Below are 144,179 nucleotides of genomic sequence, written 5' to 3'. Positions count from 1 at the left end.
GATGCTGAGGCAGATCGTTTCATAGTTTTGGAGCCACAACAGCAAACGCACGGTCTCCTTGAAGCTTTCGTTTAGTTTTTGGCACTTTCCGGAATAAATGATCAGCTGACCAAAGAGTAAGGCGTGTAAGGGTGTAGCATCTCAGAGAGGTAGGGCGGGGCAAGACCATTTAGAGATTTAAAAGCAAATAAAATAATTTAAAAATGGATCCTAAAATGTACAGGCAACCAGTGGAGGGAGGCTAAAATGGGGGAAATGTGATCATTTTTACGTGTGCCAGTTAAAAGACCTGCAGCTGCATTTTGTACCAACTGGAGACGGGCGATGGAGGACCCACTAACCCCCATATACAATGCATTACAGTAATCCAGCCGAGTGGTAACAAAGGTATGGATTTTAAAGTGCTGCCTCGAAAGAATTGGCTTTATTTTGGCCAGCTGCCTCAGATGAAAAAAAGCTCGATTTTACAAGAGCCTTAATCTGACTGTCGAGTTTAAGCACATGGTCCATTTTAAGCCCTAGGTTTGTGATGGACTGCTCGTTATACTGGGCCAAGGAACCCAGATCTACAGGAGTAGATACCACTGAAGATCATCACTTCTGTCTTTTTATCATTAAAATTTAAAAAGTTAAGAGCCATCCAGGCTTTAATGTCATCAAGACACTCAAATAACACTCCAACGGAGTATTCATTGTTCTATTTAAGAGGGACATGAATCTGACTGTCGTCCGCATAACAATGGAAAAAAATGCCTTGTTTCCTAAGTATTGAACCCAGCGGTAGCAAATAGAGACAGAAAAGGAGAGGGCCTAGAACTGAGTCCTGTGGGACACCAGACAAGAGAGGGGCAGAGGATGACAAAAAGTTACCAAGGCTGACACAAAAGGTTTGATCAGCCAAGTACAACCTGAACCAATCCAGTGCTACGCCCCTGATGCCCACACAATGCTCCAAACGACAGATCAAGATCTCATGATCCACAGTGTCAAAAGGACCACACAGTCACCAGTCTGTAGCTAAAAAGGTATCATTAAAAACTCTTAAAAGAGCTGATTCAGTGCTGTGCAGGGTTTTAAAAACCAATTAGAAACTTCTAAAATATTATGCTCTTCTAAAAAAGGCCATTAATTGACTATGAACTATCTTTTCCAGGGCTTTTGAAAGAACAGGCAGTTTGGAGATTGCAAAGTATATGGTACTAGAAATCATGGACTCTCAACTATCAGGTTCAGAACAGAAGGAACCACTTGAATTATCTCATGTAAAAACTCCATAATAAGCATAAACGGAATGCCGGAGAACCATACATGTACTAGCAGCGGACTTAAGATGTGTGCATGTAGTTCATAATACCTCTGAATCCCACACCACCCACAGACAAGTGCTTATGAATATTAAATATACAGTAGATGTTTAATTTGAAAAGCATATTGTACTGTGTTTTCATAGTACAATAAAAAAAAATATCCCATTTAAGAAGACCAAAGAACTGCTAATAATTTAATTTCTGTTTAATAAGTCTATAGTTTTGAGCAACTTACATTCAGTAATTGTCAACATTACTGGATATCAGGTTTATTATGTGTCTGACTCATGTCTGATGCTTCGACTGTTGCACAATATTATAAAATATTCAGCATTGATGACCACTTCCCAAATAATTAAGAACAGCCACGTCTGTTTCATTGATGCTTTATAGCAGTATTAGTACTAACACATGGTGATACTCTTCCCTGAGCACAGCAGTATTACATGTACAGTACCTCCTGCGTTCTGTGCTACATTTTTAATGTTTGGTCTCCATCACTTTTTTATTGACTCAACAGAGCTGTTGTTGGTGTGTCGTTAACACACACACACACACCTAGACGACACAGACTAACTCACTCCCCTGAGGGAGCCAAACAATGACAGGCCCCTACAGGCTCATTACAGGATTGTCCTATTTCTCTGGAGTCCCTCTGTTGCACCTTTTCATTGGTGTGCAGACACATATCAATTTATTTTTTTATAGAAAGTGTGAGCTTTAGGGACGACCAGAGAGAATCAAACTATTGGCCAAATAATTCAAACCCTATGTTTCAGTTTTAGTATCCCTGCATTCCATGAGTAACAGCAATAATTCACTATCCTCATCTCAACACCTACTGTTAATGTTACTGTATATATAACCTGTGTGATAGGTAGCTAGGCAGGGTCAACAACATTAAAACACCATCACCATTAGTACGAAACCTTCACAGCTGGTGGGATGATTGTAAAAGATGACATTAGGTCAAAAAGGGCAACTCTCAGATAGTGCATTAAGGATTTAACAGCCTTGACTGAAGCTAGAGCACACTGGGTGTACATCCTCGTAGTTATTGTTGTTTACGCTGAAAATATATAGAAAGCCAACCCTTTGGCCCTATGCTACGAATCTAGATATTTATATCCTGGTTTAGTCTCTGTTAGCGGGCTTCAACTAACCAAACATTCCCTGTCAGAGAGGAGTTGTCTTAGGACAGTCGATCACAACTTGCTAATTTAAGCCAAGAGTTTTCAGCCTGGGTACGTGCGCGTTCACGTTAAAGGGGTGGAGGAACATCTCATGATCTTAAATAAATATCACGAATTGAAATCCATGATGACAGTGAAGAGCAACAGTATCAGGGCCAGGAGGCGGAGCTTTTATACCCCCTCAGATCTGATCCACTTTGCAACGTGGTCCCGACCAGTTAGGTGTTGCTTAAGTTTGAAATTATGAATATTTAAAATCTATCATTCAGACCAAAAAAAAACACTGTTGTTACAGAAAAGGCAGGAAGCTGCTGACACTGTTAATACGTGAGATTATTCATCATATTAATACATTGGATGGGATATCCCGTTTAATGAATTAATATCATAAATAATGTGACGCTTTACGCATTCACAGAGTCAGCTGATGAAGCCTGTGTCTCGATCCGTGTGCGTGGACGAGTGAAGTCATATATAATTAATTCATTAAATTAATATATGACTACACCCATCCGTCATACGATCCAGACACAGGCTTCATCAGCTGATTATAGATCAGTCTATCAGTTATGAATCTATATCTTTCCGAAAGGGTGTCATCAGTAAATGAAAGGATTGCATCAATGTCTAAATATTCTCTCTCCTAGGAGAGAGAATATTTGTTCACACATCACCTTTTATTGGACGGCCTTTTTCTCAGAGAACTGATTGGTCAAGAGGCGGGACTTTATCACTCGCTAGCAAAACCTGCTCCCCACCAGGCTAGCCTTTCAGCATAAGTTTCCATGGTGATTTAGCTCCGTAAAAACGTTAGCGAGCTTTGTAGTCCAGCACACGCTGATTAAATCCTGGAAGTTAGCGCGATTAGAGGTAATCTTGCTTCGTAACATACCCCCCAGGTGGTGAGAATAGTGTTTTTACAATGATTTTACTTTATATTTACTAAAGCAGTATCAACTACTGCACCAGGAAACCAGAAAGACATTAAAAGACTTGATTAGAATATGCAATATGGTTGATCTATGACAGTCATAGGCAACAGGCGGCCCAGGGGCCACATTAGGCCACCAGCCTAATTTTGTATAGCCCCCAAAAGAAATCCCCAAAAACGTTATTTCAAAAAGTTGGTAGGAACATGTAGCCCAACATAATACACAAAATAACTCCCAAAACAGACAAATCGACAGCAGAATGATGAGTACAAAAAAATGCAACAAACACACAAAATGACAACAAAGACAGACACAACAACCACTTAAACAACATGACTACAAAAACACACAAAAACAACAACACATTACAGAATTGCTACAAAGACACACATACTGTCAACAAAATTGCACAAAATGACAGGAAAATACAGAAATTGACCCAAAAAAATGCAGACGAGTACACATAATTACAACAAGAACACACATAATGACTCCAAAAATACACATAAAGACTAAAACCGACAATAAAAAAAAAAAAAGATGACAAAACCCTTGCGTCATTATTCTATTAGAGTCATAGAGTAGCCAATCCCTGATCTATGATGTCATATCTACCATGTAAACACCTAGTTTCTCTTTGTGCATTAAATGGTTATGTGTGGTGTGTGTGAGCCTGTCAACATGCTTTATAGATATTTGCTTCATTCAACATTCTCCATTTCCTGCCAGTGACAGACTGCCTCAGGCTGGCAATATAACTTTCCAAAATAAGAGGGGGGAGGATTCAGAGCTCAGTAAGAGAAAATAAAATTGTATGTAATGTTTTACTTTGGATGTAAGGGTTTCTGGAGAACCTGATACAAATTTGAAAAGGGAACATACCCATTGATCTCTTGACAAAATCAAATTTCAGTTACATTGTTTTTTTTTTGTTTTTGTTTTTTTTTATGCATTTTGGTTTCCTCTAATAAAGTGGGCATTATAAGTCTCTCCACTAGCGGAACAAATCAGAGCCAGGCTGGGGGCGGGGCAAATGAACGGGCCCTTTAAACCCAAATAATAAAGCTCACAATAACATGATTTTACAACATACACATGCCCACAACAACGGGGATTACAAGCTTCGACATCACGGAGAGCGACTATGTCATTTTGAAGTCCATCAAACGGACATGAAGTATAACAAAACAAGAGAACAACAAAAACATTAGGATGGTCACTCACACAAATTCAAAGCATCTCAGCACCACGAATAGTGACCACATCATTTTGACACCCACTTTAACCATTTCAACTCAGAGCTGGAATCAGTAGCTATAAAGTTTAGTAAAACTGGCACAGCGGCCCATATGTTCACAAACACTATAGACCAACTCACCACTATTTGAAGCCTTGCGCTTCGTGAACTTGTCCATGATGCTCTGTATGTCCATTTTCTTTGCTCTCTCATTCTCTATGGACAACGTGGGAAGTCAGTCTCTCCTGTCCCACTGTACTCCTCAACTGGTTTTTGATAAGTTTTAACCAATAGACTAATTTCAATATGGACAAACATGAGACACGTGACTGACGTGAAACCATGTTGTTTACATATGTGATGCTTGAAAAATTGAAAAATGGCAATGAATGAACCACTGTTAAGGCTCGAAAATTGTTTGTAGTTAGAAGAAAGTTTGTTTCCTGAGGACGCGGCCGCTTATTTAAGGAAACTCACTTTAAGTACAGGTGAATGATTGTGGAACCCATGCAGGATTGACGAAAACGAGTGGTCATCAGATGTGGCTCCTGGTCCAATGTTCAATGGCCAGATATTTATATATATATATATATATATATATATATATATATATATATATATATATATATATATGATAGAAAAACCCAGTGTATATATGACAGAAAACCTAAAAGTATTAGGTCTCTAGATGTTTATAACTAATTGTTATGAACGGGCAGGTAAGCGGGGCTGCTGTACTTCTGTTACCGAAAGTTTCCGTGTATTTTCGCGTATTCTGATCAGTTTCAATGAATTACTTTCCATCTCTACATTAAGTCTCCTCCTCACTGTCCCACACCTGCATACCAGTCCATTTACAGCTTTTTATGGTCACTTTTTACAGGATCCAGACTGAGATTGCGCTCCGTCTGCTCCCGTCAACCACCTGGGCTCGAGTCATGGGAGGGCCCGCCTTCTCCAGCTCCCCTGAGCCGTGGTAGAGGCCCGGCTCCCTTAAGTCCCACCTCCTACCCGGGCGCCTCCCAGGCCCCCCTGAAGCCCTGCCCCTGAGTCTCTCTATGCAAAGCCTATTGAATATTTACTGTTTATTGTGGTCATTGCTAACCTTCAGACACAAAATCTTTGATAATATAACACACACCAGCATGCACACAGCCCTTCTACAGCACAGAAAAATATTATTATCGAGTAATCGTTAATTAGAAGAATGCTTCACAGTTATGTTTTATTTCCCCAGAGAAATGTACGAAATGTAGAAAGACAATTAAGTCTGAATTTGCTGCTTAGGCTTTTTTTTTGGTCACATCTTCAGTTATAAAAGTCCAACTTATGATATATTGGACTTTATTTGGATTTGTATTGATCCTGTATAAGAATAAACTGCATAATGTAATTACATTATCACCTCAGAGAAAGGAAAGTTTAACAGGTGATCACAACAACATTACCATCACTACACATGAGGCAATAAATAAGAAGGTAACACTGTTGTAGCAGGAAGCAAAGCAAAGCTGGTGTGTAACATTTCATATGCCGTGCGCTGTATTCATAACTTCTTCCTGCCTTTAGGATGAACCATTGCTTTCACTGAACACGTCCCTATGGGAGCAGAGCTGCTGCACAGAAAGACGTCAAAAGGACTGATTATGAGTGTGTTTTCTGTGTGCAGCAGATCTTTAATCACGTAATAAATCTTTTAGGTTGAATCACAAACACTTCAATTGAGCAGAAGCACTGTTTGTTTCGGGGGCAGGGGGGGTGGGGGGGGTGGGGGGGGGTTGTGCACCCAAACAGGAAATTATTTATTTATTGTGTGGTTTGAAAACATGTTTGATGAAATGTACATTTAGTGTGAGAAGAAATAGATACCGTAAGTACACTGACTACATTACTAATATTCAAACAAATCTGACATGTTTTACACAGATCCTCATTATAAATACATTATGATCCGTGTCAAATATATTTACGTTTACTCACAAAAAAAAAAAAATATTTTCTATTTCCATTGATTTTGTGTTTCTTATTACATTCTTTTCTGCTTCTCTGAATTTCATTTGCGTAAAATCTCACATTCTCTCTGCGTATTAGTGTCTTGTCCTGTTTTCTCTCACTTGGTTTATGTTTTTTCCCTTGTTTCTTGTTTTGTTTCTAAATGCCTTTAATGTAATACATTTTGATTCAGTGGTTACCCAACTAAATTTGTTTTTTTTTCCCTTTTTTGCTTTTACATGGTTCCTGAGGCTCATAATAAGATAAATTCAAGACTTTAGAAAACCTTTTTAATTGAATGTCTCATCAGTCATGGACCTCACTGCATGTCACTATTGTGCAAATCACTGTGAATATACACAGAATAAGAAGTTATAAAAGAAAATACTGTCACGTCATTTTCGCACCAGTTCTACTAACACGTTAGGGGGGAAAAAATCACTCATTTTCAAATTTAAAATGATTTAAATAGCAAAAGCAAAGTCATCATGATGTATTTAAATGATGCATTCGACATCATTTAAAACCTAACCTTGTCATTTTCCCTCTCAATCACCTCTGACAATAAAGATGTAGGCTGGTTGATTACATCAGATGAGATGCTTATTCTTCTGAAGAGGAGTCTGACCCACACAACACTACGATGCTATCAACTCGAGTAGCGTGACTCACAGACTGGAGGCTGAGAGTCGGACAGAATCAGCCTGAATATATAATTGGGGCGCATATATTTCTTTAGAGGTTGATAATTGATTTTGTTGTAATGTCTAAACTTGTTTGTATTCAATCAGTCCAATACTTTGTGATATTTGCCTTTCATTTCTGCATTTAAAGCACATACTTACCAGTTTTTCTTCATATAATCCAGTCGTCCTCAAACCTGTTTGGCTCATGTACCCTCTTTCTCTTATTTCTGAAACCATGTACCCCCTTTGTCCGACTGCAACATTTTCCTCTGAATACTATGAAAAAACACCTATTGAGCACAATGAGGGAATACATGAGTGATGACACACATTTTAAAGAATCTCATCTCCCGCCAGGTGTGGGACTAAGATCAATTATCATTTTTGATTAAAAATGAACACAATAAACCCCATATTTTTGATGCTTTCATTTGTTCATTTTCCACTCTCTCTCTCTCTCTCTCTCTGTCTCTCAAATACCTCCTGTAGTGCCATCACGTACCCCTATTTGAGAAACACTGATCTAATCCAAGCCATACAGGTAGGGAACACTGGTAGCAGGTAATTTGTTTGTCTGTATTTGGCTTTTGTCAAGCGAGAAATGTTGAGACACATACAGTACTATTCAGACTCAAGTCCTCTGGTGAAATAACGATGGAAGACAACGTTGTGAAAGCATGTGAAAGCTTACACTAAAACAGTTTGTGCTGCAGCAGAATGAGCGAAATGCGCTTTGCAAATAAGGATTTGCTTGTTTTCTTGATGGTTTTGGAAAGAAATCACCTTCAAGCGTCTGCTTTTCTTTCATCCTGATGTGTCTGTGTGATTCCGAGTGAATGCTCAGCTGTAATTTATTCCCGTGGGAGAACAGAGGATTAGGTGGTGTTGGGACGTTACTTCAGTTTAGTTGTCTGTTTGCACAAACGCTGACAGAGGACAGATGCACCAAAAAAAAAAAAAAAAAACACCAAGCAGCTGCTAATGCCAATGTGAGACAGCAAATGTGTTTTTACAAGACACCAAAGGGTTTCACGACTAAAACTTTTATTGCACGTATCTATTCGCTGTATCTGATAATAAAATAACAAAAATCCTGTTTGCTTTTTTTAAATGAGCCAATAGGTTAGAATGGCAGGGATTGAGGCACTGAGACTAAACATACAGGTAGTCTTCTTCTATGTTCATGGTCCGAAGGGAAATCTGAACACAAAATGAAAAACATGGCAGTGCTTCCTCAACGTACAGCTTTGTGTGTATGTCTGCGATGCTTACAATGACAGAAAACATGTGGAAGCAGGTCTATAGCTCAGCCCCACAGGCCTCTGTGACATTTCACGCCAGTCCTGAAACACGTAAGAAAACCAGATTCGATCAAGATGGAGAATATCTGCAGGAAATATGAAGTTGGTTTGCAGTAAAATGGACATGAGGCATGTTTGAAGAAAAAAAATGCCTTTAAAAACTTTAGGAAATGGGGAGGAAATATTACATAAATCCTAATGACAAAAGCCTGATTCTTATTGACTAAGGCTACGTTTTCTCAAACACCATTACAGTTTAAAATATTCAGTAAAGATAGTGAAAGTCATGATGGTTGACAATGGTACAAATGAACTCATGAACAATAGGAAAATATCTCAAGTTGTTGCATCATCATTTCATGCAGCTCTCTATTCAAAACAACTCATTCTCATCATTCTCTGTCAAGCTTTCAGAGTTCCAGAGATGTTTTCACACGACATAAAACTAAACATTTTTTTCTTTTTTTTCAGGCTCAACAAGCAGTAAAAAAAAAAAAAAGACAGTCTAATAAGAAGATACTCAAGGTAATTCCCACCCAAATAAAAACTCAAAACTTGGTTTGAATGTTGCTTTGTAAAGTATCTCTGAATGCTTGGGTTTTCTCACCCACACACAAAGGACAGGCAAAATGGATGGATGGATGGATGGATGGATGGATGGATGGATGGATGGAATGATTGGTGTATGAATTAATGGATAGATTGATTGGTGGATTAATGGATTAATGGCTGGATGGATGGGTGGATGGATGGATGGATGGATGGATGGATGGATGGATGGAATGATTGGTGCATGAATTAATGGATAGATTGATTGGTGGATTAATGGATTAATGGCTGATGGATTGGTGGATGAATGGATGGAAGGATGGATGGAAGGATGGATGGATGGTTGGATGGATGGATGGATGGATGGATGGATGGATGGATTGGTGGATGAATGGATGGATGGATGGATGGATGGATGGATGGATGGATGGATGGATGGATGGATGGATGGATGGATGGATGGATGGATTGGTGGATGAATGGATGGAAGGATGGATGGATGGATGGATGATGGATGTGGGTGGTGGATGGGTGGATGGATGGTGGGTGGATGGATGGATGGATGGATGGATGGATGGATGGATGGGTGGATGGATGGCTGGATGATGCTGGATGGCTGGCTTGTGATGCTGGCTGGCTGGCTGGCCCCCACCCTCCTCTTGGTGTTTGTCAGCCCGCCCCCCTTGGGTCCTTCCTGTCTTTTTCCCCCTTTTCCGGCCCATCCCCCGACTTCGCTCTCCACCCGTTCCGCCCTTCTCCCCCACTGGTTCCTTCCCCCCCGGTTGCTCACGGTCTTTTATCTTGTTTTTGACTCGTCTGCCTGAACCCGTTTCGTGAGAGGGGCGTGTCCTCCTTATTTTCCTTCCATTTTCCGCTTCCACTATGTCTAAAATGACCCCCATACGCTGCAATTTGGTCATACTAATACAGCTCCTCTACTCTCTCCGCAATATATACCAGCTCTGCTATCCATCCTAACTGTGGTTGCACGTTTCTCAGGGTGCATGGTCGGGCTGGAACATTTTTGGGCCTTAGTACACTTGCATTGCCTCAGCTCCTTCTAATTTGATCAGCTTTGAGCTATGACATAGACTATTCACACACTAATGGATTAGTCAGATATCTACATTGGTTCTTGGGTGGACAGTCTCCTAAATCCAAACAAAAAACATTGTTTTCACTAATTTCAGTGGCACATACAGTAACTGCATGTAGGAATGTACAAAGAAAAAAAACCTGATCAGTGCTTTAATTTATTTATTTTAGGGATGCAATCTTTCTCGAGATATTAAACTTTTTTTTTTCTTTATGTGACTTCTTCAGTTTTATTGGACCTAAACTTTGGGGCATTTCACCAATCATGGATATTACAAATCCTTTACATGAGGTCATTGTAGCTTTCCTCTGTGTCTTATAATCATTTAATGTGTATTAGTTGTTCACACTTTCTGAGAGAGTCGGTCGAGCTGTGTTAGTATATATAATGTCAGTTTCCTATGTGATGTAGTTCACGAGATATTAGAAGATGAAATGGTAGAAAAAATAAGGACAAGCGAAAATCGACACGTACACACAAAATGTCCAGTTTTTGAGAATTTGAGAATCAAACGAAGGTCAGTCACAGCTACCTGTCACCAATCTGAGACATTTAATTACGACAAAGGACAGATTTTCAGATCCAGGATAATTTGATGACTGCCTATCTACAATTCTCTTTTCCAGCAGGTAAACCAGCCCACAATGTGGCGTCATTTACCAGTTTTGCCAATAGTTTACAGGACTTAAACTAGAGGGGCAGAAATCAATGTTTTAAATGATCCCCATATTCTTTCAGCACGTGTGCTGGTTTGCGTCTTCAGTGGCGTCAATTTCTTCGCCAGCAACAGGCTTCCTCCCACAACTCTAAACCCCCTCCCCTTTCATTCTGTGTGTATAAAGTACAGAGAGCTCTCTCTCTCCTTCACTCACTTGCTTCATCATCAGAGCAAACTCAGCATCCTAATATCATCGTGTCCTGATCCACACAACAGCCTCAGGTAAGACTGAATCATTTATTAAACCCTTATTATAGAATTGTTGGGTAAAAGTTCGCATTCAAATTTGCTGGAGAGGATTAAAGATTAATTTGGTGTTTTTTTAAAAAAAAAAAAATCTACATTGTATTAAAAAAAAAGATGGACATTAAGTGTAAATATAATAATAATAAAATAATAGTAATAAACCGAATAAAACACACATTGTATCAATTGATTTCCATAATTAACAAGCTCTAAATTAAGGATTGTACAATTAAACATTAATAATAAACCTTTTTATTGTGTTTTTTAAAGTGTTAACAGCCGCGTCTGGTAAATCTCCTTATCTGAAATACATTCATGCTGAATTGTAATTTTTGACATTCATGAAACTCAATTATAATGGAAAAAAAAAACAAACAATAGAAAGTAAACCATGGTTAAGTAGTGTATGATTTCTTGTCAGATTATGGTTACATACGGTACTTTTAATTTCTAGCTTCTCAGAGATGTCCAATCTGCCCAAACTTGGGAGAGTCTGCAGTGGTTCCCAAATGGTCTCATCAGAAAGTGAAATCCGTTTTTTTTTTTCTTCTGTGTTTACAATATCACACCATGAATTATGTTTCTTAGCATGTGGCGCAGAAATGATTACAATCTTTGACGTGACAGAGTGAGAAGATTTTTCTATGTTTAATCAAGAAAAGCACAGATGTTTTTACCTCTTGTTTTCCTAAGGATAGCATAGCTTTTATTCAAGTTACAGTAGGACATCATTAGCAGCTCATTGAATAATCAATGAGAGAGAAAAAACCAGCTGCTGACAGGAATTATATTAGCATCGAAAGAATGACTATTTAAATCACCTCGGTGTCAGATTAAATCACATTTATTCAGAGGATTTTTAAAAAGAAATATGACCATATTTAATCACATATATATACATTAAAATTATATTTGATTTGATTAAAAAGCAGTGATGAATCCTTTATTATTTAATTGTTCATTTGTATACTCTAGATTTCTAAAAAATATATCTTTATCTTTATGGATATCATTACCATAATAAATGACCCAGGACAGGAGCCAGAAAGGGACTTTTCTTAATGTAGCAAAATTATGAGACTTTTTTATGTGCACTTTCAACACTTAACGTTGGGGAAGAAGCAATAGGCAAACGCCTGAGTATCAGCAAACAAACTCCACAATGAGTCAGTGAGAGAAGCTTCAGTGAGCACATATAGAGACAGCAGGGACTCTAATTTATTAAAGACAGACAGGCTTGGAGCGACTCTTCTTGTTGGTTTCCTCTAATTGGCAGGTATTGAAGGAATGCTTAGCTGTGAAGTATTATTCACCAGCAATCGCTCAGTAATAGCAGCACATCCACATCAACATGCCAGGGTAATTGGTGCCTTTCCTTTAAAAACTGACAGCGTCCATTCATCACACACCTACTAGTGAACATAAGTGTTTAACACTGCCCGGCGGCGCCATCGTAGCAAAGATTGTGTTGAAAAAAACATGACATTAATAATAATGTCTAATTTATATCTGTGCCTCACGGACAAAACAATGGTTTGTTGCTACTTTGCATGATATAGGAGTCATCTGGGAGCAGGGGTGGACTGGCCGAGCGAGTGGAGGCAGACATGGTAACAAGTGGCTAAATATGATCCAAAAGTGGCAAGAAAAGAGTGAAAAGTGACTAAAACGCACCAAAAGCAGTCAAGAGTGGCCAAAAATGGGTAAATGTGGCAAACAATAGTGAAAAAGGGCAAAAATGTGGAACAAAAAGAGGCCAGTGGTATTTATTGGGCAAAAGTTAGCTTATTTGGATGAAAAATGGCCAAAAAATAATAAAGAAAAGACAAAAATTTGATAAAAGTGTCAAAAATAGACCAAAAAATAAGAAAGAAGAAAAAAAAAGGATATTTATTGGCAAAAGGGTAACTAAAGTCTGAAAAAAGTATCAACACTTTTTGAAACAGGGTAAAAATGAGACAAAAGAAGTTGGAAAATTGCCAAAGGAAATAGGTAAAATGGGTTAAAAAAAATGTTCCCTCTTTTAAGGTTTTCTGGGGTAATAATAATTACAATGAAGACATAAAGAGCCAAATGGTGTCCAATAATAATGTAGTGGGCTGGTCTGCAAAAAAAAAAAAAAAAAAAAAAAAAAAAAAAAGCAGGGCTGATTTTTTTTTGGTCCCAGTCCACCCCTGATTGGGAACTGAGAGAAACGAGATGAAGGGAGTTGAACATGATGTCTACCTGAAGAATGATTGCAGTTTTATGTGATATTAACCAATCTGCTCTTTTATCTCTTTGTCCCAGCCCAGCTATGAATGTGGGGATCTGTGTGTGTGTTCTCCTGGCTGCTTTGTCCAGCAGTTCTCTGAGTCTGCCTTTACAGTCATGGTGAGACCTCACTTTAAGAAACACACATTTTCACTGCACTAATCACCTTACTCACAACAATAAAAATGCCCCCCAAAAATACAAGATAAAAACACTCCAACAAAGCACTTAAAATGGCCTAATGCTGTAAACATGTTTATAACTCCATCATTGCTGTGATGACAGAGAAGTGAAAGTCAAGTTCTGCTGACAGACAACCTACAACCATCCTACTCACTCAACCGCTCACGCCAGGCCCGTTCAGCGCCACCATCAGGAGAGTTGTCCAACTACAACCAGCGCAAGGAGATCTCTAATGTCCCCAACAGGCTGAGTCAGATGCTAGCCAGAATACTCTCCAGGACACGTGAGTAACATGGCCAGAGGCAGAAAGTAACTGGAGCAAACGTCTGTCCTCTCCCCTCGGCCGTCTCGTCACACGGATCATGGATCACTCATTGGATCCTGTTCCGTTCCTGGTCCTGTTATTTTGCTTCTGCTCCACTTCCATCCCTCTGTGTTCTACCATCATTCATGCTGGGATTCAGTCCCTCCATCTGGCATTTCCCACCTCCCTCTGGCTTCCTCTCTCCTTTCCATTCTCTTCTTCCCTGACCAGCCATATTCCCTCATCTCCATCTGTTCTTGTTCATCTGTGTATCAAGTCTGCACACCTGAGAGAGCATATGAGTCTTTAATAATAGTAATAGTAGAAAGGTAGAAAACTGTGCAGCGCCTTCAAGTTGAGGCCATAAAGTCGTCATTCCATCATTGATTTTTCCTGTTTCCCAACAGGTTCCCCTTATCAGACCAGATCCTCCATCAGCAGCAGAGCAAGTGGTCTGGCTCCAGACCACAGGATACATGACAGGGACTACATGGGCTGGATGGACTTTGGGAGACGAAGTGCAGAGGAGTATGAATATTCCTCCTAAAAGCAGTAACTGCATTTTATTACCATTTGGTCCTGAATTAAAAAATCTCAACAAAAGCTGAGAAGAATGTGTGAAACCCTTTTCACAGTGCATTTAGGGCCTATACTACAAAGCTAGATAATTAGATCCTGGATTTATCTCCATTGGCTTCACCTAATCTAACGTTATCCATCAGAGAGAAGCTGTCCTACGAATCTTGATTACAACTCACTAAGTTAAGCCAGTTTATTTCAGCCTGGCTACGTGCGCACTCTTGTGACAGAGGTGGATATTACAGCGTCAGACCAATCACAGAGAAACTGTGTAGAGCAACTTATGTCACAATTGAGGAATAATTCTTCAAAAATATGAAGAATTAAATTCCATAATTCAGACCAAAAAAAAAACTGTTGCTGCAGTAAAAGCAGCAAGTAATTATTGCAGCAATTGATGAGTGTTAATGCTTAAATTAGTGAGATTATAAATGAAGAATAAACACTCTGATCAGTTTCACTTTTACCGTGTCTGTGTCTCTGATGCTGCGTTCATACAGATCAGCCTAAATCATAAGGTGGAATATATTTATGTTTTATATTATCTTACAGGTCTGAGGCTGTTTGCATCACCACTGAATACATGAGTTAATTAATGACTTTATCGGTCTGAAAGTGCCCAATGCATGCAGGCTTTATCAGCTGACTTATTTTACTCTTTTTATTTCCTATCGGATGTCATCGGTAAATGAAAGGACTGCATCTAAATATTCTCTCCCCTGTCAGCGTCACATCAGTTCCACACAGAGATGTGTCCACACATAACCTTTTATTAGACAGGTAGTTTTCTGAGAGAAGTGATTGGTCAGGAGGCGGGACTTTAGTACTCGCTCAGATCCTAGCCAAAACAAATCCTGGTCCCGACCAGGTTAGTCGTTCAGCCTAAGTTACCATGGTGATTTAGCTCCGCAAGACGTTAGCCAGCTTCGTAGGACAGCACACACTGATTAAATCCCAGAAGTTAGTACAATAAGAGGTAATCTAGTTTTGCAGTATAAGCCCCCAATGTAACCCAGGGATAATTTGAATATAATATAATTTAATTATGGTGTCATTTTTTTAAAAAAAAAAAGATTATAAACAATTGGATTATTACCAAATGACGTGAAGCTTGTTGGAAATTTACATCTAATTCAGATTGTATAATTTTGTCTGCAGTGAAGTCTGAATGTGCCAGTGACGAGTCTTTCGTATTATGCCATCATCCTATTGCTATACGACACATTTGTTCATATTGAAAATGATGACTTGATTGACTTATCAGAATTCCAGATTTGCAAACACTTAATTTGCAACAAAACGCTCTCCTTTGTTTTGGAAAAAAACATCCTGTACATGAACAAACCAACATCTGCTTCTCTGTGATTAGCTTGAAGACATCACCTTAAACAGATTTTGTGCAGATTGTGACTTGATGTAACACTGCCAGTAAGTTTGGCTAAATAAATAAAAATATATAGCATTACTGCTAGAAAACAGTCTCATACTTACCACAAAGTCTTTAAAACCACATCAACAAGGGTTTTATTTTATTTTAAAGAAAAGCCAGGCTTCTCAGCTTTGACAGCAATCTTGGGCTCATTCGATGCAGTATGAAAAGAAACCAAATGCAGTTTTTAAAAAAGTCCACTTTAGAGAAGTTTTGCCTTCAATGTGTCACTCTGATTGTGTAATCATTAGAAATTCTCAAAGTTCAGCCTCTGACTAAAATTTAAGTTTATTCTGTTCATGGCCATCAAGAGATATAAATGTTGAATTGAAATATTTGAAGGCTGCAGTTGGTGTGCTGGTTACAAGATTTTCATGGTGCAGCTGTCTCAGTCTAGAACTGGAAATCATGCTTGAAATACTGGATTTTGAACTTCCAAAAGCCTTTGGTGCAGTTCATTGATTTCTTCTCATGTCATGAATACTGGGTATTTCAAAACTTTTCAATGGGACAAAAATCTATCTGGCGCAAAAAAATGATAGTGTATAGACTGAGTGAGAGGAAATTTAAATATTTTCTGTTGAATTTTCTTGCTTGAAGTCATGGAATAAAGCTGTTTCATCTGTCTTAATGGATAATAAAATACTATCTCAACTGAATGGGAATAAAGCCTGTTTTGCACTTAACACAAATCAAATGCAGGACATATGAGCACTAACGTGCACTATTTTGATCTATAACAATAGATAATCATCTGTATTTTATACGATACAAAGTTCAAGATACGATACACAACCTACGATGGCGATAATTCTGCTATATTCAATATATTGCAAGAAAATCACACGATGCATTGTAGTATCTGTCTCAAGGAAAACAAATAGCCACAACCATGTCAAGTGCAGTTTCTCAGTTTATTTACTGCAAATTAGTGTCGGTTTCACAAAATGTATCACAGACTAAGATAAGACATTAAACAGAAAGTGCATTAGGTCAAAGTTTAGAACCTTTTATTGCCTTATTAACATATCGCAGTGGTACATTCTTCCACATCAAGTCAAATTAATTTAGAATAAAGATCATCATCAAATGTAATGTCTATTTCCTTCCAGTACCACACATGAATTAACTGCTGTGGACTGAGGGTCAGGGCAATTCACAGAAATATTGTTTTTTTAATGGTTGAAAACCAAATAATTAGTTCATCCTGAATCAGCTTGAAGTTACCTGATATGGTGTTGGCAACTCTCTGAAACATAGACATCTATTTGGTGCGGGGTACTGTATTATGTATATACACTCATCTATAATACGTTGTATTCTATAACATGTTGTGTTATAGAATACAATGTAATGTATTGTTTGATGGGGCCACCAATAGGACATCATTCGCGAATAGTAGAAATCCTCTGAAGATATGAACAGAATGTTGACAAAGGGCAGCCCTGGCAGAGCCCAACCATCGCTGGGAACTGGTCTGACTTACAACCAAATTTGTGGACCAGACTCCTTCGGTAAAGGGACTGAATGGTGCCAACTACTCTTGAAGCACTCCTGAAAGGATGCCTCAGGGGACATGGTTGTAAGCCTTTTCCAAATCCACGAAACACACGTGGACTGCTCGGTTAAACTTCAAGCCCACGCAAGGGTAACCAACTGGTCCACAGTTCCATCTGAGGTTTTACTATCGACCTGAATTTTCTCTCTAACAAATTGGATAGACCTTACAGAGTGGCTGAGGAGTGTGACCCCTCTATAGTTGGAAACGTCCTCAGGTCCTTCTTACAAGGGGGACACCACCCCCGTTTGCCGTCAATCTCCACGCAATGATGTGTCAGCCATAACATACCCAGAACGGATGTCAAGCACCGCAAAGGAAGTATTTTATTTTTCTTTAAAGTAATTTCAACGATATAGATGCTGGGTAACGTTCTGCAATAAAAGTATCACAAAAAAATTCATATGTACATCAAAGAATCAAAAATATGCGGCAATTGTTTTATATAACTGTCCATTTATTTAATCTTTCAAATACATTCCGGTCACCTTCTGGTCCAGCAACATAAAAAAATAACATGCACACATTCAGACAACTGACCATTTAAAATAGCTCAGTTTGGCTAAAATTTCCTACAACAAATCAAAATCAAATGTTCATCATTCACCCAGTACAAGTAACAAAGTGCGCACATCTTTCTTTGAGCATTTAAAGTAAAACCCACTCGAGCAGCAGCTTTTACCGTTTGGTCCATACAAAAAAAAAAAAAAAAAAACGCTACGTTATAATCGGACTATTATTGGTGACTGTGTTGCACTTGGCTCAAACAAGACAGTTTGTTGCCAGTGGTTCATTAGCTACATGGGACTGGGATATAGGAAGCACTACAGGCAAAAGTGTTTGAAAAATCATGTGACCACATGTATTCAAATGCCTTCACAGTGGTTGACTTCAGCCCATTCTCGTTGGCCTTTAAAGACATAAATCTGTACAGACATCATCGCATTAAACACCTGCACTTTACTTACATTTAAAAAGAGGCCCCACACATCATATTACCCTAAAACTACATAAATATAACCTTTAAATAGGTACAATGGATGATTATTTAGTGCAATCAAAAAAGAAAATTTGTATTTCTGTTTTTCTCTTGTGATGTGAGAGAATATTTGGCACTGGTGATACTATATAGTTGCAGAAGCACAAAGAAAAAAACCACTGCTATGACAATGGTTTACGTGGCTAATCCAGATTTCCTCAATTATGTTTTTGGGTAACTGGAATAAACTCAAACTTTAAAAAAAAAGTGCCTATTTCTATGCTAAAAACAGCTGGTTGGTTCCCTGTCCTTCCACTGTTGTTTTGGCAATTTTCTGGCAAACGAGAAATGTCTCATCTGGCAGGTGATGTTTAATGAGACCGATCAAAGCACCGTTTAATAAACCAGTAAAGAAAATGTACTTTAGCAGCAGTGATGTGTGAAGGTGGGTCATTTGACTGCTTTACAAAGGACTGATGATGGGAGTTAAGCAGGTATATAAAGCTGCCATTAGCTACAACTAATTAGAGCTTTATTTCATTTTACTACAATAATCAACTGATAATATTAACTGGATAACTAGATAGCTGCAATGGTTCTCACACCTTTTTTTTTTTTAGACTCGCCATTTTCAATCTTTATCAAACAGATCTAAAAACATCTTCACAGAAGGCAAGATGAGCTGAGACCTAAATTTTATGATCAAAGTTAGTTTTCCAAAACTAATCTAGGCACTAAACTATCTGATATGACTTTGCACAAACTAATAACACATACAAAAATGTAGTGACCTGCAAGAACCATTTGACCCACTCTTATGCCATTTCACACCATGTAAAAGCTGTTATTTTAAGAAAGTATTTCTCTGTTGTTGTGTTGTTTGCGCACATCACAAATAAACACAATATCGCTAATTTCTCCTCATCGTTATCCTTATAACTAACCTGAGAATACTGCTTATGGGTGAGATGCTTTTGACACTATAATTGGTCCCATCTTGCTCCAGACTATTAATTAGATTTGACTGTTGGAATACTTCTAACAAGATGAGCTGTGAGTTTTTAAACAAAATGTTTTTTTTCCTTTTTGTCATAAAGAGGGTGGAACAAATATTAGTGTGAATGCATCAGTGGAAGTGTCCCATGGCCTCGGCAGCCTTCACTCTCACCACAGGATCTGGATCTTGGAGCAGCATCACTAAACCTGTGGGAAAAAAACCATGGCAACAGTTAAAGCCAACAAAGGAACTAAGAATAATTCTGGCAACATAAACTCATTAAATTTTCACTTGGCAGCACCTTTGGTGATGGTTCCCATGTTAAGGTGGGAAAGATGTTCCTCCTGAAGATTCCCCAGCAGGAAGCCTGAAGAGTTATGAGATGAGTTATAACCATCAACAGAGAAGTTCAATAATCCATCCACGAACATGTATTCAGTGTCATTTTGCTGAAACACATTGGTGATCTACAGCTGATAAAGTACCTATAAACATGGCCGCTCCTGCTCTGACCTCAGGCCAGTTGCTCTTGAAAAACTGGATGACGGAGATGTGGTAGAAGTTCAGCATGCTGGGAAAGTCCTGAATCTGCAACAAACAAAATGTGCAGGAAACATTAAAACAACCAAATTTGCTCCAAAACAATGCAACTTTATTTTTTATGTGTCTCTGCTGATATACTTTTTACTTGAGCTTCCAAAGGTACACATACATACATACTAGTGCTGGATTAAAGTAATTGATTAATAGATTTGAATATACAGTATTTCTTTGAATGGCTTGATATTGAATGATAAAAACTTTTTTCTACCATGTGTAATATAAAGCTATGGGCACAGTTTTCAATGTAAACATGATTATTTTTTTTTTATTACTGCACCAAGTTAGAGTTACTTTATACAATTTAGATCTCAGAGAATAACTTTCACATTCTAGTGAAATTGGTAGTGTGTCTGAAATACCCTGAAGCAACTCAAAAATCAAATTGAATCGCAAATGGAATCGAGCCCAGAATTAATGAAATCTGAATCGATGCCCAGCTCTAGTATGACTCATATGGTGCATCTAAAATTCAGGAAGGCAAAGCCACTCACATACCTGATTGAGCTAATACAACTTGTTTCCAAGCCATAGTGTCAGAGTTTGGACTTTGACTGGTTTCTTAGCATTTTTTTAAGCAACATTATTGATTTGCTACGACGTTCACATCACCCAAGTTGAACTCACCAGGTACTTGGTGAGGTCATTGATGAACTCTCCATAATGTAAATTTTTATCTTCATGAAGGTGGGTCTGAAACATGGTTGTGATCTGTTCGGATCCCACCACAGGAGCGCAGACTCTCATTGCGTACTTGCATGCCTGCCCAAATAAAATCCACACAATGTGAAAGGTCTAACCTTGACATGGAAAAAGCAACATGAAGGTGTGTTTTCTAGTCATACCTTGACCACCTCTGGGTTTGGATCCACCAAGTGTAAAAGCAGGCTCACCAAAACATTGTGGATCTGGTCTTTAAAGACTGGCTCACCTGAGCCAAACTTAGACAGGTTCCCCATCAGACGGATTGAGGCACAGCGGATATCATCATTCTCCTGTGTGATCACAGACACAGTGCACTTTAGGGCTTTGGAAGAGTCTGAAAACAAGTTCTTTGGACACGTTCCCATCATTCGTGAATCACATAATTGTTTCTTTCTCACAAGGACAAAAGCTGAACTCACACTTTCCAAGAACGGTTTGATCTTCATGAAAATATAAACCACAAGTAGGTGGACATTCTTCTTGTCCAGGTAAAGGAGAACTTTGGAAAGTCCAGACATTGCCTCAAGGGTAATAAACTTCCCTGCACAAGGGAACAGAAAGAACCATTGCAGTACACAACATAAGGTTATCCTACAATGACCTGTGCTGGTTACTTACCTGGGTCATCCTTCTCCTCCATGCCAGAGCTCATAGCTGCCAGCAGCTCTTTGGCATATTTATTCACCTGTTGGAGGTGAAAAGGTCAGTAAACATCTAGAGTGTGTTCAGCTGCAATAGTTGTGTGTAGGTGTGCCTTTTCCGGTGATCCCTCAGCTATATTTCCCAGTCCTCTCACAGCCAGCATGCGAACTGTGCAGCAGGAGTCTGATATCCGCTCCATCATGTTGTTCATTAATACGTCAATGAGCATCAACTCAGTCACCACATGATGGTTTAACAGCTGGAATAAAAGATTACATTTAGAAATAAAGCTTCCAGAACAAGATGTGACCTTAATGAGGAAAGGTAGTACATTATGTTCTTAAAGTGGTAAGTTTGATAAAGAAGTAGCCATTGTGGGTGAACAATCGCCACTTGTGTCCTCACCTCAGAGAAGAAGGCTGTGACAGTAATTCTGTGACATTCATAGATGTTGTTCAGCGATGGACACAGACTCTCAACAATAGCAGGTAACCTGGGACCAGCATGCTTTGCTATTGCCCTAAAACACCCAAATGTACATAACTGAGTTGAGGCATGTCCTCAAACCGTAACTTACTGCCTAGGAAAGGGACTAATAATAATAATAATAATAATAATAATAATAATGTGTGTGTGTGTGTACCTTGCCAATAGCGTGACTCCAGTAATGTGTGAGCTGAGCTCCCTCATTGCATCCCAGGCATTATCTTCATCCAGCCTCTTCATCACTTCATCTAACTGGGCTCGCGCCAGCAAAATCCTGAGTGCATCAGCTGCTACCCTATAACAGTAACAAGGGGGTGACTTCCTTATGATTTCTTATTTCAAAAGATTATTCATGAAATAATCATAATAACCTGCCAATGAACAATAGGTTTACAAATGTGTTTGTTGATTGTTGTGGCGTAATTCAACCCAACTGAACTTTGTTGTCCATTATAATTTTATTGAGCTGGCTAATTCAACATGAATTTAAATGTTTGAATCATCACAGTTTAGTACATATTTCATAAACTGGGGTTTATTTGTTTCAGCAAAGGATACATTTTTAAGTAGGAAACTAAAGATTTTAACCATTAACTGGATAACCACATCTTTATACGTCGTATTTTGGACTGGACAACAAGTCGCATTTATTTAGACATTTATTTAAAAAAAAAATTTTTACAACCTGCAGTGTGTTATCTGCAAGGTTTTCTTTTTGGGGTAATTATGTTTGTTTCAGTTATTTTCTTTCTGTAATAGGGGGGCAGTATATAGTTGTCACAATTTATTTGTATTGCACGTTTCATACACAAAGCAATTCAATGTGCTTTACATGACTAAAAAGTGCAACAGAAAACAGTTTAAAAATCAATAAACACTTTAAAATCAGCAGTAAAACATTAAATCAGCAATAAAATGATAGAGAAAAAAAAGCCTTTAACTTGAAATTATAAATCTTCATATTGAATGCGGACTTCAGCTCTGCTATGTTTATGTTTATGTAGTGGAGGGGCAGCATATAGTTGTCACAAGCCTAGAGTGCCCTCTCTCAGCTACAGAGTGTAATGTTTACTGCTTGGTTCATGTCAGTCGATTAGGAATTAACATTTTAAACATAAATATATTGACATACAGTAGAAATTGCACCTGACTATAAATCGCAAGACAAGCCAAACTATGAAAAAAAGGGTGATTTACCGTATAGTCTGGGAAATACGTGTCATGATACGTAATATGTTTTTAATAGTGAGATGCGCAATGCTTGAGAACCACTGTTTGAAGACAATCAAGGTTACTCCTTGTGTGGACATGTATTACATTGATAGAACAAACAATTCCCACAAACAGATTAAAAACCAGCCCACCTACCCTGCTACATGGATGGAGGCGAGGTGTTTAGTGCTGTTATCTTTTGGTGCTGATAGTCCGACACTTGCACCAAGCCTGACCATGAGGCAAGAGAAGAGCCGAGGAAACTGACTGACTGCAGGCTCCTGACTCTGGCCATTTAATAACAGCTCTTTCAGACCACATGTCATCTGTGAACAAAGATCACGTAAGAAACCGTCATTTGAAATTCACTGAAGATAAATGCTGCCAACTACAGATTTCCTTCATGTCAGCAGATAGATGAAATCAGACTGCTACCCAGCATTCCCCCTTGAGGCACAACTTTGACATCTTAGTGAAATGCATTTTACAGCTGGAGAGAGTGTATTAACCCAAGCAGTAAATGATCTGTAACGTACAGCCAGTGGATGATTGGTGGCCACCTTGGTTGAACCTCCCCTCATCATGGACTCCTTCCTGTCCGTGAAAGGAGCCATGATAGCAAGTTTCTCCATTACCATCTCAATGATCTGATTAGCAACAATGGGGTCGGCTCCCAAAGCCATCCACATTTCACTGATCCAGCTGTACAGGAAAAAAGAAAAATGGAAAATATGTTTGACAGTGTGTGTCGACTATTGGCACCTCTCAAATGTCACTTCACCAATTTAGGTGAAGTGACATAAAAATGTATACGCACTTGTCATACGGAAGTGGCTGGTTTACAAGAGTGTTGAAAACAGATTGTAGATGTTGTGAAGCCAAGATTAGCACTGTCTGTCCCACTGCCACTCTCACCTAACATGTGCAAGTGCAGAAGAAAAACAGAAATATTCAACCAGGTAGAGGATATCTGGCTTCTTTGTTGGCAAAAAAAAAATATATATAGTCAGCCAGTTTCAACATGTGATACTAACAAAGAGGGATGATGGGAAGGGGATAAATATCTCTTTTGTTTTCTTTTTGCACAGCTTTGTCAAGTCTAATGTTGTAAAAAAAACAAAAGGAAGTTGCCACAGTTGCCCCCCTGTGTTGACTAAAAAGCATTTAGAATAAAACAACCATCAAAGCCTCCCCACAGGACAGCAGGGGTGGTTAAAGGGTCCATTTTCCCCATTCGCTTTGATTGTTATTACAAACTGATTACTAATCTTCTATTTAACATCAGTCAGCTGCAGAATTATTTGACTTCTCTTTAAAATGACAAACCTTCAGCACCTTCAATACTGTAGTGTAATTGAAACATCTCGATTATTATGATTTTTTTTTGTTTTAAATGTAGTCTTTCAGAGTTTAAAAAATGCCCACACCTGTAAATAAATGGTCAAATTATTTTTATTTTTTGATTTTCTTCTCCATATAACAAAGATGCAGATACTTTGGAACTTTCTATAGTCACAGGACAACAAGTTAATACCTTCATGGCAACTTAAATGGAAATAGAACCAACTTTCTGTAGTTTATATTGTACACACAGTCTGTCACTACTATGGAATGGGTGATTTAGTGGGGTCCTCACTGACTGACCCTGGTGAGGTGCTGAGAACCAGTGTTCATTTTGACACCTAATCTTGATTTAGTTTCAGATAAAGCCTAAAAAGAAAACTTGGTTTTAGTCATTAGGACTATTTGTTACAAATATACAATAGTTGACTAAAATATACAGGATAAGAGTTTATGGATTTAAAGAGTCAATTACCATTTATGGTATTAATGTTCATAAATACACAGACAGATTTCATGTGATCAATGTGTAAAACCACATGATCACTTAAGTTCTGAATGGATTTCGTCTCATGTGACTTTTATTAGTCGACGAAAACATTAAACTATTAAAGGTTCACATGTATTTTTTTCATTTTTTTTTTTTAATTGTCATAGTCTAGTATTGTCACTTTATCTCCTGCCTCGCAGGCAGCGGCGCCAACTCCGTCTGTTACACAGTGTCTTGTTATGACCGAGTTAACAGCTTAATCTTGTGGTCAATAATACAATTTAAAAAAATGTAAATAATTTAATCCATTCATAAGCATCAAAAAATTAAATTGTGATTAAATGATTTTCAAATTTTTTTCATCACCTTTACAAGGCGCATTTTTTTTTGTTCTATTGCGGTATTACACAAGTTGGCCATTAGTACGACATGCTCATGTAATGCACTTACCTGCTCTTCTGTAATACTCTGTAGACGCACATGCAGCATCTCCATCATCTCTGGGACCTACAAAACACACGGCAGCACTTTCACACTGCACAGAAGAAATGCTTTTTATCCCACCTACACACCGTTACCGTGCTACAGTACCTTGTCTTGAAGTCCAGCTCCTCTGCTCTTCAGCAAAGTATTGAGGATGACAGATGAAGCTCTGCAGCAGTTTGTCTGACTGTCCACCAACCCTTCAAACAACATGAACACCAGCGTTGTCATCTGCTGCTGAGGCAGACGCTTGCTCATCACCTGACGAGAGCAATAACAGACCCAGTAACTCATCACTGCACCATACAAGTTTTACACAATAACCTCCGTTAACAGAGAACTGTGGATGAAATGACAAAGCTGTTTAAGATAAATTACAACTAAAACAAACAAAATTGATAGCGATATTAGAAGCTTGCCTTTGTCATGTCTGAGCAGGTCTTATACAGGACCGAGTGGTCAGGGTTTTCCAGTTGTTCTTTTAGCGGCAGGAGAGATTCCACAGCTTCATCCTTATAGTCCAAAGAAAAACCTAACAAAACACATATTATGACTAACACAAAGTAGCATGACTTCCAGGTCGAGTATAAGCCTCTTTTCCAAAAAAAATATTTCTCCACCCTTCCTAAAAGAAGCTTGAATGCTCAGATGGGCATCTTTTCTAAACAATAAATATCATCCACGCTTAAGAAACACTTTGCATTAAAAAAAACTACTGCAATTGCTTCACCTAAAAGAGGATAATAACCTCCATGAGCATTCTTACCTTCATATCGAAGCTGAGTATATAGCAGAGTGTAAACGCAGTCAATGGCAGCAGTGCGTACAGGAGGATGAGGGTCAGAACAGCGTGGGGAAAGACGACCCAGAAGAGCTCCCAGGTTGTGGAAAAACACCATGCTCTATAAAATGTCAGTAAATGAAGTTGTGTTTTAACAGACTGCAAAGGCTGGTCTTTCCCAAAATAAAATACAACATTATAATTACATTTCCAAAGAAGATGTTTATTTGTTTTAGAGAATGAGTGGATGTCAGCTCAGCTAAACAGTATTTGTGTACCTTTACAGTCAGGTTATCCAAATAGTAAGCCAATATATGTGCAGTGACAGTGACGGCTCTCTCCCTCTCATGGTCCTGTGGTGAACTCAACCATGACTCGATGTGCTGCGAGGAGATACAACACACACACAGGACATTAAATACTGTAGAAAGGCAAGAAACTGATTCAGCCTGCCGAGCAGTTTTTGAGTGTCAATATTTATTTATTCACATTGTCCAAAATGATTACACACATGGAACAATTTTTTAATGAATGTATTGTATAAGCTCATATCTAACCTTGAAGACACCTTGCAAGCCATCAGGTGTGGGATCTCTGGTCAGGAAACTTTTTAGCAGCTCCTGCAGAGCAGCCATCGTGTCTTTGTACAGTGTCTGTAAAAAAGTGTGACAATAGTTGAAATGTGTATAATGCCTATAGACGTATCCCAAGCACGGCTTCCTCAAAAGGCTATTACAAGAAATGAAACAGAACAGACTAAATTTGCAGTAACCACATTAGGTGTTTGGGAAGCATCTTCTAGGGATGTCCCGATACAACTTTTTCACTTCCGATATGATACAGATATTGCAACCTTGTGTATTGGTTGATACCAATATTGATCCGATACAATATCAGCCCGAATCATACATAACTTCTATTACGTTATTTTGTGTGTAGAATGTTAGAAAAGGCTTGATCAAGTGATGTTACACAAACAGAGAACAACAGTCAGCAACAGTAGGTTACTATGTTGGAGTGTGAACCACAGTCACCTATAGATAGAAGTGCTAGAGCGGAAAATTTGATCAGTGAGCTTATTACGGTCGTTTTAGATGCAGTCCGATAAAATCCAATATTCGTTTTCTGGCTGATATCGGACCGATATCAAGATCGGATCGGGACACTTCTAGCATCTTCATCCCCTCACCTTTCTTTGTTCGGAGTTAAGTAGCTCATCATCTTTCAACTTCTCAGGTGTGTTTGTCTCAGGTGGGAGGGAAAACACACCGTTTACACAAACCTTTAGCAGGTCAAAGCTCTCATTCTCGCTCAAAGGAGGGTCCAATAGTCTGAAGCACTTACGGTCAAAGGTAAAACACTGGAAAACTGAATAATCCCAACCCTACCCAACAGATTTAATATAATCTTGGTCCTTAAAACAATCAGTTTACTTATGTTCCCTGAACAAATGTTTCTCTGAAAACGAGTCAAACGCATATTTAGAACACTAAATATTTCTTAAGAATGACCAAATCAAGATTAATGTCTTTCCGTACGTAGAAGGATACATTAGGTTGGCACATGTGGTCATCACAAGGTGGCGCACTGGAGACCTCAGTGAATCATTTGGCTCAGCTTTGATAAAGTCCTGACAAACAAGAGACAACAGTGGCAAAACAAATCAGATCATGTCTTTGCATTAGCACTCGGGGTATGAACTGCTGTGGCGGTAAAAGCTGCTCCCTGATCAGTCATGTTGTGCTACTAACCAGCATGACAGTAATGAGCTCCTGTTTCCGAGAGAAGGTGAAGGTTTGTTTCTTCACACAATTACTAATGGCTTTGGCGATGAGCCCGACGCTCTGGATTAAACTGAGCTTCATTGTCAAGTCCTGCAGGGTTGACACACAATTACAAACAGGAAAATCAAACAAATAATGAGTACAATTGCAAAGTTACTAGTTATCATCAAGTCAAGGATTGCTCTTAAAAAAGATCAATATCAAATCAATCCAACAGAGCTTTGGCAGATTGATCGTCCATGTCTAGAGATGGGGAGAAAGTTCACAGTTTACAGATTATAAAAAGAGTGGTACACCAGCTAGACTTCAAGAGTGGCGCAAGCGGTGCCAGACAGGCTCAGTGATTTAAAATGCAGAGCTGGTCAATATTAGCAGGAATACCCAAAAATTACTGTCAGTTATTGGTAAGAAAATTAAATTCACACAACCAGCATGATCAGTGCAATTTAAGAAGCATTTCACAACGGTAGTGAAACAGAGAAAACCTTATCGGGATTGTAAGTGATTTACTAAAGGATAATAATAATCTCATAGCTAAGCAGATAATCAGCACACCATCCAACCACCCATAAAGGTTAGTATTTGATACTACAGGTCACTTTCACAGTTAACAGCCATTTCCATTTCCAATATACCCAGAAGTGGTTTCCATAGTATCAAAGAGGGCCAGCCTGAGTAAAAACTTAAAAAACTTGTAAATGTTTTCTTGATTTGGCAAGTAGGGTTTTAGTAGAAGCAAAACAACATTGTGCAGAAGACACAATTTGGAAAGGAAGCAGTCATAAAACAGAGGAAAAAGAGTTCATTTGCATTGTTAAAGAAAAAAAACAACTCAGAGCTGAATTCCTGTGACAATACCTTAGTCTCTACTTTAATCCCCAGAACCTGTGTGAAAAAAGTAATCAAATACTGAGCTCACATACAAACTACGCTGTTTCACACTACATTGCCAAAAGCTGTCAGGCATTCTCCAAATGTATTAAAATAATAAAATGTAAAAGTAAGGCTCAATGTATGCAGACTGCTTCGCTAAGCTTAATGAGTTCATACAGTACAGCTGGTTTATGCAATAAACCCATTAGTGAAATTACTTTAAGATTAAATATTAAACAGTAATCTGTTTATTGGTATTTTTATTATTGTGATTTATATTATTATTACCTCTTCCAAGGAGGTAATACCTTTACTGTCTGTTGGCAGGATTGCACGTCAAAAGTACCTGATGAATTTTGACAAAACTTTGACCTTAGGCGATGGAAGATTTCCTTAATTTTTGGAGGGGATCTGCATCAATATACTGATTCTGGATCATTTTCAAAAATCAAAAAATACCTCTCTCACCATTGATGAAATTTCAGAAATACTCATTTAGTTTCGTTATTATTGATCTTTATAACATTTAACTCAGTTGTGTCTGGTTAGTTCCTCAATTACCCCACATTCAGATCAGTTCTAGATTGTGCAGTTCATCGCGATTTTTTGAGAAAATGGGGGTGCTTATAAATTTGGAACTACTGTACTGTTATTATGGGGATAGACGTTTCTTACAACCCTCAAGTGTGAATGATCAAGGCAGTTATCTGGATCAATGATCCTGATCATGGCACAATATCTGGCAAAAAGGCACATGGAGAAGGTCTTTGCTGCTCTTGGTATTATTACTAATAGAAAACAACGGGAATAATAAATTACGTGGGTAGATACAAGGTCAGGGATGCAAAACATCACTTATTACGTGTGTCGTTAAAAGAACCTCATATTTGGATAAAGTTTAAAAAAAAAAATCAATCTACTGATTCCTACTCTGAAGTTTCAGTACCTTGGTATTAAAGTGTTTGCTGATGGAGCGAAGAATGTCCTGATCAATGCGGTTCAGTAACTTCTCTGGAGGAGCATTGAAAGCCACCTGCCCATAGGACAGAATTAATGTGCTTTTCACCTTCTCCACCTCAACATCATTACGTTCCTGCAGAAAGACAAAAAAAAAGATGTGATGGAGGTATGCCTAAATCAAGATTGACTGAAAACATTAAAATCTTTGACTTAGTTTGAAACTATTTTCCTCAGCAATATCTACTGGATTGGTTCATACTTTGAGCAGATTGAAGATGCTTGGTGACTTCTTAAAGACTTCGGATTTGCCAAATTCCTCCAGCTTGGCCAGAGTTCCTTCTAAGTGGCTGTTGGCACACAAACCAATGCCCATAGCAACTCCCTGAAGGAAGCAGATGGTACACAGACAGCCGTGAGACACAAACACTTTACTGAGGGAGAGAGAGAACACAGTCTTTGTTTCAGGTACCTGTCGTTCCACTGCGTCGGCGTGTCTTGCTGTCAGGAGGACTTCCTGTAGTTGTTTTTTAACAACCTCTTTATTGAAGCACTGCTGTAGGGTCGCTCCAATACAGCGATACAGAAAGCTCTGAAGGAACAAAACACCGTAAAATTACTTTGTTGTATTCAGTTTCTGTGCTGTATTGCACTTTGACATATTAGTACAAAGATATTTGAAAAACATTTGATTAAAACATCTAAAACATTGGACATTAAAGTACTTTTTAAAACAACTTTTTGCAAAATTATAGCAATTCTTCATGCTGAATTTTTTTTTAATTATTAAATATTATAACACCAAATGCAATAATGGGGCCATTCTGTCTTTGCTGCACGATGCCATGCACCTTAAGAAGGCTGGGATACATCCTGTAAACTCATAAAGTGATCAGATATTAAAAGACTGTAAATACAAGTATTAAAAGTAAGTTTATTCAAACGAATGTCTTTGGTAAAATCAACAAAAAAAAAAAAAGATAAATAAAAGGTACATTTATAAAAGAAGCTTGAACCTTAACATATCTAAATAATGCTCGAACTATGTGATAATTTAGGAAATCAAATAAATCATGCACCCACCTTCTCTTCCAAAGCGTTATTATACGTGGAGAGGTATCTTGTAGCCTCAGCTGCAAACTGACACACCCACTTATCATCATCAATTGATGCCAAGGTTTTGGACAAGAGCTGGGCACAATTTAAAGAGAAATGTTATTTAATATCAATCAAAAAAAGAGGATAGCCCTTCTTCGTCTGATCAGGTAAACCTAACATACAGTATGTCTACCCTACATGAGTGTCAAAATGTCCTCAATATCACTTTGCAAAATCTTTAATTTTAGGAAAGGAATCAAAATTCCTGGATAATATTCTGAATGTATGGTAATAAGACAAGTACGATTTTTAAAAAGCTCACCTTGATGATCTTTTCTTTCCACTGCTCTTTGTCCAGACTTTCTGTTGTGGACTCTGTTAAAAACAATAGTCAATTGAACGTCATTGTTAAAAGCTTCTTTATGCAGAGAATCAGAGCAAAAGAAACCTTGAAAACCAAGATTTGGAATTGTACTCTGAATAAATGAAAACCGTATTTTTGTATTGACAATACCTTCTAGCAGTGACAGCAGGGGGGGGATTTCATTCTCCCAAAAGATTTCTGCTTTGGGGTGAATGTTAATACTGAGGGTTTGGAGGAGAGAGAGGGATGGAGCGCCGTGATGTCTGCAGCTGTAGGGAAAGGCTGCATTCACCTGACAAACACAAACATATAGAAACATAAAATAATTACCAACAAGGATGCTGTGCCGTCTTTAACAACTATTATGGCAGTGAATGAACATAAGAAAAAAAATCTCTGAAATCCCTGTTTGATGTGACCATATTTTGCCTCCAAAACAGCACGAGTCCTCCTCCTACGTACACAGCTGGTCAGATGATCCAAAATCTGAGGGCACCATTGTTTCCTGTTTATTTTCCATTTCTAAAATACTACTTCTTTGCAGGGGCTGTAAGTTTGGGATTGTTGTCATGCTATACAATAAATGTGGAGCCACTGGCCCTCGTGGGGATAGTATTGCAGGGTGGGTGATTATCATTTTATATTTCTACGCATTGAGGCCACTATTAGTACTGATCAAAGTTTAATTATCTGTGGAAATACAGCAAATCTCCAGAAACCTGCACAGACCCTCCACAACGCAATTCATTGTATTGCTTTCCAACCATACCTAACAAAAATTGAACATGAACACTCTCGCCTATTTAAATTAGTCTTATCTTGTACTAATGTTTATCAATGTATGCAACGTTGCCAGGTTTGAAGGAATTAAGCCACCACAGAGCACTGACAGGAGTTGATATCTTTCCTCCAATTCATACTAATAAGGAATTCATCCTTCACACGGAATGTCTATCTGCAACTAGTTTTGTTTCTTGTAAATAGATTTTAAAAAATTATACATTTTTTTACAATTTATGAAAACATTTTGATAACAATTATAACACATGCCTACAGTTTTTCCAGATAACTTTTTATTACAAGATTTTTTCAATTACAGTGCAGTTCTGACTTTAATGGAGTACTTATGTCTAAAACTAGGAGAAGAGATCACATTACTCCTGTATTAGCCTCTCTGCATTGGCTTCCCATAAAATATAGAATAGAATTCAAGATTCTTCTTCTCACTTATAAAGCCCTAAATGGACAGGCACCAGTCTTTCTCAAGGAGCGTGTAGTGCCATACAATCCCCCCAGAACACTACGCTCTCAAAATGCTGGACTACTCGTTGTTCCATTCATCTCTAAAAGTAGTATAGGAGGAAGAGCTTTCAGTTATCAGGCCCCACTTCTCTGGAACCATCTACCAACCACGGTTCGGGTGGCAGACACCCTCTCTACCTTTAAGGTTAGGCTCAAAACATTCCTCTTTGGTAAAGCTTTTAGTTAGGAACCAGCTCATAGTTAAGATGCAATAGGCATAGACTGCCGGTGGGGGGGTCTGGCATGCTCGGTTGGAGAGAGGTTGGAGAGGGCATTAAGAGAGAGGTCATTTAGGTTAGAGAGGGACCGGAGAGGGTCCCATTCCTCTCTCAAACACTCCCTCTATGTCTGCTTCTTCCCTTGTGTGTTTGCTCCTGTACTCCTTCTGGCTTTTGTCTTGCAGGTCCGTGGGATCCTCAGTGTGGAGTTACAGAGTCTCAACCACTCTGTCTCCACCCTTTCCTCTGCACACACCCAACACAGCATAACATGGATGGCTGTTCAACATAGGAATGGGATCTACACAAGGTTCCTGCTGCTTAACAGAAGGTTTTCCTTGCCGCCATGATGAATTCATGTTGGGTGTGGGATACATATGTATGTGTATATACGTATATATGCATATGTGTGTATCCATAAAATGAAGAGTCCGTCCTTAAGACTGCTCTACTGTAAAGTGTCTTGAGATACCATTGGTTATGATTTGGCGCTATACAAATAAAAGATTGATTGATTGATTGATTATGTTCAACATAAGGCATGTGTACACAATCATATTACAAAAAGAATTGTTTGCCTCTTGTCAGACATGGCTTACAAAAAAGGTGTATAAAGGTAATAATTTTAATATAACCTGACAGCTAGACTGTGTTAACTTACCAACAAACGGATCATAAGTGTTTGAGGTGATGGGAGATTGACTAAAAAAAAAAAAAAGAGAAATTTATTAAGATATTTATTTCAGGCTTCAAAGTAAATACAGGAACAATAAATCAGTCATATTCGATGCAATGTCAAACATGTACAAATCACATCAAATTATTTACATTTCACACACCTGATTGGACATTGTTTATTAATATTCCACCTACCTTCCTGCTTGAAGTTGATGTTGAAGCTGGCCTCCTGGTTTTTCCTCTTTTTGGTACCAAGCACGATCAGACTCTTACATAGAGGAGTGGTAGCATTGCTGTACTGTGAAGGTGTCAGGTAGTACAATAGCTTGGGCCACAACACCTTCAAAGGCAACAAGGCATTTGTTAAACAACCCAACAAAGATTGTTCCTTTTACGCACAGACAAACTAATCGATCATTCACGTACATCGGCAAGTTGTCCAACAGTAGTGGTGAGCAGATGAAGAGCGCTGTCACACATTTCCCTCAGGGACTCATTTGTTACTCCCTCTGGATCTGTTGGTTTCTGGCCCTGCAGGGGAATAAAAGCCAGCAAGAAGAATCAAGTTTAGCAAAATAGTTCCAATGATATGAAATGGTTAAAATGCATGTTATTTTTTACTCCAATCTTTTTGTAATTGCTATTTTATTTGGTATTGTTTTATGAGACAGAAATTAGAACAACAGATGCGCTGCCATGTCATGAGATATATCTTTTTGGGAGAGTATGGAGGCTGCTATTGAATAATTGTGTATGTTTATTTAATGGTGTTTTACGATGTTGATTTTGTTTGATTAACACTTGCCAGCAGAAACATGAAATTGTCATTGGTGGTCTCGATTGGCAACGTGCCTAGCCAGCCCTAGTGGTCACGGCACGTCACTGGTATATATAAATATACACACAATATTGCAAAATTCTACCTGGTTTGTGTCGGGTAAAGCACAGTGTTGAACTATAAACCGAACCAGTATCTCCCCGCCTTCTAACTCCAGGTATCCATGATGAGCCATAGCGCTTATCACTTGGACCACACGCTTCTTCACCTGGTAAATAGAAATACAATTTGTCAGCCACAGTGAGAGCAATAACTCCTGATAAATTAACATTTAATCTCTCAAAAAAATATATTTTTTAAGAAAAGACTGAAGAACTAAAAGCCCACAACTTCACCAATGTCACTATGACAAGTTAATTCTGATACACTGAGTCCAATCTACAAATATTTCCCTTTAGCTAGATGACATTTGGCTGTGGAGAGATTAAATCCTGATTTGAAATTAAACTTGGCAAGTTAGGGTTTTTGTTTGTTTGTTTTGCAGTGTGGGTGTTACCTTGTTGCTGTGGTCAGCCATTGGCTGTCTGATGCTTGTTAGAATCAACAGCTTTTTACTCTCCATTGTAGAAGCTGTAAAACATAAGCATGCACAGAAAAGACTTGGGGTGGGAAACTTGTGGCACTTCAGAATTTCTTCGATTATGAATGGCACTTTTTCACAGCATTTCTTTGTTTCTCCACTGATGAATTGCCTGTTTTTAAAAACATAGCAATTGAATTCAGACACAGGAGACAAATTTACCATTTTACCTTTTATATAAGCAACAGAGGACATCTATGAACTTCTCAGTTAGAACTGCATTGGTGTGCCAAAGTAGCAGCCTCATTACTGAAACATATACAATAAAAACAAAACCAAAAGGGCTGTTCTAAATAATATATACCATTTATTATATATAATTAAGTAAATCAGCAGCTCAAGTACCATAGTGCTTTTCAAATATTCGTCACTGTTAAAATTACTATGTCTGCATGACGATTATTTCACCCATCCCAAGAAAAGACATCAAATTTCAATTCAAAGTTCAATTATTCTACCCTTCATAATGAAAATCCAGTTACTAGAGGATCTACAGTGTATCAGGAACCAGGGGTTGTGTTTAACTGTATTCACTCACTGGTGGAGTTGATAAGGTGACGAAGCACAGACAAAGACCCAGTCCTGCTTCGCTCATTACTGTTCTCCAACTTCTGAAGAACATACATAACCAGCCGGTCAGGGAAGGCAATTGCTAGAAAACCAAATGAAGGAGAGATGTTTGAACTTTCTCAGAAAAGCAAAAGTTAAAGCACAACATCAAATGGAGAAGCAGCCGGTAATGTGATTATCTTGTGAGGGGAAATTGAATCCAACACGAGTGCATGACCTAATTGCTGCTCTTGTGACTACAAAACAAGAACCGATAGAAACAAGATATTACTGAACAACATGCAGCAGTTGTGACAAAGAAGTTAGCCCTGTGTTATAGGGAACTAAGGCCTCCTAAATTAAAACTGAATTGATGCAAAGATGCAAAAATATTGGAAATCATTTGTACCGAGCACGCTGAAGCAGCGTAGGACTTCATTGTGGTTCTTGACAGTTGGAGGATCACTGTAATCAACAGGGGCACAAACCTACGAGAGAGTAAGATTTGAATTTAGAACTGGAGAAGCCTCTTCAATGAGACCTGAAACTTATTAAAGCAACACTTCAAACAAAACAAGTCTCACTTACTAAGGAACCATGACAAAAAATTAACTGGATGACTAAGCACTTTTCTACTTTGTTCTCTGTGGTAATTTATGAAAGTGAGTTGTAAAAACAAAAGAAATGGCAAAACAGCAAAGCAATATATTCAACTACTCTTGCTTAATAAGAACCTTTTCCATTCGCAGTGAAGTAGAAACCTAAAAATAACCCTTTAACAGACATAGTCAATGACTGGAATGTCTGAAATCAAAGTATTTAAATTAAAAATAAAAGTAAGTCAAACTCAAGTCAAAACTAAATAAGTTGCACTAAAAAAGCAGTGGTAAGTAATATAAAGCTCTTGGCGTGATTATACTATTGTGAAATACTGGACAAACTGCTCTGCACAGTGATCACATGAAACACACAATCACTAAAGTTGTGTAATAACTGAGGCATCAAGCCAAGTGTCAGCTGAGTGAAGACTGTTGAACACATGAAGAAGAGAACAGTACAGATGGTCTCTGAAGTCAGAACCGGGACCCAAATTTATCAGAATTATGGAAAAACACTATTTTTCTAGTATTTTGTTACTGAAAAAAGCCCAGCCTCTACTTCCATATCAGTACGACCTAAAATCAGCCTAATTTGAAGACATTATTGAGGGGTCAACAACCTGGTATTTAAACGTGGGATTAAGCCGTTTACGCTACATCCTTGTGTTGATTACTAAAACTTTGAGTATCAATGTCAAACATCTGTCCCTTTGTTCATTGGGGTTACAAGTGCAATGCCTCTTGTATGTAGGTGTGTACCTGTTGGTGCAGTGCAAGGAGCAGAGTATCCAGTTGTGTCTCCAGCACTCTACTACCTACGTTGATAGAGGCCTCCAGAATTTGGCACAGACTCTATAAAAGAAATCAAAACTCCTTTATTTCTTTACCAACAGTTATTGGGAAGTTATGTACTTTTTACACTCTTGAATACACCACACACCTTACTGATTATGAAGTGCTCGTGGTTCTTCTTGTACAGGGACACGATGGCAGGAATGACTTTGGGAATCTGCTCCTCCAGCTTATCGCTGGCAATCAGGTGACACATCGAACCCACAGCCTCCGCCACAGTCAACCTTAACTGCAGATTACAAAGTGACAGAAATGAAAGAGCATTTACTGTCACGTCTCTGGAGCCACAGACTTCCCCATTCAAATAAAAGGTAGTGCATAACATACACAGTTCAAATTTCATTAGGTTTAATGAAATCTGTGGTGAAAGGTGGTCATTGAATGGAGTACATTATGTGTCCTACCTTGGGCTCCCTGCTTTGTAACCAATTATTAAAGATGGTGTCATAAGCAGTGTAGATTTCACTGGAGAAGGTATCTTTTCTAACAGTGGGATCAGGAGCCTTGTCTAGGTTGGCCAAATACTCCAAAATGCTGTTGCTGAAATGACGTAAAGCTGTACAAAGAAAACACAAAGAACATAATTTACAGTAAATCTAGAAATACAAAATGTACCCATATTTCTATAAATAAAAGCTATTTTAATGTATACAACATTTAAATAAACACTTCTAATGTACTGATTAAAATCCATCTATAGTGTTTAGGAGGTTCTTACCAGAGGAGAAGACCCACTTCATGTTGTCGTGCTTGGCCATGCTGAGCATCGGCAACATGGTACCGAGGATAGCATTCAGGAATGGGACCATGCCATAAACTATAGAGCAAGCAGAAAAGCAGAGAAATGACAATATATAGAAATTCTTAATAAAACTTGAAGACAGAAATTGTACTATTTTTATGAATGTGTATTTCTTCTCTAGGCACAATAACATCATGCTTCCATCTTGTGTACGTTAAGTGTTACTGTATCTAAAAGTTGCAAAATTGAGACTCAACAATCTTACATTTTGGAAACTGTAGCTTCCGTTTAGTGAGATTAGGTAACAAAAAGGGATGCCTGATGATAAAAACAGGTGGGTGGGAGCAACTCATGTGCAATCAACATGCATTGATGTAATCTGATTGTAATTAATATAGGTCAAACATAGTACTTAATTTACACATGTAAAAAGGTAGCCTTGAAGGCTAATGTAGCATTGAGTGCTCCCAGCCAAAGGCGGCTGTTCAGCAAAAATCTGTTTGTTGAGGAATCTGGTTTCTGTGCAGGTTTAACAAGATCATGTTTTTCTCATCAACTTCGAACAAACCCACGATGTGAGTCATAGTTTTCACTTCCTGGTGTGTATGCAATCCTTTTGTGTTCTTAACTTGGCACATGTGTGTTGTTCTTTTAGTTTTTGTGGATAAAAAAAAGTTTCCTACCATTTGAATCTGAGAGGCTGGCCAAAGTTTGGACCACAAAAAAGTGAGGAAGGACACCTGGCTGGAACTTGTTGAGTATCTCCTCCATGATGTCATTAATGTGCTTATTACCAATAGCAACTAAGATATTACTGGCTGCTTGCTGCCAGTCCGGAACCACCTCCTGATTTTATCAGAAAGAAAAAAGAAAAAATGTCCAAAAGTTGTCATGGTAACACGATAGTGTGAGTTTTAGATTGTTAGGATATTAAATATGGATTAGTTTGGACATTTTTTACCTTTGATCGAGTCATTTCTTCTGAAGCCAGGGATATAACACCCTTTATTTTGGGCGTATCAATCTCTTCTATCCTGCAGCTGACAATCAGCTCAATGGTCTGCAAAATCACCACTCTGTGACCAACAGCCAACTACCCGAGCAGAAAACAAAGTGAAGAATAAACAGAAAAAAAACAGAGGTGGCAATAATATTGAAAACAATTATAAAAAGGGGACAAGAACAATTAATAAAAAAAAATATTTATTTTTGTTCCTTTTTTATTCCTGAAGTGATTAAATGTTTTTTTTTCATTAAATGGTAGAAAAAAATGGGGTTTGGTACAGAGTAATGTACTTAGCAGAAGTGATGACATCAGCTGATGATCACAAGGTTAAAGATTGTGTGTTATGATGGTGCAGCATCACATACAGACACAAGAAGGGGACGAGTAATGTTGGCTTTATACACAAACATTTTAATATTATCATTTCAGGCAAGAAATTATACAACATGTATTAATTATAATTTCTAATAATTAAATACAAAATGACAGACAAATGTACATCTAAATCATAAAAATCTAATTTAAAAAGTGAATTTCTTAACAAAAAACAGACAACACTGTGTGTTGTTAATTTTGAATTTATATCTGTTTATTTTATTGATTATCAGAGTTTAGGTAGAACGTTTCAACTACAAACATACTGATAATCAACCTAATACAGACCAAAAAGCTCAAACTTCAACAAAACTGTGACAGAAGTTTTTTTTTGTACATGAACTGTTCAGTGAACTGATCAGTGAAAGTCAGACCTTAAAGTTGAACCCTAAATTAGAATTAAACAGAGATTTGACGCAGATATTTTACTTTAAGGAAAGGGAAAATTGTAAAAGCAGACTTTTTGAACTTTATGTTCAATTTTTTCAATATAAAAACACAAGGAATACACACAGTTAATGGTGACGAGAGATGTTTATCAACTAACAAAATTTGACAATTCTCCTACCTTATGAACAGCAGTAGGGGGGAATTAAACAACAGGTATGAACAAAAACTATTGGGTAATATCAGAGGGCTTTACCTTTGGGTGTTTGAGGAGGTAGTCTTGACACATGAATAATACACGCTCAGGCTGCTGTTTTCCCAGGGTCAACAATGACTTTCTGACCTGGTCTTGGACCTCTAAGTCTTTATCGTTGGCCGCATCAAGCAAAGACAGGGTTATCTCTGCAGTACAAAAAAAAAGAACCAGGAATAAAAACTATGAAATAAGCAGAACAGAGTACAAGGCGTACAAATTCAGAGATAAGAAAGAACTCACGTTCTACGTCTGTCTCGTCCATGATGGACAGCAGGACAACTGGCTTTGAGAAGCCAGTGACTAAAAATTGATGCTTTAGCTGAGGAAAAAAAAACAAATGTACTGAGAACCTAAAAGCACAATAAAGTCATTTTATGATTATTATTCTGTCCTTGTTTTTAATGATTCCTTTCAATAATGTCTTGGGACTTTGTGAGAAGAAATTAAATGTTCCCTTTGCCAGTTTGTTTTAAATCTCCAATGCACTTCATAATGTATAGTACCTTCAACGTGTAAAGTTTTTGAAAAGTGAAAAAGAGAATAGGTGTTAAACAATCCCACAGTGTGAATGATGGTGGTACCATGATCAGGATCATTGATCGAGATAACTGCCAATTTGTGGAAAAGTGAATATTTGGTGCTTGGCAGAGGTGTTGCTTGTTGAAACTACCATCTTTGTTATTATTCTGTCCTTGTTATTGATGCTTCATTTATTTATTCCCAATGTTTAATGTGCTCTGGAATTAATAAAACCTCTCCGCTGAAACCACTTTTTGAATAAAATGAACTTTTTTTCTCACTTCAAAAACTGTGTTTCGCCTTCAGCAGGCGTGATTCCGACTCTAACCAATAATTTTGACATTCAACTTTCTTCAGTTTTTGCAACTTTATTTAGATTGTTTCAGATCTTTTAACCTGTTCATATTTTTCATCTTAACTCTACTTTCTTTAGCTTTTTCACCAATGTGCAACTTTTTGAGCTTATTTCAACTTACAATGCTTTACCAACATGTTATATCTATGTTTTTATCATATATTCTGTATTATTTCATAGTGTTTAGCCATCAATATCACCACATACATCCTCACATGCATTTTTTTTTTTCAAGAAATGTATTTTTTTTCTACTTCTTGCTGCTAGCAATCAAAATGTCCATAACATGGGGCGAATAACTTCTATCTTATCTTGTCAGCATCACAGATGCTTCAAGGTCTCATGTTGGATCAGGGAGACCAACTGCCAGATGTGGCAGTCACATCTGCTTTGTACCTGCTGACAGTTTACACCAACATGATAAGCTGACAGCTTACATAGACAGTGGCTAACCCAGGCTTACACACTGCATTTGCTAATGTTTAAAGAAAACGTCATTTAAAAAAATAAGTGACAATAATTGACATGAATGTCTGTGCTGAATGCTCTGTCAGTGTGATTTAAGTGTGTTACATAGTCGAGGCTGCAGCGTTTAAACCACCTGACACACGATAGCATGCTAACCTAGCTGCTATGCTACGGAAGATGCATTCATTAGCCTCATTAGGGACACAGGAGCCCTGTCTGGGTTTTAAACGTAAAACATAACTCACCAGTGGTCAGGGAGCCTTTGCTAAACGGTAACTTCGGTCAGGACACAGTTGACTCGACTCTCGGTGGCTCGTCAGTGTGTCCGTCTGTGTCTGTGTCTGTGTAGCTGATGTTAGTGGTGAAAGCGACAGGCTGCAGGTGTAAACAAGCCCGGTCATGTGCCTTCAGTCAGCAGGAAGCTATAAAGAAGTGGGCGGAGCTTAAATGAATTGTGACCGCGCCTCTTTTCCAGCTCTGTGCTGCATTCATGTCCTGGACTAGAGCAGGGCTGTCAAACTCATTTTAGTTCAGGGGCCAAATATGGACTTATGGAAGCCCGTTTACACCACTAAAAACCAAAAAAAAAAAAAAATCACCAAGTAAAGTCATAATTATGAGATAAAAAGTCACAATTATGAGAAAGAAAGTCATAATTACGAGTTAGTAAAGTCATTAATATGAGAACAAAAGTCATAATTATAAGTTATTAAAGTCATAATCATGAGATAAAAAGTCATAATTATGAGTTAGTAAAGTCATAATTATGAGAAAGAAAGTCATAATTATGAGTTAATAAAGTCATAATTATGAGTTGGTAAAGTAATAATAATAATTGCTTGGATTTATCTAGCGCTTTCTTCGAGGACACTCAGAGGGCGTTACAGAAACCATTATTCATTCACACCAATCACTCACACAGTCATACCGGTGGTGGTAAGCTACAATGTAGCCACAGCTGCCCTAGGGTAGACTGACAGACACGTGGCTGCTATTTCTACGGCCCCTCTGGCCACCACCAACATTCATGCACAATTCATACTCACTCATACAAGCCAATGTGGGTAAAGTCACAAGGACACAACGACAATAACTCGGTTAGAGCGGGATTTGAACCCCCAACCCTTTGGTTACTGCACAACCCACTCTACCACTGAGCCATGGTCACCCCAAGTCATAATCATGAGATTAAAAGTCATAATTATGAGATAGGAAGTCACAATTATGAGAAAGAACGTCATAATTATGAGATAGGAAGTCACAATTATGAGAAAGAAAGTCATAATTATGAGTTACTAAAGTCATAATTTTGAGTTACTAAACTCATAATTATGAGATAAAAAGTCATAATTATGAGATAGAAACATTTTTGGTACATCCATCTGTACCCATGGCACTGACCAGAAGTATTTGTTGTTCAATAAATCGTGCTACTTCAGCCACATCAGTTTTATCTTTTTGACGCCAGAGCCTCTTTATGCTTAGTATCATTTCAAGGGTGTGTTTACTCAGCACAATTCCATGTGAATTTTCAAGCAAACAAAGTATTTCATGATTTATAAAGCCCTGTCTAAAGTAGTTAGACGGAGCTTTAATAGTCTTATCTCTCAGCGTCAGCTACTTACCACGTGAGCTGCTGTAAATGTGTTCAAGTATCTCCTAATTGTGACTTTCTATCTCATAATTATGACTTTCTATCTCATAATTATAACTTCACTAACTCATAATTATAACTTTCTATCTCATAATTATGACTTCACAAACTCATAATTATGACTTTCTGCGATGATTTTTTTTTTTTTTTTTTTTTTGTGGCGGAAACGGGCTTCCATAGATGTGGGACCCTTTCAGTTCATGTTCTAATCAAGGTCATTTCTATCATCATTTTGTACGTTTTGTTTCAATTTGTGTATTTTGTTGTTTGTCTCTTGTTTTTATTTTTTAGTGTATTTCTCTTTTTGTGTGTTTTTTGTGACATGTATATATTGTCGTTTTTTTTTTTTTTTCAGTATATTTTACTCATATTTTGTGTTTTTGTTGTCGTTTTTGTGTGTTTTTATGTGACATGCATATTTTGTTGTGTTTTTTTTTTTAGTATTTTGTGTGTTTTTGTTGTCGTTTTGTGAGTTGCTGGTAATATTTAGTATAAATGTCATTTTTAAGTAAAATAAACATTACAAAACCCCACATGGGTTAGGGTTCATGTATCCCCATTTGGGAAACACTGCTCTAAAGGGCCGGATTTGAGTTTGACATGGCTTGTATTTTAGACTCCAGTCCATTCAGGAATACACCTGAATGCTGTCAACTGCTTCTTTTATGACCCTTAGCAGTGCTGTGTCATTACACAATATGAGATATCTTTGCTTTTTTTATTCAACCTAAAACTGTCTCGAAAGTAATTATTTTGTGTAAAACCTTGTAACAAAACCAATGTTGATATTTAGACTTTTTTTTGTTGCTGTTTTTTGTTTAGATTTTTTGCAAATGCTTCATTTCAACGATTCCTGAAAAACAAATGGGAAAGGTCCTACGTGTACAGGATATACAACTATGAACAGTTTTACAAATTAAAAGTAAACCACATCAATAAAATGCTGTGGTATTTTGAAAACACATGCACAGAACATGGACATAGTCCTATACGTACTGTATGTGTTCACTATATATAATATTTCATTCATTTCAAATGATCTATTTTACCCTATTACACTTTATGTTTTGTTTTTTAATACAAGGATCATATACTTAAGAGAGTAGCCCTTTATTGATTAATTTTTTTTTAAAACACATAAGTCTGAAATCAGACCTGTCTTCAAAAAACACATTTTTATCATGTTCATATATATTGTATAAACTGTAGACTTTAATAAAATCATGACACAATAAATATCACACATTTTCACAGGTTAGAACAGACGGCAGTGTATTCACATGGTTTTTAAAGAACTGAAATATGGCCATCAGGGGTTGAGTTTGACTACAGACAGTGACAATAGCGTTGGTACAGTTGGCATGTGATGATAATAAAAATTAATAAACAAAAATGCTGATGTGTTGCATGTATGATAAAACTTTCAGAAAATATTTACAAACATTTGGAAGAAAAACAATAAAAATAGAAAAGAACAACTATATATTTTACCCTGTAGATCACCATTTGTCTTCTTATCTGAACAAATTCAAACAGATGCAGGCAAAAAGACTACAATAAGCAACTTAGCAATGCTCCCCTGCAGTGTCAGTATGTCACAATCTTTAATATTTCCCATGGTCATTGTGGACGACTGATTTCTTCGCTTTGTTTGAGGGCTTCATACATCCATAGAGGGCAGATCTCTGTCTAGTTGCAGTTTCCTGTGTGGAAAAGAATAAAACAAAACTTAGCGGGACGTTGAGATCAATTATATTTTTCAGTTACAATTATGTTTTCAATTACCCATGTTCAATAACAATTTAATTATGATTACAGTTATCATTTTTTCCAATAACAATTAAACTACAATTATTTTGTATCCTCAATAAGTCAATTACAATTAGTTTTTAATTACTAAAGTTCAATTACAGTTCATCACAAATACTGAGCCTGAAATAAAGAACCTAATAAAGGTTATCCTTCCTCTTGTGTTAGCATCTCTTATGGTTATCTAATTTCTTTCCTATCTATTAATTATAGTGTTAGGCTTTCTAATCAATGAAAATATAGGTTTTAATATTTTGTAGTTTGGTATCTGAGCCTCTTTTATGTCAGTATATTGTATTTCAATTTATTTAAAATGGTAAAATGTGGGAAAGCTTGATATGAAACATATTTTAATAATTGTTACATATGTGTAGAACTGGCACATGGTAAATTATAATTGACAATTTTAATGGCAATTCAATTACGAAGTCAATTATCTGAACTCAATTACAATTTAATTATTTATGATTATGACAGCAACAGATGATTCAAATTACAATCGCAATTACGCCATAATTGTAATCAATTAACAATTACGCGATTACAATTGACCCAAACCATGTCTGCGTCTTTGGCTGACGATGTTCTGAACGTACTCGTGTTTGGTGAGTGGTGCTTTGTCACAGGTGATCTCTGCGAGCTGTCCGCTGTTCTGCGTTCCCGTCACACCATCTCTAATGGGGGTTATACCTCGCAGGTGCACCTCTCTATAATTTTTGTAGAAAATGTCAATTATTGTTAGGCAAAACCTTGACAACAAACCATGAAGTATGGGTACCACACCCTTTAGTGATGTCGTCTCCATTTTCTAAGTTTTTCATGACTGGTGCCTTCTGTCCAAACAGTTTAACAGCAATGGTCATGAGCAGCCCACAGCGGTTTGTGTAGCAGCACGTAGCGTCCACTACCAGGAACACCACCAGAAAGAGAAACATGACGATGCCAACCACGATGCCTTTGGTGATGCTGCGTGGGTTTGCTATATAGAGAAAAGAAAAAGAATATTCATGGCCTAACAGTAAGTACTAGAGCTTATCGCTCCGTACTCAGCTACAGTGTCAGTGTGTGGGCTCAGTAAGGGCTCGTACTTGGCTTGTCTGCAGTGGTAAAGTTGACTTTAACTGGTTCAGAGGAGCCATTGGCATTGATCGCTGTCACTTCCACTTGATAGTTTGAGCCAAACGACAAATCTTTGAGAGAAACATTGTTAGCAGTGGGTGGCAACTGCACTTCTTTCCACTCAGCTTCATCTGAACTCTGTGAAAAAAAAACAAAAAAAAAAACCAAAACAAACAAAGAAATATAACCTCAAAACAATTAAAGAAAAATGTTTAAAGAGATTTTTAAAACTCCTGCCGTCTCTCACCGGTCTGTAGCGGACACTGTAGTGCAGCAGAGGGGATCCACCAGCATTCTTTAGTTTGACAGGGACAGAGAAGGAAGTGCCCTCTACCTTTACCGCATTAGAGGTTAACAATGGACGATCAGGTTCACCTTGAGACACAGAGATTATTTAATATCCAGCTGAAAATTCAATATTGTATCATTTGTTACCGTGAGCAGTGAGCACCTCACCTTCTAATGATGGATAACAGATTGTAACACAATATCATCCATGGCATGTATCAACACCCAGCCACAGTGACAGGTATATTGTCATATAGGTGGTGATTGTGTTGAATATTTAAGAAGAAAAAGAGACAACAAAAGTAGTTAAAGGCAACATTCCTGCGGCACATAACAACACAGTAGTAAATAAATGCATTCCCTTTCGTTTTGAACCGAATCTATGAATTCAACATGCTTTTCAAAGTGGTGGATAATTAACTTACGGATTCCTTCAGTGCAAACTTCGTTTTCATTGGAGAACTGTCCCACTCCCACTGCATTTAAAGCAGCCAGGCGTACCGTGTACACCGTGTATGGATTGAGGCGTAAAATGGCAAATTTATCTGAAAAATTAAACATGAACAGACAGAAATATAACTTCATTAAACTTGTATTGTGTTTAAAACAGCTTGCAGGTGACAAAAGTGCCTTACAGATGGTCAGGCAACAGTAAAAACTCATTGCATGGAAATGAATTACATGAATTAAAACTGAAAAATAGAAACAATGAACAAAAAAAATGATATTTAAAAAATGTAACACTGCTCTCCCTTTTTATAACAGTGCTCTCCCTTTTTATATCCTCCCTATAATACAAGATTTCTTACCCTTCTTTAGGGGGGCTGGTGATGGTCATAATAAAGCAATATAATAAACTAATTTATTTCATTGAAACATGCATTGCTGTCTCATAATGATTGCACTTCTTGTCGTGTTGACCTTTGACAGCATTTGCAGACAAGTGAAAAATAAATAAATAAATGTTCTATTTGGTATTAAAAGCCATCCTGAAATTTGATTTGACAAAATAACAAATCTAATCATCGCAAAGACATTAAGAGTGAATGATGTGTGACCTTCATAAATGTGTTGTTTCACCTGAGGCTGGGACTGTAGTTTCTCTCCACTGCTCTGCAGGCTGTTGTCTCCACTGCAGGACATAACTGGTAATTGGAGTTCCTCCAGAAGTTGGTGGGCTTTCAAGTGAAAAGAGGACAGATGTTGGACCCGCAGAGACACTCATATCATGAGGTAAACCAGGTTGGGCTGTACACAAGGAATAAAGACAAAGTTTCAAACATGGATATGCAACATGAACATGTAGTACACTAGAGGAACATAAACACACAAAACTCTTACTGAATATTGCTACATCTCTGGATGCATTTCCAGAGGAGCTGACTGCCATGCACGAGTAGAATCCACCATCAGAGGGCACCACCTCATCAAGCACCAAAGTGCCATTAACCACACTGACACGCCCAGAAGTTGAATCCTAAAAATAATAGAGAAAAATTGTAAACACTGGGCAGGGGTGTTAAACTCATTTTAGTTCAGGGGCCAAATACAGAGCAGCTTGATCTCAAGTGGGCCACAGATTTTATGTTGGGAAACAAGTAATTTCAACGTTATTGTGCCCTGGTTTGCACTTCTACGTATACATAAAATACTAAATATGTAAGAAACAGACAATATCCAAGCAATAAGTGACATATATCAGTCCCAACAGGATCTTCACTTTAAATTTCAAAGATTTTGTGACCAATTTCTATTTAATTAAGGGAAATGTGTCATAATTTGAGGAGAATTCAAGTTTTTTTCAACAGTTTATTAATAAGAATGACTGCAATCATGGGAAATATAAGCACCGGTAAAAATGTAAGCCCCTGCAAATATTGTTGAGTTTCATTTACACAATGATTCATGTTTTCTCTGTCATGCTCCAAAAAAACGGATTTGGCCCCCGGGCCATGAGTTTGACACATGTGCGCTGCCACAAGAAATTCTAACCCAAAACCAAGCAAAGCACCATGCAAAGTATAAAGTTATGCATATGTAGCAAAAATTAGCCAGGGCATATGTAGTCCATCCAAACAAGCTTACTATTGTGTGTCCTGTGTGCTTGTTAAGCCAATGCAGCTCAGGCTGAGGGTGACCGGAGACGTTACAGGCCACAGACACGCGTTCGCCTACTAACACACACTGCTGTTCTGCTGAGACAACCACCTGAGGGGCCTCTGAAACATCATCAGAAGCAAAAGTGACAACATGTTACAAATACAGGATTTCACCTGCCATTGCAGTCATGTGATGTATATGTTTCTGACAGTATGGAACCAACCGAAGACATGGAGGAAGATGGTGGCACTGCTCTCGCTGATCTTGTTGCTGGCTGTACAAACGTACTCGCCAAAGTCGGCTCTGCTAACAGACCGTATGGTCAACTGGCTGCGGTCAGAGTTAAAGTGATGATGGGAGGGGTCAAATGTCACTGGCCTGGGAAAGAGAAATAAATTCCATCAGGATTTGATGTATTGATATCTGTGTAATTTGCTAGCTGTGAGTTTAGATAATCGAGCAGTAAGACGACATTAAGGAGGTCTCTTTGGGGGAGTCAGGCACTAAGCAGATTAAGTAGCTGCCCTCTTGATCCCCCACATGATGGCTGTCCGTCACACTTCTTTAACCTGTTATTTACAGTGAACTGCTCCTACTAGCTACCCCCATCCTTCAAAAAACACTGTCAACGTCACTATCAGTATCAACTATGAGGTTGGAGACAGATTTCCTATGATGACATTATAAAGAACATATAGTCAGTAGCAAGAAGAAAGAAAACAAAAAAAGGTGGTTGGAGATAATCTGTAGTTTGTCTTTTAAGTTCTACACAATATTTTAATTACTTTTTTTATCTGGATGTTTAGATTTTTTGTAACATTTCTTTTGAGGCTCCTTTTTTAAATTATAAACATTTACATTTTTCATTTCATAACTACTATTCATATTTATTTTTGTTGCAATGAGTGTTTTTATTTTTCTATTTCAATTTGTATTCATGTTTAACTTTACTTGTTTGTTGTTTTAAGGAAAAATGTGTTTTTACATTTATTACCTTATTCATTGTGTTTCTGCTAAGTAGAATAGTGTAGTTGGAGGAATCCCTCATGCAAATAAATTATTATTGGCTTATTGAAAATAATCATTTATGAATACATTTAAAATCAGGCGTTAACTTTTTGTTGTATTTATTTATCTTCCATTAGAGTGGCCCTATATACATTTTATTTTATTTTTCATCAGAATGAATGTCATGTTTGATACTGAGGAGTATTCAGACAGTAGAGGAGCCGTTAGCAAACTATAGCCATCATGTTCATAGAGGGAAAACCATAATTAATTTGATTTATAATAGAAAACGGTATCTGCTTTTGTGTTTTTTAATTGTCCATAATTTGCTGTGTGGGGTCCTCAAAAGGCATCCCGCTTAGGGCCCCAAGATGTCTAGGGTCGGTCCTGGAGTCAGGAAATAAAAATCGGAAGTGGCGGCCACAGGCCATTAGTGAAGCTGATAAGGATAGAAATGTACGTCTGTTTGGGCACACGTACACACACGTTTACACACACCAGTCCTTCCCCTGGCACAGAGACGAGACCTTCCGCCACATTAACTAACTAAACAGAGAGCTGAGAGGTCTAGCCTCCTTAAAACATGACCCTGATTTGTAGCCGTTTGCAAAATGTTCTGAAATAAAGCCAACAAAACATTATGGATAAACTACATTCTAAGGTTTATTGACAGTTTTTTAAGCCCTAAATAATGATAATAATAATAATAATCAAAAAAACAAAAACAAAGATCCATGCTACGTAATATAAAATAGTGCTTACATGACCCAGGAGATGTTGGGCTGTGGTAAACCATCTACCAGACACAGCAAGGAGACGTTAGTGTCAGCTCCAGCTATCACCTGTTTTACCTCTTCCTTCAGACGCACCACAGGAGGAGCTGCAGGAGGAAACCATGATTACATCTGGCAGATTAATACTAAATTTTAATTCATAAAGAGAAATTTGCTCACCATTGACAACAACAGAAATCAAGAGTTCCCGATAGATTCCTCGTCCTCTGATCTGGGCTTGACAGATGTACGTCCCAGCATCCTCCCTGGTTACTTTTTCAATGACGAGCGTCTTGTCGGGCATTTGTCGCACACGTGTTGTACCTGAGAATATGAAAAGCAGGACAGAAATGCAGAGACACAGTTAATGAGGTGAATAATATGAATACAAGACTAATCAAACCTATGTCATTGAGTCTCAGAAGATAAACAAACACTAGGAGGCATTTATGCACTCATTCACATACTGGACAGAATGACAGTCAATCACAAGCCTGAGACATAAACACAGACAATCAGACATTTGTTTATTGCCAAAATGGAGACTCCAGTAAGCATAACATAAATGTTTTTGGACAGTGAGAGGAAACCACAGTGCCTACAGTACACACAGGAGTAAAGTTCCAGAGAGTCAAACCTATCGCCTTATTGTTCTTATTGTTCTTATTGTTTGTATGACGAGAATTACGGTAATAACATTGTAAAATGTTGCTAAAATTACAGAAATCATAACACATTTTGCAGCTTCTCATTCTCATTCCATGTGAGGCATTCCCAAACTTTTGATTGTTTCCCAGACTCCCTTAACAACACGTAAAAGAGACTTTTTAACACATGCAATGTAGGGAATGACTATGATTAGAAAATTCTGACCACTTCAAACTGTTAAAATAACATTACATCAATAGACATATCAGTATCCTCACAGAGCTGTTATGTAATATTTGGTGCACATTTTTAACTGCACTCATTATTTATATTTCAAACACATAATGGGCTGCAATGGGATGATGTCCAGTCAGACACTGTTGTGTAGGGTTGTAGACAACCCTCCACTTCTGTCCCTTGTTGCATAACCCATCATACTGCTCACACTGCTTCACATCATTTCAACTGATGTCCACCCCATATATATATATATATATATATATATATATATATAGTTTTTTTTTCCTGCAGCCTGTGCCTTCTCCTTCGCTCTCTTTTCTCTTTCAGGTGTCTTGATGATGTAGCTGACGGTTCCTGGTCGATGGTTCGCGGCTCAACTAGTCTGGGACACTCGGATGGTCTATTCTTCTATCCTATTCTGTTTGTTCCTCTCTTCCTTAACCCCAACCAGTAGAAGCAGATGGCTGCCACCTCTGAACCTGGTTCCACTGGAGATTTCTTCCTATAGAAAAGAGGGAGTTTTTTCTTCCCACTGTCGCTAAATGCTTGTTCATGTGGATCTGGTTGGGTTCTTTGTTAAGCACTTTGTTAAGCACTTTGAGATGACTTTGTTGTATTTTGCACTATATAAATAAAATTGACGTACTGTATGTACATTAGGCATGAAAATTAATTTATCTTATTATGTGCCTACAACAGGTACCTTTCAACTGTTGAATTTAAAATCCTCCTGATTTTTTGAGAACCACAAGGAAAATTAATTTATTCATATACTTTAAAATGCACAATCCTGTATGTACGTATAGGTCTTACCAGTAGAGGAGATTTCCCTTTTATCTCTAATCCACTGAACATCCACCTCTGGCTTTCCTGTCACTAAGCAAGGCACCGCTCCATCTGTGCCCTCCAGAAACTCATGATAAGTGGCGGTGCTTCCAAACGATGGACCTTCTACAGACACAAACCAACATTTTACGATCAGTGAGCAGAAAATGACTTCATAAAAGGACCAGAATTAAAACCATAGCATAGCCGTGACTTACCAAAAACGTACAGCACTATTTGAGTGTTGTCCGAGTGTCCGCTGTCAAATTCACACAGACAGGTGTACCTGCCCGCATCTTCTAGTGAAGCCTTCCTGATCAGCAGTTTAGAGGAAGTTTCGTCCACCTTAAACACAATTTCCTCATCGTCCACCTCCTCCCCGTCCTTCTGCCAAGTGATATCTCCTTCTCCTCCAGCTGGGACAGGATAAGGACAGAAGGTCAAAACCATAGGCAGACTTTAAACTGATGAGCGTACATTTAAAAGTAAAAAATAAAAAATCAATTAAATACCTTTACACAGCAATATGATCTCATCCCCCACTGGGACATCGAGTTTGCTGGTGATGATGTTCATCTTTGCCTCTACAGGCACAAATAGAAGAAGTGGCTTTATTTATCTTCATTTAAATGAGGCTCCTTACTTACCTAATGCAAAACTTTGAGCATTAATAACAGTTTTATTCTCATAATTTAACCACTGAATCCAAAAGTCTATGCTCATCATAAAAAGCAAGATACACAAAATAATTTCCATCCTTATTCATTGGCAATTTCTAACCTTATTTTAGATTTCTTGTCTTTCCCAAAAACTAACAACAATATAGATCAAAAATTAGGTAAATTCTTCTGTTTGATATATAAATTCAATGTTTTAAAGGATGTGGTAACTTTTCACAGGCAGAAATAATCAAATATTGCACTTTACATCTAATTACTCATAAAATGTAAGTCTTACCTGAGCCGTATGCTTGCAGCAAGAGCAGCAGAACCATCAGGGGCTCAGTGTGTTTGTTCATCTCGCTTTACAGAAAATGTATATCAAAGCAAACTTACCAACAAAAAAAAAAAGGAGAAAAAAGTCTCTGAAAAATGTGTGACAGACACCTACTGTTTCTGCTACAAACACAGTTGTGACAGACACAGACGGTGTCAGAGGTTATATAGGGACAACAGAGCGACCCAACTGGGAGGAAATGATCGGGGAGGGGAAAAGAGGGGGAGGAAAGTTTAAGACCTCCGCACCCTTAGGAGATAGCAGGTCATTCATGAGCAGAAATAGGAAGTGATGATACAATTCCAACTCTCATCAGGTTCCTAAGGCACATAAGGCATATAAAGATTGCTCTACATATAGTCTTGACATTTGAAAGCAAATGCAGACAGAGAAATTAAAAAAAAACTAAAATTACTTTTTTACTTCTGCCTCAACTGACATGTCTAATAGAAATCTACTTTTTGAAAGTCTACTGCAGTTGATTCGTTTTGTAGTAAAATGTAATTGTATATATTTATTTCAGTCATCAATCCTTCTGTTTGAAATAGAGTCAATGTGTATTTTTAAAAATATATGTTTTTACAACTTCAGTGTTTAACATACTTTGTACGTGAAACATGTGCTGTCAGATTAATTTTGTTTACGCTCCTTGTATTTTACATTAGTTCGTTAGAAAAAGCCACAATAAATACATTGCCTCACTTTTTGTACCAAACAAAACATTCCTGGGACTACATAATTGTATTATTATTATTGTTATTAAAATTATTATTATTTTTTTCTAATTATTTGTTTATTTGAGTGGGACAGTGTGTATTAATGTACAGCCAAAGTTGTAAATACACCGGATTTGGCTAAACGCTCATTTCCATCCGTAATCCCATTTATGATGATTATGATTATTATTTCAAATTCACTGACTGCAACACCCAAGCATTAAAGACGCACACACTTTACGTGTGTGTGTTTAACACTTTCATGTAAATTTAAGTTTATCTCAGGTCAAGTTTTGCCCCTTCGGGTCCAGTCAACAGCCAGTCGGCCCCGCCCACTTACCCTTTGATAGCCTATCAGTATCTCTACCCTGCACCAACATCAACTCGCCTTTCATGTTGATTATCAGGGGTGTCATTACGTGTAATTAGAAAGGAGTGTGCACGTAACAAAGGTTAATAGTGTGGACGCAGAGGGAGAGCTGCTCTCTGTTACTTCTCTTTGGTTTGTGTTTCGCACATCATAACAATGATGCACGTGGAGAGCAAAAACTGGCCCATGTGTTCTAATTAACAGGAGACAAGCATACTTATGAATAAATGAGTAACAGACTGAAAGAAAGGTGGCATTACTGCAGACCAGTCGGTATACCAATGCAGCACTTGTGTCCATGCAGATGTACTCCCAAAAGCAGCAGACATTTACATGTGAGCATTCATAAATTGCCTGCAACAAAAAAAAAGTGTGAGCAACACAATAATGAGTTTGAGAAGTTTTGACTTGGCTTCAAATTTCCAAAAATCTTAACCCAGTCAAGCATCAGGATGTGCTGTACACTTAATAATTATTAACCTTAGCAGGTATGCTAGGATTTAAAGGATCTACTGTTAATGTCCATACTTCTGCAGATCAAGCCTGTTATGGCATAATATTATGCACGTAATTAGGCATAAAATAGCTGCTTATTGTTTGGGAAGAAGAAGAAAACACAAGACAGCTTAAAAAGATGTCTAAAGGTTTAAAAAACATTTTTTTAAAAACTGTTAGATTATGATGATACAAATGAAGCTGTTGCTCCGTTAAAAATCCCAAAGACACCATGCAGTTCTAGTATTCAAGTACATCAAAATCTTTTTGTCTGATACTGATACTAATTTAACTTTAATTAATGAGTCATGAATAAAAAAACATCTGCCAAGAAAGTAGATAACAATTTAGGCTATTATTATTCTCAGTTGTGATCTACGTTAGTATCTGTTTTCTTGGATTATCATCATTAATAAATGGTGAAAAAGACTTGATTTATATAGTGCTTTGATAAGCACTAAGGTAGCCCCCAAAGCGCTCCACAATATCAGCTCATTCACACAACAATGGGACCCACACGACCATTGGCAGCAACGTGGTCTCAGTGTCTTGCCCAAGGACACTTCGACACAGACAGGTGTCTGAAACCTAGCAAGAGCCAGATTGATGAGTAGCCCTCCCTCTAACTCGAGTTCTCCACGTCGTTCTGGGTCTGTCAGGCCAATCCTTTCGGAACCAGGAAGGGACATGAACAGAATGCTTGAAGCTGATTGGGCAAAGCGCCTGTTCACCATGATTTGTTTTAGCCAATCACACGGTAACGAATAATGATGTTGTCATCGGCTGAGACGCTGCTACAACGACAACAAGGCTCAGCTGGTGAAAACTTGCGGTCATTATGTCGTTGAGTGAATTTGCCGTTTTTGCAACACAAGTATGCGAGTTAAGGGTACGTCAACCATCCTTCTATTTTGATTTGGAGCTATGCAAATAACGGTAACCCAGCTAGTTTTTCTCCTTGCAACTGCGCATGCGCCAGTTTTGCTTCGGCGCTTCTGTGCCTTTGTCACACCCGGATATCCAGCCCTAAACCACAACACTGCCTCATGATTGGTTCAAACCACTTCTGTTCGGATTCGAAAGGCAAAGGCGGGAACAGTACAAGATGAATTATGGTGTTTGTGAACACCAGGAGAATCCATCTTGCAGGCAACGTTAGTGTGTCTGTGGTGTGGGATCAAACTCCCCAACCTCTCGATCAGAAGACAACCCCTCTGCCACCTGAGCCACGGTCGCCACACTGACATAGAAAGGTGTTTAAAAAAGGTTTGTGTTGAGTATTTGATCATTTATGCAGAAAACAAATGTATAATAGCAATCTGATTACCTTTTGTAGCAGTTCTTCCTTTATGCCTTGTTGTACTGGATAAACAACTATATGTTTCTATACTGTGTAAATGTGGCTATAAAAAACAATATTTCAACCACAGATGTGAGAAAATAAACAAACCTGTCCACATAGTGACTGCTATAATCCCTGCCATGACTTGATTTTTCATAATGTTACTTTTTCTGTCTTAAAATAACTTTTGCTTCAGGACAAAAAGTTGGACTACATGGAAAAATGTCAGTATTTATAAAATATCTGGATAATAATTGACCAGGCCTTGTAGGATAATGTAAATTTGGGCTGGTGGTCACCGGTAGTCCTGTTAGTTTTTTTTTTTGTTTGATAATGTTTGTCTTCCAGGTAGATTAGAGGTTAGAAACTGTAATGTGCAAAGCTTTCCTCTTTTCTTTCCTTTGGCTAGGATCTCAAGTTCCTTTTGCTTTTTCATTTAATTGTGATTTGCCTAATGTGGTAAAAAAAAATAATAAGAGGAAAGTGGTTTTGCTGATGACACGCTTATAGACGTGAATGATACACACGGCAGAGAGCAACTCTGAGTTTTCAGTGACCTTTTCTTTGTCTTTGCTATCATTATGTAAACAACATTAAAACAATAGCATCGCTGTAGATGCCAAAAACCTTCAGATTGGGACGTGCAAACTTGCTTTAACACACAAAAGGATGTACGATCATTGAAGCTCAAAGCCGTGCAATTGAACACACAACCTCACGTTTGCACATGGACTAGTTTGCTGGTCAAAGTCATAATATAAAGGCATTTTAGCGATCACTGCAATTAAAATAAAATAATAAAAAATTATAGAGGATTAGTCTAATTTCATGGACAAGGGTAGTATCTAAAAACAGGCTAAATAGGAGTTTTCCAAGAGCAGACTTGGATTTCCCACTACATGAATAAATATAATTGGTAACACTTTACAATAAGGGTCCCTTAATTAATGTTATTTAAGATATTATTAAGCAGTTTAATAATATCATAATCATAATGTATTAACTAACATACCAGTTAATGCATTAAGAGGCAGTTCATTCATGCTTAGTAATTCAAGTATTATTAAATGTTATATATGTAATTTGTTGGATGCATCACTTTTTACTATAATAGTACAATGTAATGTCCCTCACAATCATTTACTTAGTGTTTATTTGGAGTGTGTAGCCCGTACCTAACCTTATGTAATGTTATGTATAACATTAGTAACCTGACATAAACCTTAATAAATGTATAGGAGTTCCTCATAAGCATTACTTAACCATAGTTAACCATGAGTTAAGCAAGACTTTCTGGACCCTTATCATAAAATGTAACACGCGTCCTTCAGGTAACACATAAGCTTAACCACTATTGGTTGAAATGTATTTGAAGCAACACAACAAATATTTTTACACATTTTCAAAACAGAATGAAACAGATGACATACTGTATCTCACAGAGAGCTTTGAACAAACATGAACAGCTGATTATTATAATATTATTAAGCTGCTAATTAATGTTACATCAGGATAGCTAATTACATTATATTGCATTGCATTAATTATTCTTATGAATTCATTAACTGGTATGTTAGTTAATACATTATTATCAATATTATAACATTATTAAACTGTTAATTTATGTTTAATAATGTCTTAACTAGTAAGAGACCCTTATTGTAAAGTGTCACCATTAAATTGAATTACCTTTAATTATTTTTTTAAAGTAATTGCTTTTTTGCTGAAGTATATCATACACAAAAAAAATTAAGGAAGGAAATATGAATGCAAGTTTTAATGTCTTTGGACTTGTCCTATGTGCAATTTAATCCTAAAGCTATTTACTGTATTTCTACATACTGCATTAATGTGGTTAATTCATTATATAAACAGACCAATAACATCTGTGCGTGAACGTGTAAGACAAGTCGGACAGGGCCGCCGGAAGTGGGGGTGCTGAAGCACCCCCTAGTGGCAAGAGGGAGATTTTCTTTTGAAATGTTGCCTATGAAACTATTTTGCACAATTTACAAATTCCTTATTAATATTTTGGGAAATTATTTTGACACACGTAGGCTATTACGTGTATTTTGGATTTTTATTTATTTATTTTTAGGCCTAATCAACACAGGTTCATGTTCATAAAAGTTACTTGTCAACGTCAGGCAGGCTAGTGGTCACGGAGTAAAGAGGTTTCCCGCTCCCTTGTCTTCGTGGCCTAATCCGAGCGCACTTTATCTGCCTTGCGTCTTTTGAAGACATGGGTATGCAGCACCATGAAACAGAAAGGACTTGCACACCTTTTGCTGATGCATGCCCACACAGAGATTCTGAACTTCCTGGACATTCATCCCTTCATGAGAGACTTTATCTCCACGATCCCAGAGCGCACCTTGAGATTTGGACACCTGTAACCAGGGCACACTGTCTGCCGTTCAAAGTAAGATGATGCCGCTGCGCAATTTTATATCTATTTGTGCAGTTTAACGTCACACTACAGTATTTTTGCAAGGTGGTGGGTATTCTGTATTCTGATCTTGTGTTCTGTGCGTAATGGATGTGGAAAATTGTTGAATAACGTTTAAATAGTCGGAGATTATTTTTTTTTGTGGTGTGCAGAAAAGGATTTTGGAGCTAATAAAGTCACGTGACATAAACGTAGATGGTGCAGTGACTCAGGTTCATGTCAGCTGACCAAATCCATTACATTGTTATAGAGTTATTGTAAAGTTTCACTTATAGCACATATATTCATCTGAGAACTGATGTGTGTGTGTTACAGACCCTGGTTGTGTGCACTAAAGTGTATATGACATGTTGTAAATCTTTTCTAAATGTTTTTTAAATAGGCCTATAGGCTCATAGGTTTTTTGTCAAAAAAAAAAAACTTTTTCACAGAAACCCCTGTTCAGGATTACTTCCAGCAGCCCTGGAGTCGGACAGAAACAACAATGAGTGACCTGAAGACGCTAGGACGAGAAAGGCAGGAAGGAGGGAGAGACAGACAGAATTACACTCTGACGGGAGGAGACACACCCTCCTTCTCTGTGTGTGACCATGGCAGACGTGTGTATACACTCGTCCTTGTGCGTCTTTACTGCACTGATAAGCATTCCTGATTTATCATTTCACCGACAACATTGCAAAAAGGATTTTTTTCTTCTTTTTTATGAGAAAGTTAAGGAAAGGGAAGCAAAACATTATACTGTCATACTATCCATTTAGATGTATGATTTCCTTACTGTTTTCCTGTTTGGGTTACATCTCAACCATTCTTACATTTCATAGTGACCTGATGCTTTCCACCATTAGCTGAAAAAGCTATTTTTGTTCCTGTTTAGACTACAATTATCCTGGGAGGCATTGTGTGTATGAGCATAATAAATAATCTAAAGTTGAGGTAACTTTTGTCCATCCAATTACTTTGATTATAAAATAGTTTAAAATATCACTGGCATAATTTCTAATACCACCATACAACAAAGTAAGTTTTGCTATAAGCCCTTAATGCTTAGTATGTGTTCAGTGCACATATTACCTTTTACAGTATAAATATATTGACTTTTTTCACTCTATGTAGACTGTTAGGTTGCAGGTTAATTCATCTTAAATCCTAAACTCATTTTAAGAAAATGGAAGTGGGGTGGAATGGGGTGGAAACCTATTCAGGGTGTCCATTCTCCATTCTGAGTTAGCTGAGATAGACTGAGTGCCCCTGATATGTCCTTGTTTACATTCACCACAAAGCTAACCACACTTTAGCAACTGAGGTTATCAAGAGCACCCTTGATAAATTCCAACAATTATCCCCGACTGCCCCAAATGTATTCGAAATCATTGCAACCCTGATAAATCCCTGAAAGGCTTTCAATAATATATCTCATGCTCCATCCAGAAGACACTCGACAGATGCAACGGTTAAGTTCCTGATGCCTATAGAACTATTGCCCTCCTCCCACTAGGCTCTGCCAGTCACCTCACCATCCTGCTTGTTCCAGCCTACATCCTAGTCATTATGAGAATAAAAAAGGTGACCAAGACCATAAGGCAGTGGACCAGTGAAAGCATATCCACTCTTCAAGAATGCTTTGAGTCCACCACCTGGAGCAACATCTTCATTCTCTGATGGTCTCGGCATACATTAAATTCTGTGAGGATAATATTATCATCCCTTCCAAGACTGTCACCATGTTTCCCAATAATAAACCCTGGGGGACCAAGAATCTGAAGTCCATCATCAACAAAAAATATTTCCTTCTCTGTGACAGAGATGGAGAAGAAGGAGATAAAGAGGTCAAGAGGGCCATTAAGATCGCCAAGCTAAACTATGAAAACAAGGTGGAGGAGAAATTTTCACAGGGAAACCTTTGCTCAGCTTGGCAGGGTTTGAAGAACATGGCAGCTGTGAACATACCCACCACCACCAACCGCATTATTCACATCCCTGGCAGCACCCCATCATCTCTCCATCACAACCTTAATTCCGTCTTCTCTAGATTTGAAAGTAACAACTCCACACAGTTTGCGAACATTAGGTCCAACCTCAATCCTGGTGACCCTCCCATCACCTTCCTCACCACGGACATTGTGAGTAGCTTTAAAAGATCAAAGGCCAGCAGTGCACCTGGTGCGGACAACATCGGAGGGCGGGTCCTTAATCACTGTGCTGAGCAGTAGGGAGTATTTTCAAGAGCCTGTTCTAGACCTCCATCAGCACTGGAATTGTCCCCAAGTTATGGAAACACTCCACTATAACCCCCATTCCCAAGAGGAGCCCCCCTACTGTCCTGAACAACCTCCGCCCAGTGGCCCTTTCCTTTCCCAGCCAATGAAAGCCATGGAAAGGCTCGTCAAACATTCTATTCTAAACCTGATTGACTCACAGCTGTACAAGTTAAATGTACAAGTTAAATATTATAGAGAAGTATAGAACACTTGAATGAAACATTAGAAAAGAAGTTGATCGAGGATGCTTAATATAATTTTGATTGTTGAAGTTTATGTTTTGTGCTTACATGTTACCATCGTTGGTATGAGAGAAACTGTATAATTATGTCACCTTTGGACATACAGTAGTGTTTCAGTTGTATAAGGGGTTAGGCAAAATAAGTCTTGACTTCAGCCTTAACCCCTTTCGGTCAGGCATCAATTAGCGGTTGATATTCTTAATGTATACTTATTTATTTATTTTTTTCCTGTCGTGTAATGTGTGGAATCTTTGAATGACCTAAGATCTGGATGTTCACAATGACCGAAATAAACTAACTAACTAACTAACTAACTAACAGCTCGACCCGCTCCAATTTGCATATCATGCACACCATCCGCAAACACCTGGAGCTGCCCAACATGTCTGTCAGGCTCCTGTTTGCTGACTACTCCTCCACCTTTAACACCCTGCAACCCCACATCCTTGCACACAGACTCCAACATAACTTCAACATGAGCAGTCTGCTCATACTCTGGATCCTGGACTTTTTAAACCAACAGAACCAAGCAGGTCCGGATCAACAATACCCTCTCAGATCTTCTCACCACCTCCACCGGCTCCCGTCAGGGTTGTGTGCTGTCCCCACTGCTCTTCATTCTGTACACTGATGAGTGCAGGTCCACGCAACCCAACTGTCACCTGGTGAAGTTTGCTGATGATACAGTTCTCCTGTCCGTCCTGTCCGGTTCCTGCCTGCATCACGGACCTGCTCTGCAGCGGTTTGTAGAGTGGTGTGATGCTTCCCACCTGGAGCTGAACGTCAGTAAAACCGAGGAGATGGTGGTGACCTTCTCCAACAGTCGTAGTGAACTGGCTGCAGCTGTCACCACCATGATCCATGGTTCCCCTGTTGAGACTGTTGAGGAATATAAATACCTGGGTTCCATCATCAACAACCAGCTGAAGTTCTTCTCCAACACTGAGGGGACCATGAGGAAGTGTGACCAGAGGATGTACCTTCTCAGGAAACTGAACTCCTTTTCTGTCAGTAAGAACTTTTTCTTTATATGCCGCTCTTTGCCTTTTTAATTACCCCACGGGGATTAATAAAGTTTTTTCGGTATTTGATTCTGATTTTTTCGCATTCTGATTCTGTTCATTTTCCGTTCTGAGTTAGCTGAGATAGGCTGAGTGCCCCCAATAATGCAAGAACAAGATATGTAGGTACAAGAAATATATTTTTTATAGAGCAATAAATTAACTGTTTATTTTATGCCAGAATAGAATAAATCAAAATGAGAACACATTGGGACAAGCACCATTTTCAATTGGTTTCTGTTTAAAACATTTATTTCTTTGCACTCAAAGAACTTTATTATTACTTTTCTAGTATACTAAGTATGAGATTGCACATTTTGTGTTATGAGTTTTGACGAAGCCAAGTCAAAAATATTTACCTTTTTTAATTAATCTGTGACTAAAATACTAACTGAAAACTAAATAAATATGGCTTCCCCTCTCTATTCTGCCTATTGTTATCAGTGTATAACTGACAGAAAATCAGCTTCTTGCTATATTTATCCAACTTGCAATTTTTTTTTTTTTTTTTTACTAAAAAAAGAGCTGAAGATGTACCTTTAGATTATCTGAACTTGTTTACACAAGTCATTGTTGTCACATAAATATGTACTAAACAAGCACACGTGTTTGTATCCCAGGAACACCATGTTTCGACTATTTATTATTTCTAGCAAAGCATTGCAGTGTTTCTTCCATCAACAGAAGTAAACCCAGGATGTTCCGTGTTCTCTTCCATCCTGACGTCCTGTGCAAGGCTGATTTACGTAAGGTTGAAACAGGTAGGTTCTGCCTGTTACATTTTTTGACTGTATTTCAGGTATAGAAAGATGTGGTCATACAGTATATAGCTCATTGTGATCATATCCAACATCTACGACTGCAGAATGATAACTTGTGTAATTGGTGGCAGGACTTTTCCTTTAAAACGAAGCCAAGTCTCTTATCCAACAGTGGCTTGGTCAAAACATTTTTCAGTCACCAACAAAACTCTTCTTACAACTTTCATCTGAGCATCAAGAACATCCGCCCGAGCACTGGCAAACAGATGTCCGGTTGATTTCATGACATTAGAGCCAACAACCACAGTTATTCTTAGCTGTAGAAGATACTGGAGAGACTTCACTAATAACTATTGAATTTTGACGGGCATTTCCCAGTCTATTCAATTCAACTTTATTTATATAGCACAAATTACAATAATAGTCAGCTTGTGGCACTTATCAACATAAAATTCTTAAGAAACCATACAAATCCACATGAACATGCAACTGCTACAGTTGAGAGAAAAAACTCCCATTTAGCAGGAATACATCTCCAGCAGAGCCAGGCTCAGAGGCAGAACCATCTGCTTGCATGGAAACACCTGGTGCTAGACGAGTGAAATGACTAACTTCCTCTAAACTCTAATAATGAGGATTTCATGTGTGCTTTGTCATGGAAAAGTTGGAAAAGAGCAAAGTCCACAAAACAAAGTATTCTTCTTTCATCGTTCCGTTCATTGTCAGTCATACACAATGTAATTGCACCGTAGCTTGGTCTTCTAATACCTGCGTACCACAAGAACTCAGAATGCAATCAGCTAAAACAATAGAAGGAAAACCGATTAAAGGCTCCTCTTCCAGCCAGAGTTCAGCTTCTTTCCACATGAGCTTTTACTATTGAGCTATTTTCTATAATTGAACAAAAAAAATAGAAATATATATATACTGTATACAGTATATATCATATTAGATGCATGAACTCAGTTTGTGCATCCAGATATTGATGAATCAGTCAATTCAGTCAGTGATTGTGCTTAACTTGATCCATTTGCCTGCATTACCCTTACCCTCACTGCTTTGTTTTATCACTTTCCATCATGGGAATGTTGAATGAATTAATGTACAAACAAGAAAACTGCTTTCAGCCTATATTTCTACTATAGCTACTTTTGATGTTTCCATGCAGGCATGTTAACTGTGGTATTAAAAATTATTTTATGCAATATTCCCTATGTTATTATGCAGATGAAACCTATAAATGCAGGACTAGTTAATGAGGATTTAGGCCATTTTTGGTTGGGAAAATTGTTGAAAATAATATAAGTGTGTGGATTTTCTCAGGAGATCACCTGAGATCAAACCGAAATGTTATTTTTACAATGTGTCATCACCACCGTCTTTTATATCTAAACTTTTACATTCATTGACGCTGTTTGTAAAATTAAAGTTTATGTATAATTACTTGTGCGAATGTGGCCTTATGGTTTTGGAAAATATCAGGCTCGCTCAACTGTTGTCTGAATGTGGTGCATTTGTTCATTTATATTAAATTAAATTCTTTCTCAATGAACAATTACAGTATACTCAAATCAGGCAAAAGTTGAAGTACAATATCTAGTCACTGCTGAAATCTTGCTCTTTGTTTTTGCCAGGCTGACGACGTGAGCAGGAGGTGGGTGTACGACGTACGTGACTGTTGTGTCTGAGACTCTCTCTGGGATTTCCCAAAGTTGATTTTCTTTAATCTTCTTTTGGGTCTCTTTTAATGCATCCTCTTACGCTTTCCAGTGCCAACTGGATCATCCCCCGCGGAGCCCCCCTGAGCACACCCACACACTCCTTGGCGCCTGGTGAGCATTTTCAAAGACAGGAACATAATTCCCAAACAATGGCGCGACATCTCCACCATGAAGCATACTGCAGACAAAGCATTTACACATGGATGAGACATTAGGTCATTTCTGTCACCAAGTGTACAAAAATGTCACTCACTGATTACACCAGGTATAGAGGGAACCTGGGTACAATTCCTGTTCTGTGCACTCAGATCAATGAACTTGTTCTGTATTAATCCTGCTGAAGCCTTCAATGAAGACATCAGGGACTGTTGTGTTGCAAATGAGTCCTGCCACACCCCTGTGACACGTCCACTGCCCGTCAGTGCCACTGGACGCTGTCCTGGCAGATGATAACACTAACTAGTTTCCTGCCATTACAACTAATTGCCCTACCACCAGGAACTGTACAAACACCCTGGGTAGGGTGTGACTGAGAAGTGTGTTTGTCTGCATGTGGGAAAGCTTGTATGGAACTTTTTGTCGATTGACAAATCTACAACTGCTGCTTACCAGGAATGAACGCTGCTTCAGTCATAAACAGAGGTGTAAAGAGTACTGATATATCCTACTCAAGTTGAAGTACAGTTACTTGATTGAAATTGTACTCAAGTACAAAGAAGTCATACAATAAAATACTCAAGTACAAGTAAAAAAATAGCTCAATTAGTACTCAAAGTAAAAGTTTCTAGCTACTTTCAGCCCCCCCCCTGTACTTTTGGTAATAAATCTTGCCATGGTTCCCTAACCGTGTATAAACTTAAAAAGGAAGTGACCAAATCTTGCACAATAGGAAGTTAATTTATTTTCCACAAAAGCATCTGTATAAAATAAAAGGTTTGACAAAATGTACAATTTTTTTTCAAAATAAAACAACACCAATTAATACAATTTAAAGGCTGATTTAAGTGAACACAATGATACCAGAAGACGCACAGATGAGTTCCCTCTGAAAGGCAGCATCATAGTAGTGAAGATGGTGTTGTAAGGCGTAAACCAAAGTTAAGACCTACATCTCCAAATCAAACCAAGGTGAGGTGTGTACCTGTGTGGAGGCTGGAGGACACAGTGGGAGCTTAAGTAACCTCAGCACACTGGGCCCAGGTGTGTGACATCACCTCATCAGCACATGATGTCATGGGCATCACAGATATAACAAGTTGTAGAAACGCTATACTGCATCTATCTGTGAATATTAGTGCTGCCACAGCATGGGTCAGGGAATTCGATTTAGTTTCTGAAAATATGAAGGATCTAAGCAGTTTTTCTGAAGCCATAATCAGCTAGGAACATGGTAAAATGTATATTTAATGGTGTGGTAAGTGAGGTTTTGCTACCCTCGTATGTTGCTCTACTGAAGCTAATGATACCGTAATACAAAGACGAGAACAAACTAGCCTCTGTCAGGATTGCAGGTTCAGTAAAGAGCTGATAAACTGATGCAGACACAAAGCAGGGAAAAATAATAAGAAAACATTTTTTAGTTTTAGAAATGTCATTCATTACAGCTGCATGTCTTATTTGGTTTGACTTTAGTCATTTCACTTTAACAGGAGCAGATCTTTTCTGTATCTGTCTGTGAATAATACCCCAATTAATTCGGAAAGTAGACATTGTTTTGATTCTTGTTTCATGTCAACTTATTTTGACCTTTTAGGAAAAAACTAAAGATTGTGATTTCTTGATTTTCTTTTTCTTTTTTTGTCAGAACTTTGTTTTCAAAGCGTTCTTTAAGCTTTGATAACTGAAAATTGGGCAATCACTGCTTCATGTTGATCATCCAAAAATGTCTCTGCAACCAAAAAAAATACTTCCTCATGTAGTACATCAGGTCTCTGACTTGTTTAAAAGCAAATAGGCCAAATTATATACAGTACATGTATTAAATTGACGGATTTTATTAACATTTTTTTTTTTTTTTTTTTTAAAGTGCAAAAATGGACCAAATAATATCTTTTTATCAGTACGAATCTGTTTAGAGGTTTCAATGTCTAGTTTTTATTTATTTTTCTGTTACAATAGTTCCAGGAATATTGATTTTGTCTTTTTTTTTTTTAAGGCTACGTTTATTGAGACAAGGTTTTTTGAGGAAAAAATTCTGAAATTTTGCTGGAACTATTACATGGAAGTCAAGTGAAACTTCAAAGGAACCATCAAAGGCAATCAGCAGAACTCCTCTGACGAAGACTGGCAGTAGACAGTCGAAACACGTCGGGAGATAAAAGATTCTTGAAAAACCTTGTCTAAATACATGAAACATCTACTTATTTATTATAAATTCATGTGGTGGGAAATGGGTGCATGGTATTTAATCCTTAGAATATCTGCAGGGTAATCCAGTTTTTTTGTCTGAAAGAAGGAGACTAACAAACAAATTACCAATGGAACTCGTGAAATTTAAAGCCGTCACTATTTAGTCAAATTCAAAAAGCATTTGACGTATTTCCCCCTTCTTTGAGTTTACATTTATCTGACATGGGGGTATCAGATTGGGTGATAGACGTCAGACTTCCGAAGACTAATCGGGCTGATTGTTAGGTAACAACTTTAAAAAGATTACAGGATCTTGGGAATCTTGTGGACCGTGTGAGAGTGTGTGTCCAATTGGATGAGATGGGAGCATCAAAGCAGGCCAGCATCCTGTGGGCAGCCCAGGGCAGGACCAGCATCAGCAAAGTGGGTGTCCTGGAGCCTGTCGTCTGCCTTTACCCACGTCTCTCTCAATCACACACACACACACACATGGAGACCCTCCCATCATAAAAGGCCACCGAGTAATTGAAGTAGTGTCAGAGCTCAGGAGGAAAAGACACACTCATTATTTAAGATGACAACTTTACCTTAGATAAACTATGCACAAGTAGAATGGAAATTTGGATTATTTACTTGTTGTAACCATGTACAAGTGGAAGGTCTGTATTTCTATCGTATGGTGCCACAACAAATGTAAAAAACAGAAGGACAAGAACTCATTTTTTATGCCTCGAAAAGTAGTTAATTAGTTAGTAGTAATAGTGGTTAAAGAGTAATAGTTATTACTTTATACTTTTGAATTGTTCGTATTTGTATTTTGAAAAGTTTCTTGTTTTGCTGTTTTTATGGTCGATGTTTCTAAGATTTAAAAAAAAAAAATGCTCACTGGGTAGTTAGATTTTAGGTGCAAAAGATAGATTTAATTACCCCCATGGTCTATATACATATATATATATATATATATATATATATATATATATATATATATATATATATATATATATATATATATATACTAAAAAAGCAGAACTGTTTGGCTCTAGAAAGACTAAAGTGATGTTTTGCAGCCATCTACTGGATTAACACGGTTAATAATGTATTTCACCATTTTCAAACGCTGATGTATCTGTTGACTTGCCAATTGTATTATTTATGGATATATATTCATAGAGATTATAGATTAGCATTAACCACCATAAAAAAACACCATTATTAAATATCCCTGTGAATTCGCCGTCTGTCCACAATAAACATATTACAGATTAATATTAATTTGCATTCAATAAGTTGGACTGACAGTAAGCTTCATGTATAGTTAAAATGGGGAATCAGCATTAGGTGCAAATTAACAATACATTTCATTCACATCCTTTTTAAAATAATATAACTAGGGAATAATATGGCAGAATGACAAAATAAAAGTATTTTGACAATATGATAAGCTGATAAATAATAACTTAATCATCACTGCAGGGTGATCACAATGTGTGCTGGTGCTGGAAAATTGGAGTGTTTAATCATTTTCTGTAATGTATATGTAAGTAGCCTTGTAGTTTAAATAAAATGATTTCTATACAATTCAATGTTGTTTTTGTTGTTGTTTTTGTTTTTTTTTTTTACAATATTTATTGTGACATAATATACCTGAACATAAAGGCATAATGTTCTCCCATTTACAAAATTAAAATAGGGTATTAAAAAAGAAAATACAATGAAAGTGAAAATCGTGCATGTTTCAGTCAGATTTTTAAAACAAAACTCTTTTTATAAATGTTGCCCTATATTAGCATTTCATTATAACTGTGTTCAAATTATATAACGTATATAGTCTATGTCAAAAATCACTGAGTGTAAGACATGTGGGAGACATATTTTTAATTAGCATTACAGAATTTTTAAATTAAATTCAACTAACTTTGTGTGTTTGGGTGCCAGAATAGGAGGAATAACGTTAGTGGACGTAAATTAAAGTTTTATAGGATTCCAGCGAACACTGGTGCTCAGAAAAACGAAAACAATTGTGGTTTTACCAGGCTAAGCCCCGCCCAATAAAATACGTCACAATTTTTACAAACAATAAGGGTCTATAGAGAGATTATTCATTGATATGATATATTACATTTATTTTAATGATTATTATTGATGTGGCAGATTGGTGTGTAATGACGTAAGACATAACAGACTTCAATGTATTGGCAAATAAACATTGGTGACAGTCAAAATAAGTAGCAGTTAAATAATAAAGAATAAAAATCAAGTATTAAAATACAATAAAATATGTGGTAACTATAAAAAGATGCATAAAACATCACAAGGTATTTATTTGTAGCACAGAGTATTACGTTTTATTAGTTTGAATTTATTATATTTTACTTGGACTTCGACACCTAAACACTACTTAATAAAGCTTTCCAAAAAAAAAAAAAGCACAGTTTTCAAAAGTTTAAATCTTACAGTATTTTTTTTTAATTAGAAGATGTTTTAAATTTACATTGTCTCTTCGCTTACGTACATGAATGTGTTGTTTTTAGATTTAGATTAAGTTGAAATCAGATGTTCTGAAACTGTTTGCCCTTGTCCTGAAAATGGCAGCCAACAAGTTGACCTGAATATATTTTATGAAGTATAAAGACATAAAATTATAGTATTACACACAAAAACAAAACCATGAATAAGAATCCATTCTAACAGTATGTTCGGGTTCAAATGAGGCAAACTCTGAGTATCCCATTCCAAAACGCGAGGTATGTTCTTCTCTGAGTTTGTCACCATGGTAACATTGTCCGTGAACTAAACGTGGTCGCTGGCAGGTTTTTTATCAAATAAACCCTGGGTTTCTACCTGGCTCCGCCCACCTGAACACCTTTTCTCAAGGACACTTTTTTTTTAACTTTAACTTAACACTCTTCTCTGAAACACAAGTAACATCACACACCACAGACATGCTCACATGCTAATGTTTTGCATTAAAACGCCCACAAGTTCCCTGGTTACAAACTTGTGGCGAATATAAAGGGGAGATGACAATTGAAATGAATCCACTTTTGAGGTTCGCGTCCCACTTCAGTCTTTTTTTATGACATTTTTTTGGACGTCGACATGACTGGCGACAATGTTACATTAAATATCAACATAAATGATGCGATATCAAGTGGCAGTCACTGCCTTTATAGCCAGTGTAACCGGAGTTCTCCTAAGCTGCTGCCACGTCTCTACAGACACATTTTATTCATATTATTCTCCGCTCATCACGTCACTGAAGCGATGAAGCGACCAAAAAGTGCGACTAATCACGGGTGATTTAAGCCACTATAGTCACTGAAGTGGCGGCCAGTGTGAATGTACCTTTAGAACAGGCTCATTTTCCTCAAGCAACTGCTTATTTTACCAATTAGGGTGAATAAACCACTCTCTTCCGGGTGGTTACCATGGTAGTTCGTGTAACCTTTGATCCATTGACGATGGCCTTTTATCGCGCGTGCACGTAAGTAACCCAAGGTTTACATACTCTGGGTTGATTGACCCACTTCATACCAGCTGTAATGGAATCCGATACCCAGACTTTCCCATCGCGGGGTATGTTGACCCAGAGTTTATGGATAGATTCAAGAGTTTGTTAACCCTCCTTTATGAAATACACCTCACATGTTTTCTGAGAATTTAAGTGGACGCACGCGCGCCGGTTTTGAGTTGGTCGGCTATGATGTGATGCATGTGATATGTTGTCTGGTCATTTAATCTTTTTTGCAGTTTCACAAATGATTTGTAAAGAAAATAATAATAATTTACTCAATAACGGTTGTGTGTAGAAATGTAAAGAATTATTTTACTCCTTTTAAAACTTACTTGAGTAGAAGTAAAATTACTGATTTTAACATATTTTCAGAAAAGTACACATACCCAGAAAAGCAACTCAATGACAGTAAAGTGAGTGCTTCTAATCAGTTACTTTCACCTCGGCCAAAAACACACAACTTGAGAGAAAAATGCACAAAATGTCAAAGAAGTAAACAAAGAAAGACATACACAAAGATTCCAAAAATACACAAAATGACTCATAAGACAAAGAATGACAACAAAGACACAAAAAAATCTTCAGAAAAGCATAATAATGACCAATCAGAACATGAATACAGAAGGGAACAAAGGGCTTTGTTTGGTTTTGTTGTTTAGTGTAATTTATATTGTTGTTTTATTTTATGAGATTTTGAAGTCATGTTGCATATTTTTGGGTCATTCTGTTTAGTTTTGTGCGTTATGAGTCCTTTTGTGTTTTCTTGGAGTCAGTTTTGTAATTATTTATTTGAAAACATCTTTTATGTTTTTGGGGTCGTTTTGTGTATTTTCATTGTCCTTTTTGTGTATTTTACTGTCATTTTCTTGGAGTCCGTATGTGCATTTACTTTGGGGACCGAATAAAACCAAGGGCCACATGCAGCTGGCTGGGGGCCAGTTGCCCATGTCTATCCTATGTTGTTTACATTTATAAATACTGCTTCTCATCACACATCTACACATTGAAACAAGGATTTCAAAGGTAATGCATTTTATTATTTAAGTTAGTAAACTTGACAAGATATTAATAACACTTGGATGGCAAAGGTATGAAACCAAAATTGTCCTTCATGTTAATAAACAAATAGTAATTAATGAGGGAAATTTAAGTTTAACAAATACTAAAACAGTGTGAACCTGCATGTTTTTTTTTAGTATGTAATGGCTTGAAAATCAATCAAACAAAATACATCATTCTCATAAATCTTCATTAGTACATAGAGAAAGCCTTCACATAAGTGCTTAGAACAGACTGCACGTGACCAGTAATTGTTTCTGTATCACAGAGCAGTTCATGTTTTTTTACCTGCAATCCTTTGTTAAAAAAAAAAAAAAAAAAAACTGATTGTAAGAGGCACAAAGAGCTGGAGACACTGATAAAGTTTTTTTCTGACGTGCTTTATGATAATGAAAATTATTTTATGTGTAATCCCTCAAGAGAGACACAGGTCGGCAGTTTGAGAGAGAAATAATGTAATATGTTTGCATATTGACTATTCTTAGAGAAACTGTTTCTCTTGTGTATATTGCTCACCTGTTGGTTCTATATTTTAGTGTGAAGGAGGATAGGCTTAAACTACAAAGTCCTTTAAAACAAAAATTGATTAGGTCAATTTTGATGAAAATCGAGCATACCCTAATTCCTCTCTAACTAAAATATAAAGCAGCAGGGAGTATATTTTACTTCATTTAATCTGGGTGAAAGATTGGGTGGGTTTGAATAAACTGTTCTCTCTGGGAACCTGAGTGAGTTGGAAGGCACAACGCATTGAAGATAAGATAAGAGCACATCAATGACACGTCAAACGCGGCTGATGACACTTCTGCAATAAGCCAGAGTTTCACTGTGTTTACGCTTTTGGCTTATCACTGTACTTCATTCCTGGGTAAAACCATTGTCAGGTCCTGCATAAATGACATCTTTCCGTTGAAAATATATCATCACATCATCAGAATATTTTACAACAAGATCCATTCAATCAATCAATCCTCTACAACAAGAATTGCAAATATCTAATCTTGGAAGATCTAACTGGGCAGTTCTTTCTGATTTCCAGCAGGGGGCTCCCTCCATCTACTCTGCTGTCAGTAGGAGGAAGCGGCTGCTATAGAGGAGGTGCAGCCAGGCTGGATGTGCTTCAGGTGGCAGGAGTGGCAGAGGAGGTGTCCATTCAGAGGGTAGCAGCGGTGATCCTCCTCGTCGTTCAGCTCCATGTTACAGTCCTGGATGAGACAGTTACAACATTAGACTTCAAAAAAACCCCACTACCTTCTCCTTACAAAATAACACTCCTCTTTAAATAAATGTAACTATAAAATTAAACTAGAACTGCAAGCAGTCATGAAAGGGGGCAAAACCTTCCCGAGCGACTCGGCCCCTAGGTTTCGTGGAATCTATGGAAGTATGTCACGAAGGATGACGGGCTTGGGGTAAGCGTCAGGACGCAGGCCAATGTGCCATTTGCAGTGAACATGTGGATATAAAGTTTATGAAGATGTGATTTAAAATCTCAAATTTACAGGCCAAAATGCGTTTGCACGCATTATAGCGCCACCTAGTGTTGCACTTTTTGATATGGGTGATCTGTGTGCTCTGCTATATGTGCCCAGTAAATTTCACAGCCCTCAACATAATACTTCAGCTGCAATAAATGTTTGTTGTTTATGTTGTAATAAGCCACGCCCACTTTGACCAATCGCAAATAACTTCGAGATAAGGCCTCAGGTGCGACCCAAGGTCATACCCACCAAATTTGGTAAAATCGGTCTTGCCATTTAAGAGGTATAAATTTCCCATTATTGCAGCTCCCCCTAGTGGCCTATATTATTAAAATTTGGCACATACCCTCACAGTCACATGCCAATCAAGGATCTCAGATTTGGTGTTGCTAGCATTTATTATGACCGAGATTTACAACAGTTCGCATTTTTATAGCTGGCTAGAAAACTTTGTTCGTTAATAATTTGCGCATATTTTGTTCGACCGAACAAAACTCTTTACTCAACTTTAGATCAAATCCAACTGAAGACTCTGCGTGCCAAGTTTCATGCCGATTGGACAAAACCCCAATGATGAGTTCGAAAAAGTAATTTTTCCAGTTTTTGCGATTTTGCGCGGGGCCGAGCCCAAGGGATTCAATGTCATTCAGGGAACCTATGGATACAAAGTTTTTGAATGTGAGACATACAGTGTAGGTGTTGTAGGCCAAAACGTGTTGACCTTGGTTGTAGCGCCACCTGTTGGCAGACATATGTGAGGTTTTTTTTTTCGGAGGTATGTGGATGGGTCTGGACCAACCCTTCAAAGGGCTCCGCCCTCCCTTGCACGGTTTAGCTTGTAGCACCACTTTTACCGGTCAAAAAATAATAATAAAAATCTGAGCGATTACAATAGGGTTCCTAGCACCACTGATCCGTCCCCAGACCTCGCGGGCTTGGCCCCCTAATTATTCTAAGAAGAAAACTTGATAAAGCAACATCCCCTCAGCTCTGAAAGATTGCATTAAACATGTGCAAAAGGATGCTCTTCCCAATCAGGCTTCAGTGAAAAAAAAAAAAACACAGGATAGTTATGCTGAGTGTCGCATACCTGCTCTAAAATGCACCACGCAATTACCAAGACTGTAATTAGGATCTGGGATCGCCTCATTACATTATCTCCTAATGAGCTATTCAGACGTTCTGTAGCTCTGTGCAACCCAAAAGCCGGAGAACACGGTTTTATACGCACCTCACAGTGATAACATTCCACGTGGTAGTCCCTGTCCATGGAAACAACTCGAATGGTTTCATCAGAGCCCTGAAAAGAAATCAAAGCACAACTCTCCTCGTAAACCATTCTGCAAGAATTTAAAATAAATAAAAAGTTGAATCTGATGTTCTCTTACCTCTGAGGGCAGGATGGGCTGACTACAAGCTGCACATTTAGGTGCCAGAACCCTGAGGGAGAAATGTAGAAATAACACAGTTGCACAGCCTTTTCAAATCTACATTCTGAAGACTGGGAATAAACAGGCTGAAGTCAATCCAGTTCCCAAAGCTGAAATCCAGCTGAGCCTGCTGCCTTTGCCCCCTGACTGAGGCCAAACCAGAAAAAAATACCAGGTGTGCAGATGTGCTGACTTTCATTTCCTTTCACCAGTGACTCCCCTAAATCCCAGAGTACAAAAAACAAGAGGCAATCCCAGTTCATTATTTCTACATAAAGGGCTGGAAAGTGGATGTCAGAGGAATAGACAAAGGGGCTTTTGGTGTGGATGGCTATGACTGTATCCCACAGCCATCAAAGACATCATTTAAACACAATGAGGTTTGTCTGATTTAATAAGTGTAGCTAACATGTGGGGGCTGCCTGGCCATGTGTTGTACATGCTGAAGAACATCTGGAACTGCAGGCTGCTGCTCTACAGGTGCTGCCAATGTAGTGTTTCTGCAGAAATCTGAATCGGATTTAATCACACTTCACATTTTTAGCAGCAATGACAGAAAACCATGTTTTTCTCCCAACAGTTCTTACTTCAGACTTGTTGTAGGAGCAGCCATGGCCACACGCCACCCTTCACACCCCTAACTGGACAGTGATTCCCTGACTCCCTCCCACTCCTCTTCTCTTCTCTCACGCCAGACTAAACTACTCATGTTTCTGCCACACGTGGCAGAGGAACTCAGTCCACCCCTGCGGGCCTGCTCAGCCTGGTCCAACAATAAGATGAACATTAGAGGATGTGCTGTGATTATACAGAGAATATGAAACCCAGAAAATATTCCTTGGATAACGCTGCCTTCCTCACACAATGCTGACCCCCACCTATGGTAGTCTTTGACGCAGTAGATCTTATTTTCGGTGTCCACGGTGAAGGGCACTCCATCAAGGCTCTCGTTACAGATGACACAGCGGAAGCAGCCGGGGTGGTACGACTTCCCGAGGGCCTGCAGGATCTTTGAAGAGAAAATGAATCAAAAGGAAATTAAGCCATTAATAATGAACTTCCATCCGCAGCTCTCGTTACATGCTTCTTTCCACAGCATTCACCCAAAAAAAAAAATGTTTAATGTCATATGTACAGAAAGTCATTACCCACCTCCGCAAGTGTATTATTAGTAGCTGCTGATTTGGTTGAGTGAACTACCATATATATAGATGTGTCAGGTCAACATGATTTATTGGGGATTTTATACATATTTTACATGGCTCAGTCCGACCTGTACTGGTAATTGCAACAGTGTTAGTAAGGTAGGGGGTGGGGTCTGATTTGGACTTCTTAGGTTATTTAAACTTGTAAGAGATGTGTATGTGTGTGTGTGTGTATAAGACCACACTTTCCTACTGAGACTATTTGAGTCTTTATCCAGATGTGCACATGACAATCTCATCAGGATAAAGAAACCGCGTTGCTGCTGAGCTCATTTTGTTATGACACACACACGCATGCTCACGCACACGCACGCACGCACGCAGATGGACACTCACCATGTCCATGATCAGGTGACCACATGTGTTGCACTTGTCAGCTGACTGCTGAAAACCTGAATACTGCAGAGAAAAATTAAATCAAATTGAAAATGAGAGGTACAATTAAATCAAATCATTCATTCTATTGAGTTACATAATAATGATGGTTAAAAGGGTGTGGTTGCTAAGCTCCCAGTTTGAATCACACAGAAGAATCATTTGTTGCAAAATAAGCAGACAGAGGTGCATTAAAATACCTTTCTGAGAAAAATCAGAACTTAATGTGGCACATAAGGAGCTAATTCAAAGCAAATCTATGCAGCATTTACACGAGATTGGATTTTAATTGAGCTTGCATGGAGCATTTGGTGAAGGGAAAAATCAAAAAAGGTCAAGGAGTAAACACGCACATAAAGGGCAGGAAATAGTGGAACGGAACTACAAAGACTAATTTAAAAATAAAAAAGACATAATTTGCAGGCTACAGCTTCACGTCATTCACCTTAAGGAACATTTTTTTTGTTTTCTAAATATTCAACATTCACCCATTCTCTATCCAGCAATGGTGTAAACAGCACTCACAGATCACAGACTACAAAGTGAAGCAACCTGCTTTTCCAATTACAGTCCCAGTCCCTCCTGAAAGGGAAAGCTGATATGAAATGCTGGCATTAAATACTGCAAACTGGGTCATAGTGTCAAAGTGTGACTAATTTGAAGTATTTAAGGTGAAGGCCTATCCATTACAGGTTGAGGTACAAAAATGTGTTCCGATGAAAGAAAGACTATGCATGTAAATCAGAAATTCAGACAATTCTGCGTATATGACATCAGCAGACCATAAATGTGTGAAAACCAAATAGACACTACACACTTACTGCATATTGTTCACTCACCAAGAAGTCCTCTTCACAAAATACCTTCCCTCCCACATAGTAGAAAGCCTTCCCTCTCAGCTTTCGATCTGTAGAAACAAAAAGAAAACAGACTATCATTAGCAGTCCATTTCTCATTAGGAGTGTTTCTCTTATTTTAAATATTCATGTGTGAATATGTTGGTTTCAAGGGCAGTATTATGAAAAATTTACTTTAAAATGGTTTGGCTACAGTAATATACATTCCTTTAGCCTTATTTAGAGGGCCAAAGTTGAAAAAGCTCTGTTTACTCCCTCCCTTGTTATTCCACATTTAGTAAAAAGTCAGCTCCAAATAGGCAAGTTGGATTTTTCTCGTGTTTTGACTTCACATCGTGGAAACTCCTCCTCCTGACAAACCTGGCTCCTCCTACCCTACGTAACAATGTGGGCTCCTTCCTCTCAAACTACCTCACAGGTAAAACAAACATAGCAAAGCAGGTTGCTATTACAGTTCATATCTTTACATTCAGTATATAGATAAACCAAAGAGAGCTCAAAATCAGTTCCACTTTTAGTAGCCGTTATACCACCTTGTATTGCTTGTGACACAAAGCGGTCGGTCAAAACGGTGGAGTATTGTCCTAAATGGACTATGTCTGTGGTCAAAAGAAGTAAGGATGACAAGAAAGCCACTTAGCAGCTCATGAGAGTGTAAAAATCAGTTTAATTATTAGTAGCCGTTATATCACCTTGTATTGCTTTTATGGGATAATCTGATGTGTTTTTGACTCAATGTGACGCAGTGGTCGAACAAAACAATGGAATATCATTCTAAATAAACTACAGTATGTCTGTGAGGTGAGGAGGAGAAGAAAGACTGTTAATGATTGACTGCTGCTGTGATAAACACACACGCTGAAGCAGCGCTGAGCAGCGTGTGTTTACGCCTACTCATGCATATGCATAAAAACCCCAAAACAGCCTGTTTTTAGGAGCACTGTGAAAGTAACTTTTCAGACGGCTAAAAGTCCAGAAAAGGCAAGTTTGGGAAAATAACCCTAAAATACTGTTGTTGGGGTTTTTAATAGCATGATACTGGACCTTTAAGATGGCTCCAAAAGGTAAAATACGACACAGAGGAGAAACATGAATAAGCCATGAGCTCAGAAAGTTACCAAACTGACGTATGAGAACCAGTTAATTAAACTCTTCCAAGGTAATGAAGCCTTTTGCAATATTCATGATGCCCAACTCCATCTCATGCTGTTCATAAAATCATCTGATCTCCAATAACACAGACAGGGCAGGCTGACTGCTTTGGCCAAAGTGTCTGTTCATACACGTCTTTGTGAAATCCTGTGTAGAGCAAAAGCATTAAAACACTTCATTTTTGATGAAAACTGCAGCTTATGACTATCAGCTTTGTCCCTGTTGTGTTTTTGGTCTCTTTCCACATGCTGTGACGGCTTCCTCTGTCTGCGTATGCATCAGATCCTGCTCCTGATAGCCACGCAGACACATACAGAGACACAAACACACACACACACCAAGGCTCACTATCTTCACAAAGCTATTCTTGCACAGGTCCCACAGGAAGAGGGAACATTCCACACATTTTCCTAGTGGGGAGGTGTGTGAGGGGACAGCCAGAGGGAGGAGGGCTTTACCTCAGTGAACAGCCACTCTCTTTATCTCACTGGCTCCATCTCATACACTTTTACTATCTAGATTGCTACTTCTACCCACATCCTGTTCGCGGACAAAGAGCAAGCTCATGAATTAATAGATAGGGATTGAATGCCGAGACAAGCGGTCTTTTTGGCAATATTTATCAAAAATATCCCAAAAAAAGCAGCGAAAAGTGTCCTTTTGTAGTTAAAGCACCGGTAGATTTGATGTCAAATCCACAGAAAGTGGCAATGACACAATTTTGGTCCTGATCTCTGAGTTGAAGTTTCACCAAAACTCTCAAAGGAGCATAATCCTTGTGATCAGGCTGAGGTGTGCCAAAGTTAATTACCGACGGACAATCTGGGCACTGTCTCCCTACAGGACGATGAGATGAAAGTGAGTTATGGGCCATTCGACAGCTTCACATTCTTGTCTTTTTCCCAGAAACTTGGGAGAAAGAAGGCTCTGAGCTTTGTAGAGAGATAGCAGCTTAATTACAGTCAGGAGTCAACACTGACAGTCTGAAAAGACTATGGCTACTGCGCTTTCATAAAAATGTAAAACACCTGAGGGGCCGAACAAAGCACAAGGCCATTTTCTAATTAAACTATTTTTCACTTCTCCCACATGGAGACCACGAATATAACAGTGATCATGCCACAACTTCACAATCAAGCTTTAATTCTGCCTTTTCCTGGAAGTGAATGATTAAAAAGACATCATTGCATTTTCTTAGGGCCGAAATTATTCGTCTATAAAATGGACAAAAACTGATTAAGAAAATGAGTTCATGCAAATTATCGTTGACAGTTGACGGCTGAGTACACGGTGAACATTACTTTACGCTATAGGAGTAACGTTTTTCTCAGAATTTTCTCAAATAACAGGCTTGCTGTTTATTATGCATGTGTCAGTGTACCCATCGATTATGACCGCGTAATGTATGGTGTATAGTATTTAGTGAATGGTCTCCCTGTCTCACACTGTTGGGCCGTTACTCACACCCAGCTGACATAACAGCACCTACTGTCCTCATGGAGATCAACCCACTGAGGCCCCCTATGCCTGCATTCCTCCCCAGATGAGATGCTTTCTCCTGGGGGCCACTCACAGCCAACACAACCCTAATGCCCTCACGTGTAATAAGCTATGCGAGGCATGTGGTGTGTAAACTGGCCCTGTCCACTTCAGACCTGAGCCGCAGTCTGTGCTACAAAGTGGCTCCTGTCTTTTATCTCCTTTTCCAAACATAAACACAGGACAAGGAGCAGGAATAAAGCTAAGGTAACCAGAAATGTGCCTGTATCCTCTCCAAGGTCAAGGATGCTGCAAGATAATGAGCCTCAGCTGGGGGTCACCCACAGAGCCAGGAATGCTTCACATTCCTTTGATCTGATGAGTGGGACATGGTTTTTAATTAGGTGTAGCACTAAGCCCGTGTCCTACATCACCCAAAGACGCACAAACAGGGCAGGAAGCAACAAGCCAAGCACCAACTGTGGATTCTGCTGAAAGGGCCATGACCCCCAGCTCATATCTGGTTAATTGGTCATCGAAGTTAACATTGGGCAACAAAACCTTCAGTAAGTGGATCCTTGAATAGCCCAATAGTGAACAAGGCACACATAAAAACATGTGCCAATACTGGCCCTTTTTTCTCAAAAATAAGTAATCAATTTACAAAGCCTGCACTTTCGAGCTTAGATCTGGTGAAAACGCAATGGGATCAAAGTGCATCTATCGCCAGTGCAGGGAAGTCTGGACAGCAGTGGTCTTCATTGGAGAATTTTTGGCAAAAAGCCCAACCATTGACATGGAAACAAACTAAATGACCTGATTATGCATGAAAACATGAACTGGTCTATAAAGGACTGGCACCAGGAGTTTTCTACCAATGACATGTCACTTGAAAGCGTTAAGCATGGTGGAGGTTCATTACATGTTTAGGGCTGCATTCCTGGTAACAGCAGATACAATCCATCATTAGGTATGATTGGCCTCACTCATTAAGTACTCTCCTATTTGTACAAGCACTGCAAAGTAACCATTTCTCAAGCATTGCTGTTTTTTTTTGATTTTTTTTTTACTAAATTCTGCATTTCATATATTTTTAAATCTGGCAATGGCTTAAAAGTGTTACCAATCTGAACATTATCATTATTAACAAATGCGAATGAGCCTGTTGGGTGGTCTTTAGTCTTTGTGTGTGCACTGTGGCACTGACAGGCACACCCTGAAACCAAACACCAGCAGATCAGGAGAGTAAATCTTACATAACTGTGTGTTCTTCACTGGGTGACCTGAATGAGTGAAGAAAATACCAATTTCACTTAAAAAGTGTAACATCTTTAGCAGTCAATTAATGAGGAAGTGAGATGAGCTGCATGTGTGTACGTGTGATATCTGTACTTACTACAGGCACTACAGGTGAAGCAGCTGTCGTGGTAGAGGCTACCCATGGCCTGGCAGGCCTGGCCGGCTCCATGCACTGCCTTGTTACACTTGATGCAGACTCCTGAAATAAAGACGCACAGACATGTCATCTACTGGTCAATGCTTTTTAAAATTGGGACCCAACACAATGTGATTTGCTTGTATTGTATATTGGGGAACAAAAATGTTTACTGCAATGTTTGTTTAAAAAAAAAAAAAAGAAACTGATACCATCCCAATGCTTTCTCTTTTTTAATCCCACAACCTGGGGAGAAATTGACGAGTTAAAGTATTGTAAATTGAGAAAGGAAAGAAGATGAAGTGAGTGAGCGATTTTTCAGAATAAAATAGTTTGGTTTGGCCTAAAACTAGTCATGGTTGAGTCTGCCAGGAAACACTTCAACATTACTTCTTAGTGACAGAATACAAACATTCATTAATTATTTATACGGGTATTCTCATTCAATGGCAATTTCACAAAACATATTGACTTACAGAAAGAATAGTGGACTCAACTTGTTTATAACCTGCAAGCGTTTAATGTCACACACAAAACACGGCAACACAAACAACAACAACACACACAAACCTAAAAAAAAAATCGTTATTTTGTATCGAGACAAGACAAAGTACCAGAAGAAAAATTTTAAAGCAGATTCTGGTTCAAAGATGTGAGAGTCGTGATTGTTTTAAAAAACCCGAAAAGCACAAGGAATTTTGAGGCACGTCAGCACTATGGTCACACAAGGAAATACAATAATTTCTAGAAGCCTGAAACATGTAAAGTGCTTAGAAGATGCAATAACAAGGCCAATCCATTCAACTCTATGATTGCCCACAGAGCCTCTTACTGTATTTGTTACATAAATAAGGCAGCACTTTGATTATTATTATTCATCAGTCTACAGCCAAGTAGACTTACCGTAAGTCACATGGCTGACACAGAGGCAAACATTCAGAAAGCATATTTACTTCTAAAGGAAACCAAAGAGCCTGGGGGGAAACAAAACATGCAACATCCATTTGATGGAATTTTGTTGTTATTTGGCAGCCTTGCCTTCCCCTGCTCTGCCATTGGTTTAATTCAAATGTATTTACTTTTAAGCCACAAATCACCCATTTACAATTTAAACTTGCAAATACAACAAATTGCATTCACGCGAGTTAATAAGCTCATTTAGTTGTGCTGTCTGACTGGAATATTTCACCCAGCCGCTTATTTGACTTGGCTCACAGAGCCGGAGGTCTGGCAATAAAGAAGCTGATAAAAATCCATACGCTCCTATTCTTAGATAAACCACAACATTTGTAACTTATCAGGAGGCCTTGATATAATATCCTATAATAAATCCACCCTCTCATTGAGGTTCCATCAGAATCCAATGAAAGGAAAATAAAGAATACCAAAACAAAGAACTGGAGAAATAAATGAAAAGACACGCAGCCATCAGTTTGCATCATGTGTTTCTAAATGAACTGAACAGGATGAGAAGGCCTTTTTGAGAGCATACCAGACTGAACTGCATAATCTCTCCTTTGACTGAGAAACTCCTGACAAACACATGATCTTGTCATGTGATCAAAGATGCATCTAGTTTTCATCCAAGCCACTGAAGATTCAACAAACTGAACTCAACTATCTTTCATAGTCCCATTCTCCCTCTGAGTACGTGGGACAAATAATGTCCGATATCACAATATTAGCAAAGTACACTAGTTCCCTCTGATTTTCTGGGATCGCAGAGAACACAACAGGAAGTAACGTACTGAAATGGAAAAATCCATCGGACACGGAAAAGGTGACCTGACTCGTTTATTTTTCTCTCTCTCGCTTTTCATTTAAAAATAGACCCCGCCATGACACAGAGGTGGCTAACGACATGTTGAACAATAACACGCATTTACACTCTGTTTTTCACCAGGAACCAGGTAACTGAATGTCTAAAAAGTGACAAATAAGTCCAAATTCCGCAAGTCACCCCAGTAAAAAAATCTCTCACAACGTGTAACAGTTGGACTAGTGATGACGTTATCCTGGGATTGAAATTTGTGTTGATTGTGTCACGATGAACAAGCAGTTCAGAAAAATATGACTGGTACAAAGACAGGTTTAGCAGCTGGTGTATTAGTTGAACTGGTGGTCACGTTACCTGGTGACAGAAGCATCTTTTTTGAGCAAGACATGAGAGGGATTCACCAGTTGGCGGTAAATAAAGGTCTCACAAATATTGTTATGGGACGATATCACGCATTTCTATCGTATTTTTTTTATCTAGCAGGTCTAGCAGTGTGGCTAACGTCGCTCTTGCAACGCAATCTCGCGTGATTTCGGTGTAGCAGTTGCTTTTTGTAAATCATCAGAAGCAACTAAAATGTAACATTAACAGTAGTTGACTCTATTAACCCGATTAGCAGGATTGGTATTTTAATAGCCAGGAAAGGGATTCAATTGGAAAAGAAGATGAAACAGAACGTAAACAGAAGGATGTAACAAGACACGGAAACGGGTAAACACCAAGACAATTTACATTTACAGAATTCTACATTAAAACTGCCTAAGAAGCAACTCGGCCAAAGAAGTTATATCCTTAGATCAATAATGAATGTTTTTCTCTTGTCATGTGTGCACGTACAGTATGTGCACGTGAAAGAGTGGGAAAGCAGGAGTTTATTGTGTACAACAAGTTTTCAGCAGAAACGAGGCCCCGCCTCTCCTCCGACTCGGACAAAGAAGAGTCTGTTTTCACTGTATCCACACATTACATTACACAGCCTCCTCGTGAAGTTAAAGAAAAACCTTCATCAAAACGTTTCTCTTCACCCAGATTTACAGCATACAGCTCCACCATGTATACGTTTCCACTAAGCCACTCCTCTTGCCACACAAAGGAGGCACCACCGGGGGCCCGAAAGGCTGGAAAAAAGATTCAGAGATAATGGGAGGGTATTATTAGAAAGTAGAAGAGTGTTGTTCATATTTAAGGCTCGTTTTGTTTCCATGTAAACAGTAAAAATAGTCATCAAACAAGAATGAGAGGTGGTGCCTTAAACCCCATTATTTCAGTGTTTTTCCAAAGAATATCTAAAAAAAAAACTGCACTCAGAGGCAAAAACCGTTGAGCTCTTTTATGCATTGGCTTATGCTTGTAATTGTAATTACCACAGAATGTAAAACATAAATTAAAAAATAAACAGTACATGTGCCTCTCTCTGCTCTATTTAGAGGGGAACAAATTCTGTCATTTTGGTCCTTCTGCCACTCCGAATTGGCTTTTTGGCCTCAGTCCTATATTCCAGAGAGGTGTAATGAGTCAGCGGACCAAGTGGCTTGAAGTGGAGGGGGAAGGGAAGCAAAACATGCTGCAAACTTCTCCCCAGTTCCCCCAGCACCACCACTCAACTTCCCCAGCTATCAAAACTTAGAGGATTGTCGACAACAATCCAAATCTTTGTCACACTTCTAGGCGGTTTCCATTACTTTCATTCATCCATCCATCGTCTACGCCCGCTTATTTAGTGAAGCATATCGGGACACTGGATGGGGTTCACTGTGGGCAGGTCTTATATTCACTGAATGCATTGCTGACACATTAAAGCAGAGAGTTACACATGCATTCACTCCTGTATAGTCAGCTTAGCTCTGATAGGGGAGAACATATTGGAAAACATTGTAATTCAATCAATCATCTTTTCAGTAAAACCTTGGAAATCAAATCTGTTTAGGAAGAATTTGCTAGTACTTTTAATGAACTCTTGAGATTTATTTTTTAACCATGATTATCTATTCAAATGACTTGCTGATTTACATTGGAAAATGCTTTTCAACTGTTTGTTTGGCACAAAAATCAAAGTATTGCAACTAGGGATGTCCCGATGCAACTTTTTCACTTCCGATATGATACAGATATTGCAACTTTGGGTATTTTCCGATACCGACCCAATAAGATATCAGCAAGAATCAAACATATTTTTATTACTTATTTTGCATTGCGGAATCTTAGAAGAGGCTTGATTATTATTAAAAAAAAAAAAAAAAAAAAACAGACCCATTTATTATAAACCAATGGATTGCATATAATTAACCTTTTAGAATAAGAATATTTTATGATTGAATAAAAGAATTAAAAAATTAAAAAAGAATATATTGAAAAAATAAATCCAAAAAAACAATCGGAGATTTTAGATGCAGTCCAATAAGATCCAATATTCGTTTTCTGGCTGATATCGGACCGATATCCGATATCAATATGGGATCGGGACACCCCTAATTGCAACCACACAGTTGAATAAGTGACTTATTCCCATAAATTGTTCATTAACTGTTTTGAATCAAGGTTATAATAGATGAGATAATACTTTAAATAATAATAATAATAATATTAATAAAAAAGGAAAGCTATCAAGTAAAGTAATTTGCTTAATTTGAAACCTATATAGCACAAATGACTAACGGCAGCTGGTAGTGGTATAGGTGGCATTAGATTTAATTTAATTACAATTTAAAAGAGCTGTGTGATGTAAGAGCATTATCAAAAAATATCTAGAACACACAAATGCTTCACTGCCCACTATAGTGGTTCCCAATATAATGGTAATAAAAATAATGTTTTCCCAATTTTACCAGATTACATTTTTCCGCATTCCTATTGATATTTTGAACATCTGTACCAAAAATTGGGCATAAATAACTTATAAAGGGTGGCACACTTTTTCACAATCTTTATTGCTCAACCAAAGAATGTGTAACTTTCACAGATATCGGAAGCTTTAACGATATAAAGGGAAGTATCGTCATTAGTAATTTCTCCCTGTATTTATAGTAAATGAGTAAGAAAATTACAACAGTTTATACACTATTCCTGAAAAAATAAAAAATGCCAACATTGTGAAAAAGTGTACCACCTCTAAATGTGCAGCGATGGGCCCCTTTTTTGGTGCAGATGTTTTACAATGTCAATGTGAACAAGGCGAAAAGCGATCTGGCAAAAAATGTGGTATAAATGTATTTTGTGAAGCACCCTACTGCCCACAGCCCATACATTCACATGCAAAAAGTAACAGATGTGTACTTAAGAGAATGGAACATCAACAACACACACACTGGGAAAAATCAACATCCAGAACCTAAACACTTAAAGCCACGAGTCCCTGGGAAGAGTTAGAATAAAGAAGTGCAGTCGACAGCCAGATGGGATCAATTAATCCTCCATTTTTACACAACAGTACAAGCTGCACTGAATCAGTGTGTGTGTGTGTGTGTGTGTGTGTGTGTGTGTGTGTGTGTGTGTGTGTGTGTGTGTGTGTGCGTGTGTGTGTGTGTCTAAGTACAGTGCTCTGGATCACACATTGGACTTCTGTTCTTGGACAAACTTGTGCATAAATCTCACCTTATCAATGACAGCTCATGTGGTCAAGGACAAAGCACAGCCATGAACTTCTCCTTAAAACTCCCCCATTTGTCTTTTAATCCATTCAGCCACTCCACAGGAACCCCCCCTAAAACCAAATTGGGAAACCTCCTCCCTTCTGTCTCTGAGGACCTAATTTCTTGAATTCCTTGCGGTCTTCTATCAGACATTCCTTAAGGTTCCCCTGGTGCTGTAAACTGACCAAAAAAAAAAAAAACAATTTTTCCCAGAAACTCTGAACCCAGTAGCACAGAAGCAATGTTAGAGGAAGAGACGGATCAGCAGAAGTTTGGTGCATGCTGTGAATTAGCAATGCTACCAACAAAGCAAACGGATGGCAAAAGTACATTTGCAGTCTCAATGCAGATAAATAAGAACACAAGAGATTCACATTTTTTACAAACTAAATATTTTCAACTAAGATTAAGAGAAGAAAAGTAATTTGATTGTTAGAGTTGGATTTATAATTGAATGTGTGAATGAAAAAAAGTGTAAAGCAGGCATGTGGAACTGGTGCGGCCCTCGGACTAAATTAGTATGGCCCCCAAGGAAAATGCACATACAGTAAATGAGTCCAAATACACAAAATAACAGTACATAAAAGAATAACACAAACACACAAAAATGACTCTAAAAAACCCAAAAAGGGAACAAAAGCATTCAAAACGGACTCCAAAAACACACAATGTGACAGAAAATAACATAAAGGGACTTGAAAAACATGCAAAATGACAACATTTCACACAAAATAACAACAAAACACAAAATAACTCTAAATACACATAAAATTACACCAAAAACACTTCGATGGTTCTTGCGTTAATGCTCAGATCAGTCATTATTCTAAATGCTGACATGAATGTTGATAATGTGGACCTTGGATCAGACATTCACATTTTTGCGGTCCCCCCCACTGGAATAAAAGTGATACTAGTGTAAACAATCACTTATAGATACAAATAAAGTAACAAACATGAAAAGTTCTCAGAATCCAGATCATCTGATGCTGAATGGTGGAGGATTAACCAGAAATAGTGAAGTAGAAGATCCATGAGTCATTCGTTTTACATTATGTAACAAAAACATGAAAAACGAAAAAAAAAACACTCATTATTTGATATTTGTTTCCAAAACTAAAATGAAAAAAACGCAAAACGCCTTGTTTTTCAAATTCAAGCTCTTTTGCTTCGGTACAGAAAACGAAAAACCTCCATTACCGATTGGCCAAAGTACGTGACCCAGAAGAGAAGCGTTACATATTCCGCGATATCTTTAGCTCTGCAACACTTAGGAGTCTCTAAATCTTCCCAAATGTCCGTGAGGAGGTTCTGCGCCCAACACCAGCTAAAGCGAAAAGGACACGTTTCGGATGCACAGTTGGAAGCAGCGATCTTGTAATGCCGAACTGCAGTTAGCATAGCCGTTAGCGTCGGATGAGAGTACACTTCTGGGTCACGTACTTTGGCAAATCCGTAATGGAGAAAACATATAAAAGTGTTCTTTTTCCGTTTTTCTTTTCCTGTACCGAAGCAAAAGAGCTTTTTTGTTTTTTCATTTTGGTTTTGGAAACAAATATCAAATAATGAGGGTTTTTTTTTTTTCGTTTTTCATGTTTTTGTTACATAATGAAAAACGAATGAAGGAATGATACACGGATTAATGTAGCCTACACACACCAGTCCTTCTTAACTGGGAGTGACTCAGAGGATCAACAGTGGAGTGGTGGGAAAAGTCCTCACAGGAACTCTCTGGGCATGTGTGAGTGTTACTCTCACATCTCCACCTCTGCAGTGTTTTCCACACATCCATACATATTAGGCTATTTATGGGCCCTGTCGTGTTCAGTGACGTTGGCCAGAACGTCTTATTGGAAAGGCTGAAAAACGAATGACGTGATATTACATCTGGATGTTCCCTTTGTGGTGAGGTCAGGTCTGTGTGTGTGTGTGTGTGTGTGTGTGTGTGTGTGCATGTGTCTACGTGTGTGTTGAAGCCAAGAGAAACCTCATCTCATCCTATTTCCCTCTCCAACTACGTTTCGTCGTTTTAAGTGAGACAGGTTTTTTTGAATGAATGGTAAAGGGTCAACAAATCCTAAAAACAACCACTTTCAAATGAAGCTAAAACTTCCCAACACTAGCATGAGAATAGATTAGAGATCCCATAAGAACGGACCATCCTCTCCACCCACTGCCCACTGTTTCACCAACACCAGAGCAAAATGTCACCTCTAGACATCATAGATAGCAGCATGACTCATCACCATTTCTATTCTATTCAAATCTGAAAGTGCAGAGAAATGGGAGGCTTTAATTATGCTGTAATTCAATAAGAGGGAGCTGAATTTGAGCAAAAAAATATAAAAGCCCAGTAACATAATTAGTAGGAGTGGGGGGAAAATCGATTCACATAAGAAATGCAATTCTAATCATCCACGACGATCTGAATCGATTCGTGAACTTAAAAATTCGATTTAAAAAAAAAAATCAAATAAATATTTTTGACTTTGCAACATAGAAGACAAAAGACAGCGACAAACAACAATGTGATAACCCGACAGCGTACACCCAGAGAACAATGGGATGAAGAGAGGAAAAATGTACTTTAATAACAAAATAAGATATAATAATAACAATAAAAATTCTACATTGACTCAGCCGGCAGCCCCAGCACCCTAAGAGGCTCAGGGGCCGAACCCAGCAGACACGAGGGGGCCACAGTGCCCACCTCCCCTCCACTCCTTTTTTTTTGTATACTTTGAACTTAATCTTGTAGTAACTGAGAGTTGAGACTCACTTCTGGAAGAAATGGTCAGCTGGCCTTGCTTTTATTTAGGCAAGTTTATTTCTGCAAGTTATTTCTTGTACAGTAAGTACATTTTTATTTGTTTAGCATGAATAAATGTTACCTTGTGTCTTAAGTTTGCCTTTGTGTGATTACATCATTGGAATCAGTTTATTTAAAATTATCTTATACAATGTTTTGATGCCATAATTTGCCTTAACACACTATGCACTGTATACTTTTTTTGAATCGAGAAACGGTTAAAACGAGAATCGATTTTGAATCGAATAGTGAGCCACCCAAAGAATCACATCCCTAATAACTAGTATTGAAGTTATAATAAGTTTAAATGGAGATTTAGCAGTAAACGATAAACACGAATAACATCTAAGTGAGGAAACGCCTGGACTAGGCCTGGGCAATATATCGAGATTCAAGATATATTGAGTTTACTATGTTGGCGCTATAGACAATATATCGCCTAAATAGATTTTTTTTTTTTTTTTCCTATAGCTTATTTTGTATTGAAATACTTGTTTTAGGAGTTAGTGCTTTTGCTACTTCTCAGAAGAGAATTTTTTTTAATTAAAACACAATCTTAAACAACTGTATTTCTACATGTTCACTTTGTGAAAGATAAATCTAGTTCAAACTTGATCAAAAAATAAATCTAGAAAGAAAAGAAAAAAACGTCTTTGGAGTCGCCAGAATTTCTGGAATGGGGTCACGATCCAAAAAATGTTGGGAACCACTGCATTAAATACAGTTTCTTTCTCAAAATGAGATTCCTTAAAATGTGTGTCATCGCTTGTTCATTCCATCATTATGCTCTATAGTCATTTTTAAATAGTTTAAGAAAAATGTTGTGGTCGGACAAAGGGCGTACTTGGATTCAGGAATAAGAGAAAAAGAAGAACTTGAGCCAAAAAAGTTTGAGAACCACTGCCTTAGAGGAGAAAAAGCCAAAAGTGACTCATATTGTGCAGCTGTTTGTTAATAAATGTGCCTGTGTGGCATTTTTCATCAGCAAATTTAACCCTGAATTGTCTTTCTGGTCAGACTTTATCGAGTTAAAAATATTGAGAATTGTATCGTATATCGCCATTTTGAAAAAAAATATTGAGACATGAATTCTGGTCCGTATTGCCCAGCTCTAACCTGGATTAATAAGGTTTTGAATTGATTAATCACGACTTGATTTCGATTCAGTATTGACCTTTCAAATTTATTTGGATATTAATAAGTTGATTCCAAACTTCTGACATAAATTGGGGCGGCTTATTAGGGATGAACAATTTTGGAAAATAATCTAAAACTACAATTTTTTTCGTCAATATTACGATTGCGATTTAATATGCTATAATTTATAAATCAATCTGTTTCATAATAAACAATTCCAGATTTATTTATACTATAAATTAATATAAATGTTAAAACACAGATTACAACAAGCTGCGTTCACACCGAATGCGTCTTCTGCAGCACCGGACACATCGTCCATACGAAACGTACCTCGGGGTCCGCAGGATCAAAAAAATTTCCCATTCGCATCATACGCACGTCTGAAGCGAAGCCCCACCCACCAGCGACACATCCAACTGGGTGAGTTTCACTGCCTGCTGAAGCGAGGAGCTGCGCTCTTTTTTCTCCTCTCACAAACATAAACCACCAGTGAAAAAAGCCGGTGTGATTAGCGGCTAATGCTATCCTAGCTCAGTGCTACAGAGAAAACGTTTACCTGCTACTACCACCTCCTCGCTGATTCTCCTCCATGCCTAATCCTTCCTAGTCCGGTCCCGGTTATAAAGGCCGTGTCATACAGCTGGTCACACACAGCTTCTACTCCATGGTTGAATGGGTGAACAGACCAGTGTCCGTGTAGACGACCTGACGTCATCGTCAACAAAGACTGATTGGCTTTCGTCATGTGAAACAGCCGCAGGAGTTCAATATTTTCGACTCTTACGGGTGTGCGGATATGCGTAAAATCGGGAGCGTTCTTTTTTATTTTTTTAATGGCAGCCTTTGCGATTAGAAAATCGTCTTTTATGATATTGCGATAATATCACAAATGCAGCCCTATGGCTAACCCAGCGGAGTTTCATCTGCCATGTTTACATGTCGAGCAGGTGCAGTAGAGTGAAATAAAAACCAATTTCAGCACCTATGAATCAATTTTAGAAAAATTTCAATGAAATTGATTTAAGATCAATTAAATAGATTTTCTTACTCAGCTCTAATCGTGTGACGTCCTAACACACGTCCTCATGCAGTCGTCATGTGACATCTTACCAAAGTAGTCAGCCTTTGGTTGTCCGTCCATCTCCGTCTCCAGACGCTTGGTGAGAGCTTCTAACTTGACCTCGGCTGCTGAAGGCTGAAGGCCCTGGTCCAGGAGCAGAGTGGGGGGCCGGACAGGCTCGGGGGAGGATGGCACTTCAGCTTCAACACTGGCAGCCATGTGCATGTGACCTTGACCTTGACCGACACTTTGGGGGGCCTTTCCAAAGGTCAAAGCAGCAGCAGCAGCAACAGGAGGTGGAGGAGGAGGAGGAGATGCATGAGCTGTGGGATGGAGACTTTGAGAAGATGCAGGTACAGGTGAAGCTGCCACTGGGCCATTATTACTGGGAGAGGATTTTGAAGTCAGGGATGACCAGTGATTAGCTCCGGGCTGGGGGGTTTGCTGCTGGAGGCAGAGGTCAGCGTCTCCAGTGAAGGAGCTCAGAGGAACCACAGGGAAGGAGCTGCACCCTTGGGTTGGGCCTGCAGGGGACGGGGGGCTCTGGTGGACCTGAGGGCCAGCCTGGGTCTGCTGGGATGGAAGGCTGTTAATGACGGGAGGTGCTGGGAATCGCTGGGATGCACTGGGACTCACTGACCCAGACATGGACTGGGAGAGCTGGTATGCACTGGGACTCACCGAACCGTACTGGGAGAGTTGGGATGCACTGGGACTCACTGACCCGGACATAGAGTGGGACAGTTGGGATGCACTGGGACTCGCTGAGCCGGACAGAGACTGGGAGCGCTGGGATCCACTGGGACTAACCGACCCAGACAGAGACTGGGAGATCTGGGATGCACTGGGACTCACTGACCCAGACAGAGACTGGGAGAGCTGGTTCTCTCTGGATGGAGTCCAGGCAGGTTGACGGGCCTGTGAGTTGTAGTGGAACACGTGAGAATCTACAGGGTCAGCTTTGTTTCCATGTCCCCTCTGGATCAGGGCTTCAGACTGGCTCCCAGTGAGCTGCTTCTGCCCTTCACACTGGGCGTACTGGTTCCCAGTCACTGGACCAGAGAGGATCGGGGGCTTGGCCGCTTCCCCTGCCTGTCTGTAGCTGTTGATGGGCGGTCTGTCCTTGGTGTAGAGCCCGCTGTGGTGTCCTCCGTTCATCCTGAGGGCCTGGCTGCTCTTAGCCATCTCCTCCTGCTGTTTCTGCATGTGAATCTTGGTCATTTTCGAGGCGAAAACCCTCCTGGTTTCCTCGAAGTCGGGGTTGTTTCCCGCATCCCTCCTGGTCCGGAACAGGCCGTCTCTGGACGCTTCATACATGTTCAAATCCTCGATAAACTTACTCGCCTCCAGTCCTAAATCCTCGTATTTATCCATTTTTCACCAGTGGGTTCAGGTCCACCTCGGAAAAGTTTGAAAGAAAGAAGATAGTTTCCCGGTTAACTATTAACGGCTCACTGCGGCATTAAAGCTCCTCTTGTTCCAGGGTTTGAAGTTTGAAAACTTGGTCAAAGTGTCCGTGACGCGTCAGTCCCACTCGGTCCGGACACAGCGGGTCAACCCCAGGTCCAGGTCCGGCTCTGTGGACCCGAACAGCTGACGTGTCCGTTAAAGTAGCGAGTCCGTAAATGTCCGTAAACGTGTGACTGACACAGGGTCCCAAACCTCGTCGGTCTGTGCGTGACCAGTGTGGACGGCACGCAGGCAACAGTTTGTTTTTAAAGGCGCAGCTTCACACACGAGCACGAGCTAAGAGTGGGTGTCAAAGATACGGGCCGCGGGCCAAACACCGCCGATTGGATTAGATAGGGAGGTAGATTTGTGTCTTTATTATTCAAAAACTTAAAAAAAAATAAATAAATAAATTTCAACCAAAAAAAGTTTACTTTGATAAAATAAATATTTTCAATCAAAGAAAAAAAGTGTTAAAAAAAAAACAATTTTTGAAACTCAAATAATTAATTGATTTAAAATGATTTGTTTGTTGTTGTTTTTTGATTGAATTTTTTTTTTTTTTTATGGTCATCTTATATGTAGGCCATATTATGAATAGTACATTTGTATCTTTATTATTCCATTAATTTTTTAGTTTTTTTTTTAATTTACTTCAATCAAAAACACCTTTTTAATTCAAGAAAAAAATGTGAACACTAATTTCTTAGATGGAAAAGGTGTTTTTTTGAATGCACTGAATACAAAAAATTATAAATAAATAAACGCTTTTTTGATTGAAACAACTTTTTTGGATTAAATATTAAAAAACAAAAATTACCACTATAGTCAGCCTGCTACAATGTAAAAAAGACAGAACAAGGTAAATAAATGCTATATTTAGTGATGCACGATATCATGAAATTATCAGTATCGGATATCAATATATCGGAACAATATATCAGTTTCATATATCGGCTTCTTTCCTTGATCAACTCATAGACATCATATACGTAGACGCCTCAAAATAGAATTATTCACCAAATTTAACAATTTCCAAATAGTTAGATTTTTTTCTCATAAATAGCCATGACACATAATGGTTGGATCTTGTAAAAATGCCAATTTAACCACTCAAATACAGAATTTAAGTAGGTAAGTAGGTGGTGACTGTTTTTGATGAATATCAACTATTAATGTGGCCCAAATAACATCCCCATACTTTGTGTCAGTATTTAAAATTTTCTGCCAAAAGCCAAACATATTTTTGCACTAACTATATATTTTAGAGTTTGAAGTGATGCACAACATGCAACATAATGCAAAATACATGTATATTTACAAAGGGTTTGGCATTCACAGTGTTTCCTCTGCTGACTTAGTATTGGCTAATTTTCACACCAGAATAAAACATATGACCATGTGTAAACATTGTTTTGATCATTTCTGATGTAACCACCAGGTTTGGAAGGCTTTGTTTGGAGGTCCAAAACAAAACACTTTCCCTTCAAATATTTTCTTTTGATTGTTTTTTTAACAATGAGATGGGAATTTTGACTTTGAAATTAGTTTTTCAACATTTACCTCATGAAAAGAATAAAAATATAGAATATACTCTATTGTCATATACTGTATGTAGAAGTCATAACCCATCCCTGTTAAACAGATAAAAATCAACTTTCTGGTCCGTAGAGCAGTGGTTCCCAAACGTTTCACAGTCCCGTACCCCTTCAGACATTTAACCTGAAGCCATGTACCCCCTACTCCTCCACACTAAAAAAACTAAATAATGTAATGTCATATACATTGAAGCCCTACGGTGAATTTTACCTATCCTGTTGAGAAATAATAATAATAATAATAATAATAATAATAATAATAATAATAATAATAATAATAATAACTAGAATATTTGCATTTCCTGAAAAGGAATCCAAGTGAGGAAGCAGGTGCTGGCCCGAATCGCACTGCATTAGGTTATCATTGGCATTAGCATTATCTAGCATTACCATATCAATAAAAATAACAATAACCCAGCAATTGCATTGAACTAGCATTAACATCAACATTAGCATAGCAAAAGCATTAACATTAGCCTAGTATTATTATTGATCTCGCATTACCTTTAGCGTAGCATCGTCATTAGCCTAGCAATAGCATTAGCAATAACTTAGCAATAGCAATAACATTAACGTAGCAATATTAGCCTATCCTTAGCATTACCCTAGAATTAACATTGACGTAGCATTAACTTTAACCTATCAGTAGCCTAGCAATAGCATTAGCCTAGCAATAACAATAATCTAGCATTGGCATATCATTAACATTCACCTAGCATGAGCATTATCCTGGTAATAGCATTATCCTAGCATTAGCATTAACCTAGCAATAGCAATAATATTAACATAGCAATTGAATTAGCCTAGCATTAGCATTAGCCTAGATTTAACATTGACCTTGCATTAGCATAGCAATAGCATTAGCCGAGCAATAACAATAACCTAGCATTAGCATTATCCTAGTAATAGCATTAGCATCAACCTAGCATTAACATTAACTGCTCTATTTATATTATAGTTATCAATGTTGTCATTGTTTTTTATTTTCATTCACGTACCCCCTATGACAATTTGCGTACACCTGAGGGTACCCGTACCTCACTTTGGGAACCTAGGTTTTAGAGGAATGGAGTGAGTAGTAACTAGCTAGTTACCATCAGCCAGTGCTTAAAGATTAAAAACATGAATTCATGTATTAGAGTGAGCCAATAGCTGAATTAGGGAAAGTCTTGATACACCCTGAAAAGAACACCAGCCTAATGTATAGGGCTAATATAGAAGGACATTCACAAACAGCTTCAGTCCTACACATATTTTAAAATCAACCTATCATACATGTTTGTAGACTCTGGGAAAAAAACTAGTAACCCACACGAAGAGAACATGCAATCCATGCAAAGAGTCCAGCTCTAGAATGATCATGTTACAGAAGTTCTCATATCTCCACCATTTACAACTTGTGAAATGTTACCATTAGAAGTAGGAATGTAAGGTATATAATAACAGTGTAATACTGTCATAAATGTGAGATAGCAGTATTTTGTTTTTTTGCTGTGAGTTTATATATTGGCACGGCTGGTGGTAAATGCTCACATCTCCTTTTGAAACAGGATAACTGGTGGGGCTGATATTTGTTGTTTCATTTCCTTCCAGTGTTTAAAAATAACAACATAAGACTGTTCTTTGAGGTTTGTTTTTTACACTGCTATAAATTAGTTTTAAGATATAAACAACATTCCTCACACTCACTTAGGTTTTGCTGTTAATGAGTCAATATTTGCCATCTCTGTTTTTAGTTACATTTCACACAATCACTACATTTGGTCTGTTTGTCTGTGTCTTTTCAATCCCTCACACCATGTACAGTATTTTCCATGTGGACAATGATGAGATGACCTACAGCACTCAGTTGAGGTTCAATTCCTTTATTTCATCTGGACGTCATAAATTCTCAAAGTTCTTTCCAGCGAATGACATTTTTTCCCAACAAACATCCTGCACAAATAGAACAGAATATATAACACTTCACTAATAGACATAAATGCACTGGGTGTGTTCACGTCAGTTCCTTTAGTCATCTTTAATAGCAGTCCTGCAAAGTGAATATGATATGTATTTATTTTTAATGACTCCAGAATACAGAGAGATTTTAATTTATTCTCCAAAGATGACAGAAGGTGATAGTTTCATAATTACTCTAAACAGGCATCTTGGGCCAGAAAACAGTTAAACTTACTTATTTTAGTATATTTGTGTCTAATACTGTAACTGTAATATATCCAACAGTAAACAGTAACAAACAACGGGCTAATGAGCTCTTTATTAAGTCAGTGAAAGCAATATGAATGCATTGGAAATACGACATCTATCTTTATTTTTAAAGAAAATATCTCCTACGGTTAAACTGTGCCTGTGGAGAACCAGAGCTCATTAGCATTTAGTGTAATAACTGTGTCATTAGAGCCTAATTAAACGAGGAGGGGAAAGTTGTGTACCAATTAAAACTTTGTTTCCCTCTTTTCAAACAGTCATTACTTCTGTCACTCTCGGTTGGATGTAAATGCCAATATTTAAATGGCAAAAAAACCCCAACAAAAACCCTTGTTTGTAGGGGTGTGTATTGCCTGGCATCTGGCGATACGATACGATACACCCCGATATTAAAGTATAAGGCAATTATTGTGATTTTTTAAATTTATATATGACTTAAGAAACAACTAATCTGTAAATGTGTACACCTTCATGAGAACATTATGTATGAAATATATTTTATTGCCATATTTTACACTCAAAACATTAGATTTAACATGTCATGTGCCAACAACTTAAAATAAAAAATAGCATTCAATCTGCCTGTGGCTTTTAAACCAACTTTGACTGTAGTGCAACATGACTTTAGTGTAACTTAAAGGTGCAGTCTGCAACTCTTATAAAAGTGACTTTTTGTCATATTTGCTAAAGCAGTCACTATGTAAGGACAACTTTACATCAAACTAATTGTTTGTGTGAAAAAAGAAGACTCGTTGAGTCCCCCCTGCTGCTCCTGCAGCAAAAAGTACCAATCAGAGCCAGGATTGTGTTTGATGGGCTGTCTGACAGCTGTTGCTCACAGTCCCTACCCCTTTCCCAGGCTGGAGCGCCATCTTTTTTTTTTACAGTGTATGGTCTGGAGGAGTAGAAGATGGAATTGTTGACTTTTCTGCTTGAAAGGTAGTTACTGCTGCTTGATTTACATTATGTTTGATTTGTAATTGTTACACTAGAACTCTGTAGTGCATGTGTTGTTTGTGTGCACGCAGCAGCCTCCGTTTGGGCTGCTGTTGCTGCTAGGTTGGTGTACGGTGTGCAGATTGAGAGAGAGAGAAGTGCTGCAGTAATATGCTTTTAACAGAGCATGTTATATTACTGAGATGTTGCTGTCTGACTAACGTTAGCTTGTTAGCTCCTTTGAGGGAGGGACTTTGGAAAGTTTGGAGGCAGGGCAAGAGAGCAGCGGGAGGGAGGGTTGCAGACTGCACCTTTAACTGAGGTATAAGCCTCGAAGAAAAAAATCAATATGGATGCATTTTGAATCCATCCGAGAATCGCGCGACGTAATATCACGATATATCGCTGAATCAATTTATTTTTTTTTCAACACCCTACTTGTTTGTATGTATTACATTATAAAGATGTACATTATTTAGTTTTACGTTTTGACTACAATACAAGTCAATGTGTTACCATGTGGATTAACATAAAACATTGTAAGTTATATAAATTCCTTACTATTCGTCAAACACAGATTCAATAGAGATTATAACCAATAACTTCCCACGCAGTCTGACTTTTTTTAAGGAGCTTAGACTAAATGAAATGCAAAGTGACACACAAAAATGCTTTTTAAGATTACACCAATTCAGAGCTAATTTAGTCCAATCGGTGGCTAAAGTTAAATGAGCTAATCAGCAGTTCTGTTTAAATACATGAGCCTAAACTTAAATATACTTATGGTGCAATAAGAAGTTAAATCAGCAAAAATAAAGTAAGACTATAATATAAAGTCAATATTGCTAAAATCCGGTGGTGATTCAACCAGCAACCCTCAGCATTCAGCGCAGCAATGCTGTGTTCCACCGAGCCGCACACGAGTTAAACTGCAAAGCACGTTAAAAATTAAAAATAGAAATGTCACAGAGAGTTTACTTTAATAGCATCCACAAATGAACCACCAGCCTTTGGTTGAGCCAGTATGACAAGAGACATAAGATGACTGTGACCCAGATCCTGAAAGCTCCACCCTTTTCTCCATCAGCAGTCTTTTATTAAATTCTACTAAGAATTCAAAAGTGTTTTTGCTGTGGTCTGACAAATAAAGGAGTCTTTTTTTTCTTTTTTTTTTTTTAATTAACTTTGTTATTATGGAAATGGTTGAGTATTAAAGCATTAAGCCAAGATGTCATGGCCAAATTAATTCTCTTTCTATAACCCAGAGCTTAAATACACAATGTAACTCTTTGTTTAGTCTGGGAAGCATGTATTATTTGTTATCCATCTTTCTAAAGCCCTACTGGTGACACAGCAACACCAGTCTATTGTTAAACCCAGTACAAGCTCAGACAAGCGGAAGAAGCTGCAGGTGAGGAAAGAGAAGTGAAAGAGTCAAAGAAACCCTAAAAATGAGCTTTTACAGATATAAAAGGTTTGTTACACAAACAGACAGAGGACTGACAGGGTTTGGGTCAATTACATTTTTCAATTACTTCTTCAATTATCCATGTTCAATTACAATCATGGTGACCGGCATTATTTCCAATTACAATGATCATTTCCCCCTGAAAGTCAATTACCATTATGTTCTCAATTACTCAAGTTCAACTAATCACAATTACCAAACCTGAAATAAATAACCTCATAAAACCTAACCTTCCTCTTGTGTTAGCTTTCTGTTATGAAACAGGTCAGTTTTGACGCATGCCTTACATCAGCTGTAAAATACACAAAAAAAATATTATCAATAATCTAATTTGTTTTTCATTTCTTGGTTACCTTGTTAGGCTTCCATATGCATGAAAATAATATTAATGTTTTTGGTGTTGGTGTTTGAGCCTTTCTTTTTTTTGTCCAAAATGATAAAATGATCCTCAAGAGAACTGACAGTGGGAAAACTTGATCCGAAACATATTTTAATAATTAAGTATGTGTAAGCCATAGATCTGTAACGTGGTTCCCCAGGTTTGCATTTAATTAAAATGTAATTGACAGTTTTATAAAATTTCCATAACAATTACAAAGTCAATTATCTGAACCCAATTACGATTACAACAGGAATAGATTTTTTTTTTTCCAATTACAATTTTAATTATGTCATAATTGTAATTCATTCCCAAGTATGAGATTACAATCAGAATTGACCCTAGGACTGACAGGACATGTTGAAATCCCAGGTCAAACATCTGAGACAGTACTGAAGTAATCTGAGCTTAGCAGCGAGTAGTAACTTCTCACGCTGGGACACGGAGCTGATGAGCAGGCACAGCTGGACATGAAGCAGCAGAAGAGTCATGATGTGTTGGCCAGGCTAACATGGTCCAATGGATAGAGTGCCGAAAAACATACGCAGGGAGCTCAGGTCAACAGGAGGCAGCTAAAAACAGCACAGGGTGAACAAACACTGATATGACTGAGACACAGAGCAGACAGTGCAGCACAGCACAGTGGCTTCATGTAAATCGGGACAAACACATTTTTCCTATCCTATTGAGGTAATATATAATAAAAAAAAATTATCATCTGTAAGCACACAAGACATATTATTCAGAATTCTCACATTTGCTTTAATTAATTTGCCTATTTCAGCGATAAACCAATCTTTTTGTTTTGAAAAAATAAATCTACCAAACATATAACAGTAATACAACATATGAATCACCCTGAAACTGTGAAATACAACTCACTAGAACTTTAATGAGAAGCGTGAGGTTTGAGAGGATAAACAGAACTCTGAAATGTTTGGCTGATTTTATTTTTTGTGCTTTTTTGACAAGATTGTTTCTCTGTCTGAGGCTGCATGAGGGGGCTCTGCATGTGTCATTTCTGGCAATGCGTGGAGGCTCCTGACTGCTCGTCGAATTATATTCTAGTTTTCAATGTTGTCACTGTTTTTAATTTCTATTCTATGACAAGTTGCGCACCCCACTTTGAGAACCCAAGATCAAAACCTTTTGAAAAAACATTAAAAAATAAATAAATAAATGCAAAATGCAGTTTACAAATATTTTCCAAGCATTTATTACATATTACATTAAAACTTGGATTAAACGTATTAAAATAGCAAGCAAAAATATATTTTTTTCTAAAAAGTTAGCAAAAAGAAAAAAATCAAATGATAAAAACGAAGCATCATGAATAACTAATGACAATTTATACTTTTAAAAACATGTATTGCTTTTTAAAATGTCATTATTAATGTGATATTTGATGTCAGCCTAATCTATCTTGGATTAATCTGTTAAGCATACCTTTTTATTTGTTGATATTTCTTATTAATTTAAATACTTTTACTATTATAAACAGTGGGTTGGCCATAAAAGTTGTGACAGTGAATGGGATTCAGCCAGATGTAGATTTAAAAAGATATTTCAAGTCCAGATCCAGTTTTTCTCAAATATCTTTTATTAACAACAATAAAATAAATATAAAACTTTAGAAAATATTTACATTGACATGATGACATGTAAGAGTTTCTATTATTTACTGTAAATGGGATTAAAAGGCTGCTTCTTTGCACTGTAGACTCCATCACCCTGTGATCCAACACCAACTATGAGTATGGAAAGAGCCAATGATTGCTTCTTCATAATTAGCCTCCATCTTAAAGTCCAAACGTTACTCATCAATAAGGAAGTTAATGAGGGCTGTTCTGGGTGACAGGATGACTCGCTTTATGTTGCGATCTCTGAGAAGCTTCTGTCCGATTGAGCTCTCCAGGACCAGCTTCTGCACCTGATCACAGTCTTTGGACACCTGGAGAGGGACCGTCACTGCTCCACATGATTTGTTGTTTATCTGACAGGAAGAAGAAACAGCACAAAGGTAACTTTTTTTTTAGACACACACTATCAATTTTATACATTAGCATCTGAGTAAGAGTCTATAAACTCCTTTCTGACACCATCGTCCCAAAATACCAGACTCCACCCCCCCTTACACTCCCACGGAGCCTTTAAACACATAGTTAGTGGTAAGGTTTGGGAAGGCCATTCAGTCTTGTATGTTTAGAAACAAGTGTTTCACTGCCTGGAGCGAACGTGATCCAGTCTCTGAAAGTGGTTTTAGATTAATGGTGTGGTGTGTCTGAGGCCGCTCAGCTATGGGTCAAACCCAGAATGTGATTAGAGGACAGAGGGAGCCCTCAAAGCAGAGCTCCGTCTGAGGGAAACCCCATATCATTACCATTAAAAAAGTCAACAAAAATGCATACATGTATTTACTTTTTGGGTTCTCTTTCATGTGAGATGTCTCACTATGGGATGCACACCCCATCTGCACACCCTCAGAAGCATTTTCTCAATCTGCCAATCCTGATTGGCTGGTGAAACGTGTGTGTCCGCCAGGAACACTCCCACTTCCTATAAAAGGAGTGAGTGGATAGACACGGCCCATTCAAACACTTCATCTCCTCTCAGCTATCAGGCGTTTTTTGTTTTGTCAGCTTAACAGTCCACAGGCTGATCTTCGGTTTCCAGTCGACGAACGCTGATAAGACTGACGCTTTTTTTCTCGGACCACACCAGGTCGAGAAGAAAGATACCAGTGCTCACCTTGCTGTGCTCTGTGAGTGATGTCCTGTTCATCGCTGGTAGGTATTGAACCTCCAGCCTCGGCTCCGACTGATGGCTCGCTCCAACGCCTACGCTCCAGCGCACGTTGGCCTTCCGAGCGGCTCTTTCACTCCAGTGACAGCCCCACTACACGCTCCGCACAACAAGGTCCGGAGCTCCTAGATTTCAGCACACCAGGTTGTAGTCTCAGGCCCACTGCCCTTGACGCCTCTGGGCTCCTGCGCACGTTGGTTTTCCCTCCTGGCTCTCACGATAGTTAACAACTTTGCTACAGCTCCTATACCATGGTTTGCGGAGAGGCTCTCGGCTGATGGGCGGGCTGCCGCCAAGAGAGGGCACTACTACTCCGCGGATGGATCATCTAGTGGTGTGCAATCTGCTGCCGCGAGGGGGTTCCACCGCTGTGCGGATGGGTCGTCTTGGGATGTGCAGGCGGCCGCCAAAACTGGACGCCGCCATGCCACATTTGGGACCGATGGCCGCCAGCGGTCGGCACCACTCATAGGGAAAGGACCGAATCGCTTAACCACTCTCTCCCTAAGGGTGGAAAAATGGAGAACGCTCCCGGCCTCGCATTGGCTGTTATTGACAATATCGAGGGGCTACAGACTGCAGTTTGCATCTGTCCCTCCTCCATTTGCCAGCATAATACTCTCTCTGGCCCAGGGAGACTTGGCCTGTGTGTTACAGGAGGAGATGGCCTCTCTTTGCACAGAGGAGTGTATCTGGAATATTGGCTGCTTTTGGCACAATCAGAAATGGAGGCCACAACGCACACGCGCATTCTGCTGTCACCTATCCGATCTGGGATGCATGGTGAATGCAGAAAAGAGCGTGTTGTCCTCTACACAGAAAATAATCTTCCTGGGTCTGTCCCTGCGCTCAGTGCCCTTCACCGTGCACCTTTCAGCAGAGCAGGTGAAGACATTCAGTGCGTGTCTCGCACTGTTTCGACAGCACAAATCTGTTCAGTTCTGCGATTACTCCGGTAGATGGCTTCGGCCAACCTCGTGATCCGCCTTGGTCACCTCCACATGAGGAAATTCCAGCTGCGGGTGGCATCACACGGGCTCAATCCTGTGCGTCTTGGCGCATGGAGAGTATTGGTTACGCCTGAGTGCGACGCAGCTCTGCATCACTGGTGAGCCTCGGACTTCCTGACACACGGTGTACCTATGGGCACCTTTACATCCAGGAAGGTGATCTCCACGGACGCCAGCCTGATGGGCTGGGGTGGGATATACGAGTGCAGGTCTGTGAGGGGCTCCAGCGCTCTCATAAATTATTTGGAACCGTCAGCGGTGCTCCTCTACCTGACCCACTTCCTTCCGTCTCTCACGAGACATCATGTCCTGGCAAGGACAGACAATACCACGACAGTGGCATACATCAACCGGCAGGGTGGATTGCGTTCCTGTTGGTTGTTTTTGCTGGCAAGCAAACTAATCCTGTCTCCACTCACTGAGAGCAACGCACGTCTGTTGCTCCCTCACCCTGTCCACCCTGTCCAGGGTGAGGGAGCACGGCCATACACTGATCATGGTGGCTTCACATTGACCTGCCATGCACTGACTGGTGGAGATCTACCAGTTGCTGTGTGCTTGTTCCTGGCAGCTCCCACTGCGCAGGGATCTGCTGTCGCAGGCGAGGAGCACAATTTTCTACCCGTACCCAGAATGCCCAGTGCTGTGGGCTTCGCCCATGAGTGGCTCAATCTGTCAGCCATGGGACTCTCACAGAGTGGGATTTCCACCATACAGAGTGCACGAGCCTCCTCCACTAGGTCTCTTTATGAATGCAAGTGGAGGATATTTGAGGGATGGTGTCTCCAGAGGAGTCAGGCTAATCCCCATAAGGGGAAGCCTGTTACTAAGCAACACCTGTCACACTGGGTTGTGGAGGCTAATGCTTTGGCTTATACGAGTCAGGGTCTACGGCCGCCTGAGGATCTGCGTACACACTCGACTGAGGGTCTCACCACATCCTGGGCTTTTGTGGCATGGGCGGTTCTACTGTCTTGATGTGTACAGACTTCTGCCCTGCGGGTTGATATCCACTCAATAAGCATGTCTGCAATACGGGACCTATCATATCCTATAGTGAGACATCTCACAAAATATTATGAAATAGAACTTTAGGTTATTTACATAACCCCGGTTCTAAGAGTAATATGAGTGAGATGTCTCACCAGACAACCCTTCTTGCTCAAACACGGAGAAGAGGTGCTTATTTTTTACCACTGCTAAGAAGGTAATATTTTCTACTAGTGTTTATTTATTTGTCTGTTAACATGATTAGGTCAAAGTACTAAACAAATTTTGATTACATTTTATCAAAGATAGACCTTATGCCATGCATGGAAGGATCCATCACATTTTGTATGGTATCCGGATCAATATACTGATTTTGAATCAGTTTCAAAAATTTAAAATTCCCTGTCTTATCATTGGCAAAATTAAAAAATATATATCTTGGTTCATCTTTGACCGATCTTTATGAAATTTGTGAAAGTTACGTCAGGTTGGTTACTCAATTACCCAACAAGTTTTTTCAGTATTGGATCCGGATTATGCATTTCATTGCAATTTTTCAACAATAAATTAAAATAAAATAGGGGTGTTCATACATTTGGACCTACTATATTGTTAGCAATGGGGACATGACTTTTGTAGGCCTTTAATGATCACGGTACCATGTTCTTGTTTTTTAAACGCTGCAACTTTGAAATGCACTGCACAAATAAATTAGCCTCATCTTTAATGCCTTACCACATACAGCTTAGCCACTTGTCTGTTAGACAGAACCAAAGGACACATCCTGGCAGCTCTCACTTGTTCTATGAACCTTCCCTTTAAGTCTGGGTACAGTCCTTGTCACACATCTCCATTCACTCCAGCCTGCATGCACCCTCTTCTTCTTCTTCATCCAGCTTCACCGTGTCTCCACGTTTAATCATGACCTTTCATACTCGCATGTATTAATTCTTGCCTCTGTCCATTTTCATTCCCTCATTCTCCGTGCACACGTCCACCGTTCCTGTTTTTTCTCCCCACTTCCTACTCTCATTACAGATGACATTATTATGTGCAAATATCATTATCCACGACGACTTCTGCCTGACATCATCTTTCGAGGGCATCACAGGAAAGGACTCAGAGCTGACCAGTGATGTCGGCCCACCCAGAAGAGCCTGTAGAGGACATCAACAAAAATAGGAAATGCATCTAAATAAAGCTGGCTCACAATATTTTAAACAACTTACTGCTGGAATTATTGAGCGGAAGTCAAGGAAACATCAAAGAGATCAGCAGACACCTCTGAAGAAGACTGGCAGTTCGAAGACAGTCAAAACATGTCCGGAGATCAAAGTAAATTTCCAGACAAAAGTTGTCTGTATAAATGAAACCATAACATATATTCGAAAAAAAGACAAAAACTTGCTGGAATTATTACGTGGAAGTCAAGAAAACATCAAAGTCGAAAGATGTCAGGGGATCAAAGTAAATGTCCTGATAAAAAGTTGTCTGAATAAATGAAACCTTAATATACAGTATAACTTAACCTAAAAGTTAATTATGCCACCAAACACTAGTTTGAGAAGAGAGCATGGGTATACATCTGAAATTAGTTGTTTGTTTCACCTTTTCAAACAATTGCCTTTATTATTGTCCGTAGCTCTGTTAAGCCGTTCCATCTTTTTCTGAAGCCCACACTTCCCCAGGATAGGAGTGTATAGCATCTATACCAATTGGAGCAGGTGATGTAATTAGAATAAGGAATGGTGTAAAATAGTAACCTGAGCAATAACAATGTCTCTCCACAGAGGAAACAGTCATATTAAGCCACTTTGAGCTTTCTATCCAACTGTTCAGTTGATGTTCAAGGCAGCTCCAAGACTGACAATTCAGCATTCACGTTCCAGCGCTGGCAAGGATTAATGCCTGTACGTGATCCAAGAGGATTATGTGAAAACTCCAAATCACAGCTGGATATTCCCTTTGATTGTTTGAACGCCTTTGAAATACACACTAATTCTCAATGACAACACACAATCCTTGACCGAGGTCATTAGCATTTTGTGACTTGCAAGCTGGAGGAAAAAGTGCATGAATGACAGAAAAACAGCAGTCAGAAATACCACAGCAGCTTGGCACATTATCTGTAATCCTGTCTCCTCAACTTAAAACAAACCACTTGATATGCAAACAAACACACGTTTGTGCACACACAAATAGTCGCGCAGAAGCATGGAAGGAGGGGTTAATCATAGGCTTTCTGAAAATTACAGACTGTGTGTAATTGGGGAAATAGGCTTTAAGGAAGCAGAATGAAAGCTCTCGGGAAGGCAAAGGTGAATGTGCTTCAATCCTCATCAATTAGAATATGTTTAAACTATTACCCAAGTGCTGATACTGAGGAGATTTAAGAGCTTAATTTCAGCATATCGCCCATGATTCCTAGGCAGTATTAAGTTTTCATTTAATTAATCACTAGCTATCAAACACTGGCAGTGTGTTGAAGTGGTTTCTTACCCGCACAGAGAGCTCTACAAAGTCTGGGACCTTCAGGTACTCTGGGTCCACAGTGGGCCATGTCTGCTGCAGGACGTCTCGTCCTTGCTTGAGAATAGGACTGAGGGGGTTTGTCACGTGGCAAAGACCTGAAAGATATCATACGAGGAACAACACGCTGGGTCATTAGGGACAATTCCTGCTGTCGGACAGCAGACAGGCATCAGGAAGTAGCTGCTGCGACCACTCAAATGGACTAAAGTGAGGAAAACACTGTATGAGAATAAACCAAAACAGCAGAGGAAGGGCCAACGTCTGTGTTACAAGAATGTAAAACTGAATGCTGCACAATAATAATCTTCAGGGAAAGCCAACGAACGAGGGCAGCAATCCCATGGCCTCTGATGCTGCCTCTATAACATATGAGTGTAAATCCTACTGAAGGCACAGGGGAAGGATGTGAACTTCCTCTATCCTGTTACTGTAAAGCGTTTAAGATTTCAGGGGGTAAAACGGACAAGGGCCACAGGGGTCACATATTCCTCACACAGCAGTCAAACAAACACAAAAGATAGTGTTAAATCATCCTTTTTAGCAGCTATAGCTTTTAGTTTGTTAATGATTTGATTTTGGGTTTTTTTTAATGTAAATTTATTGTTACAGAATTTATTGCTGATTCGTCATTGAGGACAGTTTAAGTGTCTGCATGTGGATAAGGAAGAAACATAATAAAGCTTTGATATCACCAACCTGCCCATAGTTCAGAGGCCAAGTGAGGAGCCATGGGAGCCGCCATCATAACCAGGGCAGCCACAGCTTCCTCAAACTCCACACTGTGCTGCAACACCCTGGGCGTTGCACTCTAAACCGACACACACAAAAACAGCAGGAAAACGTTGATTTCAAAAGTGTCTGATTTCAACATGTAATTGTGACACCTTCAGTACACAGTTCAGCATACTCACACTCAGAGTGTTGGTGAGTCCCATCAGACGAGAGATGGCTGCATTGAAAAGGAAGTCTTCGGTGAAGTGAGCAGTCACCTGAATACAGTGAGACACAGTAAAGCAAAGAAAAACAGGTTTTAAGTCTGCCAGTGATGATTTAAAATGATGCACGTGACAGAGACTCTGTGCAAAAGCTTCAAAAACGAAGAACCTATTTATGATGGGCCTTGTGGAGCAGAAGGTTAATCAGAGTGGCTATTTCTGACAGACAGATCAAAGCCAAAGACTGTGCTGGCAAACAGCCAGGGGCCCTTTAAAAGAAGAAGTCCTGATAAGTGGATCCACATAACAGCTGGCAAGCAAATGAGGTTATTTATAAAGAAGAGTGAGGGAAGGTGGAGTGGTTTAAAAATCTATTGTCTGATTCTTCAGAGTAATCAATATGGGACACATTTTCAGCTTTGCATTACAATCAGGAGTGTGTGCTGTTATTGAGGAAAATAAAATAAATAAAAAAAACATGAGTACACTGACTTTGGGTAAATAAAGCAGACATTGCAATTATAAAGTGAATTTGGGATTTAAGCTCACAGCTGCCCTCTGCTGGTCACAGAGGTAGGACATAAATTAATCCTCTGCAGGGTTTTTTTTCTTCCACTCATTTACTGTGAATTGCTATGATGCAAAGACTGTAGAGTGTCTTACCTCTTGGATTGTGTAATTTTTGCTCTCCCAAATCTTTTTGACCTCTGCCAGCTCTTTTGCTTTCAACAGGGAGGGGTTGGGAAAGCCTCGCAGTTGCCGAGCTTCTCTCAGCTTCGTCACAAGCTGCCAGACTCGAGACTGCCATCGCAGAACACCAGGAAGAGCATCGGCTGCAGAAAGCCAGAACACACACACACACAATGCAAATGACACAGTGTACTGTAATTCAGTGCATGCAAAGCCACACGTTTTGATAGTGTTGTTGGCTGAGCTCACTCTTGACGTTCCACAGGATGTCCTGTTCAGGAGGAGCAGAGTAAAGGATGTAGAGCCGCACTGTGTCTAGGCCATACTGCTGCACCACCTCCTGAGGGTCCAGGCCGTTGTGCTTGGACTTGCTCATCTTCTCCCACGTCACCTCCACACGACCACCACACTGTGCCACTGGCTCCTTATCTAGAAGAGGCATGTTATTATTAGGCTGTGGAAAGCATCATGGAGTGCAGGGGTTCTAAACTGGTCTCAAACTGGGACCCACATTTTGCCACAGTCATTAAATCGCAACCCACTTTTTTTTTTTTTTTAAATTCAACCAACCAAATTAGTTAAAAAAAAATAGCTGTTGAAAACACACAAATATAGTCTTTGTTAAAATATAAATCTATATATTTTCATGTGCAACATGCATTTTACAGCATGCCTGCCAAAATAAAAGTTTATTTCAAAATAAAAGACAAGTCCAACATGAACAACATTAAGTATTTATTTATTTTTCCACCAGCTGTCCGCAACCCACCCCAGTACAGGTCCCCGACCCACCAGTTGAGAATTGCTGTTTGAGTGCAGGGTTTTTCAACCTCGCCTGGAATTTAAATGGGGTCACCTGAAATGTCTATTTATTGATTTATTTATTTTCTAATTGTTATTTTCAAATTTAAAACACAGTTTTAAACAACTATATTCTATATTTTCACTTACTCAAATATAACTATAATAATAATAATAATAATAATAATAATAATATGATAATAATAATAATACAATATGATATGATATATAATACAAAAAAAACAAACAAAATCGTAAATAAATAAACAATATAATAAATTAAATAATGTAATATAATATAAATGTTCACTACTCTGTGTTTATAACACAGTATAACAAACATGATCAAAAACTAATTCTAGAAAGAAAATAAAGTCAGGAATTTGTGATATTAAAATGGGGTCATGATCCAAAAAGGTTGGGAAGCATTGTTATAGTGGGACCTGCAATTAGTCTCGTTACTTAGCAACAATTTAAAGTGTAATCTTTGGGTTGTATACAATGCCAATTATTAAAATTAAGTGAATCTTTTCAGAAAATGTTTGGGTTTTGACAAGAATAGGAAGCTGACAGTTGTTTAATATTTAATCTAGAAAAGTAAAAAAAAAATTACCCGAGAGGCTGATATTAGCAGCACAGAATATTTAACGTCTGGCGCTCTTACAACGAGATCTTATGACCGCAAAGTTTTTTTTTCTGTCCTATGTCTCTCCACTTTCTGATGTTGCATATGTACACATTAACAAACACCCTCCAGATTCAGATAGTGTGTACCTGTGAAGTCGACTTCCTCTCTCCTCAGGTACTGCCCACTCTCTGCCAGTTTAAAAGTCTGACCCTTGATCAGGCCCTGAACTAGAAGCTTCCAAAAGGGTTCCCTGAGTCACAGAAAAAAAGGATTTTTTGGGAAAATAGAGACAGATTTTAGAAAATGTAGCAAACCATGAACTCTACCTGTGAGCCACGAGACCCTGGTCCTGACAGAAGTGACAGAGGAATCGAGCGTAATATAAGTGCATGACGGCGTGTTCTTTGCCTCCAATGTAAACGTCCACTGGCAGCCAATGATCAGCTAGATGGCGTTCAAATGGTCTGTGAGGGAACAGAAATGAGGGACAGCATTAACCCTCAAATATTTGAACATAACAATTACGTAAGACATCAACTTTAACAGCTGCTCTTGATGTAATGGTGATGATTTGCTATTGTGCTATAAAGCCAACCAGAACTGTGTAGGAAACATGGGACTTCTCTGTGTGGGGTTTGCACTGAACAGGTGACTGAGGGGCGGATTCACTAAAGGTTTAGGGGTATTAAAACGTGTGCAAACGTCACTTCATGTGCTAACAAACCCCAGGGAATCAGGAGTGCGTGGCAATGCGCCCTCAATCCATTTGGCGTGTTTCCCTCTAATGAATATGTATAGTAGGCGGAGCTCACAAGGCCAGCAAAAAACTGGGAGGAGGACATGCAAATAAATTGATGTAGGGGACGCAATGCAATTCATCAAACCTGGACTTCATTGCTGCCTCTGTTTTTCCGTATAAATTTAGCACAGCCCACAACCAGGTGGTAACTGTCAAAGCTTTTTGCGCAGTTGTGACAGCACATCTCTCCTCCGCGGCTCACTCTCACACACACACGCAAGTGCATCAGCTGCGCACATGCACGACCGTTACTCACATTTCCCCACTGCGGGATGAATAAAGAATCTATCTCTGTCTTTGCTGTTATTCATCCATTTTTTATTAGTTTCCTCTAATAACACCTCCAATTCTGCTACTTCAAATTTGCACAATCTGTGCACTCAGCTCTCCTTCACGCTCCATGCTCAACATAACACATACTTAACACTGATTTAAATAGGGCAGTCTCCACCACTTCTGCAAGTGCACTAATTATTGCTGGAATCTTAGTGAATTCCTCGCAGCAGGTGAAGAAACTGCATCACCAAAGAAAATAAAGGGCGGTAAATACCACCCTTTATTTCAGGTTTGAGTCAATTCGCCCCTCGATGTACTGGCTGTAGGGTTGGGGTCAAATACATTCAATTACTATTACGCTTTCAATTATCCATGTTCAATTTCAACTCAATTAGGGATTACCAACATTTTTTCCAATTACAATTATTATTTTTCTCCTGAATGTCAAATACAATTATGTTCTCAATTAATAAAGTTCAATTACAATTATTCACAATTACTGAGCCTTAAATAAATAACCCTATAAAATGTAACCTTCCTCTTGTGTTAGCTTTCTGTTAGCATTTATGATGATATAGTTTTGACCCATGTCCTAAATCAGCGGTAAAATACGCTAAAAAATATTATCTATCACCTAATTAGTTTTCCATCTCTTGGTTACCTTGTTAGGCTTCTTAATCCATGAAAAATACAGGCATTAATATTTTTGGTGTGGGTGTCTGAGCCTTTTTTCTGTCAATATACATAATACCACTAGATTTCAATTATTTTAAAAATGGTCTTAAAGAAAAGTGACAGGTAGTTGAAAAAGTTGATATTAAACATATTTGTTAACTATGTATGTCTAAGCCATAGAACTGTAACATTGTTGCAGAGGCTTGAATTTAATTAAATTGTATTTGACAGTTTTTAAAGAATTGTAATGCCAATTACAAAGTCAATTATCTGAACTTAATTACAATTCAAATATGACTACAACAGCAACAGATTTTTTTTCAATTATAATTACAATTAGAATGACATCACAATTGTAATGAATTATCAATTACACGAATACAATTATATTTGACTCCAACCCTGACTGGCTGTGTTACAAACAGGCATCCTGTAGGGTTTATGCTGCCTTGAGTGTTTGGTTTTAAAAATATGTTCACCTGATTTGAGCCCCTATCTTTATGCTCATCTTCCAACCCGACTACTTAAGGGTAAAGGAGAAGGTTAATGTGATTTTATCATACATCACAGGTGAAAGTGAGGGACTGTGACAGTGCAGCCGAGTTAGCTGGCCACACGTTTTTTCCTCTATTTTCATGTTTTTGGGGTAGACGACAACATGAGAGCACAGGAAGGAGACTCTAGACCTTTTTGCTGTGAGGGCAAAAAAACAGATCACTAAATCACAGACAGTGTGGTGAAATATGCTGTTGGGAAAAAAAGTATTTTCTCAAGTGTAAGCTAAATAAAAACACCCCAATACACATTCTAATGACGCACGTATTCAGCAGGCACTGGTTGTTCTATGCTTTGTTAGAACCTCCAGGTGGCAGACGAGCAGAGGTATCAGAAATGCTCCACTTTTGCACTGAATTCCGGTTCAGAAATTATTTTCACAATTTGTCAGCATGTGCCTTCCTCTGAGTTGAGCTAACCACAATGATCTTTCCATACGTGCTGATGAGAGGCTGCATGAGCCACGAGCGCCATTAGCTCTTCTTCTTCTTCTTCACTGTAAACAAACTTCCGGCCTTAGTCTGGGGCTGATGGTGCCTCGGGAATTTTAAAGCAGGATCATAATTGTGCTAGTTTGTTGGAATCAGGATGAAACGAACACAAACAACACAATAAGCAGCTGTGCTGTTTTGCATTACTTTTGTGCGTTTTCTTTTCCCTTACTTTCAGCTTTTACAGACCCTGATTCCTATTTCACAATTTCCCTCTGCTTAAAGAGGAGTTCAGCAGGTCGGGTGCACAAGCAAGGGGGAATAAGGCTCCAGAACCTATATTGTAAGAGAATACCTGTGTGTGCATTTCTGTATGACATGTGCTTACAGTGTGGACGGTATGTATTATACTGTAGCTTTAACAAATGGCACCTAGCGAGAGGAGAAAGTGTGCGAGCAAATATTAACACAGAAACAAAAATACAGGAAACACATATGCTGATCCACCCACTGCAGCCTTGATTTTGAGCCACCTTCAGTGCTGCCAAACGCAACTGATGATCTTTTCTCATCTCGTAACTGTTGGAACCACAGAAATCTCCCCAAAGCACCAGTTTTTCTTTTTAACTGAAGGTTTTTAACAACGAGGATAAATGTAACAAAAAACGAATTTAACAAACATTCACAAAATACTGAATTATAATCTTAATGCATTAGCTAGACACGACAAATGTTGTCATGTGTAGAATATCCTATTTGTGAGATAATCTGGCTCTTGAGTGTACAATCGATGATTGTCAGAGTTCCCCGTGTTCCCTGAATGCAACATGTTTTAGACCTATTGCACTTTGTTCAGCATTAGCTCTGAGTGTTTCTGTTCATTTCACAAAAAGCATAATTTATTAAATGGGCAGCTACTAGAGTCACATCCCTCCACATCCCTCTGAATATGTGCAGTTATGAGTTATTTATGATCAGAAAGAGAGAGAACGTGAGCACTGTAACCCAAAATGTAATTTTAGCAAACAAATTGGAGAATAGACTCCAGCTGCTTCCGCTGTCCATTTATAAACATGAATATAATGTTAGATTTTCTGATCAGCTAATAAACATTGGATCATTGAAGACAGAACTATTGCACATCATTGGCCTGTGTTTTTAAATTTGGCAAGTCAATAATCGTCTGGAACAAAACACAATATTTAGTGTCTCTGGTAAATAATACTCTATTTTCCAGATGTCATAGGGAGTCTTTTTGTGCAGCGTGTAAACTGAAGCACATCAAATGAAAAATAACTGGAGCGTATCTTCACGTGAATGTGGAGATCACAGTAACTTTTCCCTTTTTCTTTTTATTTGTGATCATGTTTGCTCAAATCTGTCACCATAGAAGAATAGATGGCTAGTTGTACCTGTTGGAATTATGAGGGTCAGTGTATCTTAAGTAATACCAGGCAGAATCCACAAATGTGTCCATTGTGTCAGTCTCCCTCCTTGCTGGGCCTTTACATCTAAGAGAGAAAGAGAAAGAGAGAGAGAGAAGGAATTTGTTTATTTTATAACTAGCTGACAAATTAGAAAGTGAACAGAGTGAACAGTTTTGTGTGAGTGGAAAGCTTGGTCCATCTGGTCTATGGGGTCAAATCCCCAGAAATACAGCTAAAGTCAGACTGGCACCGGATCTTAGCTCCTGTGCCTCCACGCGCCGGCTGTGCAAACTGGGAGCGAGCTGGCAGGCCACACACACAGGAGCATGTGTCTGTGTTGGAAAAGCATCTTCGTGCCCTGCCTTTATCCCAGCAAGGCATCGCTGGGGTACGGGAGTGAGCGGGGAGAAGATTCACAAACATTTCACATTTCCAGCAGTTATTAGAGCGGTAAAAGCACCTGGCTTCTACTTCATAATTAGTCTCCAATGATTGAAAACTCAGTGTCCCAGAAAGATAAAGATAAAGCAGCTCTGAGCTTCAGTGAAGAACATCCAACAGAGCTGTGGCGGGTTTTCACACTTCAAGAGACGACTTTGTTTTTGAGGGTCTGTTCACTTTCCACACGCACATATTCAGCTCCCCAGCCAACTACCTAATCACACACACACGCCAACGGACACACACACAGCAACAAAAACTCCTCGACCACCTAGCTTACCAGTCTATATAAGGTTGCACACAAAATGATGAGGTAAGAGCTCAGCGTTGCCTAGCAACAAAGCAAAGGTGTAGCAAGGTTAATATTTGTAAGCCAGGTGTTATTTCAAACAATGAAATCTGAGCAGAGCCACACACACACACGCGCTCTGAGACAGGTAATGCGCAAAACGGCAAACACAATTGGAACAAAGATAATCTGCTGACACAGTGAGACCTGCTCATGATCACACTTTAAAAACTGAAAGGTTCACCCACACAGCTTCTCCATGCTGTGTGAAACTGACAATAAAACATAGAAGTAAACCTAAAGTGAGGTGTTTTCACAAGTGTATGAAGTGCGAGTGAATCTTTGAATGATAAGCCAGAAAAAGCTGAAAGGTTCTCAAACAGATGCTACAGAGGAGGCGAAGCAGCTGCCCACTTTGAGGTCTTTCCTCCTCGGGAGAATCACCCTCTGACTGCTGCTAATTGTTGTGTCTGCCTGCGAGCGTTCGTCTAACGTGCTTGTTCGTTTCTTTCCTCTTGTGAAATAAAAGCACAAAACAGTCAATTGCTTTGTGCACCTTCGTAATCAGGCGAAGCCGAGGCAGGGTTAAGTCAGGAGGTAATGCACGGAGCAGCAGAGGGTCACAGACAAAATGAGCACACAGGAAATGACTTCCCTCATCACCCTGCTCGTCGGTGTTCCATTCCAACTTTAATTGGACATGGTTGACAAGGCAAGAGAACACATTTCAACAGATATTTAACAAAATTGAAGAGCGGGGAAAACATCAATCATCGCTGGCAAGGGAAATCATACTAGTATCATGATAGGAAGTTGCTGTGTGGGTGAGCAGGGCTTTGTTTTAATCAACAAGCCACTGTCACTGATTAGTCCTATTTAGAGAGGAATTTCAGAGGTCTCTGAATTCAACACAATAGCAGAGATGAGATCATGTCAGTGATGTGTGTGCGGTACAAATGGCTGAGTGTGTTTATGCCTGTGTACAATCAATATAAATGTCACTGAGGTGACACGTGGATTATGCAACCCCCCATAATCATCACCATCATGTCGTGCTACTGCTGTCACAGAGGCCACTCATTACATAACCCCGTCTGAACAAATGAATTAATGGGATAATTTCCCGGGAGGTTCCTGCTAGCTCTGTGTTCCTGTGAAGCTGTCAGTCCTCTCAGAGCTCCTGAGAGTAAGTTCATTTCCTACGCGCTGCTCTCCGGAAAAAAAACAACAAAAGCAAAGAGTCACCAAAGAGCGTTTTCACATGATTTAATTCCTGCCCATCAAACAGCATCAGAACAGCATTGCTTTCCCAAACACTTCTGTTGTGTCAACAAGAAATGTCACTGCATCTCATTAACAATATCACAGTGCTGATCCAGGCTGCTGATGTGCTAACGCTGCAAACGCTTCACTCACTAATAGTGACTGAGTGTCTAACTCAAGGACACTTCAGCAGGGTGGTTAGCACACAGACAAGGAAGTCCATGGAACTACAGAATTTTTCCTCATCTCTATTTTGAGCTCTGAAAAGTTTTCAGGATTATTCCCATTACATTTAAATGACTGAATCATGAACAACACAGATGAGACATACAGTGTGTTGGGCACAGATATTTGTGCATCAGCTGCAAAAAAAATAAAAATGAAAACACACTTTTTGGGATAAAACAATTATTTGCGGTAACCATGGACCATTAATCCAACAGATTTGACAACATGTGACGAGATGTCTGGAACAACTTGTTAGCAATGTGCCTTCAAACTCTGAGTGTAAGCGTGGCTTAAAGAACCAATGACCAATGAAGTCAATAAGGGCTCACACCAGCGTTGGAATCATTTATAATTGTAATCGTGTAATTGATAATAAATTACAATTATGGTGTATTTAAAATTGCAATTGTAATTTTAAAATAATGTTATTGTAATTAAATTATAATTGAGTTTAGATAATTGACTTTATAATTGTAATTGCCATGAAATATCAATAAAAACTATCAGTGATATTTTAACATAAAACTGGGGAACCATGTTACAGTTCTAGGTATAGTTTTACACATATGTAATTGATTTTTCTTCTTCTTTTTTTTTTTTTTTTTAAATCGACAGAAAAAAGGCTCAGATGTCGGCACCAAAAATATCTAAACCTATATTTTCATTGCTTAGGAAGACTAACAAGATAACCAATAGATAGGAAAGAAACTAAGATAGATATTTGTTTTTAGTGTATTTTACAGCTGATTTAGGACCTGTTATCATAAGTGATGCTAACAGAAAGCTAACACAAAAGGAAGGTTAACATTTATTAGGTTATTTATTTCAGGCTCAGTAAATGTGATTAATTGTAATATAACTTTACTAGTTGAGAACGCAATTGTGATTGACTTTCTGAGGATAAAAAAACCCTGGCTCACACACACCACAGATTGATTACCTTTAGTTTACATATGTCTCATATCTGCTCAAATGGACCTAAAAATTAACCAGATTGATGAAAATTATGTCAACTTCCTGTGTTCTTACCTGGGACATGTGCAGGTGGCCCAATCATGTGCCGCCTCTAGAGGTGACGCCCCTTTCCCAGTTAGAGATTGCAGCTTTGGCAGAATAACGGGTAAATCCTCCTCAGAGACTGCAACTGGACCACATGACCCACAGTGCACCACAGGGATGGGTGTACCCCAGTACCTCTGCCTGGATATCAACCAGTCCCTGAGCCTCGAGCTGGTTAGATGTCCTCCCACCTTTAACTCTCTGGCTTTCTGGGTAATGGATTTAAAGGCTTCTTGTCTGCTGAGACCTGAGAACTACACAAAAGAGGATAAAGTAGGGCAGCTTTTGTTTGTGAGAAATCAGTACAATAGGATGACCGTGCATATCAGAAATATCAGAATTAAAATGTAGAATAATTGATTGCTGCTGACCTCCGCTGAGTTCACCAGTGTCTGTGTCCCATCACTATTACTTTTCAGTACAGTAGTCCAACTCAAATTCAGTGCTTGAGCCACAGACAGATCCTCCTCACTGGAGTCTGGAACACCTGCCACATACAAGCATCAACAGGTAAGACAGTAACAAACAATCATAGCTGGACCCCAGAGAGAAGGCATCAACCAGGGAACGAAACCAACCACTTAGGGTCTGAGACAAAAACATACACTCATTGAGTCCTTTCACATCACCATACCATTAACCAAACAAGCGACAAAAACAACAGATAGCTATCAATTTTGTTTTATTTTTTTGGTGGAATCATCAATATTTTTGATGCTCTAAAAAACAAATGACAACCAAAAAGGCAACAGGAACTCACCAAGCACAGCGTCTAGATAGCCATCAAAGGTTTCTTTATGCGAGATGACGAGGGGCAAGTCTTGGCCGGTGAACACGTTGTGAGCCGTGACTTCTGTTTGAGAGTCTGGGGAGCAAAACACGTGAGTTGAGAGAGGCAACGCTGCTTTCCCTGGCAGCTCATTATAAACAGCCAATTCCCACTTCTAGGGAATCCCAATTAATATACAGTACCGCTTCCAAAAACTGACAGGATGGTAGTTAAAGATATTTGCATTAGTCCCAGACACACATCTATGTCTGACGACAGAACTATGAACTCCACAGATTCCTGAAGATCCAAAAGAATGCAATCCTAGATAAAACACTGGTTGTTGTAAGGGGGAAGAGAATCCCACCTCGGCCTCGCTGGAACCCTTTTTGCAGCGCGGAGCGGACTGAGCTACTGCCGTGCAGCAGTCGATGGGAGGGCAGGATGGCCAGGAAAGCCCCCCCAAACACAGTTTCTGGGGAGGAGCTGTAGGCTGCCAGTGTCTCCCCCGTCTCCTAGCCATTGACCTGGGAAACAGAAGAGCAGAGAATTAAAAAGTGTGGTAGGAAAAGGTGCACCAGCAAAAGGGATGACCCTTGTCAAGCAAAACGCATTCCAGAATTTGGGGAGCTTCACAAGGAGTGGACTGAGGCTGAGTCAGCGCATCAAGAGCCACTACGCACAGACAAATCCTAGACATGGGATACAAATGTCGCATTTCTCATGTCAAGACACTCCTGAACAAGAGACGTCCGAAGTGTCTTACCTGGGCTGTGGAGAAAAAGAACTGGACTTTTGCACATTTTACATATCATTTGGAAATCAAGGTCTCAGAGTCTGGAGGAAGAGTGGAGAGGCTCAGAATCCACTTTGCTTGAAGTCCAGTGTGAACTTTCCGCAGTCTGTGATGATTTGGGCTGCCATGTCATCTGCTGGTGTTGGTCCACTGTGTTTTCTGAAGTCCACAGTCAACGCAGCCATCTACCAGGAAATTTTAGAGCATTTGGCACCTGTTCACACTGCCAAAGGTACCAAAAGCTGGTTCAATGACCATAGTGCTACTGTGCTTGATTGGCCAGCAAACTGGCCTGACTTTGAACCACATAGAGAATCTATGGGCTATTGCCAAGAGGAAGGTGAGAAACACCAGACCCAGCAATGCAGATGACCTGAAGGCTGCTGTTAAAGCAACCTGGGCTTCCATTACACCTGAACAGTGCCACAGGTTGATTGCCTCCATGCCATGCCTCATTTATGCAGTAATTCATGCAAAAGGAGGCCCAACCAAGTATTGAGTTCATAGACATTAACATACTTTTCAGAAGTGTTACATTTTTGTTTAAAATATCCTTTTTTTTTTTAAATGATCTTATGTAAAATATTAAACTTTTTCATGATATTCTATTTTTTTTTTTTAGATGTACCTGTATATGTACAGTGTTTCTGTAAAGAATGTCCCATTTACAATATCAAACAAATCATACAATCATAATACTTTCAGTATTCAGCCCACACGTGTCATGTCATGCATATCAAAATAATGAACCGAAAAACAAGGAATAGAGTTACAACTTTTTTTAAATTTTATTTTAACTTCTACACATTTTTAATACTTCCAAAATGCACTCAAATTTATTATTTATTTAGTCATTCACATCTATGTTCTTGTTTTTATATTTTTGTTCTTGAAAATATATTTAAATTCAGAGGGGTGAACTTAAGTTGATTTTAGGCCAGGGTATACAGCTGAAATGTACAGTTCTCCTTAACTGACATTGTTAAACTTTAATCTTATAAGTTCGTTTGATTTGGACTGAAAAAAGATTCAATTGCAAGAATGACAGATATCTAATTATATTTAATACTATAGAAGATGCGATAATGTGGGAAACTTTCATGCTAAAAGTTAATTGGAAAAAGGTTTCAACAGCTAATCCTTCACCATTTCATAAATTATAATTTCGTTTTTCTACAACTGATCTTTAAAGCCATGTAAACAACTCCCAGAAGAGTGAAAAGAGACTAATCTGTAGCATCAACTGTTTGTGTTAATTGCCACACTGAAGTATGCATCTATTGAAGAAAGATAAATGAAGATTTCTATACTGTGGTGCAAAGATTTTAAAAGAAAAACACATGTTGAAAAAACTGTACACATCAGCATGAATGCTTATGGGGAAGGAGAAAACAAGTAGACAAAAAAAAAAATAAAAAAATCACATCCGAGATTCACCTTAAGTCTGAACTCAAAGTAGCATCCAGTGCATTCTCCAATCCAATTGGCCTGCATGCCTTTGATGCCGTACCACTCTGGAAGGTCCTGCAGGGCATCCAGCAGAGGCTAAGTGGAGAAAGGGACAAAACATGATCAATCTTTAGCTTTAGAAAAGCCTCATATTTTCAATCAGCACTGGGGAGTCATAAGTCAAAAATGTTTGTCTGTGTCTGTCCAGGATTTTTGCAGCTGACCCAAGTTCAGAGCCAGAAAACAGTGCCTACCGGGCTGCATCACACGAACAAAGTGTGTTCAAAAACTCTGACCTCTAATCTCCTGCTTTCCTACAAATCACAATGCAATCGCCTATGGCTTGCACACACAGCATAGGTTATTGTGCGTGATTAAAAGAAGCTATGCATATCAACGAGGGTAAGGGGAAAAGGCCACAGCTGGTCTGAGGCCATGAATTTTACAATACCCTCTTTTCCTTTTCAGTATGTCAAAATCCATTACCCATAACCCCCCTCAAGGAGCAATTCAGCATGCAGTAGCTCATCATGGAGTTATCAATACAACATATACACTGGCCATAGACATCCCCAGCATGACAGCTGAGTGTGTCAGCGACAGATTTACTCCTGAGAGCAGTGGGAGATGAAGCATATTGAATCTGTCAGCATGAAGAAGACACTCAGGGAGAAGAAACAACCCAGGATGCTAAACAATATTAGCAACACAAACTTTAAATATCAATGCCATTAATCAGCTTAGGCCTCTGAGTGAATGTTTTTGTTTTTATATCTAAACAGAGCAATAAATAAAGTAAGGATCATTGTGCAGCGGTTATGGAGTATCCATGGCTACCATATAAAAGCTTAATGACAGAATTGACAATGGTGTTGAAAGAGTGTGCATGAGAGGAAAACTGCCCGTCCGCACCAGTTACAAAAATCACAATCCTTCACAATCATTACTGAAGACATAAGGGTAACACTATACTTGAAGTTTTATAGAAAAAGGTTGACTGTCGTTATTATAACATAACACCTGTCATTAGCATGAATAAGGTGTCATAAAGGCTGTCATAAAGTGTTGTTCATTACCTTAACCTTAACCCTACCCAACCCGAACCATACCTACCCCCACTAGATCCCTCCACCTAACCTAAAAAAATGCCAACATAGCTCCAAAGGTGTCATAATTTAGCAAAACGACACTTAATGACAACTTAATGACAGCCTTCATGACACATTATTCATGCTAATGACAGATAGTGACTTATCTATAAAACTTCAAGTTATGCACAACATCGTATCACTTAATTTGTACTACTGAGAAAAAAACACACAAAACCATGAAATAATAATCTATTTGAAATTTGATTTTGTTATCCTTTAAAACACGGGAAGATACTGTGAGTGCACAAGGTGGCCACACTCGTCAATCATTTCATTGCATGGTCGAATAATTATATCAGCGTCTTGATCAGGAAAGAAGTGTTTGAGAGATGAAACGTCTTCCATCGCAGTGTCATAGCATCATTAAAATGAGAACATATTGGCACGATTATTACAATAAGGGGCAGCACATGAACTCAACCAAATAAACAGTGTCATGTGTTAAAGTTGTCTCCAAGTTTTGGCAACATGTAGAGGGGAGCAGTTGAAACAAACATGCAGGAAATAACAGTCCACGCTCGATCCTTCTTTTCTCTCCATCAGTTTTTCTCACTTCTTCCATCCAACACCTTTTCCTTCCTTCCCACTTCGTCACAGAAAATTAGAAATGCAGGAACACATTGTCACAGCAAGCTGCTTCCACCTCCAAATCACACCTCTGACACGGACAAGCACGGGCAAACACTAACGCGGCAGCGACGACGACACAATTTTTTCGCTCAAACACAATATAAGGTGGCTACAGAAACTGAATAATTTCCTTAATTTAAAAAAGAAGACTTGAATAGGGATCCTTGAATTTGTTTGATTTTTATAGATTTCATATACACTAAAGGTCACATGATTATGTATTGCCTTGTAATCTCATTATTGTGAATAATAATATAATGGTTGTTGTGGGGCTGTTATGGTTGACACAACTGCATTATCGCATGGACATAGGGGGCAGTGCCTCTGGACTGGCAGACTGGGGTGGTGGTCCCCCTTTTTAAGAAGGGGGATTGGAGGTTGTGTTCCAACCATAGAGGGATCACACTCCTTAGCCTCCCTGGTAAGGTCTATTCAGGGGTACTGGAGAGGAGGGGCCACTGGATTGTTGAACCTCAGATTCAAGAGGAATAATGCAGTTTTTTGTCCCGGTTGCGGAACTGTGAAGCAGCTCTACACCCTCAGCGGTTGCCCAACCAGTCCACATGTGCTTTGTGGATCTGGAGAAAGCATTTGTCCATGGGTGGTTCTCCAGGAGTGTGGGGTATCTGGCCCACTCATACGGACGGTCCATTCCCTGTACGACCGGATTAAGAGCTTTGTCCACAATGCTGTCAGTATGACAAACTTGTTTCCAGTGAGGCTTGGACTCTGCCAGGGCTTCCCTTTGCTACTGGATTTGTTCATAACTTTTATGGACAGAATTTCAAGGTGCAGCCAGGGCATCGAGGGGGTTCAGTTTGGTGGCCTCAGGATTAGGTCACTGAGGTGATGCGGACTCTGCATCGATCTGTCATTGTGAACAGGGAGCTGAGCCGAAAGGCAAAGCTCTCAATTTACTGGTCAATCTTCATTCCTACCTTCACCTATGCTCATGAGCTTTGGGTCATGACCCAAAGAACAAGATCTCAGGTACAAGCGGCCAAAATGAGCTTCACTCACAGGGCGGCTGGGCTCTCCCTTAGAGAAAAGTTGAGAAGCTCAGTCATCTGGGAGGGGCTCCGAGTAGAGCCAGTGCTCCTCCACATTGAGAAGAGCCAGATAAGGTGGCTTGGGCAGCTGATTAGGATGCCGGACTCCTCCCTGGTGAAGTGTTCAGGGCACGTCCCACTGTTAGACAACCGAGGAAGACCCAGGACACGCTGGGGAAACTATGTCTCTCAACTGGCCTGGAAAAGCTTCAGGATCCCCCGGGAACAGGTCGGACAAAGTGGCAGGGGAGAGGAAAGTCTGGGCCTCACTGCTCAGGATGCTGCCACCGTGACCGGACTACGGCTAAGCGGTAGAAGTTATACCGTTAACGCTGAAATAGGAAATACTCACTTTTACCCTCAATGGGGTGCCTCCAATCCATGGTACACAACACACTCTACAATATAAAAACGTTATCTCAGTTTCTTTAGGTCCATTTTCTTGAAATTACAGCTACTGCATGAAACATTTAAAGCCTATATAATGAGGATTGTCCTCAGAGTACTGATTCAATAGAATAAAAAATATCCAACAAAATATATCTTGTTTTTAATCAAAAAACGTAAAACATATCAAACAAAACATAAAATTCATTAGTCATTTGTTAATACAAATGCACTCATTCTCATAGCATTATCAACAAAAAGTAAAATACTAAAGAAAAAAAAAATCACCACTATCAAGTGAGAAATGGAAAGAAACTCTGAATAAAAACATTCCCACAAACCAAACAGCAACAATTTTACCGTGAAAACAAAAATGTAAAGTTTCCATTGTTCAATGTTTAGCTAAATAATATCCAATATGAGCCTTGTTCCAGATAATTTGGAAATCAAATTTCCGGGTTTAAAATCTTCAAATCGTTCCCAATGCAGCTCGTCAAAAAGTGTGTAATTAAAACTAATATTACAATTCAGAATAGCAATTATTTTTTGCAAGGCAACATTATGTAGCACATTTTGGCAACAAGGCATTCAAAGTGATTCGAGTTATCAGACATTAAAACATGACACCAAAACACTGAAAGAGTATCATTTTAAAAATCATGTAAAATCAGAAAGAATTAAATACAGCCTGCATCACTATAATCCGTAAGTAATATGTAAATTAAAAATGCATTTTAATCAATGTTTTACCACAGATGGTGTGGTTCTGCACGGGGGCCATCGTTGTAGTATGACCTCAGAAAAATGCTTCTCAAAGAAGTCAGGGTTGATTTTTATTCAGACTTTACCAAATGGGAGCTCCAACATCAGGTCCAACTCACTTTTTTTAACAAGGTCGGAAAATCCTAAATATTATAGCACACTACAATTCTAGTCCCCTATTGCAGTAAATATAGATATAATAGACATTTGTATAATGTAAGTCAAAGTACAGAAACTATTTCAGTAGCAGCATGATTTAGCCTTGCTCCTTAAAGAGCTCTGCATTAGGAACTCCCACATGTCTCATTTTACAGCAAAGCAAAAGGAATGAACCATTTAGCCTAGTGAGTCCAATCTGCTTGGCAGCGGTCCTGCTTACCCCGTGCTGACGCATGGACGCTGCTCATCAGTGAACCAGGCCACCTGATGGTTCTACCAGAATCTGCTGGCCCCTTGTCTCCGGGGGTCTGATTGCAGAGCCTCGGAGTTGTTACTGCTGCTACTCGAGTAACAGTAATGAGTGTTTTTCACAAGGTGTGAGGCTCATTTTGTCCCACAGAGCTGCAGGCAGCTGTTTCCATGCACACACAAACACTAAGATGGAAGCACACGTGCATACAAAAGTTGTAAATACCTTGGCAAAGTTTGTGGTTTTGATGAACCATTGTGTGAGCAGCTTCTGCTCCACCAGAGCTCCAGACCTCCAGGAGCAGCCATTTTCATCCACCTGCTCATCAGCGAGAACCGTCTGATCAACGGGGTCCCAGTTTACCACGGCCTGGTTAACACAGGCACAGAGAGACACAAAGAGACACATACAAAGACACACAAAGCCAATCTTAAAAAGAAGTACACATTTATTTAACGTCACTATTAAAAAATACAATTATATGGGTTCCTATTCACCTTAATCTAAGCCAGTACAGTGGCCCTTCCTACCTCTTTCTGATAGGCCAAACCAGCTTCAAAGAGCTTGACAAACAGCCACTGTGTCCACCTATAGTAGTCTGGAAGACAGGTAGTCAATTCCTGTCGGAAAAAGCTGGATTCAGGTTGGAAAAACTTAAAAGTTACACAAACAGTTGATACAGAGCAAACTGTAGCAGAAATCATCCTCTACTTTGTCCACACTCACCCGGTCCCAGTTAAAGCAAAGTCCCAGGCTGTCCAGCTGCTCCCTCATGGCCTGTATGTTACTGCGGAGGTTAAAACACGCAGCAAAGTTAGTGTTCAAAACAAGCTGTAGTCACAGGCACTGAGGATGTTTACATACCTTTTAGTCCACTCCTCTGGGTCAAGACTTCTTTCTATGGCTGCATTCTCTGCTGGAAGTCCAAAAGCATCCCAACCCATTGGATTCAATACCTGCAGACCAAGGCATCAGTGCTTTGTAAGTCAGGCATGTTCAACTGTGACGCAGGTTACATTTAATATCATTCAGTATCAAGTAAAACATATTTTTAAAAGCACTACCAACACTTTAAAAGCTCATTAACTAGAAAAAGGAATGAAAAGAGCTTCAGAAAAGGACAACAGAAGTACTAAAAGCAAACTCAGCAGAAGCAAACAAGGATCTCCCTATTGTCCTTTTGATGAACCACCTTAAGAGTATGTCGCCTTACTATTAGCTCGTCGATTAGAGTCCGTTATGCCCCTGATCATTTCAGATGACCAGACAGGATTTATAAGAGGAAGACATTCATATTCTAACATAAGAACGCTCCTTAACGTCATCCTCTCACCATCCCCCTCCAATGTCCCAGAGGCCATAATATCTCTCGACGCCGAGAAGGCATTTGACAGGGTGGAGTGGGAATATCTTTTCTTTACCCTGCAATAGTTTGGGTTTAATAGTAATCTTATCTCATGGGTCAAACTACTTTACTCTTCTCTTTATGCTTCAGTCTGCACAAATAATCAACGCTCTACGCCGTTTTCACTTTTTCGGGGCACCCGACATTGCTGCTGAAGCACACCAAACTTCCTCGGCCTCCAGCGGGCGCAATTCGGCCCCTAGCAGAAAACAAACCACATATTCAGACGTGGGGGAATAGAATGCGTCTGATGGTGCCACATTTTCCATGAAATATATACACCAAAATGTAGTTTTTGGCCTCTAGCGGGCATAGTGTTGACTCTACCCATGAGGGGTGCACATATTCGGACTCGGGCAGGGAAGCTCTTTCAACCTTTGGCCCGATCTGAGCATTTTAGAATTTTCCTGAGTTTTTTGGTCTTTCACACTGCTCTCTCCCATAGGGTTAATACACTGAGGTGCCACCTTCCTTCCCACATGTGGGCGTGGTTCCAACGCCTCTAAAAGACACGCCCCCTGCGTTTAAGAGAAGAAAAGTGCTTGTTTTAACATGATTTTGAGATCTAATTTCATATACTTGGCAATTTTTTTCATCTTTCAAATTTGGCTTGGTGGTCAATGACATGTTTCTGTAGTGTGACAAACTCATAACACAAATTTGATTCTGCTTTACACAGACTTTAAACACTGATTGAAAAGGCTGACAAAGATTGACAATGAACAAGCAGCAACTCTGTGTCGAAAACCTCCTGTAAGTCATGAGGGAAGGTAATGAAGAGATGAAGAACACCTGAATGCAGACAGGAGGGAGGGGGTAGTTACTCAAACAAGACCGGGAGAAACTGATATGCCAAGTGACAGAAATATAACTAAATTACCAAAACAAAACCAACTAAACAAATGAAAGCCCAGCAGAAAAGGAGCTCTCCAGGATTTAAACTTTCATATCCAAGACTGAATTGAAACTGATGTGCCCCATAAACAATTGAGAATATTTTACTGATAACTAAACACAAAATCCACCCACATAACCCTAGGCCGTGAAAACATGTTTATCTAAACAAGACCATAAAACAATCGCAAGCATACGACTTGGGATGTTTTCCTTTCCATTTTACAACAGGAGTATTTCAGAAAAGTAAGATTTTCCACCTGCTGAGGTCACTTTGATCCTCCCTGAGCCCTTTTTTATGGTTAAAATTAGCTGAAAATGATGTGCGATCCATACTCTGGGTTTTAAGCACTTTGTTATTGACCTGACTCTGTTTCAGATCAAAGAGTGGCAATCAATGTGAAGCAGTGTTTGATCCAAACAGGGAGCCGTGATGATGCAGCGACTGAGCTCTGTCGGATGAACAAGGCTTCTGCTGTGATGGGAACATTCCCTGGTCAGTTTCATGCACACACCACTCCTCCATCTTCATCTGGACTAAACAATTGATCCATGATGACGCATAAAAAGCTGCACTCTATTTGTGTAAGAGTGTGTGTGTGTGTGTAAGAGGAGGATTGTTTGTTTGTTCGTGGTGAATTTTACACTCAGTGATGTGTGACTTTTCCATCATCTGAGGACAGCAGTCCATCCTTCTAGGTTTAGTCTATCTAGTTTAAACAGATTCCTGGCATCACAAAACACTCAAACATGTTCTCGCAGCATTTGTTAAAAAGCGAACCTGTTTTCTTCATGCGTACAGTCTCTACACTGTTCACTAGAGAATGTGCATTTGATGACTGTTTCATATTATATGTGCACCTCTGCTGTACTAACATTTAAGAGGAATTATCACCAGAAAAGCAAATAAAAGCTTTACTTTACTCAAAGGGTATTTCAGGGAATTTAATAACAATAAAAGGCATTTATTTTTTTATTTAGTTATACTTAATTTTTAAAAATACAAATAATCATAGGGCTGGGCAAAAAAATCGATTTAATCAATTAATCAAATTTGTAGTTAAGAAACTATTTTTATTTTGCAAATTCGAGTTTAAAAATTTTTTTTAATTTTTTTTCTTTTTTTTCTTTCCCCCACCACAGTTTTTTCGAACTTTTTTGCGTTCCGATGTGAGCCAGCCCCCTCTTTGTTTACATGTGTTTACCCTTTGAGTAGGCTATATGTGTGCCACAGGCATGTTTAATTTTTTATTCGCACTATGCTGAGATGCTAAGGGAAGAGTTTTTTATTTGTTTAATTGTAATGTTATATGCTGTAAAATATGTAGTTATCTGATTTCTTAATCAGAAAATTGAAGCTACTGTGAAGTTGCTGTTGCACTTTTGCTTAAAACTGGGTTAAAGCTTGAAATAGTTGAATGACAGAGCCTTATTTACTTTTTTATTTTGGGATTGTTCTATGCATTTTAACTCTTGAGGACAATCACAGCAATAAAGTTGCACTTTTGACAATAATACTGATGTCTGAGGTCATTTTTAAGTGCATTAAAAAAAAATTGAAAATCGAATCAAAACTAAATTTTTTTTTTTTTTTAAATATCCCAGCTCTAAATAATCACATTCACAAAAATGTTTTACAACGCTACAAAAACCATTAAATTAAAAAATTATAAGATGAACCATTTTATGGGTTTTATCTTGGTGCTTTCATGTCATAATTCCATAAGGATAAAAAAAAAGACAAAAACTGTCCTATTTCACAACAACCCTTAAAGAATACTCAGGTATGGATGGATGGATTGGAAATGTAAAAGATCTTCATAATAGCTGATATCTTTACAGCTCCCAACCATCTATTTGACAGCTGTACAGGAGAAAAAAGGACTACTGCATGTTTTGTTGTGTTTAAATCAAATTATCTAAAGCAAAATCTAAAACTAACTTCAAGGGAAATTTTAGAACCAAAGTTTACAGTATATTTTCCAATCTTGAACAGAATATCCAAATAAAATCTATAATTTGGACACTGTGGACCCTTTAATGCACTGGACAAGTCAAAATGAAAATGAAAAAAAATAAAGTCAACAATGTGAAGCTGATGTTTAAAGCAGACCACCAGGTAGAAGCTACAACGTTATTTAATGAAAACTCACAATAACTTTCACCATCTCATTATAAAACCACTATAAAAGCACTACAGTGCTGCGTAGCGACCTCTGCCGACATGACGCTGTTACGCAGACTTTGGTTTGGTTTTGTTCATGGGATTTTTTGTCCTTTCTTAAGTCTGAATCATAATTTCAAAGCTTCCACAGATGGAGTGGAGCAGAGCTCAAGGTTGGAGATGTGTGGGTGGACACTTGCATGTAGCCGAGTGGCTCCACAGCCTCTTAGATCTCCTGTCCTCCTCTGATCGCTGGATATCTGTTTCCAGCTGGCACCGACGGGCTTCACATTACAGCAAACAGACTGTGATATAATCACTCATCACTGACTCCCACATTAATCTTTTACCGCCTCTTGCCACTCAGACTACGAATTCTATTGACTCTTTGATGACAGGTTTGTAGCGTTTAGCGTCAGGCTATGTGTGTGCATAGATTGTTGCTAGCTTTTACTAGTGAAAAATACGTTTTGCTTTCAAACTCAAAGCTTTCAGCTCTAAAATGTTTTATCCTTCAAAGCTGACGTCTGGGAGTCGGAATATACTGTGAATACACAGAATCGCAGCATGTTCAGCAGGATAATGGGCATGTTGGCGGTCGTCAGTGGGTGTCTGGCTCTCTGTTTGCATGTTCTCCACCTTAGCAATCACAGTAGTCTGAGCTCCTTTTGCCTAATACCATTCAGCGCTCGGCTTTACAAATGAGGCCTATGTGGTTACCAAGGTGACCAACTCCCATGAAACCTCAGACCCATCAGAGTTCGAGGAATGATCGTCTCCAGTCCTCAACTACTCAACGCTACTGTACCTCGCCTCTCCTTTGCTCACACCTTCCACTCCAGTGGTTTCATCTCATTTCTCTGAACAGTGAGCAAAAAAATACTGCTAAGGCGGCAAAGAGATGAGAGCACCAGACACTGTCTGGAGTGTGTAGTCGATGACATGACATGGGTATCAAGAGCTAAAAATAAAGAAACTAGTTAGTAAATGGGCATCACTTCTATGTAAAATGAGCTTTACAACTATAGGTTAAGCTTCAGCAGGTCAGAGCAAGGTCTAGACAAAACAGTTTGTCAAAGCTATTTGTACAAGAGCAAATAATTTCATAAAATACAGTGTTTCATTAGCTTTGTGGGGACTTGGACTTTGTGTTGGTGCCAACATTGAAGAAAAAAACAAAACAAAAAAAGAAATTTTCTGACTTTTCCCATTCCTCTTTTTTCCCCTTTCTCTGTTATTGCTGCATCTTTAGAGCAGAACTCTTTCCTGCAGGCCTAAGAAAACTTTGTGTCAACATTCACTACCCAAATCTCTTATCAGGAAAAGTCTGACCAATCATTCAGATGGGCATTTTCCATAAGTAAGATGTGGAAATAATAATTCTATTGTTTTTTTAATTCCCACATTCCATTAAAAAAAGGGTTATGTCTATCCTAGTCAAATTTAAATGAGAGAATGTTCCCTACATCAATATGAGACAATTTAGCAAAAAATGAATGCAAAGTGGGTGCAAAGGATCAGCTTTCTATGCAGAACACAAAATACCAAGAAGTAAAGTTATGCAGAAGTTGGTTTCCTATATAATCACAGAAAATGAGGTTCTATTTCATCCTTACTGACCGCCAGAGGCGGTGCTTAAAGCACTGGATGCTCCATCTCGCGCATGCGCAGGTCGAGTAATTATATCAACAAAGTCACCTGTGACCCCTGGATGACCCGGAGAGTCTATATCTACCGGTGTCATCAGGTGATCTGTTCCTTCTATCTTCTCGTGATTGCGGATAACGATAGCAGGTCGGTTTTTGCTATTCACAGCTTGTCGCTTGTAGCTTCGGAACCGTAAGGTTGGCGCTTCGAGTGTTCTCGTCCGCTAGAAGCTGCGACTCGCTGTTTTTCCTTAAGTGGGGCTGGGACTTAGTGACCAGTTTACCAGGGGCTGCCTGAGGTGGTGAGTACCGTACACTTTGATGTCATCGGCGGTGTTTCGCCTTGTGATTGTGTGCTGGTTCAGACTCGGTAGCTCCGCGGCTATGCCGCTGTCTCTTTTCAGTGATTAAACGGCTACGGTTAATCTGCTGTTGTATGCTGCTCTGTTAGCATCGTTAGCGGACTTCCCAGCACGTTGCTGCTAAGCGGCGGCTGGTGTTGAGTGTGTCATCGCCGCACAGTGTGCACGCTGCGTTTGTGGTGTTGCTCCAGTTAGATTCACTGGGAGCACAGTTAGATCCCTCCAGGCCGGTGCGCACGCTGGCCTGAGTGAAGTTCCTTCATTGAAGCCGCTGCAGCTCGGCGGTTATCAATATAACTATTATTAATTTAATTATTATTGTATATAATTAATATAATTATCATAATAACTATTATTCATAAAAGTTGTTATTCATATTATAATAATTTGTGTAATTATTATTCATATAATAATAATTTGTGTAATTGTTATTCATATAATAATAATTTGTGTAATTGTTATTCATATAATAATAATGGTGTAATTGTTATTCAAATAAAAATAATGGTGTAATTGTTATTCATATAATAATAATTTGTTTAATTATTATTTATATAATATTATTAATAAAAAATAATAATATTAATTACTATTAGGAAGAATTGGAGAAGAATGGACTGCCATTTGTGTATCTCCTGCATGGCCCCCCTTCAGGCAGAGGACGGTCACGATCAGTGTCCTGCTTGCCTGGGCATTGACCACCTAAGAGAGGGGGTGTCCGGTAATCCGTGCATGAACTGCAGTTTATGCCTCATGCACTGCGACTCTCCAGGTTGGCTGAGGCTGAGGGCACAATAGACCTGCCCTCTTCAGGTAGAACCACCGGCGTTGCTAAGCGTGCCAGCACAGCGTCTGGCGATCCTCCTCGGAAGACGAGGAAGGTTGATGCTCTGGCTAATAAGGTGGATGCTCTCACCACCAAGTTTGCTCAGATTAAGGCCATCTTGCTTAACCTACAGGCAGAGCCCGGTGCGCCAGCATTCGCGGCTAACCCTGTTGCAGGTCCATCCCACCTTCAGGAGGAAGATGCGCTGTCCACGGCAGCATCATGTACCCTGTTTCGTGACGCTGACGGGGATGGGCATGGGGAGCTTGCCTCACAGGCTTCTCATGCATTTTCAGAGGGTTCTAGTAGGACCTATTCTCTAGGTTCAGAGTCCAGCCGTGGCACTGTGCAGCCGGCAATGCGCACGGCCTTGGCACGCCTTGGGTTGGATGAAGCCCCGGTCCCTACCCGAACGGCAAATGCTTTTTTCAGGCAGGCCCCCAACACCTCAGCCTTTGTGGTGCCTCCCTCTGACCCGTACATGGCGGAGCTCCACAGATACTGGCCTGACTCAAGGGTTCTCTCCCATCATACAAGTGATGGCAGGGCTCTGGCAGCCATGCATGATGCTGGCAGCTATGGCTTGGAACAGCTAGTTCCAGTAGAGCCTGCCATTGCAGCCCTGATAGTTTCCCCAGATGAGGCTGTGAGACCGGATGCACGCTGCTCCCGGCCTCAGTGCAGATTGACTGATGATCTTCTGACTCGCAGTTATAACATTGCTGCCCGAATGGGACGGTTAGGTAATTCTCTGTTACACCTGGTACTGGCTTTGTCGAGTACCTTGCAGGATTCCGGGGGGGAGCCTGCAGCTCAGTCCCTCAGCGATGCCTCATTGCAGACATTCGCGTTTATGACCTGGGAGCTAGGCAGGCTAATGTCAACGATAACGCTGGCTCGGCGCCAGGTCTGGCTCGCACAGTCCCCTCTACCTGAGCCATGTCGCAGAACACTGCATTCTCTTCCGGTTGTGCCGGGCCGGACCTTTGGCCCAGCGACATTGCAGGCCTTGAAGCGTAGCGTGCAGGTTGGCCAAGCAAGGCAGCAGTGTGCCAGTTCGCGCCAGGCTCCCCCTGCCCCTCCTAGGCAGGGACATTTGGCAGGTATGGGTGCAAATCGCCCGTACCTACGGCCGACTGCTCGTCCGTCTGGGCAGCCCAGGGGCCTGCACATCACAGTGCCAGGAAATCGGCAACGCCGTGCAGCCACACGTCCATCTGCTCAGGGGCCAAGGGGTTCTGCACCAAGTCACCGCCCCCCCAGAGCCCCAAGGGGCAAGGGGGGCGGGAACCTGAACCTCAGGGGCCGGTCGTCGGACTCTTTTCCCAAGAGCAGCTCCTCTGCTGGGAAGAGCAGACCACAGACCCTTGGGTGGCCTCCCTCTCTCCAGAGCGAGTCTCCGCCTTTCTTGGCCTTTTACGGCATTTCCAGCATGGCGCCCTCCTGCAGTATGGCCTGGTCCTGCGACTCATGGGGATGTTGGCCTCGGCATCCATGGTCGTACCACTGGGGCTTCTAGCACTGCGTCCGTTTCAGGTTTGGATGAACAGCCTGCATTTAGACCCCAGCCGCCACCGGAACAAGGTGGTCATGGTGTCTGCCCAGTGTCTCCTTTCCCTCCGACCCTGGAGGAGGGAATACTTAATGTCGGGTGTACCCATGGGGAGGGTAGCCTCTCTTATGGGTTGGGGTGCTGTGTGGCAGTCCAGGACTGTCAGGGGCCTGTGGAGTGCCCAACAGAAGCGGCAGCACATAAATGTGTTGGAACTTCAGGCTGTATTCCTGGCGCTCAGGCACTTTCTCCCTGTTCTGAAAGATCGGCATGTTCTCGTCCGGTCAGACAATACCTCAGCTGTGTACCACATCAACCACCAGGGCGGCACCAGATCTCTGACGTGTCTGCGGGTGGCACACCGGCTTCTCATATGGGCTTACCCCAACTTCCGGAGCCTCCGGGCAATGCATGTTCCTGGTCTCGGGATCTCCTCTCCCGTCACAAGCCTCCATCCGGGGAGTGGAGACTTCACCCAGAGGTGGTGGCTGTGATATGGGCCACGTTTGGCAGAGCAGCAGTGGACCTCTTTGCCTCAGAGGCGACGACTCACTGTCCTCTCAGTTTCAACAAACACAAGAGCTCAAAGCAATAAAGCACTTTTGCGAGACCAAGTTTGACACTTTCCAACACTTTCCTAACACATATTCGTGTGGACTTTACAGAAATTATCTGTGGAATGTTTGTAGCACCGTGTTGAGACTCTTAAAAAAAATTACATATTTTTCTAGCAGCTTAAATCAAGTGCTGCGTTTCTCCAGTGTGTGAATATCTTCTGCCAATTTACGTGGAAAATTAATCTTTACTTTCCATCCAAAGGGGGCGGGGAGGGGTGAAAAATATCCACACTCGAGGTTTAGTTTGCTTTCTCACTGAACTTTTGACATCTTTTTCTCAATTGACTAATTTTGTATGTAATGTTGTGAACAAATTAAAAATGTAAAAATATATATGCAAGAATATATGCATAATTGTCAGTAAAAGATTGCACCATAGTTAACCTATGAGAACATATGCAAACGTAGGGAAAAGAACATGTATATTTATATTTCAGCTATTTTCTAAACAGACGTCATTGTAATATCACAACACTGATTACCCAAGAGCAGTGAAGCCAAAAATAGTTTTATTAATTCCTAAATTCATGTATATTGTTGATATTATATTTACTTACAAATAAAATCAAACATTTCTAAAAAAAAAAAACCTTAGTAAATCAATCAAACAATGATTTAACAATAATTATTCAAACAATTAATTAAACACGACCCGAGCATTTTTTATTAGCTCCGCCATAGAGCTAAGACTTTCACAGGCGTTTATCAATTTACTTGTTTGTCTGTTAGCACAATTGTGTCAAAAATACAAAATGGCTTTTGACAGAATTTTAACCAAAAATAAACCTTATGCCATGGAAGATTCCATTACATTTTACTCCCATTCTAAAAGCCCTTCATTGGCTCCCAGTCACTTTTCGTTTCAATTTTAAAATTCTGGTGCTGACCTTCAGAGCCTTGCATGGTCAGGCTCCCTCCTACATTAGAGACTTGTTGTGTCCTTATACCCCCTCCCGGAGGCTGAGGTCCCAGGATCAGAACCTGCTCATGGTCCCCCGTACCCGTTACAAGACCAGAGGAGATCGCTCCTTCCAGGTGGTCGCGCCAACGCTCTGGAATGATCTTCCATTTTCCTTGCGTTTGCTTGATTCCGTTGATGCTTTTAAGAGCCAACTGAAAACCTATTTGTTTCAGATAGCATTTTAAAATTCCAGTGATAAAGGGTTGTTTTATGACCATCATATTTTTGTGACAGTAACTGTATTTTGTATTGTATTGTATGCACTGTATGTATTGTGAAGCACTTTGTGACTCCTGTCTGTAAAAGGTGCTATATAAATAAATATTACTTACTTACTTACTTACATTTTGGGGAGATTAGGATCAATATACTGATTATGGATCAGTTTCAAAAATGTAAAAACCCCTATCCCTCATCAGGGGTGAAATTTTAAAGATAGGTATCTCGATTCATAATTGACGGATCTTTATTAAGCAACTCAGTTATCCCGGTTTGGTTCTTCAATTACCTCACCAAGTTTATTCTGGATCGGATGTGGATTGCGATTCTTTTTAATGGGGGTGCCCATATATTTTGTGCTACTTTATTGTTAACAATAGAGATTGATCCAGATAATTGCCAATACCTGGCAAAAAGGATATTTGGTGCTGGGTGGAGGTTTGCGTTCTTGTTTAGATCAGGTTTTAACTTACATTACGATCATTTGTCCTCTCCAACATCAATACAAATCAATCTTTATTTAAAAAAAGTGCTTTTCATTCAATAAAATGGAGCTCGAAGTGCTTTTACAAAGATAAAAATAAATAAAACATCCACCCCGTACAATCCCTGTCCAGGTTTGCACACAGGTTAAAATAAGGACATTAGCACATGGCTGGGTACAGAGGATCTTGGTAAGGAGACAACACAAAAAGCCGTCTGCGCCATAGACTGTAAAAAGAATGGATGGGACAAGCTCCCGAGAAGTGAAGCGTTTATTTTTAGAGCTCCCCCTGCTGACTGGCTGCAGTATGGGTCATAAACCCCGCCTCCTCAATGAAAACAGATGGGATGTGGTTAAAATAAAGTTAAAATACTCATCATATAATGTTTTTCCAAACCTAAACCCAGCTGTGATCATTAGTAAGTGCTCATTTTTCTATGAAGTTTGCTTTAAATAAGTTATTTGAGGTTGAAATGGGATTTTACATCATATATGACAATGACTGACACTGACATTCCTAAAACTATAAAAACAGGATAAAAGATAATTCTAAAAATATAAAAACATCATAAAGGATAATCATAAAACTATAAATGCATAAAAGAAACAATTAACAATCTTACAATGAATAAATAATCAGCTAAAAGCTAAATTAAACAAGTGGGTCTTGAGCCTGTTCTTAAAAATATGAACATTCTCTGCAGCCCTGAGGTTCTCTGGCAAACTGTTCCACAGGCGGGGGCCGTAAAATTGGAACGACGCCTCGTCGTGTGTGCGTGTTCTGACTGTAGGGATTATTAAAAGGCCAGCGCTGGAGGACCTCAGGATTCGGGAAGGTTCATAGGGTAAAAGCAGTTCTGAAAGTTAAGAAGACCCAAGACACTTAAAAACCAGCAAGAGAACCTTAAAAATCGATCCTGAAACACGCGGGGAGCGAATGCAGCGATTTAAAAATGGGTGTAATGTGTTCCTGCCTCCTGGTCTTCGTCAGGACAAGTAAAGAAGCTACTTAAATTTTAAAAAATTCAATATACTTGTAGGATTGGTGACAATGGTCCTGTCTTTATCTGATATCAGATTTATGACAATTCCTTCTGTCAATTTTGTACACCACTACTGTGGTGATTACACCTGTTAACTGTTTAAGCCCAGGGTGTCCAAAGGTTTTCTGGGTATTCCAACACCCCCAACTTCGAGGTTTGGCATCTTACTAAAATTAATTGCAGAACTGAAGCCCTCCAGGACTTAGTTTAGAAACCCTTGATTTTGTGTTTTATGAGAGGTTTTCAATGAACACTATTGTGGGGCACAATAACCCCCTTTCTATTGTGGTACAGTTTTATTAGTACCACAACATTTCTTCCTTCCAGCTGTTGTTTTGGATTATCAATCTTTAAGCCATTGATGCAAGTACTTAAAGCTACTGCTTGTATACGTGGAGATCGATTGTATGAATAACTAAGCTGTCTCTGGTGTGAGACAATTTTAATGGTGTCCAAAGAAAGAGTTTCATGTTGTTTTCCAGCGACAGTGCTGTTGGTACACAAATCTATACACAAACACAGATAAACAAAATGCACTTACCTGGCATCCTCTCATTCTCTGGAAGTGACCAATAGTGTCGCTGATTGTGTACACTCTCACGTGGCCCATATGCAGTCGCCCCGACGGGTATGGAAACATGGAGAGGACGTAGAACTTTTTTCTGTTGGAACCCTGGCAAAATAAAGTCAAAAACAAGCAAATGTGTCAAGGTAAACAGTAAATGGAGTGTGGTGTACACACTATCTCTCTCCATTGTTAGTCTGATTTTAGAATAACTTTTGCACAATAAAAAAAACAGCAGCGATTTGAACAGGTCAGGAGAACTGGTCTCTTCAAAGGATTACAGAGACAGAGACTCAAACTGTCGCTGAACCGCTGGAGCAGATTATGAATGGTTTACAGTGTAAAACACCGTTTCCACGGCAACTGAGTGAGTGCCGGTTACACACGGCCAAGCATGATTACAAGAAGCCTCAGTCATGAATTTTTTAAAAAAACTAATTAGGTCCATGGTCCTGTCACGAAAACAGTTAATCAATGTCAGCCTGTTCAAAGCAGCCACACAGTTGGAGCGTTGGGATACAGACAGGAAGCTGTGAGCCTGTAACACTGAAAAGGAGGATTTGGAAAGATGCTTAAGCACCGATTACACACAACCTTACTGGCGTTATAAATAAAGTCTGAAGGGATTCAGAGATGCAGAGATTTTCTAAAAAAAATTATAGAATTTACATTTTGTAAACAGTGCACAGGATCACCCCAGGACCACAAGGAAACAACATACTGACACTGGTCGCTGCTGTGTTTTCTCCCAAATGGCATTGGCAGGCTATCGGCTGCAGTTTAAAGCTGATATGCAGAGTTTCTGAGAAATCTGTTTATGTATGATTCTTTTGAAATTACCAAACGAGTCTTTTACTATGGTCTACTGCCGGTGGTCATTCATATACATTAATGTATATAAGTTCCTCCTTCATTCTATAGACCCCTATACAAATGAAAACGATCGCCAAGTGTGCCCAGCCAAAAGGCTTTGACTTCCTGTTTTTGAGACTGTCAATCAAAGTGAATGCGGAACTGTGCACAGAAACAAGGCCGCGCGTCATAACAGTAAACAAGAAAATATGATTTTGGCTCTTACCTGACCCATAGACTTATATCAATGCGACCTTGTTATGTTCTGAGATGCGCATACAGAAAAGTAGAGGCGTGGCTTCTGGTAGATTACAGAGGCAGGGGGACGAAGTGGAGCTGTTGAGGGTGGGACATCGAGACGTTTCTCAGAAACTCTTAACTTCAGCTTGAAGGCTGCAAGATTTTAGCTTAAAACAAAATCCCGATTTTTTTTACTTTGGTAACTCAATTTTAAATTCTGATTTTTCCCCCTTTAAAAAAAAAAAAGACACTGGATTTTATTATTGCAAGTATTTTTCTTTTAATCGAAAAAGTGAAAACAAATTTCCGTATTGGGAATAAACTGCACCTGCAAAGCTTTAACAACGAATGTTAATAAAATAACAACCTGCCCAACCAAAAATGAATCCCTCAGCATTTTTAAAAAGAAAACCTTGCATTAGAAAAAAAAACACTTCACACAAAATTCACATTTAAAAAAGAAGAGGTAGTAGCGGGGCTGTTTGAAGCGGTGTGTTTGAAACTTGTTTTCCAACAGTTTGTTAAGGGAGAGAGACTCTCGCTGTGTTTATACATGATTAAACGGGAAATTCACTTTTTCCGATTTTGACTTTTAAAAATCCCCCTCAATAAATAATCCGATTTTGATTTTATATTGATTAATTGTGCAGCCTTATTGCAGGTTTGTGGACCGCAAACATTCATTTGTGGTGGCTCAGCTAATGAAGCAAAACGTGCAAAGTTGGTGGTTTGATTCCTAATTCTGTTCATGTACCAGCTCAGGATTAGCCACTGAATGCCAAGTCGCTCCCTGTGGAGAATATCTACCTTATCTCCAAAAGAGATCACCCCCAATTTACGATTTAACAGATTTAATGCATGAGTGATAATTCAACAGATTATATGCATGAGTTCTCATGACTTTTACATGAAGGATTTTAAATCCCCCTTCTTTGTATCGCACATAAACATGATATTTTGCAAACAGGTATGCATGAGACAACCCCTCACGTCTGAACTTTCCCAGATGACATTTTTCTTCTTTGAGCCACAGGAAGTAAATCTGCATTTCTGAAAGTGATTTCTGGATCAAAATGCCAAGCTTCCCATATACCTGGAATAGCTGCTTTATCTCCTTCTTTGAAACTAAATGTTTCACGATTCCGTGTAATGCTCTGGGACGCTGAATCCATTAGCTTATTTACTCGTTCATTGCAAAACAAAAAGAGTTACTTTAGAGAGCTTCAGAGTGAGACATCTGTACAATCATGTTACGTATGAAACAGAATGTACGAATTATTTAAGCCAATAGTCTATAAACTATAGTAATGAGAGGTGCAACAGTTTAATTTTATAGAAAATGAATTAAAAGTAGATGAAAAGTAAAGCTGGCCTCACCTCCACCTGTGCGTCCTTCTGCCACTGTGCCTTGATTCTTTGGTGCCACCATCGTTCCACTCTACGCCTGGTCTCTGGTCGATACTCCTTCTCCCACACGCCTGTCTCACTGAACAGGGTGCGAGTGCTCCAGGGCTGGAGGCCAACTGTTGCCCTCAGAAGAACCAGTTTACTTTGGCCTGCCCAGGCGGCACACAGAGGATATAGAGAGAACCTTCTCACACACAGCTGCATGTTTGGGTCTCCTACGGCAGAAAGAGAAAGGGTAAATTAGACCAATAAAATAAGCTAATAGAGACATCACGTTACGTTAAATCCAGCCAAAACCTGTATTCCAGGTAGGAGCAAAAAAATGGACAATATATCATTGATATATCGCAATATTTCACCACGCGATTAACGTATCGATCCAAAAAAATGTCCAAATTGATGATTTTTTTTTTTTTTTTTTTTTTTAATTAAAAAAAAACATAAAAACGCTTGGTCACTAGGTGTCAGTAAGTAAACCACATCAGACCTTGTTAAACTACCTCACTCCTCAATGCATTTTAATTTGGAAGTTGATTGCACTTTATTTTCATAAAACATACTGGGCACTAGGTTAAGTTTTTCACTGTTTTTTTAAACAGTGCATAAATAGTTTAGAATACATTTTTAGACATGTTTTTTTTAAAGAAAGTAAATGTTTAATGAATATTATGACTTTTTTTTTTTAAATATTCCAGTAGCCTTTGTTTTTCATAAAAAGCACAACAAAGTTTTTCATTTATATTAGCCCTTCAAATAAAACAAAACATGCATCGAGAAAAAAGCTAAAGTGCATTAAAGGGGAGGTATGATGAAAAAAATCACTTCATAATTTTTTTTGCTACAGTGATATATGTAGCTGAATTTACATTATTCTAATGGTTCAAAAACACAATATAGACAGTTTGGGGCTCTGCCTCTTCTCTCGCTGCACAAGCTGGACTCCTTCTTCAAAATTTGTCAGCTTTGAAGACAATAAACTTATAATTATCTACTTTCTTTGGAGTAAACAAAATATTCTGTAAAGGTTTAGCCTATAGTGTTTTTAATCTTGCTGATCTGACATAAACAAATTTTTAAAAAAAATGACAGGCTGCAGCATGTCGTACTTCTTCCTCCCTGTAGGGGCAGCATTTAGCAGCAGGAGACATCACCTCAAAACTTAAAGCTTCATCTTAAATCCTAAACTAAGTCAGTACCTCAAAGGGTTTGCATGCATGACTTCTTCCAATTTTCTCCACAGACCAAAGCCACACACGTTAGATAATTGGTGACTTTAATTGGCCGTGTGTGTCTGTGTGTGCGTGTACGTGTGTGTGTAAAGTCCATTTTACAATAACAGGCTGAGTGACAGCTTAAGTATTTTTTTTTTTTCCCTGTCATCTTCTCACCGCAGCTGTTTCACAGTATTATGTTCTTTACACTCAAACAACAGCCAGTCATTGTGAGAGAGGAGATTTAGTCAGTGTGAAGAGATTCAGAGATGGTTTCACTGGGCAGCTTAGGACAGGTCAATCCTTTAAAACTGATTGCATTTCCAACCAAATTGTCTTTAAACACTAGTCTTAATTTTTAATTCCTACTTTCGGACTTTTCCCCACAGCAGCACCAGGCTAAAAATGTCTGTTTTCAGACATTTTTTACAAAAAAATTAAGTTATACTGTAAGTAAAAAACAAAAACCACAAAATTGAGAAATACATGAATTAATGTATTGCAGCCATCCAAAATCTACCAATTAATGGTAATGCATTAAATGTTTTTTTGCATTTTAACAAAGACTTCACACCAATCTCTTTATCATTGTTTTCTAAATCCTAAGTGTATCCTTCATATCCTAGACGACAATGCTATGCTTGCAATGCACACGATAAAAAAAAAAAAAGTGTTTGAATGAATACTTGACTGACAGTCGGACAGATTAACTGATGGATACATAAACATTGTTTCCAAGGTAACCTGAGATAATAATGCCATCCCCGCATCCTGAGCAGCAGACGACAACTGCTGCTAACCTGACCTGTGGAGAAAATATCTTCACAGCAGTGACAAATCTGTGCTCTCACAGAGCAAATAAAGACATTTAAAGTCCACATTAGACCAACAAAGGGAATATATCTCATGGTGGTTTTTATGAAGATGTGGAGAACGTGGGGAAAAGAGTTTCTATCATTGTGATGTGAAATCATGAGCATTTTTTAAAAAACAGCAAGAGGAGAATAGCTTGAACATTTGACCTAATGTGACTGAGGAAGTTTTTTTTTTTTTTTTTTTTTTTTTTTAAAAACAGACATTTTTTGTACAAACTGGATGGAAAAATATCTCTCAGGTAAAATCCAAACATCACACCAGTGAGCGCTCCTCCCCCAGGCTGGGAGTGCCAAACTCTTGACACAGTGTGAATCTCTCAGGCAGTGCGAGTGAGTGGGCTGACATAACGTTTCTATGGCGACTGGGCTCCTCCACTCGCATGCCTACTAAGAAGAAAGAGTAAAAACTTCTGCTAACATTTCCCTGGTTGCACTTTATGGAGCCTAACCTCATTATTAGGTCTTCACACAGGTCCTTTTCATATTTACAAATAAAAAAAGTAATTCATTATTGATGAAGCTGGGGATTCTACATAGGACCAACAGTCCAAAACAAGTACAGTATATTTGCTTTTCTAGGAGTAAAAGTGTGTTTCTGGTTCAGGATGTACAGCACCTTACTTGGAGAAGAAGCTTGAATAGCCTCCAACATTACTTGGCTAAATATCTATTCATTACATGTGATCTAGTTTTGTTTAGGCTATGCCATTGACAAGTCAGCGGAGCTGGACCGTCAACATCAAAGCATAATAACTTGATGTATATTTCTATTATTCATGTATCTATTTATTTTAAAACTAATGAATCTCAAACTCAAATTTGAGGGAAGAACTTGGATTTTTAACAATACTATATCACAACTTTAATATAAACATGTCCAGCTAAACTTTGAAACCAGAGGATCTAGAACGGTATAGTTTCAGAGATGTCAAAGAGGTGACTTATTGTTGTAATTGGCACTATATAAACAAAGCTGAATTCAATTTATTTTGATGGGACATATTTGAATGTCTGGCAGGCCTGCATTTTATTTATGTATTTATTTTTACCATTCATGCACTGATCATATGTCGTCATCTGCAAATGAAATTAACTTCAAGATACTTTATTATTATTATTTCGAATGAAGAAAAATAACAAAAAATATTGCAGATGAAAAGAAGAAACACTAAACATTATAAAGAAAGAATAAATGTACTTAATTAAGCAAGACTGTTAATTGTCAATTACATAAAGATTCAAAACAAGTGTGCACACATTACAGTAAAAATACAATAATCATCATCATCATAATTATAAATACTAATACAAATTTACAAATAACACAGATATATACAAGAATCCAGAAGCTGTCGGCATGAAGTGAGGAAATGATGAAAGTTGGACTCATGATAAAGTCGGTTGAGTTTGCAAATAGAAACTTATCCTAAACAAACAATATGATTTTACTTTAATGATTATAGACCCTATTATAAAAAATGTTCAAGTACACGTGTGTCGTGTTGACATAAACTTAAAAGATAATCTAAAGAACCCAATATCGTAAGATTAGTTACTGAAAATTCAGGTTATATTGCTGTCAAAGAGCAGCAATGTGACGAGAATCCAACCCTGATCTTTGTAGGTAACGGCCGTGGCTATTGATACGAAAACGTAAGAATAGAATGATAGTCTATTCATACGCAGCGCCCCTCATTGGCCAGTTTAGGTGACGTGATAGGTGCACCACGTGACTTAAAGTTCCGTCAGTTTTATTTTAGCTCATTTATTTTTAGCTTCCTTTTATTTTAGCCCTAACCTAGGAAATACCCTAAAATGTTTATTATTATTTTTTAACGTATATGTATTTTCAAAAGTTGAAAAGTTGAAAATACTACTCATCAATGCACTACTGCACTATTATTTTATTATTATTATATTTTATTATTATTTTTCTTTTTATACTATTATTATTATTATTATTATTATTATTATTATTATTATCTTGTTATTTTATTTAGTTGTGCACATTCTAGTCTAACTACTGTTTATATTTATGTGTATATTTATTATTTATTTTTCTAGATGATTGTTATTATTTAATGTTTACACTATTAGAGAGAGCACAATTCACCAAGTCAAATTCCTTGTGTGTATAACATACATTACTTGGTCAATAAAGTTGATTCTGATTTTGCCGTGTTAGATATGTTAAAATTATATATATATATATTCCTCTGTAATTTTATGCTGAAGTCGTTCCAATTTAAACGTGTTCTCCTGACTGCCTCACACAAACGCTGCTCCGCTACAACCCCCGCACGCGCACACACACACTAACTAACTAACTAACTAATTAATTAATTAAAAAATTAACTAATTAACTATCTAACCAACTGTGCTGTTCTTAATATATGCAGTCAGCAGAACAGCTTCAGCTCGTTTCTGTCAGCTACACTCACCGGTAGAAGCATAACATTAACAAACAGCGAGTAAAAGCACTTACTGTTTCATCGGATGCTTCTTTAATCCCTTGTTACAGCCACCAATAGGTTAAACTAGTAACGCCTTTTCAAACTAACATTTACCGCGTACAAAAACGTTGTAATTGACCTGATGCCCCACATCACGACACTACTACAGGCGCAGCCATCTTGGATTTGAAAAACCTTTATTGACACAGTTGTGGTAACAATTGCGGAATACTTTTACACAAATTAAATTATTCATAGATCGAGTTCAACAACTTTTGATACAAAATTGTGGAAATATCGGCTTTGTTGACAAATAAAAATTGATTTTCGGATATTTGTTGTTTTGTTGCATTTATCCTTTCTCTCCAACCTCATTGATGGTGCTGCTACTTCCTAAATATGGGTGCAACTATTTACAGAAGTC

At 38.9% G+C, this 144,179-nt stretch overlaps 5 protein-coding genes across 7 annotated transcripts; 1 reads left to right on the top strand and 4 right to left on the bottom strand.

The window, feature by feature from the left end:
• Nucleotides 1-11,177: 11,177 nt before the first annotated feature.
• LOC114478106 (cholecystokinin-like) lies at nt 11,178-14,892 on the top strand. Its single transcript, XM_028470939.1, has 4 exons — nt 11,178-11,233; nt 13,552-13,630; nt 13,796-13,976; nt 14,405-14,892. The coding sequence occupies exons 2-4, from the start codon at nt 13,628-13,630 to the stop codon at nt 14,542-14,544; spliced, it is 324 nt and encodes a 107-aa protein (XP_028326740.1). The 5' UTR covers nt 11,178-11,233; nt 13,552-13,627; the 3' UTR covers nt 14,545-14,892.
• Nucleotides 14,893-18,002: 3,110 nt separating this feature from the next.
• mroh1 (maestro heat-like repeat family member 1) lies at nt 18,003-41,484 on the bottom strand. 2 transcript variants are annotated; one of them, XM_028470416.1, is made up of 45 exons: nt 41,325-41,484; nt 39,978-40,056; nt 39,738-39,883; nt 38,675-38,806; nt 38,397-38,559; nt 37,690-37,788; nt 37,376-37,527; nt 37,060-37,200; nt 36,879-36,971; nt 35,930-36,008; nt 35,510-35,623; nt 34,888-34,961; nt 34,477-34,599; nt 33,980-34,084; nt 33,749-33,893; nt 33,537-33,577; nt 31,506-31,647; nt 31,314-31,366; nt 30,977-31,084; nt 30,366-30,485; nt 30,156-30,278; nt 29,883-30,029; nt 28,922-28,948; nt 28,031-28,153; nt 27,830-27,909; nt 27,469-27,610; nt 26,837-26,932; nt 26,558-26,662; nt 26,265-26,400; nt 25,918-26,030; nt 25,607-25,759; nt 25,466-25,522; nt 24,002-24,099; nt 23,721-23,886; nt 23,341-23,510; nt 22,130-22,267; nt 21,892-22,006; nt 21,599-21,745; nt 21,463-21,529; nt 21,264-21,385; nt 20,985-21,134; nt 20,767-20,901; nt 20,025-20,127; nt 19,841-19,906; nt 18,003-19,745 (listed from the first exon to the last, which is right to left on the bottom strand). In XM_028470416.1, exons 2-45 carry the CDS (start codon nt 39,997-39,999, stop codon nt 19,669-19,671), a joined length of 4,908 nt encoding a protein of 1,635 aa, XP_028326217.1. In that variant the 5' UTR covers nt 40,000-40,056; nt 41,325-41,484; the 3' UTR covers nt 18,003-19,668. The 2 variants fall into 2 exon arrangements, with proteins under 2 accessions (XP_028326217.1, XP_028326218.1); XM_028470417.1 differs by lacking the exon at nt 28,922-28,948.
• Nucleotides 41,485-43,894: 2,410 nt separating this feature from the next.
• Nucleotides 43,895-52,657, bottom strand: ncam3 (neural cell adhesion molecule 3). The gene is made up of 17 exons (XM_028471014.1): nt 52,654-52,657; nt 52,501-52,565; nt 52,056-52,127; nt 51,762-51,959; nt 51,532-51,669; nt 50,011-50,154; nt 49,820-49,937; nt 48,273-48,427; nt 48,035-48,168; nt 47,291-47,426; nt 47,030-47,197; nt 46,376-46,494; nt 45,909-46,040; nt 45,631-45,799; nt 45,326-45,521; nt 45,139-45,249; nt 43,895-44,436 (listed from the first exon to the last, which is right to left on the bottom strand). The coding sequence occupies exons 2-17, from the start codon at nt 52,559-52,561 to the stop codon at nt 44,394-44,396; spliced, it is 2,094 nt and encodes a 697-aa protein (XP_028326815.1). The 5' UTR covers nt 52,562-52,565; nt 52,654-52,657; the 3' UTR covers nt 43,895-44,393.
• An 18,175-nt stretch (nt 52,658-70,832) lies between these two features.
• On the bottom strand, nt 70,833-92,440 carry limd1a (LIM domains containing 1a). Of its 2 annotated transcripts, none has more exons than XM_028471682.1 (8): nt 90,756-92,440; nt 80,252-80,353; nt 76,189-76,274; nt 75,329-75,391; nt 74,666-74,796; nt 73,746-73,797; nt 73,589-73,657; nt 70,833-72,081 (listed from the first exon to the last, which is right to left on the bottom strand). In XM_028471682.1, the coding sequence occupies exons 1-8, from the start codon at nt 92,077-92,079 to the stop codon at nt 71,944-71,946; spliced, it is 1,965 nt and encodes a 654-aa protein (XP_028327483.1). In that variant the 5' UTR covers nt 92,080-92,440; the 3' UTR covers nt 70,833-71,943. The 2 variants fall into 2 exon arrangements, with proteins under 2 accessions (XP_028327483.1, XP_028327484.1); XM_028471683.1 differs by having other exon boundaries at nt 76,207-76,274.
• A 7,888-nt stretch (nt 92,441-100,328) lies between these two features.
• lars2 (leucyl-tRNA synthetase 2, mitochondrial) lies at nt 100,329-143,926 on the bottom strand. The gene is given in 21 exon segments (XM_028471642.1): nt 100,329-100,739; nt 106,048-106,175; nt 106,777-106,888; nt 106,992-107,069; nt 107,679-107,848; nt 107,955-108,134; nt 109,281-109,384; nt 109,461-109,598; nt 113,283-113,381; nt 116,548-116,831; nt 116,949-117,064; nt 117,338-117,442; nt 117,714-117,873; nt 119,580-119,687; nt 124,205-124,348; nt 124,510-124,599; nt 124,706-124,766; nt 124,844-124,935; nt 136,694-136,825; nt 139,187-139,431; nt 143,788-143,926. Coding segments are annotated over 20 exon segments (2,715 nt in total). The 5' UTR covers nt 139,421-139,431; nt 143,788-143,926; the 3' UTR covers nt 100,329-100,559.
• Nucleotides 143,927-144,179: the final 253 nt, after the last annotated feature.

The sequence above is a fragment of the Gouania willdenowi genome, chromosome 16, assembly GCF_900634775.1.
Source record: "Gouania willdenowi chromosome 16, fGouWil2.1, whole genome shotgun sequence".
NCBI lineage: Eukaryota > Metazoa > Chordata > Actinopteri > Blenniiformes > Gobiesocidae > Gouania > Gouania willdenowi.
The sequence above is the reverse complement of the archived record's forward strand: the minus strand, read 5'-3'. Positions and strand labels throughout refer to the sequence as shown.

What these genes read in the sequence shown, in the direction of transcription:
- limd1a (XM_028471682.1), bottom strand. Translation starts at nt 92,079, where the DNA reads ATGGATAAATACGAGGATTTAGGACTGGAGGCGAGTAAGTTTATCGAG. An exon ending in TGGTGAGTGAACAATATGCA is followed by an intron (nt 75,392 to 76,188) that starts GTAAGTGTGTAG and finishes TTTTCTCTGCAG; the next exon opens with TATTCAGGTTTTCAGCAGTC. An exon ending in GTCACCTGATCATGGACATG is followed by an intron (nt 74,797 to 75,328) that starts GTGAGTGTCCAT and finishes TTCTCTTCAAAG; the next exon opens with ATCCTGCAGGCCCTCGGGAA.
- ncam3 (XM_028471014.1), bottom strand. Translation starts at nt 52,561, where the DNA reads ATGAACAAACACACTGAGCCCCTGATGGTTCTGCTGCTCTTGCTGCAA. An exon ending in CCCAACATCTCCTGGGTCAT is followed by an intron (nt 48,428 to 49,819) that starts GTAAGCACTATT and finishes TCTCTTTCCCAG; the next exon opens with GCCAGTGACATTTGACCCCT. An exon ending in AAGTTTGCACTGAAGGAATC is followed by an intron (nt 46,041 to 46,375) that starts CGTAAGTTAATT and finishes ATCTCTGTGTCT; the next exon opens with CAAGGTGAACCTGATCGTCC.
- LOC114478106 (XM_028470939.1), top strand. An exon ending in CAGAATACTCTCCAGGACAC is followed by an intron (nt 13,977 to 14,404) that starts GTGAGTAACATG and finishes GTTTCCCAACAG; the next exon opens with GTTCCCCTTATCAGACCAGA.
- mroh1 (XM_028470416.1), bottom strand. Translation starts at nt 39,999, where the DNA reads ATGGACGAGACAGACGTAGAAC. An exon ending in GGACGAGACAGACGTAGAAC is followed by an intron (nt 39,884 to 39,977) that starts GTGAGTTCTTTC and finishes TTTGTACTGCAG; the next exon opens with AGATAACCCTGTCTTTGCTT. An exon ending in GCATCTTCAATCTGCTCAAA is followed by an intron (nt 30,030 to 30,155) that starts GTATGAACCAAT and finishes GTCTTTCTGCAG; the next exon opens with GAACGTAATGATGTTGAGGT.